The sequence below is a fragment of the Eschrichtius robustus genome, chromosome 18 (assembly GCF_028021215.1).
Source record: "Eschrichtius robustus isolate mEscRob2 chromosome 18, mEscRob2.pri, whole genome shotgun sequence".
Taxonomy (NCBI): domain Eukaryota; kingdom Metazoa; phylum Chordata; class Mammalia; order Artiodactyla; family Eschrichtiidae; genus Eschrichtius; species Eschrichtius robustus.
In genome coordinates, this window is record NC_090841.1 from 69,084,824 (window position 1) to 69,229,002 (window position 144,179).

The following is a 144,179-nucleotide window of genomic DNA, read 5'->3' on the forward strand; positions in this document are numbered from 1 at the left end:
AAGTTAACTACATGCAAACCACTGGCATGTAGACCCCAGACAGGTTGGACCCAGAAAGTGGATGATTGAGATTCCCAGCACATCACCCTGTTACCTCACCATCAGCCAATCAAAGAATTGCACACAAGCTGATCAGGTACCCTGCAACCCACACCCCTAATCTTGCCCTTAAAACCCCTTCCCTGAAAGCCATCAGGGAGTTCACGTCTTTTGAGCATGAAGCTGCCCATTCTCCTTGCTTGGCACCCTGCAGTAAATTCTACACTTTCCTTCACCACAACTGGATGTCAATAGATCGGCTTTGCTGAGCATCAGGTAAGCAGATCCAAGTTCAATTCAGTAAAAAAGGTAGTTGCTAATTAATCAACCCACCGTTGTTCCCTGCCCTAGCTGAATGATTTCTCAGAAGCCATTTCCAACCTCTCTTAGAATTCAGCTCCAAACATTAAAAGAATAACTTCCAGCCTAATTTTTGCAACATGCTGGACAAATATCTCAAGAATTATCTGCTAAAAGTAAATCAATTTGAATTCACTTTATTTTTAAACAGAAATGGTATATATCACTTTAAAGAGTGGAAGAATGTATCAGAAAACGAAACATTTAAAAAAAACGCATCACCCAGTTGCCCTCTTGCTGATGATAGAGCATTCTCACATTTTTAAGGCATTGTTAAACCTTGGTAAATTCTACTTTTCTTTGTCCTTAAGCATTATACTTAGTATCATACTTAGTTACCTTAAGACTTGAAGGTAACCTAGAGATCAGCTCCTCCAAACCCTCAGTTTTATCCATGAGGATACTGAAGCCAGAAGTTTACAACTGCCTAAGACCCATAGATGTTTCACAGGGCCAAAAATGGTACAGCAAACTTCTTCCTTTTCCTGTACCCTCTCTATTTCAAATACTAGAGGAAGCATTCTCTTAGTAACCTTAACTCTTTTACTTATCCCCAAATTATATCACCCCCATCCATCCATCCATCCATTCATCCATCCACCTATTTATCCATCAAATGTTTATTTGGCATTGACTATGTAAAGATACTAAGTTAGGCCCTTTGGATATAAAGATTAAGTAGAATAGTCTCTGCTCCCCAGACCTTGGACAAGAGGGAGAAGAGTAGTCCCGGAGTTCCAGGTAAGCCAAGCATGACCCACTATCAGTCCCTTTGGTAGAAGCAGGAACTTTCACTTCTGCTAGAAAACAAGGGTGGAAGGGAAATGGATCAAGGTTAGTTAGATTACAAGTGTTGACTTCAACTTTTCTACAAGGTGTTCCCAAACCAAGCAAGTGAGAAATGTTGTCATGCAATTTTAACTGTATTTTCTGCATGTCTTATGACTTGATTTATAAACAAATTATTTTTGCTGACATCCTTTCACTTTCTTAGAGATATTCTTACTTCTTATATGTACCTACCTATATGGCCTTCAACAGTCTACCCCTTCATCCTGGGGCTCCCAATTCTCAACTTAAGGTTGAAAAAGAAGCATAAACACTTGAGAATTTTCTTACTTGTTTTAGACACTATTTGAACATGATTAGTGTTAACTTGTGTGTCTAATTTATGATGTGCTTCACAAGGATACTCTCTATTGCAACGGTAAACTTTTTAAAAATTAAAACATCTTTAGTTCTCATTACAAAAACAGGACAGGTTCATTGTAGAAAAAGCAGTCAGAAGCCCTTTTCTCCTGATTTCAAACACTGTATATTGAAAATCCATTTGTGCTGCCAGAAGACTCTTCCGGAACAGAGGTGCTAAGGACATGTGATTTTTTTTTTTGAATTTTGTTTATTTTTTTATACAGCAGGTTCTTATTAGTTATCTATTTTATACATATTAGTGTATATATGTCAATCCCAATCTCCCAATTCATCCCACCACCACCACCCCACTGCCCCACCACTTTCCCCCCTTGGCGTAAGGACATGTGATTTTCTATCTACTCTCATGTCAAGGGAATCTACAGAAAGAACTTAAAGGTCTTGATGGGAAAAGTCTGAGTAACTCACAGCTTGACTGCAGCTCTCTGCCTTGTGCTCAGGGAGCTGAGAGAAAGCCAAGCTTACAGCTGAATTTTTTCAAGTGGCTTGATTTTAAATTAAATGTAGTTGTGAGGACATCTGACTCCCAGCCTGAGCTATAGATTTCTGTAGCACTTTTATGAAGGTGGGGACTGGGTTTTTCTTGTTCAGAGCTGCAGTCTCTCATAGCTAGCATGATGCGAGACACACGGTGAAGATGGGCACATTCTACTCTCGCTGACTGAGAGTTGAATTAAACTAGGATATTATGGCCCAATACAAAAATCTCTGCAAAGCATAGCAGGTCATTGTGCCTTATAATGGGTCCTTTTATTTTTTTTTTTTTTAAAGGTGCATCTGGGGTGAGGGGTCTTCCAAGCGTAACCAAGCAGATTCCAACACAAAAGATAACAAGGAGAATGTCTCCTTCAATAGCCATAATAGCTAATGCCTATCATACTTTACTATGTACCAGGCACTGTTCTAAACATTTTACAAATGTTAGCCAATGGAATTCTCACAGCAGACCCTATGTTAGAGATGAGGAAAGAGAGACCCACAATGCTTCAGCCATGTTGCTTACGATCACATCACTGGTGTGTTCTGAAGGTCACATCATACAGAGCTAAGTCCAGAGTCTGTCCTTAATCACCTTAATTACCACATAGACTACCTCTTTAAAGGGTACTTGGTGCTAAGTTCTTCCCAGTAAACTGACTCTGTAAGTTGTTTTCAGAAACTGTTCTAGGATCTACCTTCTCCACTGACTGGGGTCTACAAAGCTGCTTGAGAACGGTTTGGCTCTAAGATTCAGTGGCATTGAGTTACTGAGGCTCATAAACTCGGCCTCATGAGTAGAAGCTCCTGGGGCTTTTTCATACATGGTCACGTTCACAGCCCTGTAGACTGGCTAACCATGAGTCAACCCTACAGATCTCTATGACATCTCATTTGAGGCTTGTGCTTGACTTCTCTTGCTGGAAAAAACTGCATTAAAGAGGATCCAATGTTTGGATGATTTAATAATTAGGGATGTGTCGACTGAAAGAAAAATATACAACCTAAAATTTAAGAATTATGTTTTTGGTTTCTTTTTGGCTGCAGCTTGCAGAATCTTAGTTCTTCAACCAAGGATTGAACCCAGGCCCCGGCAGTGAAAGCATAGCGTCCTAACCACTGGACCGCCACAGAATGCCTGAGAATTATGGTTTATTGGGTTGGCCAAAAAGTTCATTTGGGTTTTTCCGTAAGTTGTTATGGAAAAACCCGAACGAAATTTTTGGACAGCCCAATATTGGGCAGACTTTCTGAGGACTTCAAGCCCAGGACACAGCCTCTCAGACAGCTCGGAGGGACTTATCTGAAGAGGTAAGGGAGGAGCCAGGATATGTAGGAGTTTTGCAACAAAGACCAGGTGGTTGGAACATAAAAAGATTACTGTTAATTAAAGAAAACCAGACATCTCAAGTGCATGAATTTAGCGCTTATCTGTGTATGGGGAGATGCATGAGTCTGGGCTCATTGAAATCATTCCTTTGATATGCACCTTCGCTATCTAGAGTCAGTACCCCGTTCTTTCCCATCCTGAGTTCCCTCATGCTCACCATTGGGGGCAGCATAGTGGCTGCTGGCTTGATGGCCACAGCATCCTTTGTTCGCTGATATGGCAAGCAACATTTTTTATCCACAGATGCTTATTGGAGGGAGGTTTTCTAAGAAGCTTCTAGAAGTCTCTCCACAGCCTTTCTGCTCCCTGCCAGAGGGTACAGTAATGGTGCAGCCAAGAGCCCAAATCTGTTGCGTCAGTCAGGGTCCCCACAGGAACAGATGGCACCATCAAATTAGGATAATCCAGGAAGGGCTTATTTGTAAAGTGACTGTGGTACAAAGGTGAAGGTGGGACGTGGGGAAGCACAGGGATAGTGCAGAAACCTGATAGAGCAGCAGCAGTGGAGCTGGGCCCTGCCCTAGACCCAGGGAACAAGGAGAGGGAGTGGCTACAGCATCTAGAAGGCTCTAGGCGGTTGTTTGCTTTGAGAGGAGCACAGGCCTTCAATTAAGGGATGCGGCCAGCCTGAGGTGAGCTTACAGGAAGAGAATCAGGGGAGTAGATACTCCATCTTCACTCTCTTCCCTCCTTCAGATCTCTCGCCAGGAATCCTCCTTGGCTGGACCCAAAAGGAAGCAAGGGGGATGGAGAGTCCTTTGATAAAGTCCATACAAGGCAGGCTTCTAGGGCAGAGAACAGGGAATGGAGAAGAGGGAGGGTGGATCTGGAGAGGGAAAACAGCAAACTTCCGATACGAGGCTCAACTAGATGCTTACTAGACTGAAGCTGAGGCAGAGCCCACCCCAGTGATAGAAGGTGAGGAAGAGACCCAGCACAGGAGATAGGCATGGCAAGACAAACGACCCAGGAACAGACAGCCATGACAAAATGGCCTTGTTCTCTCTTTGCCATAATAACAAGCTGAGAGTCATAAAATAGCCATGGCATCTCGGCCTGTGGCTAGGGGTCAGAGGGTCATTTTGTTCTGGTCTCTGTTTATTACTCTAAATGATATGTAGGAAAATCTGGAAACAGAACAAAGTCATCTCCATTGGGACCCAGGGATAACCAGACAGATCTGACAGCTATCACCACAGAGGCAAAGCTGTGGTATAACCTGTATCCTTTATCCCGACAGAAGTGCTCTCTGAAAAGCTGTAGATGAACAGCAAGTACTTTTATAAACTCATATTTTCTTTTCTTTTAAAAAATGTTTTGTTACCTTTTATTAGACTAAACTTTCCACAGACGATAATTATAAACTCTGAAAACTGAAAGAAAATTTTTAATTTAATTTTTTCCAGGTTTGTTGAGATATAATTGACATATAACATTGTGTAAGTTTAAGATATACAACGTGTTGATTTGATACATTTATATATTGCAAAATGATTAGCACTTTAGCATTAGCTAACACCTTCATCACATCACATACCTGCCATTTCTTTTCTATGGTGAGGGCATTTAAAATCTACTCTCTCAGCAACTTTCAAGTATATACTACAGTATTATTAACTAGAATCACCACGCTGTACATTAGATCCCCAGAACTTACTCATCTTAAAACTGAAAGTCTGTACTTTTTGACCAACCTGTAATTTTATGAATCTCTGTATACAAACTCTATGGAAACTTGAGACCAAGACCATAGTTTTATTTGAATCACATCTCTAGAATCTGACTATAATGCAACAAAGCAATGAGAGCAGGATCCAGCAAACAATACCCTAAGGGCCACATCCAGCTTGTGTCTGTTTTTATAAATAAAGTTTTATTGGGACACTGCCATGGTCATTCATTAACGCATTGTCAGTTTCTGTGCTCAACAGCAGAGCTGAGTGGTTGTGACAGAGACTGTATGGTCCACAAATCTTAAAATATTGATTTACTATTTGGCCCTTGACAATAACATTTGCGAGCCCCGAGTTAGAGTCAGTTTTAAGAGTAGAATGTGATGTATGGTAACATCACCAGCGGGTTTGAGGTGACTGCCCGTTAATATTTACCACTGGACTCAAACTGGGAAAAGGCAGCAAATACATCTGTTTTTTCGTATCCAATTCTTAGCTGCATCCTGTTCATAGCACAGGACTTAGGACAGAATGGGGTCCAACAAATGTGTGCAGAGTATATACGCATTTAGGGAGGAAGTTAGACCCAACACCATCATTCTGCAAAGAAACTTCCCCTTAAAGAGACAGGGAACACTTACTTACTGTGGAATTTTATAGTATTTGTCCATAACTGGCTTTGTTTGGGATTTTTTTCTTTATCTGTCTCTCTCGCTTCATTTGAAAAGTCTGATTTGAACTGTGTGAGGAAGAGGAGGAAAGGGACATTTGGCAATTGTGTACAGAGTGAATTCATTTCTCATCCAGTCTCTGTTCTCCAGGCGTGTTTCCTGTATATGAAGAAGACTGACCCCAGAGCTGACCAAAAGTCTCTCAACGGTTGTAACCTTCAGGCTGTACTGTGCCCCTGAGCTATTTGCTGGGTCTTTCTCGGATCTTGCCGTAAAAACGGTGAGACCTCACTGCAAGTCAATTGATCTAGCTTCCAAGTGTGTGGGTTGGGAAAGAAGGTCAAAAGCTTCATTTCAGAGGAAACACTGCCTTCTAAGGCATTCATTCATTCATTCTTTCATGTGTGTGTGTAAGAGAGAAGGAGAGAGGCAAAAATGTTTGTTTACAACACTAAAACAAACAGTATGTCGAATGGTGATAAGTTCTATGGAGAAGAATAAAACAAGGAAAGGTGATAGAGAGTGCTAGGCTGCGGATGGGGAAATGTCAAGTAGACTATCTTTTGATGTGTTTGAAATATCTATCGATAATCTGAAGTTCGATATACCCTTTGCCTCATGTGGTGGGTAAATTCCTTTCCTAACATTCAACCTTATAAGAAGAAGCATCATTGCACTAAGAAAAGTAGTTGGCTATCTGATCCTCACTTCAGGGAGGAAAGGGGGAAAAGTCATTTACTGAAGACTCAGCTTTGCTAGGGTTTGAAATTGTTAGCGCTGTTACAGTGGCAATTTATCCCGGCCATGATCTTCTTTATGTGCACCTTTCATATAACACACTGGGCCAAGTGAAAGTAATACCTTGGTTCACCCAGAAAATCAGGAAACAGAACACAGAAGTTGACTGATGTTGGCTATTTGGAGATAGACCAGCCACACTGACGTAGATAGTTTCTTATCAGGTCCAGAAACCCATGTGAGCCAGGAAACTATCCTTTCACACTCCCTTCACTCTATTAGGCTTCTTCCAGTGCCAGACAGAAGGACCCAGTGCTTCAGAAATTCCGATCAGAGTGCTCAGATGGCCACAATGAAAATACTCCTGTGTGCTTGCCAAGGCCCACCCAGCAGTGCTAAGTTCTGCAAGGAAGCAGGAGCCGGGGACAGGCTGTGAGTTTGACGTAGACTCTGAAGACACTGGAAATCATGAGAAATGATCTTCTTGAAAACTTACTGGATTTTGCCAATTATATTGGATTGTTCACAAAACCACTTTGAGGAGCGTTGTGCAGAGGCAGGGACATACCGTAAACCTCTAACCACCATCTGGCCGGCCCCGGGCTATGAGAGGAGCTCTCGGTGTCAGCTGAAACAAAACCCAAACTTCCATCTCTCAGAGGGTGGGAAGATGCTCTACGACCTACTCTCCCATCCAAGAACCCCAGGTGATGTGCTGAATGGGGGTGGAGGTGGGATTGGAGAAGGGCTGCAGAAACCTCCACGGTGTTCCTGGGGGCACTTTTCAGCAGGATGGAGAAGAACTGGTTCTTACAGTCTATAGGGGGCTGGTTGAAGATTTGGTTCCTAAGTCCCTTCCCTGCAACTGCATGGGCCTCTGGCCCACCTCCTCTGTCAGCCTTGGAGCCGACATGTCTCCACAGTGGGAGGGCAGGAGCACGGGTTTCCCAGGCCTGGGACGCAGTCCAGAAGTTAACACCAGTAAGGTCAGGATTTCCTGCAGCCTCTGCCATCAAGTTTCCTCAGGTCAGCTGGTCCCACAGAGCGGCCTCCGGAGCCCTCCAAGTAACATCATGGGCCCTGCTGTTCTCCTACAAGTTGCTGCCCTTTCCCACACTCTAGGCAGGAAAGAATCTTTTTATACCTAGTTTTGCGCCAGTCCTCATTTCTCCTCGTCTTCACTCCAAATTTGAATACAAGTTACCTAAAACTGTTCTCAAGATTTTTAAAGATGGAGATCAACAAAATCACCCCTTCAGTCGACCCATTAAACAGTTGGGGTGTGACCTGGTGCCTGTGTTGACCATTTGGGCTACATTTGCCCTGCTTGGGAGCAGTAATAACTGCAGTCCTCTTCTTGTACTTGTGCCAAGACATACTGTATTTAAGAAGAGTGGAAATTCCCCATGGCATTTTCTTTCTGATGTTTTAAATATTTGCTTATTTTTCCCACAGGAAACTTTATACTTGGTGTGCATTCCTAAATCGATTGTTTTTTATTTGTGTTCCTCCCTGCGTTTCCCTCTTTAGCAAATCGTTGGGCAGCTCAACATGGACGTTTCTGCCAATGTGACACGTCACAGCAGCACGAGACACTTTCCTTTGTGCTGCGTGCTTTGATCCATGGCGGCCAGTTTTCTTATTTGCTCAGTAAACCTCAGCCATTGCCTTGTTCAGGACCCCCTCTTCACGTGTAAGAAGCGTCTCCGAAAGCCAATCAGACCCCATTATTTTTTCATTTCTCCTAGGCTCAAACGCATGGTTTGCTCCTGAAAACAGCTCCAAGAGCTCCCTGTGGGGCTGGCCATGGGATGCAAGCCCCATCAAACTCTCCAAGTCAGTAACAGTTTGCTTCCTGGTTGTATATAAAGCACCCCAGCAAAAGGAAATAGAGATTCGATAAAGATAAACTAGAAGTGGCTGATGGTCACGGAGAAAAATTTCCAGTTAGAACACTCTGGGGGTTGGATCATTTTACAGGATTTATTCTTTATTTTGAGGGGATGAAAAGCCCAGTCAAAAAATATAATCAACTCGGGACTTCCCTGGTGGTCCAGTGGTTAAGACTCCACATAACCAATGCAGGAGGCACGGGTTCAATCCCTGATTGGGGAACTAAGATCCCAATATATATATAATCAACTAATTTATATCTGGCCTGTCAGCCATCAGAATATGCCAGGGAAACATATGCTGAAATTCTTGGCTTCACCTTGTCGTTAGGGGCAGCCCTGTGAGGCAGAAAATGGTGCAAAATGTCTGCAGGACCGATAACCAGTACAGAGGGTGGTGTCAGGGAAGCCCTCTGTTTTGAGGAGCCTAAGCCTGGGGGTGGGGGGTGGGGAGGGAGGTGGAGAGACGTCCTCCAATCTTGGAGACTTTGTCACCAGACTTGGCTGCAGATCCGGGAGCTTGCTGGACCAGGTGGTGGTGTTGTGGTCAGCATCTCTTTCCTTCCCAGGCTTGTCTGTTTCTATGTAAGGTCAGAGTGGGACTCCAGGTTAGAAGGTGGGAGATTTCAGTGCTTCGGAAGCACTTTTCATGGCCAGATCTAAACTGAGACTCAGCTGAATTCTGTGAGTACCTTTGGAGAATCTGCTCTACATAAGCCACCGTGCTAACCACGGCTGTGTCACTACGCGGCTCCTGCGGAAGCCACTCACAACCTAGTCTCTAAGAACAGCCACCCCAGGCTCGTGCTGTCCAAAGCCTCAACAGCCACGCGTGGTGCACGCTGGACGCTGCAGCTGTGTCAGAGCCTCAGGAGGACTCTCCCCGCCTTCAGAGAGCGGGGAGAGTCTGGGGGATGAAAAGATTGCTACAGAAGCAGCTGTGACACCAGGCAAAGCAAGCTCAGTGGCAAAATGGGAGTAACCAAAAATGAATTCAGAGTGAACTCAAGATATAAGGTGTGGGCAAAGGAAGAGGGACAGAGGGAAGAAGAGGAGGCTGGATTATCTTATGGGAGCCTCCCATGCCTGGTCTTAAATTGATAGGTCGTCAAGGATTGTGTTTTAGGAGATAACACTGAGAAAAACTGGCCAGGAGACTGGAAGCCAAGTAGAAACACACTTCATACTGTCAAGGTAAAAGATAAGGGGGCCTGAACTTGTATGATAACAGTCAAAAGGAGAAAAGGCACTGAATTGGGAGATGTTTTGAGGCTTATGAAAATTCATTTTGACTCACCGTGAAGTTAAAGTTAAAAGTGAGAAAATTAGTAAGAAACAAAATACTGATGAACCCCAACTTTACTAACAAGAAACAACATAGTTCAAGTTTTATATTGAAACTGCCTTTTTTGTAGGTAAAAAAAATGGTCAAAAATCAGTAATTTCATGAAATTCAAATTTACTTTATAATAGGTCCCCCTAAATATCCCACTGTAGGAAAAGTATAACCCCAGACAAAATAACGTTAAAAGGAATAAAAATTAACTGTGAATACAAGAGAGCAGGAAGTCATTTATTTAGCAGTGGGACAAGTGAGGGCAGGTTTTAAAGAGAAGACCCAGTTCTTAAGGAGATTGCCTGGTAGAGAATTTCCCCGTGGCTTTCAGCCTAGGGCAAAATTCCAGAGAAAAGTGGTTTAGGTCAGTGAAAGCCCAATACTTGTTTTGGAATTAAAGAAGGGCATTGTAACTTACTTCAATGTACAATCTCCTATACATCTCCCTTTGGGGCTTTTCTTAACAGGAGATTTGTTCCAGAGTTACTGGCAAAGATTAAAAATACCTGCAATGAAATCTTCCCTGAGTCCATTTCCTGCCTGTGCTCCCTTCACCATAATACGTACTGAAGACAGAGTTTAGGAACAAACAGAAAACTTAACACTGTTAAGCAAAACTTTAAGCAAACCTTCCATTACATGAGGATGTCGTTAGGTCACCTAGTAAATGTTAATGCCTACCCAAGAGTGAACCTTGTGAATCCCAGGCAGAATGATGCACGTTGTAGAACCTGTAATTTTCACCTCTAAATTCTGAGCCACATCAATGGGCTTCCAAGCCTTTGTTCCCACTGATTCCTTTTCCTCCCCAATTCTTTGCTATTCAAGGAATGCTAACTCGTCCTTCAAGCCTTGACCCACCCTAGCCTCACCCACTCCCTAGGACCTTAAAACATTCAGTTCATGCTTTTATTTCCATTGTATTCAGTTTGGTTGTCTCCCAATCTTAGTTTGGTTTTCACTCCTAGATTCAGTCAAGAAATGTAAGCCCAAAAATACATGCTTTTTGTATTGACCAGTAAAACAAAGGAAAATAAATTTCAAGATTGTATGCTGATATTATGCTGCATTTGTATCAATGAGATAAAGCAAAAAAAAAAAAAAAGCCATTGTGAAAGCATTTGCAAATAATTTTATTTGTATATAAAATATACATCAGTTATGTATAAAAGAAATATGTTTATAGAGGCATAGAAATATTTGAAGGGATACCCATCAGTTTCCACTAGGAACTGAAATTGAGGATGATGGAAAGATTAGAGACTTTCACAATATTATGTGATCAATGCTTCACTCCTTGATTTTATTTTAAAAAGAATTCTCTTATTAAAAAACAAAGAGACATAGTTCTCCCACACTGGATCTCAGAAAACTGTGGTTCATTCAAGACCAGCACCAAGGGGCTTCCCTGGTGGCGCAGTGGTTAAGAATCCGCCTGCCAGTGCAGCGGACACGGGTTCGAGCCCTGGTCCGGGAAGATCCCACATGCTGCAGAGCAACTAAGCCCGTGCACCACAACTACTGAACCTGTGCTCTAGAGCTCATGTGCCACAACTACTGAGCCCGTGAGCCACAACTACTGAAGCCCACGTGCCTAGAGCCCGTGCTCCGCAACAAGAGAAGCCACCGCAATGAGAAGACTGCTCGCTGCAACCAGAGGAAGCTGGTGCACAGCAACAAAGACCCAACGCAGCCAAAAAAAAAGTGCTAAAAAAAAAAAAAAAAAAGACCGGCACCAAAGGGGGTATGTCCCAGGAGCCCACAACACCCAGTCCCCAAATGGAGACGTCTTCAAGCATGTTCCTTAGTGCTTCCTGTAGAAAGTGTTTGTCATACTACAGGGTGAGCTCTCCAGGGCCAAACATAGACAAGTTAACTAGCTCAGGAGGCTACAATCCACAGCCTCAGGTAGCCATAATTTGGAATAAGTGAGGCAGATTTTAAGTCTTGTAGTAACAGAAAGGGATTGCTGCCCAAGAAAACCATAGGACCAGCAAAGATTTTAAATGCAATATTGGACATCATTGTACTAAGAATTAAGAGGCCATTTCCCAGAATACGATGTTTCTCACATAAACCCTTAGATCTGAGCTTACTGCCATCTCCTTGCCTCTCTTGCTTCTTCCAACACCTCCTTTTCCATTTTCTAACTACCAGTCTTCAACCATCAAATTCTTATTCCATTATTACATTAAATTTCCTATCCCTTCAAAGTAAAGCTTTAGATTTACCTTTAAATATCCAAAAGTGTCAACAGTTGTATTAAGGAGACCCTGCTTAACAAAGACCTTGTACCTAGAGTCTCTTTCTGTAGCAACCAACAAGTAATCAGGTGAATCAGCATCTGACTCTTCAGCAGGGCCCCTGACCAGATCAACCAGAGCCCATTCAAAGTTGGGAGAGGTGTGAAGTGAAGGGAAGTTCCTTCTAAAACAACAACAACAGAACAACGAACATTAATCAGAGTCTTTCTATGGACCAGGTACTGGACGAAGACATCTTCCCTGTAATATCTTGCTTATCTTCACAACAACTCTATGAAGTTATGATAGAAAAACATTGTCCTGAACTTGGTCTGTCTGATGTAATTTATAACCTCGTTCTGGAAAGAAATTAGGATTTTACTGATCAAATGTTTAAGCCGTTTTCTGATGAGCTTTAATGAAATTATGACTTCCTCAGGGGAATCATCACCCACACCACAGATGACTAATCAGTCAAGAGTCTAGTGACTGTTCTTCATGACTTATGTTTCTTTTAATAATCAAGCTGACAAGGATAATCTATTTATTGTCTTTTTCTGTAGAATGTCTTTACCAAAAGTGAATCCTCTTTGGCCTATAAGAGGATTTTTTTTTCCTCCTTATTCAAGATTTTCATACAATTTTGACACATAACCAAATTGCCTGCATTTTTTAACTAAGTAAATACGATTTCCCTATTTAACACCTAGTAAGAGTTCATAGAGCCAGAGCATGAAGGTGATCAGTCTGAAACACAGGCTTTTTACTCCTCACCAAGCAAGTTGGTGTCTCACCTCCTGCTCTCATACCACAAAGTTTGTGACTGTCAATCCCCCTTGTGCCCGGAAGCCCTGCTCTCAGAGTCTCATCAGTCAGGGTGTCAAGCGTGCCCTCCAAAAATCCAAAGTCTAATTTTTCAATTTTGATGCTGGTTATAACATTTCCAGAAGCTGGAAGAGGCAAGGAAAGATCTGCCCCTGGAGACTTCAGAGGAAACCCTACCAACACCTTGATTTTGGACTTCTGTCCCACAGAACTGTCGGAGAATAAATTTCTATTGTTGGAAGCCACCTAGTTTGTGGTGATTTGTTGTGGCAGCCCAAGGAAACTAATAGAGCTCCCATACTTAAGTTTGAAATTCCACCATGATCTGTTAGATGAAAAGTGCAAATCATACAGAATATAAGCTGCCAAACGTACAGAATGGGCCCTCCAGCCAGCACCTTCCAGAATGCTCCTTATAAGAAAGGCTTAGAACTGTGACTATTGAATTGATCCTCTGCTCTTCCAGCACTGATCTGATTTGTAACCACCAGGGATCTGACTTGTAAATGGAAGCTCTTCTCTAGACCTTCTGCATCATAATCTCTCTTCTTGCTTTTTTACACTGAAATAGAGTGTGTGGGGTAATGTCTGTGTTGCCCCCTTTAAGGGGTTTGCATGAAGCTGTCTCAGACAAAGACTGAAACAGGACAGTACGTTATGCCTTGGATCTGAGAAGAAAATATCCAGCGGGTACACAGGAAAGGTTTACTCCTTTTAGGCACTGAAACTTTGCCTTCTGTAGTGAAAGGGAGAACTGGGGTGGAATATAGAACTGGGCTTTGCAGTAGAACTTTCTGCATTGATAATGTGTGCCATCCAGTATGGGAGCCATGAGCCTACTGTAGTTATGGGGCACTTGAGATGTGGCTAGTGTGACCCATGAAATGAACTTCACATTTAATTAATTTAAATTTAATTAATTAGACAGCATAGACCTAGAGTCTGAACAATGTGGTAAGGAGAGACAGGAAGGGGGGAAAACCAAATAGAGGACCCACAATGAAACAAAACAAAAAATCTATTTAAATCAAACCAAGTAAAAATTAATAGAGAACAACAGTTCAGGTAGACTAAATAATAAAATTAACACATAGTTCTCTCCCTACACTTTCTATGGTCACATTTACCCAATATAAAGCAACTGGCCAACTGAGCTCCACGAATAATAATTTTTTAAAGACTGTCTAAAATCGTTAATCAAATTAGCCAAAGTAGTTATCTTGTAAACACAATGGCCACAGTCTTACTGAATTAAAAAAGAAAATTAGATAGAAATATTTTTCTTATATGCAAAATAGTAAACAATTTAATGAGGAGAGGGTATAAGATAACAATTCAGTAGGAGAAAGAAGTTAAAAGCTCCAGGAACTCCCAAAAGGGTCATTAGCTTTCTAATAGCAACAGGAAAAAAAGGACAAGAAAGAATAAAGTAGAGGAAAGAAGAAGGGAGAGGCTGGAAAGGAGAGAAGGAGGAAAGAAGCAAAACATACAAACCTTAATCCATACATTCAAATCTGTTGGCACTTGGCAGAAGCATTTGTGAGGTCCCTAAAAGTTGAAGCATTGTTATTACTTTTGAAAAGAAAATCCCCAGATAGATGGCATGAGGAAATGTCACATATGGGGATAGATGAACAAAAAGATGCCAGTTCCTACAGACCAGATAGAACCCGGAAATCACTATAGCCTGACACACTCTATAACTGGATTTAAGATCCAGCTGAGAAACCCCCAACAGCATCCAGGAAATTTTTAATGTTTCCTGAGCTCACCATCAAAACCAGGAGTTCCACTTCTTATGATAATTTGGACAAAAAACACGTTGAATCCAGGCAAACCTGTTCAATCAACATTGCTAAAAACAATACTGTGACATCCATTTGTTGGAGGAAGTTTGTCTATTACTTGTGTCTAAAGCAGAGAGTAAATGGGATCAGTGTGATCTCTCAGTTGTGGGGATGGTGAAAAATCCCTCAAATTTTGGAAAATGAAAATCAAAAGATTGATGTAATCTTATTACAAATTTAGTCCTTCTTATGGATTGAGTAATTATTTAAGACTCTATCAAATTTCACTGCATTTTTTAAAAGCTTGGAATCCATGACATGGGCGATCAACTAATCAAGGCTGCACACTTGGCAGGTTTTATTTTCAGAGCTCTGCTAATTCAGAAAATTTATCCTGTGTCACTAAGTGTCTGGAGTTGGGAGTGGTGTGGATACTTATTAAATGATTGCTGAATAAAATAATAAACCCCACTTATTTAGAGACAGGTCTTGCAGGTATTATAAACACATGTCAATCAGAAAGCATAACCTGTTGACAGATTCATTGGTAATCTCCCCAGAACCTTCCTTTGGTGCTGCTGGCTTCCCTAGCAATGGCTGTTATTGTGAAGAGGGGGCTTCACTCTGCCTTAGCCCCATCCATTGGCCATTCTGGTGGGTTTCTGAAATTTCCCACAGCAGCAGCTATCATGTCCCCTTTGTTGTATTATCTTCTTATTGGTCTTGTAGATTTGAAGAAACTATGATGGATTAGACATCCAGTTTGACTAGTTTCCATTTAAAACAACTAAATACAGTGGATAAAATGAAAATAAAGAAACAAATAAAAATTAACTACATTCACAAGCTGGCAAAATGTAAAGAATTCTGATTAAAAACTAAGTAAAGACAGGCAGCCAAGAACAAAAGCAGAGACAGGTTTTGCATTGAGCATATTTGCCATGAACTTGAGCCTTGGTGTTCAAGGTCTTGCAGGGTTTGGAAAAGAGGCGGCAAGGTCCGGGACCCATCTAAGTGTGACTTAATGGAAAACTCCTCCATAAACTCTGGACATCAAAGGCTATCCTCTAAAGGCATACCCTAGAAGTAAGCTTACTCTCTGCCCCTCTCCCCAGGGGCAGTGAAGACAAATACTGGCTGGAGCCTTGTCACTGAGTAGAAGGGGAAAGTCTCCCTAAAATTAGCGGCCACATGCCAGTCTTCACACGGTTTCCAACCCCAGTTCATACAACCTATGTTGCCCAAAAACCACCGTCAAAAATGTAGTTTAAAGTGATCCCAGAATGTAGTTGTACCAGTTGCCTGGCAGAACCAAATATAGTTCTTTTCTCGAAGAACTACCTTCATCCCAGAGACAGAAGGTAAAATTTGGCCAAAAAAGGAATACTGAATTAGAAAATAGAGCTGAATAAATTACACAGAATGAAGCATAGAGAGATAAGGAGATGGGAAATAGGCAAGAGTTTTTAAGAATCATGGATGGTAGGATGAAAAAAATTAACACAGGTCCAATGTGAGTACCAGAAGAAAAAAGAATCAGAAACAATATTTGACAAGAGAAGAGTTGAGAAGGTTTGAGAACATCCATCTAGAGATTCAAAAAGATCGACATAAAGCAGGATAAATATAAAGAAATCCATTCCTAGCCACAGCAACATGAAAACTGAATAACCATGAGAAGATGCTAAAAACTTCCTTAGAGAGAAGACTTAGCCTTCCACGGAGTGAGGCTTCATTTGACAGCTCACTTCTCAACAGCAACAATGGAAACCTGGAAACAACAGGTAATGTACTGAGAGAAAATAAAGGTCAAATTCGAACAGCACACCTCAGCAACAACAGCGCTCAAGAGTGAGGGCAAAATCTGAGAGTTTGCCACATTTAGATACCCAGTAAGGGAAATTCTAGAGGATATTTTCGGGCAGAACAAAGTGATCCCAGATGGAAAGTCTGAGGTATAAGGATTAAAGAACAAAGGACATGGCAAACATGGGTAAACCAGAGCTAATACTGACTGAGTAAAACATAATTAAAATATCTCGTGGGCTTCCCTGGTGGCGCAGTGGTTGAGAATCTGCCTGCTAATGCAGGGGACACGGGTTCGAGCCCTGGTCTGGGAAGATCCCACATGCCGCGGAGCAACTAGGCCCGTGAGCCACAATTACTGAGCCTGCGCATCTGGAGCCTGTGCTCCGCAACAAGAGAGGCCATGATAATGAGAGGCCCACGCACCGCGATGAAGAGTGGCCCCCACTTGCCACAACTAGAGAAAGCCCTTGCACAGAAATGAAGACCCAACACAGCCATAAATAAAAATAAATAAATTAATTAATTAAAAAAAAAAGAAGCTGTAAAATGAAAGGCAAATAAAACTGAAATAAAGAATAATAAAAGGTAGACATTAACAAAACAGAAGGCAGATATACTATAAAGAAAATAAACAAAGCCAAATATTAGTTTAAAAAAAAAAAATCTCGTGAAGTTAGAAAAACACGGTAGAACTAAAATACGGGGCAATAACATGTAAGTTGGAAGTAAATAATAGTCTAAATTTCTTCTTTTTGGGGAGAAGTATAAAAATGCTGATTTACTTTAGACTACAGTGTATGTAACTTCTAAAATAGAAGAGGAATAAGACAGAATGAGAAAAAAAAATCAGCCTAAAAGAAAGTGAGAAAAGGAAGCAATGAAACAGAATAGGGACAAGCACACACACACACACACACACACACACACGCACAAAACAAACTGGCAAAAATAAGCCTAATTTATAAACCCAGTAGTTATAACAAATGTAAATGGACCTAATTATTTAGTTACGAAGCAAAAGATGATCAGGTTGGGTTTACAAAATGTAGTTGTATGCTTTTTACAGAGGTACACTGAAATACTTAAATGATTCAGATTGAATACAAACAGATGGGAAAAGATACATCAGATAAACATTAACTGAAAGAAAGCTAGTGTCATATTAATATCAGCCAAACTAGACCCAATTTAGGCAATGATTAGCATGTTGACAATGTGTGCTTCCTTTTTCTCACGGTGAAAGGTCAGTAGAAAGCTTCACATCCTCAACATGTTGTACTAAATATTTTTTTCTTCATTCTTTGACAACCCCAGGCAGCATTTCTTCTTCAAAAAATGTTAACATCTCTCACTCAGAAATTGCCTTAAATTTTTGTTTTGGGGACTTCCCTGGTGGTGCAGTGGATAAGACTCCGTGCTCCTGATGCAGGGGGCCCGGGTTCGATCCCTGGTGAGGGAACTAGATCCCACATGCATGCTGCAACTACATGCCACAACTAAGGAGCCCGGAAAATGCAACTAAGGAGCCCAACTGCCGCAATTAAGACGTGGTGCAACTAAATAAATAAATAAATAAAAATTTTAAAAATAAACAAATTTGTGTTTTTCTTTTCTCTTTTAAAATTTTTATCATTTACACCGGACAAAAGTCTTCTATGCTGAAAACAAGTCCTTCTGCCCTCCTCCTTACACCTCTGTCATCACTTGGTCTTGTGGCATCTCAGTATCATCTCTTTATTTTATTTCCATGCATGATTTATTTTATAAATCCATGCCTTTTTTAGTTTCTACAACTTTCATTTAGGTTCCGTGGGTTTCTCCCTAAATCAAATCCCCATTGTTTAGATGCATGGAGTTCACCTGTGGTCCAGCATGCCTCATTAGGGTGCCATGCATTGTCAGGTGAAATCGATTAACTTTTGAGTCGCTCCAAATAGTTTCATGGTATTTTAAGTAACAACCCCGGCTTCAGTTAAGGCTTTAATTTTTTTAGTACACACCATTCACCTGAAATCCTGGTTACTTGCAGCTAGCGGAGCTTCACCTTGCATTTCACATTAAGTCCATCTCATTTTTTCTGTTGCAGCTTGGACTAACCTATTTGAGCTTCTTACTCCATTTGGTTTACTCTGATTCCTCAGAAGTCAAGCATATTCAATTGTTTGATGAGATAACATGTTCCTCTATCTCATTTTTATACCTTATATGTCTTGCGGTTGATGATCCCATTCTAAGCTGTTCCCAACAGTGTATTATGCACATGGCTGACTGCCCTATTTCTTCTGTCATTATTCCCATCCAAGCTTATTAAGTACTCAGTGACTATAACAGCATGGTGTTTATGAATCAGAGAATCTTGGTTTTCAGTCACCATCCGTTGCCTGGCTCTGAGTCAAGGGTCAGGAAATAATGAGATCAACCATGCAAACAATTGAACCTATGAGGGAGCCCATCTCTTTCTCCTGGTGTCCCTAAACTCCGTAGAAAGAGCGTGAGTTTTCTCATCAAAGGCTTTGGATCAATGTTTGGATTCTGTTATAGACCAGCTAAGTGAGCTAGGGAAAATCATTTAACTTCTCTGAGCCTCAATTTTTCTCTTTTATAATATGGAGATTGTTATTATCATATCAACTGTTGTACAGATTAAATGTGACAGTGCATGGAAAGCTTTTTGCAAACTGTAATCTGATTAATTAAATGCAATCTGATTAATTAAGTAAACCCAATTCTCGTTAAAATTGAAAATATCCCCAAATTAAGACCCATCATTTAGGCTTTCTAGGGGGCCAATCCTGACTCTGAATTTGATGATTAGTGATTCGATTTGGACTCTGGCAGCCCCCCGGTTTCTGGATCCAGTAGGAGAAACCGATGCAAACTATTTAAACTTCTGTCTTCTGTTTGAACTACTATTCAAACTTCTGTCTAGTTCTTTGAGATATTTTAGTAGAAGCTTTTAAATTTAAAATTATATATGTATTCTTTATTCATAAATCAAATAAGGTGCACTATAAGAAATGCACTGGAAATAAGGGCATTTTAAGTTGCTTTTTCCTATTGATTTTGTGCAAATCATTTAACCTCTATGGACGCCAGTATTTATTGTTCTAATCTCAAGTTTCCACACTCTCTTAGGAGGATATTATGTTCAATCTTTTTTTTAATTACTTTTTATTGGAGTATGGTTGCTTTACAATGTTGTGTTAGCACTTAGGAGGATATTATGAAGGTTATGTTAAGCCCAACATATAGTGGGCATTTACCCCTTATTACCATCATTTTACATCAGGGATGGTCTTAGTCATCTCAGGCCACCATAAAAAATACCGTCGACTGGATGTCATAAACAACGGAAATTTATTTTCTCACAGTTTTGGAGGCTTGGGAGTCTGAGATCAAGGTGCCAATTGATTCAGTTCCTGGTGAGAGCTCCCTCCTGGGGTTTCAGGTGCCTGACTTCTCGCTATGTCTTCACATGGCCTTTCGTTAGTTCATGTGCTCTTCTGAGGGTACTAATTCCATCATGAGGGACCATCTTCATGACCTACCCTAACCCTAATTGCCTCCCAAAGGCCCATCTCCATACACCATCACATTGGGGGTTAGGGCTTCAACATACGAATTTGGGAGGGGATACATTCAGTCCCTAATGGATACAACTACTTTTGTTACTGTCACATTTATCATGTAATGTATATGTTCTTTCTTTGTCTGTGATTATTGGACTGAGATCAACCTAGTTATGCTGAAAACCCTGCCCCTTCTATTGAGAAGAATCCATTTTCAGTATAAAGGTAGGTCTGGGGAGTTTTGGTAACACATACACTAAGCAGAATGCAATTTCAATAATTGACACTTAGAAATATAAGCTGATCGTGATGACCAATCAGCTGAATCTAGGACCTTTCAGGTGAGTTCTGTGCCTCTGGAGTCTTTAAAAGACTTGGTCGGGACTTCCCTGGTGGCGCAGTGGTTAAGAATACGCCTGCCAATGCCGGGGACAAGGGTTTGAGCCCTGGTCCGGGAAGCTCCCACATGCTGCGGGGCAACTAAGCCCATGCGCCACAACTACTGAGCCTGCACTCTAAAGCCCACGAGCCACAACTACTGAGCCCACGTGCCACAACTACTGAAGCTCACGTGCCTAGAGCCCGTGCTCTGCAACAAGAGAAGCCGTCACAATGAGAAGCCCACATACTGCAACAAAGAGTAGCCCCCTTTACAAGGAAGAGCAGCCCCCGCTCACCGCAAGTAGCAACGAAGACCAAATGCAGCCAAAAAAAAAAAAAAAAAAAAGACTTGGTCAATTAGCTTTCTATGCCTCTAGCCTAAGGCCTATTCAGATAAGTGAATCTTTGCACATTTGCTTAGTTCAGATGTTCTAAAATGCCTGGAAATATTTGAGGATAAGTCAGGCTGATCCACCAAAAAGTATATAAATATCAGCTCCTAGAGGGGGCAGCCCACTGCATCTCTGATTGCTTGTCATGGCAGACACCTGAAACAGAATAAATACAAGCATGCAGCAGGAGCAGAGCCCCCATCAGGCCAAATCAAGGGGAAAAAAAGTAAAGCAAAAAACTGAAGGCAGGGTTCCATAAAGTCATGCTCTCAAATTGGTCACAGAGAGTAGGAAGGATCCTTGCTCTCTCACAAGATCAGAAGAGCAACTCCAATGATCTCCAGGTATGACATAAAATATTTTCTAAAAAGGCATAAATGGCCTGATTAACTTCTGCTCTTTTGGCTGGAATATTTCTCTTTTTTTTTTCTTTTAATTTTTTGGTTCAATGTTTCTAGCCCCCTGATATTTATATACTCTGCAATATTTCCTCAATGTTTCAATCCATAAGTAGCTCGAGGCACTTGAAAAGATCACAACCAAGCAATGCGCCAGGATTGATGTGTTTCCATAACAGTATCGGGCTGGAGTTCTCAGTGGGAGAGTTGATCCAAAACAAATGAGCAGGCATTGTGAGAAGCAGAACCTCTTCTCGCGTTTTGGAGAATTTTTGCTGTGAGCTCGTCTGTGGCGAGACCCTATGTGTGCAAATTTCATGAGGCCTTAATTAATGGCTCATTTCTCTAGAGAGAACTTGTGTTTACTTCTTCCATGTGCTTGATAGTGCTCTTCCCAGTTTGACCAATTTAAAGTTTGGTCATGAATGTACAAGTAATTTATATTGTTATGTGTTTATGAGTAATTTCTAATAACTTGCTTTATAATCAAAGAATATGGCCAATAAAAATCTTTTGGAATTTCTTAAGGTTTTCTTTGTAGTCAAGTAAATGATTTATTTCCACAACTGTTTGGTGGATATAGTGAAGAGTAGGGCACAGAATTATCTACAGACTTATTTTTAGATCAGGTTTGTTGATTGCATTATCTGAGACATCTATACCCTTACTTACTGTTCACCTAATTTTTGAAAAAGTATACTACAGTCTCTGCTATGATTTTGGATTTTATAATGTCACTTTGCAATTCTAGTTCTTGTTTTACCTTGTATGTTTTACTGCTATGCCATTTAGAGACATAAAAATTTATTAATATTATCTCTTCCTTGTAGGTTATACCTTTTATTACTCTCCCATATCATGCCTCAGATTCTTATTTATCCGGTATTATATTAATATAGCTGCCTTTTCTTTTCTTTTGTTTTCTATTTTCCTAAAATATCTTTGTATGTCCCATTATTTTCCACCTTTCTTTACTATTTTACTTTAGTTGAATTTATTTTAAACAGCCTACAGGTAGAAGTTATAAGTATTCTGAAGTTGCTTGCTTTTTACTAAAATAAAGTACTCCTTCACTTTCACTGCGATATTTATTTTGTTTTATTTTTATGTTTTACCTTCTGTTTATAATCAATTTTTGTTGTTGTTTCCTCTCGATATTGTTTTTAATTTGCTACATTGAAAAAGTTTTCAATTTTTATTTCCACCTTAACCCTGAAAATTAATTAGGAGGTTTTTCTCTCTCTCTGTCAGCTACTAGTTAGCTCCCTAATTTTTTTTTTTTAACATCTTTATTGGAGTATAATTGCTTTACAATGGTGTGTTAGTTTCTGCTTTATAACAAAGTGAATCAGTTTTACATATACATATGTTCCCATATCTCTTCCCTCTTGCATCTCCCTCGCTCCCGCCCTCCCCACCCCACACCTCTAGGTGGTCACAAAGCACAGAGCTGATCTCCCTGTGCTATGTGGTTGCTTCCCACTAGCTATCTATTTTACGTTTGGTAGTGTATGTATGCCCATGCCACTCTCTCTCTTTGTCACATCTTACCCTTCCCCCTCCCCAAATCCTCAACTCCATTCTCTAGTAGGTCTGTGTCTTTATTCCCGTCTTGCCCCTAGGTTCTTCATGACCTTTTTTTTTTCTTTCTTAGATTCCATATATATGTGTTAGCATACTGTATTTGTTTTTCTCTTTCTGACTTACTTCACTCTGTATGACAGACTCTAACTCCATCCACCTCACTACAAATAACTCCATTTCGTTTCTTTTTATGGCTGAGTAATATTCCATTGTATATATGTGCCACATCTTCTTTATCCATTCATCTGATGATGGACACTTAAGTTGCTTCCATGTCCTGGCTATTGTAAATAGAGCTGCAATGAACATTTTGGTACATGACTCTTTTTGAATTATGGTTTTCTCAGGGTATATGCCCAGTAGTGGGATTGCTGGGTCCTATGGTAGTTCTATTTTTAGTCTTTTAAGGAACCTCCATACTGTTCTCCGTAGTGGCTGTATCCATTTACATTCCCACCGACAGTGCAAGAGTGTGCCCTTTTCTCCACACCCTCTCCAGCATTTATTGTTTCTAGATTGTTTGATGATGACCATTCTGACCGGTGTGAGATGACATCTCATTGTAGTTTTGATTTGCATTTCTCTCATGATTAATGATGTTGAGCATCCTTTCATGTGTTTGTTGGCAGTCTGTATGTCTTCTTTGGAGAAATGTCTATTTAGGTCTTCTGCCCATTTTTGGATTGGGTTGTTTGTTTTTTTGTTATTGAGCTGCATGAGCTGCTTGTAAATCTTGGAGATTAATCCTTTGTCAGTTGCTTCACTTGCAAATATTTTCTCCCATTCTGAGGGTTGTCTTTTGGTCTTGTTTATGGTTTCCTTTGCTGTGCAAAAGCTTTTAAGTTTCATTAGGTCTCATTTGTTTATTTTTGTTTTTATTTCCATTTCTCTAGGAGGTGGGTCAAAAAGGATCTTGCTGTGATTTATGTCATAGAGTGTTCTGCCTATGTTTTCCTCTAAGAGTTTGAGAGTGTCTGGCCTTACACTTAGGTCTTTAATCCATTTTGAGTTAACTTTTGTGTATGGTGTTAGGGAGTGTTCTAATTTCATTCTTTTACATGTACCTGTCCAGTTTTCCCAGCACCACTTATTGAAGAGGCTGTCTTTTCTCCACTGTATATACTTGCCTCCTTTATCAAAGATAAGGTGACCATATGTGCGTGGGTTTATCTCTGGGCTTTCTATCCTGTTCCATGGATCTATGTTTCTGTTTTTATGCCAGTACCAAACTGTCTTGATTACTGTAGTTTGTAGTATAGTCTGAAGTCAGGGAGCCTGATTCCTCCAGCTCCATTTTTCGTTCTCAAGATTGCTTTGGCTATTCGGGGTCTTTTGTGTTTCCATACAAATTGTGAAATTTTTTGTTCTAGTTCTGTGAAAAATGCCAGTGGTAGTTTGATAGGGATTGCATTGAATCTGTAGATTGCTTTGGGTAGTAGAGTCATTTTCACAATGTTGATTCTTCCAATCCAAGAACATGGTATATCTCTCCATCTATTTGTATCATCTTTAATTTCTTTCATCAGTGTCTTATAATTTTCTGCATACAGGTCTTTGTCTCCTTAGGTAGGTTTATACCTAGGTATTTTATTCTTTTTGTTGCAATGGTAAATGGGAGTGTTTTCTTAATTTCACTTTCAGATTTTTCATCATTAGTGTATAGGAATGCAAGAGATCTCTGTGCATTAATTTTGTATCCTGCTACTTTACCAAATTCATTGATTAGCTCTAGTAGTTTTCTGGTAGCATCTTTAGGATTCTCTATGTATAGTATCATGTCATCTGCAAACAGTGACAGCTTTACTTCTTCTTTTCCTATTTGGAATCCTTTTATTTCGTTTTATTCTCTGATTGCTGTGGCTAACACTTCCAAAACTATGTTGAATAATAGTGGTGAGAGTGGGCAACCTTGTCTTGTTCCTGATCTTAGTGGAAATGGTTTCAGTTTTTCACCATTGAGGACAATGTTGGCTGTGTGTTTGTCATATATGGCCTTTATTATGTTGAGGAAAGTTCCCTCTATGCCTACTTTCTGCAGGGCTTTTATCATAAACGGGTGTTGAATTTTGGCAAAAGCTTTCTCTGCATCTATTGAGATGATCATATGGTTTTTCTCCTTCAATTTGTTAATATGGTGTATCACGTTGATTGATTTGCATATATTGAAGAATCCTTGCATTCCTGGAATAAACCCCACTTGATCATGGTGTATGATCCTTTTAATGTGCTGTTGGATTCTGTTTGCTAGTATTTTGTTGAGGATTTTTGCATCTATGTTCATCAGTGATATTGGCCTGTAGTGTTCTTTCTTTGTGACATCTTTGTCTGGTTTTGGTATCAGGGTGATGGTGGCCTTGTAGAATGAGTTGGGGAGTGTTCCTCCCTCTGCAATATTTTGGAAGAGTTTGAGAAGGATGGGTGTTAGCTCTTCTCTAAATGTTTGATAGAATTCACCTGTGAAGCCATCTGGTCCTGGGCTTTTGTTTGTTGGAAGATTTTTAATCACAGTTTCAATTTCAGTGCTTGTGATTGGTCTGTTCATATTTTCTATTTCTTCCTGGTTCATTCTCGGCAGGTTGTGCATTTCTAAGAATTTGTCCATTTCTTCCAGGTTGTCCATTTTATTGGCATAGAGTTGCTTATAATAATCTCTCATGATCATTTGTATTTCTGCAGTGTCAGTTGTTACTTCTCCTTTTTCATTTCTAATTCTATTGATTTGAGCCTTCTCCCTTTTTTTCTTGATGAGGCTGGCTAATGGTTTATCAATTTGGTTTATCTTCTCAAAGAACCAGCTTTTAGTTTTATTGTCCTTTGCTACTGTTTCCTTCATTTCTTTTTCATTTATTTCTGACCTGATCTTTATGATTTCTTTCCTTCTGCTAACTTTGGGGTTGTTTTGTTCTTCTTTCTCTAATTGCTTTAGATGCAAGGTTAGGTTGTTTATTCGAGATGTTTCCTGTTTCTTGAGGTAGGCTTGTATTGCTATAAACTTCCCTCTTAGAACTGCTTTTGCTGCATCCCATAGGTTTTGGGTCGTCGTGTCTCCATTGTCATTTGTTTCTAGGTATTTTTTGATTTCCCTTTTGATTTCTTCAGTGATCACTTCGTTATTAAGTAGTGTATTGTTTAGCCTCCATGTGTTTGTATTTTTTACAGATCTTTTCCTGTAATTGATATCTAGTCTCATAGCGTTGTTGTTGGAAAAGATACTTGATACGATTTCAATTTTTTTTAATTTACCAAGGCTTGATTTGTGACCCAAGATATGATCTATCCTGGAGAATGTTCCATGAGCACTTGAGAAAAATGTGTATTCTGTTGTTTTTGGGTGGAATGTCCTATAAATATCAATTAAGTCCATCTTGTTTAATGTATCATTTTAAGCTTGTGTTTCCTTATTTATTTTCATTTTGGATGATCTGTCCATTGGTGAAAGTGGGGTGTTAAAGTCCCCTACTATGATTGTGTTACTGTCGATTTCCCCTTTTATGGCTGTTAGTATTTGCCTTATGTATTGAGGTGCTCCTCTGTTGGGTGCATAAATATTTACAACTGTTATACCTTCTTCTTGGATTGATCCCTTGATCATTATATAGTGTCCTTCTTTGTCTCTTGTAATAGTCTTTATTTTAAAGTCTATTTTGTCTGATATGAGAATTGTTACTCCAGCTTTCTTTTGATTTCCATTTGCATGGAATATCTTTTTCCATCCCCTCGCTTTCAGTCTGTATGTGTCCCTAGGTCTGAAGTGGGTCTCTTGTAGACAGCATATCTATGGGTCTTGTTTTTGTATCCATTCAGCCAGTCTGTGTCTTTTGGTGGGAGCATTTAACCATTTACATTTAAGGTAATTATCGATATGTATGTTCCTATTCCCATTTTCTTAAATGTTTTGGGTTTGTTATTGTAGGTGTTTTCCTTCTCTTGTGTTTCTTGCCTAGAAAAGTTCCTTTAGCATTTGTTGTAAAGCTGGTTTGGTGGTGCTGAACTCTCTCAGCTTTTGCTTGTCTGTAAAGGTTTTAATTTCTCCATCAAATCTGAATGAGATCCTTGCTGGGTAGAGTAATCTTGGTTGTAGGTTTTTCTCCTTCATCACTTTAAGTATATCCTGCCACTCCCTTCTGGCTTGCAGAGTTTCTGCTGAAAGATCAGCTGTTAACCTTATGGGGATTCCCTTGTGTGTTATTTGTTGTTTTTCCCTTGCTGCCTTTAATATGTTTTCTTTATATTTAATTTTTGATAGTTTGATTAATATGTGTCTTGGCATGTTTCTCCTTGGATTTATCCTGTATGGGACTCTCTGTGCTTCCAGGACTTGATTAACTATTTCCTTTCCCATATTAGGGAAGTTTTCAACTATAATCTCTTCAAATATTTTCTCAGTCCCTTTCTTTTTCTCTTCTTCTTCTGGGACCCCTATAATTCGAATGTTGGTGCGTTTAATGTTGTCCCAGAGGTCTCTGAGACTGTCCTCAGTTCTTTTCATTCTTTTTTCTTTATTCTGCTCTGCAGTAGTTATTTCCACTATTTTATCTTCCAGGTCTCTTACCCGTTCTTCTGCTTCAGTTATTCTGCTATTGATCCCTTCTAGAGTATTTTTAATTACATTTATTGTGTTTTTCATCGTTGCTTTGTTCCTCTTTAGTTCTTCTAGGTCCTTGTTAAATGTTTCTTGCATTTTGTCTATTCTATTTCCAAGATTTTGGATCATCTTTACTATCATTATTCTGAATTCTTTTTCAGGTAGACTGCCTATTTCCTCTTCATTTGTTAGGTCTGGTGTGTTTTTACCTTGCTCCTTCATCTGCTATGTGTTTTTCTGTCTTCTCATTTTGCTTATCTTACTGTGTTTGGGGTCTCCTTTTCACAGGCTGCAGGTTCATAGTTCCTGTTGTTTTTGGTATCTGCCCCCAGTGGCTAAGGTTGGTTCAGTGGGTTGTGTAGGCTTCCTGGTGGAGGGGACTAGTGCCTGTGTTCTGGTGGATGAGGCTGGATCTTGTCTTTCTGGTGGGCACGTCCACATCTGGTGGTGTGTTTTGGGGTGTCTGTGGCCTTATTATGATTTTAGGCAGCCTCTCTGCTAATGGATGGGGCTGTGTTCCTGTCTTGCTAGTTGTTTGGCATAGGGTATCCAGCACTGTAGCTTGCTGGTCGTTGAGTGAAGCTGGGTCTTGGTGTTGAGATGGAGATCTCTGAGAGATTTTCGCCATTTGGTATTATGTGGAGCTGGGAGGTCTCTTGTGGACCAGTGTCCTGAAGTTGGCTCTCCTACCTCAGAGGCACAGCCCTGACGCCTGGCTGGAGCACCAAGACCCTTTCATCCACATGGCTCAGAATAAAAGGGAGAAAAAATATAAAGAAAGAAAGAAAGAGGATAAAATAAAATAAAGTAAGATAAAATAAAATAAACCTATTAAAATAAAAAATGAGGAAAAAATTATCAAGAAAAAATTTATTAAGAAAAAATTTTTTTTAATATTTTAAAATAAAAAATAAGGAAAAAATTATTAAGAAAAAATTTATTAAGAAAAAGAAATTTTTTAAGTAAAAAAATAAAAAAACAGACGGACCGAACCCTAGGACAAATGGTGAAAGCAAAGCTATACAGACAAAATCTCACCCAGAAGCATACACATACACGCTCACAAGAAGAGGAAAAGGGGAAAAAATAATATATCCTGCTCCCAAAGTGCACCTCCTCAATTTGGGCTGATTCGTTGTCTATTCAGGTATTCCACAGATGCAGGTACATCAAGTTGATTGTGGAGATTTAATCCGCTGCTCCTGAGGCTGCTGGGAGAAATTTGCCTTTCTCTTCTTTGTCTGCACAGCTCCTGGGGTTCAGCTTTGGACTTGGACCCGCCTCAGCGTGTAGGTCGCCTGAGGGCATCTGTTCCTGCTCAGACACGAAGGGGTTAAAGGAGCAGCTGCTTCAGGGGCTCTGGCTCACGGGAGGGAGGGGTACGGAGGAGGCAGGGCGAGCCTGCGCGGCAGAGGCCGGCGTGACGTTGCACCAGCCTGAGGCGCGCCGTGCGTTCTCCCGGGGAGGGGACGTTGTCCCTGGATCACGTGACCCTGGCAGTGGCGGGCTGCGCAGGCTCCCGGGAGGGGCGGTGTGGAGAGTGACCTGTGCTCGCACACAGGCTTCCTGGTGGCGGCAGCAGCAGCCTTAGCGTCTCATGCCCGTCTCTGGGGTCTGCGCTGCAAGCCGCGGCTCGCGCCCGTCTCTGGAGCTCGTTTAGGCGGCGCTCTGAATCCCCTCTCCTCGCGCGCCAGGAAACAAAGAGGGAAGAAAAAGTCTCTCGCCTCTTCGGCAGCTGCAGACTTTTCCCCGGAATCCCTCCCGGCTAGCTGTGGCGCGCTAACCCCTTCCGGCTGTGTTCACGCCGCCAACCCCAGTCCTCGCCCTGCGATCCGACCGAAGCCCGAGCCTCAGCTCCCAGCCCCGCCCGCCCCGGCGGGGGAGCAGACAGGCCTCTCGGGTTGGTGAGTGCTGCTCGGCGCCGAGCCTCTGTGCGGGAATCTCTCCACTTTGCCCTCCGCACCCCTGTGGCTGCGCTCTCCTCCGTGGCTCCGAAGCTTCCCCCCTCCGCCACCCGCAGTCTCCGCCCGTGAAGGGGCTTCCTAGTGTGTGGAAACCTTTCCTCCTTCACATCTCCCTCCCACTGGTGCAGGCCCCGTCCCTATTCTTTTGTCTCTGTTATTTCTTTTTTCTTTTGCCCTACCCAAGTACTGGGGGAGTTTCTTGCCTTTTGGGAGGTCTGACGTCTTCTGCCAGCGTTCAGTGAGTGTTCTGTAGGAGCAGTTCCACGTGTAGATGTATTTCTGATGTATCTGTGGGGAGGAAGGTGATCTCCGCGTCTTACTCTTCCGCCATCTTCTCCTCCTCTCCCTAATTTTTAAAGTCACAAAGTCATAGATATGTAGTAATAAATTTAAATTAAGTAATATTAAATAATCCCCATATCAAGATTTTTATTAATCTGCTCTCTATACCACCAGTCCCAACCAAGAGTTTCCCATTGCCCTCATGCCAACTGTTGAGACTCATTTAAAATTGAAATCTTAACCTAAGTATCACTCAGTAAACATTAGTGCTTTTTGCCTGGGGAGACAGCTATTATTTCATACAGATACATGCAGTGTGTCTCTTCTGTTTAGGGAATTATTATTTAACTCATATTACAGTTCACAGCCTGTGTCGTCATCTTCTAGACTTAATTATACATTTTACAAGCACATTGCTCACTGCTGTTTCTTGTACTCTTTGTCTTCTATCCTGAGATCTAGGTTATCATTAAATTTCATTCAGTTAGAATAATTCCTCTAGTAATATAAAAAGTGTATATTCAAAAAGAGTGGGTCCTAGCCTGTTTAATAATGGCTGTCTTTTGTCCTCACATTTAGATGACATTGACTCAATTTCTGTCAAGATTTGTAAATGATCATTACTGTTTTCTAACTTCCAGTGTTGCAAATAAGAAGTCTGATGCTAGTCTAATTCTCCTGTTCCTCTAACAGCCATTTCTTTGCATTGGAAAGTTTACTAAACTTTCTTTTTCTTTTTTTTGATTTCAGAAGATTCATTTGGATGAATCTGATTTCTCTGTCATTGTCAGAAATACTTCCTGGTGTTAGTTGAATCCTTTCAATCTGAAAAAGCAAATTTTGTTCAAACAAGGAAGTCGTTATCTATTGTTCTTTGATCTGTATTTATCTCCTATATAGTCTTCTTTTCTTTCTTTGTAATTCCTATTACCAGTGTCTTCCATGTCTTTTGTCTTTTCACCTATGGTATCCATTTCTTTGAATTTTTGCTCTGTACTGTGTACTATTTTCTCCACTTGATCTTTCAGATAACCAATTTGATTTTCATCAGGAACTGCTCTCTCCTTGAATTCATCTCTCAACTTTAAATTTGGAAATTTTGAGGGGGACTTTTAAAAATATTTCCAGAAATCTTTTTATATTCTCTTATCTCCTTAAGACTTCTCATTACATTTTTATTAAATCTCTAATCTGTTTTTCCATTAATTCTGCCTCAGTAGGACCGATGTAATCTAGTTGTTCAATCTGTTATGTTCATTGAAGTGATTCATTATTTTCTTGTCCTTGCTGAGTGTGGATTTCTTCAGCAAGAAATGATGCAAGTCCAGCTACTGGGTCTCTCAGGCAATAGAGACTTGACAGGCAGTGGAAGACATGCCTGCTTTTTTTCTCCCTAAATGGATCAGTATTGAATGAGTTCACAAGCTGGGACTTTAGGGCTGAAATGTAAAACCCCCCAAGCCTCAGGGTCCCTCAGGCACAGTGCAAAAGGGCAGTCCTCGGCACAGTCTTTCTCCTTCCCTCCAGATCTGCTGGAACCTGCTAGCTCAGCCCCTAAGCAAGCAGGCATAGCCCTGCTTTGGAAGATACCCTCTGACCAGCCAGCTAGTACAGATAGATCCATGTGGCAACGCATACCAAAAGATATGAAGACTCTGTAGAACTTATGACAGTTTACAACCTTTCCATGACCTCCAACGACTGGAAACAAATTTTGTTTATAAGGAGTTGAGGAAAAAATGGCAGGTTGAAGACGTTTGTCGCCTTTCTCTTCCAAGGACCTACTACAATTAAAGGAAAAAATTGCAAAAGCATAACCAACAAAAGCAAAGAATATGACAGGTGACATCAGAGGATAAAATGGCTTTTTAATTTTATTTATTTATTTTATTATTTTATTTATTTATTTATTTTGGCTGCGTTGGGTCTTCGTTGCTGCGCGCGGGCTTTCTCTGGTTGCGGAGAGCGGGGGCTACTCTTCGTTGCTGTGCACGGACTTATTGCGGTGGCTTTTCTCGTTGTGGAGCACGGGCTCTAGGCATGTGGGCTTCAGTAGTTGTGGCATGTGGGCTCAGTAGTTATGGCTCGTGGGCTCTAGAGCGCAGGCTCAGTAGTTGTGGCACATAGGCTTAGTTACTCCGCGGCATGTGGGATCTTCCCGGACCAGGGCTTGAACCCATGTCCCCTGCATTGGCAGGTGGATTCTTAACCACTGCACCACCAGGGAAGCCCAAAGTGGCTTTTTTAATGCAAATGGGAAATAGAGACATGGGAATCAATTTAGCAAAGGAGAGGAGGCTACTGATATTGACAGGGGTTACTGTTGAGAGGAAAGCCCATTCACCCTGCAGAACTGCAGGCCTGGAGGCACGAGGCATATGGCAGGGAAGAGGGGCTTAGCAGGTGTCAAGGAGCTGGGTTGAAAGTCTCCATCCGGGAATCCAGGGACAGGCACCAGGAACAGCCTGGCACCAACTCCCCAGGGAGCCTGAGACAGATTTCTGGTCCTCTCCTGAAGGTCAGTCTAGAGAAAATAGAAAAATAATGATTAAGTGAAATTTCAGAAGGATTTCCTGATAGCTGAAGTGATTAAACACTAGAATAAGCTTGGAAACAGATGTTTGGACTAGGTTCATGCATTTATGCAACAAATAAATATGAAAGGCCCTGGGCACTAGATCTACTTCATATCTGTTATACCTCTAGGATTGTCTTATTTTATTAGTCATTAGGGGCAGTAGGTACTGTGTCTGATTATAAACTATTAAATATCAAGATCCATAAGTTTCCTACCCTAACCATGGCTTAATAATCCACGCTTGCATTTTACGCTTCAACATTACATACTGCTAGTTACATACTTCAAACCTTTGCAAAAGCTTATTTTTCCCATTCCTCCACTTGATGACCTAGAAAATAACTATTGAGAAAACCTAGCTTATTATGTCTCCTCCCTGGCCCTCTGTGACAGGTAAACATTCCTACTTTGGGGTTATTTCCATGCCCATTTTATTAATGCATTCTATTTTTGTTGGTTTAAAAGTCTGTCTCTCTCAGTAGACTGAGCTTTCTGAGGGTAAGGATTGTATTCTTGTATTCTTAGTACAGTCTTGACACTAAAAAAATATTTATTGAATTAGACAGATTTATTTCAAAGTAATTGGCCTGGTGCAGACGAACTGTGTTCAGATAGTTTCTGTATTAGCCTTTCTCTTTCTAACCTTGTGACCACTGACATAGTTCAGGGCCTACTCATCCTTCCCAAGGAGGACACTCATCTTCACTGTCTGCGTTTTCTACTTTCTGGTCATTATTTCTGTTTAAATAACCTCTTTTACTCACACCCCGCTCCTTCCTCCCCACCCCAAGTCTCCATCCTCCTGAAGATGATGAGGCTGGAACCCACAAAGAAGCCAGTGGGAGACTTGGTCTGCGTCCCCCCATCACAGGACAGAAAGGCCTGTGAGGCCTGGCTGGGACCAGGGCACCCAAGGCAAATGGCCAGCTGTTGGATCAGCTGAAGGGTTAAGCACAAGAGACTTCCTAATTGAAGGAGAACCAAGTCACTAGTCACAAACTTGGGGCACCCATATGTTTTTCTCCACGTCAATATTATACCTTTTGTTTCTCAACATTCTAACATGATTGCAAGTGAGAAGGGCTATTGTGACTCATAACAAATGCCTCAAAAAGAGATATTGGCTTTTTATAATTGGTTCAAGACACACTGTCATTCTTGTGACAATGAAATTAACCGAAAGAAGTCTTTTACTTTATCTATGCATTACATCCTAACCTTTAACATTCATTATTAACAATCAGTGTTACATGTTTAGGTAGCAGAGAAGGAAATGAACAAAGATTGAAATTTTTTAAATCCCCAGGCCCTGCATTTGGGCCTCTAAAACTGTCTTCCTGGTAGATTGCATTATCTATGCAGGGCCTTCTAAATTTTCTTTCTTTTATTTTCTTTTTAAGGCCTGCAAGCTTCCAGCTCCTCAGGACCTCTACACTGAGGCAAGATTCTTAGTGAAGGTAAACGGTAAACTCAGACAGCTATTGCAATGCTTCCAGTGTAGTGATGTTGTTAGATGTATATTCATGCTATACAAAGGTTTGAAATACAATTTGTAAAATAGTCATATAAATGGGGATTTTAATTGTGCAATAAGTTTGGAAAGCAACCTGACAATGCATGTCAAAGTCTTTAAAATTATCATAACTTCTGCCTGAATAACTCTACTTTTAGAACTCAAATCTATGTAAATAATCGGAAACAATAGAAACAAGCTTCAATCACAAAGATCTCCATCACAGCCTTCTTTATAATAGTAAACATCAATAAAACCCTGAATGTCTAAAAATAGGAGACTCTCTAAGTAAATTAGATGCGAAAATAGCCATGTAAATAATGTAATATTATGGCACCATAACCAATTATGTTTCAGATCAGTCCAATTCAACAAACATTTATTTATTTGAATTTTATTTAATTTATTTATTTTTTATACAGCAGGTTCTTATTAGTTATCCATTTCATACATATTAGTGTATACATGTCAATCCCAATCTCCCAGTTCATCCCACCACCCACCCCACTTTCCCCCTTGGTGTCCATACATGTCAACAAACATTTATTGACTGCTTTAAATTTCTAGCACCATTCTAGCAGCTCATGGTCTAATGGACAGACAGATATTTGAAATAGACTGTGGTTAAGTGCCACAAAAGCATGGAGAAGCCTCAGCTACCTCAGGAGGGGAGAATGGGGGTTGTAGAGGCAAGAAGAAAAACCAGGGATGCCCTAATTTTGGTTATTTCATGTGATTTGGTAAATAGTTTATTATGGGGAAGTTTGATGTGCATAGAAGAGGCTTCTAATCAACCCCTAGAAGAATGATTAAGATGAAACGTAAGAGATGAGTAGGAGTTAGCAACAGAATGGGGGCAGGTTAGGGAGAAAATTGTTCTAGGTAGCAGGACTGGCTTGTGCAAAGGTCCAGAGGTGGGAGGGGCAATGAGGTATCTGGGGTACCATAATTAGTCAGAATGCCTGGAGCATGGAGTGTCAGTGTCCCAAGCCTGAAGAAGTAGGTCCACAGGACCTGAAGGTTCTTGAAAAGCATACAGAGCCTGGATTCTGTTTTGAGGGTGACAAGAAAGCACTGTGTTTGTGAGCAGATTTAAAGAAAAAGATGATGTGTGTGGGTTTAGCTATGTTGAGTAGAGCTCATCAAGCAGTCAGAGGCAGAGGACTGGGGGGTCAGAAGAGAGAGCTGGATGAGACACAAGGATTTGGTGTTACAAGCGTTCAGATGATAACTGAGGCTCAGGGGATGGATGAGACTGGGGAGGTGTGGGTCAGGGATTGGGGGTGTAAAGGGCTTAGGAGAGGGACAGGCAGAGGGATGGGAGTCCTCAAAGGATACGGAGATGGGGTAGCCAGAGCAATAGGAGACAAACAAGAAGAATGTAGTGTCACAAGACACAAGGAAAAAGTACGTTTCAAGAAGTGGGTGAACACATCAGAAGTTGTCAAGAATCAAGTAAGATGAGAACCTTCTGTATAGCACAGAGAACTATACTCAATGATCTGTGGTGACGTAAATGGGAAGGAAATCTAAAGACAAGTGGATAGGGACTGCCCCGGTGGCACAGTGGTTAAGGCTCCGCGCTCCTAATGCAGGGGGCCTGGGTTCGATCCCTGGTCAGGAACTAGATCCCACACGCATGCCACAACTAAGAGTTCACATGCCGCAACTAAGGAGCCCACATGCTGCAACTAAGGAGTGAGAAGCAACTAAGGAGCCCACCTGCTGCAACTAAGACCCTGCGCAACCAAATATAAATAAATAAATAATAAAATTAAATTAAAAAGAGTGGATATATATATATATATATATACACATATAACTGATTCACTTTGCTGTACGGCAGAAACTGACACAACATTGTAAAGCAATTATACTCCAATAAAAAATAAATCAATAAAATAAACTACTAAAATACCAGACTCAAAAAAAAACAAAAACTTGAAATCTTCTAAGGAAATCAGCGGCAAGAGCATCAGTGACCCAAGCAAGAGCGATTTTAGTGCAGTGTTGAAAACAGAAGCCACATGGCAGAGCATTGTGGCGTGCGTGGGTAGCACAGAAGTGGAGGCGAGAAGAGAAGCAACCCTTTCAAAGAGTTTGTCTGGTAGAAGGGTGAGAGCTAAGGCAGCAACTGCAAGCGATTGTGCTCTCAGTGGGGTGATTTTATTTTTCTTACTATAAGATGGAAGATGCTAGCATTCAATGATTGGATGCTGATGGGACTGATCTATTAAGGAGACTGGAGAGTTAAGGATAAAGATGAGAGAAGGCATAATCGATATAACGAGATTCTTTGAGATGAGGTGGGTAAGAATGGACTACAGAAACTTAGCCTGGATAAAGGACACCTTTTTGTTGGATATTTATTCCAAGAAGGAAAGGATGAAGTGGATGTAGGATAGACGGTAGGTTTGAAATTCGGAGGTTGGGGTAAGAAATGTGTCGCTGGATTCCATTTTCAATAAGGGGCGGGAGGGTGAGGCACCTGTAAAGCATGAGAAAGAGGAGGTGAGGAAGGAGGCTTGAGGAAAGAGGAGATAGTGGTAGCTTTTTTGGAAATTGGGAGGATTGATTAGGGACAGAGGAGAAGGCAGGGTAGCCCAGACGATGACGTAAATGTGCTCTTCCTCTCCAGCAGAGTAAACAAACATCTTTCTTATTTTTTATCTCCAGAGACTCAGATTGAAGCACATTCAACCAACTTCATTCAAATTCCCCACATGCAACCTTTGTAGGACTCACCATAGGAAAATCCAAGTTAACCAGAAAACTATTCTTTGTTTTCCTGGATGTTTGGGGAAGTGTGGTAAAAGCTCTGGTGGGAGAAGAAGGAGATGGCAGAAAAGAAACAAAGTCCAATCAAAATATACTATTACACATCACAATCTGTTGATAAACCTTAAATATTGTACAGTGCTTTTTCAGTTAAAAAGTCATTTTCAAATATATTCATTTACCGCTTCTAATAATTTGCTCAAAGTCATAGAGCAAGTGGAATCACGTTAAGACCAGCCCCAGGCTTTCTGAACTCAGAGCACTTCCTTTTTCAGTATACTGTTAATCTAAAACAGTAAAACCATCACTCATTTTTCCAGCTAAACAGGTTTATGTGGGAGCAGCACAGAACTGCAATTCAGGACATGCAACTATGGTGAACCACATGCAAATCCAGTAAAGCAAAGGAGAGTAAACTCTTTTATAGAGGAGAATGGGGGAGTTGAAAGGGGCTGTTATAAACAAAAAGTCCATTGGAGGAAACTGGGAGTTTGAAGGGTAGTGGCTTTTCATTGGCTGAGTTGTGACAGTCTCTCAATGGCTGATCTGTTACCAGGCAAGGAGAAAATCTTTCTCCTGCTGGTGATAGTAAAGTAGTGTGACTTCTTGCTGGAGGTGCAAGGTACATCTCTTCCTGTTGGGAGCTGTGTTGGCATCATGTGATAAGTGTATGAGAGCTCTCCCTTCTGGTCTTCTGACTCCATTTTAGTGAAGTTTTCCTGTATTAATTTTCTCAATAACAGGAGCCTTTCTGACCCCACCAGACTGGTGCTAAAGTAGCATATATAAGAAGGATTTTCAGGCTCTGATCCAGGAATTATTCTAGTGAGGGTGCAGGATCTTTTTTCATAAGTGCTCTCAGACCCATTCTAAATACACACACACACACACACACACACACACACACACATTGTTACATTCAACAACAATAACAACAACTAAAGGGAAGTGCTCTTGCAGACTCAGTTGGCTGCTTGACTCAATGTCAAGAAGAGAAATGAAATTGTTCCCTGCCTTCTCTGGAGTAAGAGATTTCTTGACCTAGAGAGTAAAGGTAACAGGAAACCCACATGTTACACAGAGCATAAGCCCAAATAAACAAGTCCTTTCCAGTTAGTTATCAACAGCTGTGAGTGACTTATCTTCCATCCATTTTCTCTCTCCTCTCCTCTCACATGTCCTTGGGCAATCTGGTGATAAACAATGTATAATAATATGGGAATAGTGCACTTGAGGAGGAAAGTAGCAGAATTCCTTAATCCTTTCTGTATTCAGGAATCTTCTCTCTCCCAGTTTTTCTCTATATCAATTAGAAATACTACAAGATGGCCAGCCCCCCTTACGAGTGAGCGACAGCTTTAATCATTACCATCTCTTTTGAATTGTGTCACAAGATACTGGTTTTTGTCAAGTCGTTGGCATTCCTTGTACTAACATGTGGAAACTGGGGCTTCCAAACCAAGATGAGGTCATCCGTTGATTGTTGTCTTCCGTAGCTGTTATCCTCATCATCGAGTTCTTTCCCACGATTACTACCAAAATGCAGAGACTATGGTGAAGCAAAATCTCTATCTTGTACGAAGAACAATTAAATGTTAGATATATCTGAACTTCCAAGCATTTGGTATTTGGTTCCTGGGAACTACATGGAAGAGATTCAGATATTAATACTTTGTTCCCATTAAAAAACGAACAAACCAACTTTGAAGGGGGTTTATTCCCCCAGAGTCAGACAGACATAGAGTCAAACTCTAGTTCTGTAACTCACTGCGTTGTATGAACTTGGTTAAGTGACTTAACCTTTTTGAGCTTGAGTGTTCTATGGTAAACGGGGAAAATATCTCCTTCACAGAATTTAGGGAGAATTAAAAGAAAGATTGAAAGTGAAGCAGGTAATAAACATTCAGATATTGGTCTTCAGCTGGTCCCTTTCTCTCAACACTCTCCCACTTCCTAGAATCATAACTAACAAAATATTACTTAAAAAATTAAAATATTTGGTGAGAAAAATAACTTTGCAGGTGCCAGTGTTATTTTTATTTTGCTCTGCTAAGACATGACAGGACCGGACAATCTTTCCCCAAAGCCTAATTAGCGTTTTCCCATGACTGTATTTGTGTTTGTTTTTGCTTCTTTTGTTCAAGTTAGGTCTTTAGGCGACTGAAAAGAAATGCTCGCCAAAGAGTCATCCTTTGTAGCAGTGATGACACAAATTACATTGTTCTCCAGGGTTTAAAACACCCAGACATTAAATTTAACTATATGAGCTTGGCAAATCTTTTCAAAAACAAAGCAGCTGTTTCCCTTTTGTTCATTTTTTTTTTTTAAGCCTTGCACACCAGCTTAAAGATGTACACACCCTTATTGCAAACCCAGGGAAATACTATGAAGTAGGCAAATGCATTTACAAGTGTGAAGGTGCACGGTGATGAAAAGAGAATGAGGAAATGAGATGCTGAATTTTACTTTCAAGCAGTACAATATTCTCTATTTGTTAAGCAATATAACACATATTGTTTATGTGGTGTGTCAGCCACTAGTTCAAGTCTTTATGAATAATAACTTGTATTTATGAATAACAGTACCTCATAAGGCAGGTACTATTATTATTCCCACTTTACAGATGGAGAGACTGAAGCATGGAAAATTTAACAATTTGCCCAAGATCATGCAGCTCTAATAGGCAGGGCTGGGGTTCTGGACCCAGGTAGACTGGCTCCACAGTCTATGTTTTCACAAGGTTCTTCTACCTCTCATCTGCTATTTATTCTCTTTATTTCATTTATTCTTTTTCCTTTATGTAATGGCCCTCCATTGTTCCTACTCATCACGGTAAAGTCCATGCTTTCACTATTCTTGGGCAACTATCTCCCTCCTCCAACAAAGATGGCACCCCTTAAATGGTCACCACCATGGCAGCTGCCCACAGGCATGCCTCTCCAAGGGGTAGGGAATCAGCAGGAAACTCCACTGGTCACTAATTCAAAGGATGACACGCAGCTCAGATTGTGAGCAATGTAGTTACAGCAGGGGGAGGCGTGGCAAAGAGACTGCAGCCATAACCCCACTTTGTGCCACCCACAGTGGTCATCTTCTCAGGTCTCTGTGCTGAGTCCTTCCTGCCCGTGACACTAAGCTCCCAAATATGTTCAATGTCTACATGAGTGTGAGATTATGTCACTACTGCCACTGGCCAATACAGGGCCTTTGAGTGAATTAGAGAGGGCAAATGGTGCATGAGGGTGTCTGGGTGTGGTCTGTGGGAAAAGGGTATGCTCACTCTGGGTCATGAATAACTTCAGAGTTCACCTGCTATGTCCTGGCATCACTCGTTCCTCAAAATGCAATGGTTCAGTCCAACAAAACGTTGTCTGAGCATCCACTGAGGGCCAGAAACTGTGCTAGGTACAGGAGAGATGAAGAGAACTATGACAAGCTCCCAACCGCTTCGGTCAACGTCAACAGTGTCAACCTAGCATAATACATCAATGATAGAGTTAAGCTTGATACATTGAAGAGCAGAGAGGAGGGCCGCCCATCTCAGTAGGGGTTTCTTTAAAAAGCTGCCTGATAAGGATATACAATGGAGAAAAGACAGCCTCTTCAGTAAGTGGTGCTGGGAAAACTGGACAGCTCCATATAAAAGAATGAAATTAAAACACTCCCTAGGGGCTTCCCTGGTGGCGCAGTGGTTGAGAATCTGCCTGCCAATGCAGGGGACATGGGTTTGAGCCCTGGTCTGGGAAGATCCCACATGCCGCGGAGCAACTAGGCCCGTGAGCCACAATTGCTGAGCCTGCGCGTCTGGAGCCTGTGCTCCGCAACAAGAGAGCCCGCGATAGTGAGAGGCCCGCGCACCGCGATGAAGAGTGGCCCCCACTTGCTGCAACTAGAGAAAGCCCTCGCACAGAAACGAAGACCCAACACAGCCATAAATAAATAAAGAAATAAAATTTAAAAAAAAAAACAAAAAACACTCCCTAACACCATGCACAAAAACAAACTCAAGATGGATTAAAGACCTAAAAGTAAGACCAGATACCACAAAACTCCTAGAGGAAAATATAGGCAAAACACTCTTTAACATAAATCGTAGCAATATTTTGGAGTGACCCATATTCTAAAGCAAAGGAAATAAAAACAAAAATAAACAAATAAGACCTAATTAACCTTTAAAGTTTTTGCACAGCAAAGGAAACCATTGATAAAGTGAGAAGCCAACCTACTGAATGGGAGAAAATATTTGCAAACGATGCGACCGACAAGGGGCTAATTTCCAACATATATAAACAGCTCATACAACTCAACATCAAAAACAAACAAACAAACAAACAAACAACCTGATTTAAAAATGGGCAGAAGAACTGAATAGACATTTTTCCAAAGAGGAAATGTAGATGGCCAACAGGCACATGAAAAGATGCTCAACGTTGCTAATCATCAGGGAAATGCAAATCAAAACCACAATGAGATATCACCTCACACCTGTCAGAATGGCTATCATCAAAAAGAACACATATAGTGAATGTTGGTGAGGATGTGGAGAAAAGGGAACCCTAGTGCACTGTTGGTGGGAATGTAAGTTGGTGCAGCCACTGTGGAAAATAGTATGGAGGTTTCTCAAAAAACTGAGCATAGAACTCAGCTCAAAAAACTGAGCACAGAATTGCTCAGTGGAACTGAGCAATTACACTCTTGGGTATATATCCGAAAAAAACAGAAGCATTATTTATAATTGCCAAGATAAAGAAGCAACCTAAGCGTCCATCAACCATCAACAGATAAATGGATAAAGAAGATGCAGTATACACACACACACACACACACAAAATGGATTACTACTCTGCCATAAAAAATAATGAAATTTTGCCATTTGCGGCAACACGAATGGACTTGGCAGCATTATTAAGTGAAGTAAGTCAGACAGAGAAAGACAAATACTATATGATATCACTTATATGTAGAATCTTAAAAATACAACAAACTAGTGAATATAACAAAAAGACGCAGACTCACAGATATAGAAAATAAACTAGTGGTTACCAGTGGGGAGAGGGAGAAGAGGCACTACAGGGGTGGGGAAGTGGGAGACACAAACTATTAGGTATAAAATAAGCTGCAAGAATAGATTGTATAACACAGGGAATGTAGCCAATATTTTATGATAACTGTAAATAGAGTCTAACCTTTAAAAACTGTGACTCACAATACTGTGTAGTTTCTATAATATTGTACTATACTTCGATTAAATAATTTATTAAAAAAATAAATAAAACCACACACACAAAAACTCTGCCTAAGCACAGTGCTTGGCATATAGTAGGTACTCAATAAATATATATAGGATGAATGAATGGACAGATGCATGCATGCATGTCTTAAAGAAAGAGTAGGCAATAACAAGACAAAAAGAGAGAAAATAGAACCCAGGCAAAGAGAAGAGCATGAGAGAAGCCCGGAGACAGGAAACAGCTTGGTGTGTCTGGGGAATTTCAGTTCAAATCCCAAGAAGGCGAGTGGCAGGAGGTAAACTAGAAGAGTGGGCACAAGACTATTTCATAATAAGAAGTGGGAACATGAGCCAGCAGGTCAGTGCTTCTCAGACTTTAGTATGCATACAAATTACTTCGAGATCCGATTCTGATTCAGGAGGAATCAGCGGAAGCCTGAGATCCTCTGGTTCTAAAAAGCTCCCAGGTGAGGCTGCTGCTGGTCCACGGGCCACACTTTGAGTAGCAAAGCCCTGGGAGGTGATGGAAAGCACTGATGAATTTGAAGGAGAGTGACTTGTGATTGACCCCCTGGCAGGTATTCAGTAGAAGTTAAATGAATAAGAATGTTAAAGTACAGGAACAATAATTAGTTAAAGTTTACTTCATTTCACAGAGAGAATGGAACGAGCATTTATTGAGTAGCTTTTATATACTGGCACCTGGTAAACATTATCTCCTCTAACAATAAAAATAAAAGCCCTACCTCCCACTGTACCACTTTTAACTCTGTAACTTACATAACCAAACAACCGTTTCAGGTGAATTTTAAACAGAAATAACTGTATGTAAACGAACTCACACCAGAAATGTTTAGCGTAGTGTAAACTGTGAATGCTAAGTATTTTAATGACATAAATAGCATTTTTCTTTTGAGTCATGAGTCCAGGCACAATTTAAAAGTCAACTAAGCCACTACTCACATCTTTGATGCTTAAGTTTGAACGCTTCGGGACTTCCCTGGTGGCACAGTGGTTGAGAATCCGCCTGCCAATGCAGGGGACATGGGTTCGAGCCCCGGTCCAGGAAGATCCCACATGCCATGGGGCAACTAAGCCCGTGCACCACAACTACTGAGCCTGTGTGCCACAACTACTGAAGCCCACGCGCCTAGAGCCTGTGCTCCGCAACAAGAGAAGCCACCACAATGAGAAGCCCACGCACCACAACAAAGAGCAGCCCCTGCTCACCGCAACTAGAGAAAAGCCTGCGTGCAGCAACGAAGACCCAGTGCAGCCAATAAATGAATAAATAAATAAATTTATTTTTTAAAAAAAGTTTGAACTCTTGGTCACCACCCCACAGCTACCAATTCCTGAAATAGGCCCAGATCTCTAATTTTAAATTCAAAATTACACTTTGCTCTTGATCTAGCCTTGGGTGTTTCGGTTGGCGACACAACATAAAGCTAGCTTATTTGGAACTCTTATTTTCAGAGAGGGAGAGAAAGCTCGAGCAGGAGGAGAAAACTCTCCCTGGGCCAGCAGTGGCCGCGGAACCAGACGGTTCTTTTCTGTTTGCTTTCCCCTCAGCCAGGCTGACTTATCAATTCCTCTGAACTTGTTGACATTGGGAAAGAGGCCTGCGGGGGTGGAGCAAAGGAAATAAAAACTGAGGGAAAAGCAGAAAGGCATGAAAGTTCAGACAGGGCTGCTGACTCATTTCCAGTGAAACCCTACTTTTCCCTGAAAGAGTTCAGAAGGTTTTATAAACATAGGGCTGTGGACCTTCTGGGCTGTGGATGTCATCCTTCTGCTATTATGCGCCACAGAACAAGGGGAATCCGGCAGAGGGGAAGAGCAGATGCCTGCGGATGAGAGTGACAGGGGTGCACATCTTAGCCTTGTCGCCTAGACATGTGCCTTGACATGTGTGTGACTAAGCATAACTGACCTCTTTCCTCACCTTTAAAATTAGGAGAATATTATAGTAGACACTTTGGATCTTTGCCTGAGCAGTTTCCCTTCCTTGCTTCTTTTGTTAACAGCCTCTCTCACGTCCCTTTGTAAAGTAAAGCCAACCCCATTGTGTGTCCATCAAAGTACCCTAAGGGAAAACAGACTCAAGCCAGGACCATCGGACACTCCACCGCCACCATCATTTGTAGGACTTGAACCAGGGCCCAGAAGCAATCGGAGGCTCCCTGGACAAACGATTCATTAGTTTCTGCTCCTGAATCCCCCAAATTGCCTTGGATCACGTTCTTCCTGAAGCCTGTGTGTTTAGCTGTTCCCGTGGTTCCTTGAGCCTGACAAATTCCTTTTTGATTGAATTAGCCAGTGTTGGTTTCTGTTGCTTGCCACAAGGAACTCTAAATGATGCACATACTCACCTCTTAGGGTGGCTATGGGTATTAGCAGTAACACCTGCACTTCTAGGTTTAAAGGCTCAGTATCTGATCAAAGAATTAATATTAGGGAATAACTTAAGGTTATAGCGCAGGCAATCAATCCTAGGAAAATTCACAAAGTTAACACATCTGTGCCCCTGGGTGTTGCAACAGGAGTGCCCCTTTGGTAGTGTTTCTATGGTTTTATTAACTGAGAGGCACAGAAAATTTCCCAGATCAAAAGCATCTTCCCCGGGCTTCCCTGGTGGCGCAGTGGTTAAGAATCCACCTGCCAATGCAGGGGGCATGGGTTCGAGCCCTGGTCCGGGAAGATCCCACATGCCACAGAGCAACTAAGCCCGTGCGCCACAACTACTGAGGCTGCGTTCTAGAGCCCGCGAGCCACAACTGCTGAGCCCACATGCCACAACTACTGAAGCCCGTGAGCCTAGAGCCTGTGCTCTGCAACAACAGAAGACACTGCAATGAGAAGTCCGCGCACCACAACAAAGAATACCCCCTGCTTGCCACAACTAGAGAAAGCCCACAAGCAGCAAAGAAGACCCAATGCAGCCAAAAATAAATAAATAAATAAAATTTTTTTTTTTAAAGAAAGAAAAGCATCTTCCCCTACCTGCCTACCATCTCTCCTGAAGTTCCCACCATTCATACCATGTCTCAAGTTTTCTCATAAAGAAACATTTGCTTAATACACTTAAAAATGGTGCTTCCTTGAACTAGTTAAAGGTATATTATCCATATATACATAGTAAGTATATTATCGGTATATACATAATAAGTGCTCATGTGTCCTTTCCTCTAAATGCAGGGGACAAATGTTTGACCAATCTGGAGAGAAGCTTAAACTCCCTATGCCAACTATGTCATTTGTGATCAAGGTTTACAATCATAAACATTTACTTTGTTAAGGAATTCTATGGTTTTTAAAAATATAGACTTTATTTCTTGGAGCAATTTTAGGTTCACAGCAACACTAAGTGGAAAGTGCAGAAGGTTTGGGTGTGTTTTTAAATATTTTATTATAACTTCAATTTTTCCTTTATGATAAAACATGATTATGCAGCCCTATGAAATGTGTAATTCAATATATCCCACTGAACACAGGAGGAAGTACCAGGATACTTGCTTTATAAAATGTGGTGCTTCTCTCAACATTTAGAAACCTGTAACCCGCCCCTGCAAAGCCCTTTATGTTCCCTCTGAGTGAAGCTGGGAGCCTTACACCTCTTGCTCCAAACACTGCCTATTTATTATTTATTGGTTAGATTTCAGAGGCATGCTTCCTCTGGAGAGCTCAAGGCCATGCGCAAAGGACTTTCGTCTTCTTAGTTATAAACATTCTCCTAACCTTAGAATAGCCCAAACAGCAGAGTGTCAAGGGCAGCAGGAAAGCAAGAGAGAGAGTGAAAAGCACATTCAAGGATCATCTCAATGTTCTGTCTGGAAGCTACTTAGCAGAGCACCAGTGGCCTTCAATTTAAGGAGGAGGCCTTTTGGTTTTCCTTCTGTGAGAAAATAAAAGGGATCTTATCCCAAAATCAGGAAAAAAAAAAAAAAAGTAACAGAAAATAAAACTGAATTTTTAGTCTCCTGCTCTAAATTATAGGTTAGTTAGGGACAGGTACTTAATAAATACGGTGCTTGCATGGCAAAAGCAACAAGTCGTACCTCTGATATTTATTGAATGTTTATCATGTGCCAGGTTTACCAGCCCTTTACGTTGCCCTCTACAATGAGGTAAATCCTATTATTATTCCCATTTTACAAGTGAGGAAACTAAGGCTCAGAAACGTGCAGAAATTCATCTGGTAAATGGTGGAGCTACTACTCGAACTTCAGGGTCTGCACCCTTTATCATTAGGATACACTGCCTCCTTTATGTATATTCATTTAAGCTGAATAATTAATTAAGCTGTCAATGTCCAAGACCAGAGCAAGGCAATAGGAGAAAATGTTGTGACCATTTGCCAAAGCTTCTTCTCTTCAAATAAATAACAGCAGAAGAAAAATTTCAGAAATACACTAGTGGAAGATGTCTAGAGCCCTTTTTACCTATTTTCCAATATAGGTAAGATGGTGTTATATAGGGGAAAAGTGGACTCCATTATTTTAATAGTTTGAATGCTGCATTAAACAAATTTAGTCAGGTTTATATACATCAGAACTTTTCAGAGCCTTTAAACTATTAATGTAGAGCTGCATTTCACTTATATGAAGCTTTTATCTTTTACAAGTATGTACCTAATACTTGAATAATTAAAAAGTTGAAAATATTAAAAAAAAAAAAATAGAGAGATACAGTAGTAAAACTTGTGGAACAAGACCAGAGCTGAACACCGAAGCCCTCATCACTCCCTGCGGAGCCAGCCTCTGCCATAGCCCTCATGACCCCACCTGCTGGGGTCACAGCTCATGTAACACCGTCCCGTCGAGGGTGGGCTGGACTTAATGACTCACTTCTAGCGGACAGAATTAGCAAGAGTGATGGGGTAACACTTCCCGGAAGGTTAGAGAAGATGGTGGCATCCAAGCTGGGCATCCTCTTTCACACTTGCCCACTCTGAGGAAGGCCACGTTGTGAGCTGCCCTATAGCGAGAACTACAAGGCAAAGAATTGGTGTCCCCAGTCACCAGCCAGAGAGAGCCTTCCACCTGCCAAAAGCCACGTGAGTGAGCCCACCCTTTCCTGTACCTCCTCTTCCACTTTCTGCTCAAAAGTGGCATGAGGACTTCCCGTTTCTGCCATCGAGTCTGCTGAAAGAAGAGTTTATGGAGGTAGGCTCGTATCAATTGATCCCCCAAAGAGAAGTGTCTGCATCCTCTCCCAGCGCACACCACCGTCAAAAAGCAAAGCAAATCAGGATCAATTTTATTATCTTGTCTTCAGTTTTAAAGACAACAACAGAAAAACAACAAAAACTTCAACATGTATTATATCATCTAAGTCTGCCAACCCTATCCCCGACAGATACTAGTATTCTCGTTTTACAGTTGCCAAGCCTGAGTCTCAGGGAGGTTGAGGCACTCGATAAATATGTAAATGACTTTCCCAGAAAACACAAGGGAAAGAACTGGAATGAAAAGCCAGGTCTTCTGATTCCAAATCCCACGCTCTTTAGCGTGTGTTTGGAGTTCACACGTTTTCATCTGGGATTCCAACTCGCCTCTCCAAAACCATCTAAGGCGTCCGGGCCGAGTCAGGTGACATCTACCATTTACGTGGCGAGTATCACTTGCTGTGTGAAGCAATAAGGTGCTGTGTTGGCCTCGTAACAGGTCAGCTTGGCAGAGCTGGGCTCCGTTTCCTAGAAATCCCTTTCCTGTATGTTTCTGGTTTGGGAGGCCTGCGTGAGACATTCACGTGGGAGATTGGGAGCAGAAGGGAAGCAGCAGCCGTTCTTGAGCTCACACACGTTGGGGCTGGTCTGCTGATGCACCCATTGCTCTGAGCAGCAGCTGGGCCAGCAGGTCCTCTACCTGTGACGAAGTTCTTAAAGGCTCAATGGTTGCACGTGTCTGTGTCAGATATAATGGAGATTAGAAAGCCAAGAGATAGGATGGGTTCTCTATCTAAATGGGATTTAAACAGAATGAGAGGGCAGGTCTGAAAGTCATCAGATTGAAAGAGTTTTGTTTCGTTTTGCTTTTTCTTTTTTTTTATAAATTTATTTATTTGGCTGTGTTGGGTGTTCGTTGCCGCGCGTGGGCTTTCTCTAGTTGCAGCGAGTGGGGGCTACTCTTCGTTGCCGTGTGCAGGCTTCTCATTGCGGTGGCTTCTCTTTGTTTTGGAGCACGGGCTCTAGGCGAGCAGACTTCAGTAGTTGTGGCTCGCGGGCTCAGTAATTATGGCGCACAGGCATAGTTGCTCCGTGGCATGTGGGATCTTCCTGGACCAGGGCTCGAACCCGTGTCCCCTGCACTGGCAGGCGGATTCTTAACCACAGCGCCACTAGGGAAGCCCTTGAAAGAGTTTTGATCTAGGTCTGCCTGGAGAGGAAGCTTCAGTCAAAAGATAGAGGCTCTGACCTGGCGCAGAGACTCTGGACCTCTGCTACCTTACTTCCTAAGCCCAGGCACCATCCCACCTACGAGCAGCCATGACAAAGGGATGCAAGAAGACAGAGAGAGGGTCCTGGATCAGCTTTGTTCCTGGCTTTGCTTCTAGGCGATTCCTTCCACTTTGTGTTGACTCCATGGGGATGTAGGGGGATGGGAGGAAACCCCGTGTACACTTGTTAGAGACCTGATCTAAGGCCCTGTTAGGGCCCTCATGACACCTGCTATGGCCAGCCCAGTGCTCAGCTCTGTCAGGACCCGAAGATTTATAAGACCCTTGGGAATATCTTTATTTTTTCTTCATTTTCAAGAAATCTTTTTGCTACATGTAAAGTTTGGGGTTGATGGTTTTTCTTTTAGCATGTTAAAAGCATTACTTTGTTGTCTTCTGGCTTCCACAGCTTCTGATCAGAAATTGGCCGTTAATTGATTTGTTTTTCCTCTTCATGTAATGTTTAATTTTTCTTCTAACACTTTGAAGATTTACTCTTCATCTTTGATTTTTAATGGTTGACTATGATATGCCTACTTATGACTTTTTTTATGTGCATTTTGCTTGGTGGTCGTTGTGTATCTTGAAGTAGTAAATTTAAGTCTTGAATCAAAAAAAAAAAAAAAAGACCCCTTGGGGTCCCTGCCCCTGGAGTGTTTCCAGCTGGCAGAAATAGGTGCCTGTTTAGAATAAGGGAGCAATGAAGTGCTAAACCAGTGGGGTAACTAGACAGGTGCTTTGGGAAGAGACAGATCAGAGTGGGTCCTTGTGAATTGCTAAAGCAATAGCCAAAAAAATAGAAGATGCAAATGAGAGTCAGAAATCTAACACCAGCTCTGCTGCAAGTTCTCATATACCTGGGAGTAAACGGCTTCATTTCAGCACCAACTCTGGTGGCAACCACCAGGCTTCAAAATCTGGCTCTGCTATTTCTGACTGATGTGACAGTAGGCATTAAACTATTTAACCTCGTTATGTTTCCTTCTTTCTTCTGTGCAAAATGGGCGTCACAGCAGCACCTACCCTTAAGATGGTGAGAATTAAAAGAGTTAATACGAGGAAAATACCTTAGAACACTGACTGGCACTAAGTGCATACAAATGTATTATTTTATTATTTCTTAAATTATTATTATCTTTATTATTATGGCTCCTCCTAGTTCCCTATCTCTAAATGGGGACAGGGGTTTATTAACTTGCTTTGAATGAGCCAAGATCTGACTCTCATCTTCCCTTAAATAACCTACAAATTGCCATATCACACAAATGTTTTGTTAGTGCTATGGGGTTTGGGTTTCAATTAAAAACTCTGTCCCCAAGGACACAAATCCTGTTCTAATAACACTGAAGATTAAAGAGAGTTTGAAGCTAAAATACAGTTGGTTTGTATAATTGAAAACAGCCTGAGAAAGTATGGATGCATTTTTTTCAAAATCTAAGTGCATTGTCATTGAAAGGTTATTTTTTGTTTGGAAAAGAATAAAAAACCATTGTCATACCATAACAACCAGACTGGTAAGTGATACAGAACAGGCTGAACTGATAAAAATATCTGTGAAAATGTCCAGATTGATGAAATATTCTAAAAATAAGTTTAACAAAATAGTGAACAAAATGAAATGGGCCTAATTTTCCATACATGCCATTTCATGTTTTATTTTTTTGAAAGTTAAAATATTCACTTTGGAAATGTTTATAACAACTGCCATCTGGTAAAAAAGAAAGTGAAAAGCCCTAAATTTTAAACAATAGAAAGACATATTTCTGGAACTAAGGAGTAAAACTTTAACATTCTAAGGGAAAACAAATACATATGTAGCCCAAAGTTTAGAGTTTATACTTCTCCATGATAAGTCTTCAAAGTAATATCTTTTTTTTTAAGAGTAACCACTTCTTTTTTTTTTAATAAATTTATTTATTTTATTTATTTATTTTTGGCTGCATTGGGTCTTCGTTGCTGTGTGCGGGCTTTCTCTAGATGCGGCGAGCGGGGGCTACTCTTCGTTGTGGTGTGTGGGCTTCTCATTGCGGTGGCTTCTCTTGTTGCGGAGCATGAGCTCTAGGCGCATGGGCTTCAGTAGCTGCGGCACGCAGGCTCAGTAGTTGTGGCTCATGGGCTTAGTTGCTCCGCGGCATGTGGGATCTTCCCAGACCAGGGATCGAACCCGTGTCCCCTGCACTGGCAGGCGGATTCTTAACCACTGCACCACCAGGGAAACCCAAAGTAATATCTTTTAAAATAGCCACATGCTTTATGGTAAAACTTACATATTTTTTCCCACTATTATTTATTTCTCTTTTCAGGATTTCAAAGCAGATGAGCACTGTTGCTTTGCTAGCTTTAAGAGAAAACAGAAGTTTCAATTATAAATTCTAACATTAGATGAGTGAAACCCTATCCAAGTCTAACAAGGAAATTAAGGGTTCTAAAACAGCAGTGTTTTAAGAGAGGAACTGCCAGTGTTTGTTAGGATAGACTTAGAAGGGAATGTGCTTCTGGTCTGCAGTTGATCAAGGGCTCTTTGTCTTTCCAGAGTAGACCAACAACACTGAGAAATGGGCTATAAAGCTGAGCTACTCCAAAAGATATTTGGGTATTTTTATATTTTTCTATGAACAGGAAGGGAAAAGCAGTGAGCTGCTTTCTATGGGGCCTCATGTTCTGTCATTGCAAGGCTATGCTGGGTAACACCTTATGAGTCATATTTTCATTCATTCAACTTACTCAACAAATACGAATTGAACTGGACAGATGGGGCATGTACCAAGCACTGTGCTGGGTCCTGGAGACATGAAGATGAATAATACTTAGCTCTTGTCCATAAGGACTTGGAGCTTGGGGGAAAAAATTTGGACATGTCAGCAAATATGTTTTTCTAAGAGATTTAGGATATAATTACATAAGATAATCTTAGGGGTCCAAAAGAGAGAATGGTGATTCTCCCTGGAAAAGTCAAGGAAGGTTTAATAAAGGGGTGATAATTTTGCTGAGACTTAAAGAGATTTAAATGGGTGAGGCGTGAGAGATCAGTAGGGCTTTGTTATATGTGGTCTAGGGTGGAAGGATCATTCCAGAACCAAGGGATGCTCTTAGGAAGGTCATAGGGGGAATTCCCTGGCGGTCCAGTGGTTAGGATTCAGTGCTCTCACTGCTGGGACCCTGGGTTCAATCCCTGGTCGGGGAACTAAGATCCCATAAGCCGTGGGGCACAGCCAAAAAAAAAGGAAGGTCATGGAAGCATGAAATAATTATGGTTGAAGTGGATACAATGGTGGGTTTTGAGGAATTGAGAGATAGGGACCATGTTGTAGAGGTAAGCAAGAACCTCACTGTGTAGGGATTTGGGTGACGTGAAGATGGGCGGATCTTATTCCTAATTCAAGGGGGTTAAGCCAAGGAATAATGTGCTCACACTTATCCCGATATATGTGGAGATTGAACCCAAGTGGGAAGCGAGTAGTGAAAGCTTTAGGAGGTTACAACAGTAATTCAGTTGGTAAGTGAAGAGGGCGTAAAAGAAGGCACTAGAAATAGAGATATTGGGGGTGGGGAGGGAGGGACGTTGGAATTGGTAGGATTTAAAGGCCACATATTTACTGTGATGGGAACATTTACTAGGAGGGGAGTGGGTTTGGACACATTGAACTATCCAGACTATAGGATCCTTGACGACAATGCTATGTCTTCTGTGCCATTTGATACTCATCATGCAAGACAATGACTGGAATAGGGTAGTTTTCCATAAATATTTAATGAATGGGTGATGGATGAACAAATGAATGAAACCATGCCTGCGGGACATCTAGTAAACCCCTGGCCATTCAGATGAGACACACAAATTTGGGAAAATGAGCAAGTAGGTGATAAACAGGCCAAGAATAAAACTCCAGGAAAATACAAGAATTTAAGTTTGAGCAAAGAAAAAAGAGACAGGAGAAGAGTCTGAAAATTAACAGGTTGAAGAATGAGAAACTAGACTGTATCTTCTCCTCCTTCTGTAAACACAGTAAGTTCCCTACATATGAATGAGCTCCATTCCTAGAACATGTTCGTAAGTCCAATTTTTTCGTTAAGCCCAACAAAGTTAGCCTAGGTACCCAACTAACACGATCGGCTATATAGTGCTGTACTGTAACAGGTTTATAATACCTAAGTACATAAAAAGCAAACAAAAAATAAAGAAAACATTTAAAATCTTACAGTACAGTACTTTGAAAAGTACAGTAGTACAGTCCAACAGCTGGCATACAGGGGCTGGCATCGAGTGAACAGGCAAAAAGAGTTACCCACTGGAGGAGGGAGAGGAGGTGGGAGATGGTAGAGCTGAAGGATCGTCAGCAATAGGAGACGGAGGGCAAGTTGCAATTTCACTCATACCTGACGCTGATGGCACAGGTGCTGGTTCCTTGCTGGATTCATTGTATCTACCCTCTTGAAAAAAATGATCCAGTGATGTCTGGGTAGTAGCTCTTTTTTCCTCGTCATAGATTACACGGTAGCACTGGATTACATTCTGAATGGCTGCTGCAACTTTCGTGTAGCATTCTACGTTTGGGTCCTGTGCCTCAAAAACTAACAGTGCCTCCTCAGATAGAACTAACTTATGTGATTGGACAGGTGAACGCACGTTTGCATCTTTGAAAGTTCTCAACTTGAAGGTTCGTATGTAGGGGACTTACTGTATATATTGTGCATATAAATTTGGTTGATAGCTATCTTCTGCTTTTACTTGTCTTGGAAGATGTGTCTAGTGTCAAAGCATGGGCTTTGGGGTCCTGAAGAACTAGGTTCAAATCTTATTATTGCCCCTTTCTAGTTGAGACTTTGAAGAGTTTTTAATCTCTGAATACCAATTGCCTCATCAGTAAGATACGGGTAATAATACTGCCTACCATTTAGAGTTCTTTTGAAGAGTAAAGCTAATACCATATGTTAATGTATATAACACATAGTAAGTGCTCAATAAATATTAGTCCCTGCACCCTTCCAAAATACAACGTATAATATTGCGTCAGAGATCCCAGATTTAACAGTCATGCTCTCAACTTGGTTTTTTTTAAAATTTTTATTGGAGTATAGTTGATTTATTGATACAATGTTGTGTCAGTTTCAGGTGTACAGCAAAGTGAATCAGTTATACATATACACATATCCACTCTTTTTTAGATTCTTTTCCCATATAGGCCATTATAGAGTATTGAGTAGAGCTCCCTGTGCTATAGCTTTCAACTTTTTGTAAACATCTCAGAATGCCCCAAGCTTGCTGTGGTCGTCTATCTTTTGGCCAAGACACCAATTTGTATGCGGATATTAGGAAATGGATGAGTAGGAACCAATCACCCAGCCTTTAAATGTTAAAAAATTCTTTGTGTTTTCTACTCCTCTGGATATCTTTGTAAACTTTTGTTAAGCACTGTAATAGCATTTTTAAAAATAGAGTATTTGAATATGTTTTGGGCTGTATAAAGGGCCTACTGTGTATAAAATAAGAAATAATTTTATGGATAGAACCTCTAAGCTAAGGAGCACACTGCCAAATAGACACAGGTGATGTGCACTGAAATCATTAGAAGGAAAGCAAAGTCTATACCTGTTTAGATTTATCGCTATTGTTTAAGAATTTAGGGGTGATTATAGTAACTTGAATCCCACTTCATGTGCAGATTCAATTCTTCTTGCTGAAGCACAGCTCTTTTAGTAATTCATTCATCAGATCTTAGAGTGATGAAATCTCTCAGTCTTTCCTTGTCTCAAAGAGTCTTTATTTTGCCCTCAGTTTTGAATGACAGATTAACTGGATACTGAGTTCCCATCTGATATTCACTTTCTGTTTGTGTTGTGAAGATGTTACTCTATTGTCGCTGTCACTGTTACTGATTGCCAGTCTAATTGTTGTTCTTTTGTAAGCTCCTTTTTTCTCAGGTGTCTTTTAAGGTTCTCTTTTTCTCTTTGATTTTGTGAAACTTCACTGTGACGTGTCTAGGTGTTTATTATTTATTTATTGCTATTTCACTTGCATAGAACCTGGATTCTTAGAGTGATGGGTTGGGTTCTCTGAAAACAGAGGATACGATGGAGTATGGGAAAACACCATGGTTATTAGGGTGCCAACACCTGACCTCTATTTTTGCAGGAACCATCATCCTCATTGCCATTATCAAACCACGTTCTATTATAGCCTCTCCCTCTGTCAACCCTGGTCTGCAGAGAGCCACCATGGAACGGTTAGCGATGCTTATACTCCTCCCCTTAGCTCATCCTGTGTAAATGGTGTGTCATCCAGATCTTCCTGTAGAACATAACCATCTGGCCAGCCATCTAGCCATGCATGGAACACCTATGACTGGTTGCCCACTGCCTTGAGCCTTTTAATCCTTTCTTCCTTGGTCATTCTGTTTTGGCAACGTCCGCCTTGGCAACTCTGGCATTTCAGCTTCACTCAGCATGGGCCATAACTTTTTCCTTGCTTCTAGGAGCCATCCTACAAGCAATTTTGAGCCATTTCTTGGGCTATTTGCCAGGGTTAAACGTATCTATTCTTAATCTCAGGACAGCACTCCCAATAAACTCACCTATCCAGTTTTGTGTTTTGACTCTCTTGATCCAGTGCTCTCGGAATCCAGCCCCACAGGTACACTCTGGACCCTGCCGGTCTATGCCGAGTAGGTACGATTCCTTTACTCACTCATCAGACACAGCACATCACCAGCTGGGTTATACTGCTCCTTTGTGCTAATTATTGGTCTATGTCCAGGAGGAGGCATGGAGGGGAATCCTGGGAAGAGAGGGAGGACATGTCGCCCTGGGACAGAGTCCTCAGTGCTAGTGCCACGGCACTGGGCTGGGGGATGGGAAGAGTGCGGATGTTCACTCTTACGGGAAGACTGGCAACATCTGTAGGCTCAGGAGGTGGGAGACGTCTTACGAAGTCAAAATCTTCAAGGACATCCACCTAGATGTCCCCTTGCTGTGTATCCAGGTCTCAGGTTTTCTCAACGTAGCATAACAGACATGCCCTGTTTGGACATTGAAGTTCAGCCGTCATGTTCTTAAGGTCTGGGCTTGGTCCTCCTTTTTCTCTACCTTCCTGCTAGAGGGGATGAGAGCTTCTTTGTACACAACCAAGTGAGACCCCCAGCTTCCTCACACAGTTTTCAGGTGTCTCTATCTCATCTTTAGCTGCTTTTCATATTTCTGTAAAGCGTCAGTGTTACTTAGCAAAAGATGCCATATCCAAATAGTTACCATTTTGTCCAGAATCTTAAATGCCTGAGACATCCAACCCACTGGGCATTCCTTTCCATTGATAAACCCTCTCACTTTACCACCAGTAAGAGATTTAACAATATGCCGTCTTGTGCCAGGGCTACAGAAAACAAAGACAGTAGAGCAAGCTCCAAACCTTGTTATGGTACATCTGAGACACTCAGCTGACATCTCATTAGTGAGCATTGACTATTGATATGTGGGCTTTTCCAAGAAGCTAGAACTGGAATGATTTCTTTACCCTTAAATTCATTTATGTTGAACAGAAAGCTTTTGGCTTCCTGGAGAACTCTTGTGTAAAGAGTTCAAGACAGTTTTACAATGGTTTATACACACTGTAACCTCTGCTGACAATAATCCCATGTACCTTCAAAATGAGGAAATTGGTGTTGGCGTGTTGTATCATTATGTGGGCTGTGCATTGTAAATTGCTAAGTAAACACTTATTAAGACACTTAGGAAAACAAACAAACAAAAAAATCCTTTTAAATGGGCAACCTATGTAAGTCTTTTTGAGACAGGCTGGGACATGGGACCCTTTGCTGCAGTGCTGCAGTGCTTGCACCTGGACACACCTCTCCCTGAGCTACAAAATACAAAGAAACTATATGGGACTAAAAATAACTGCATGCATGCACAGTTGGGGCAGATTATAGACAAAAAGATACAAAAAGACCAGAAAAACCCAACTACCACTTGTGAATAGCCAGGAGCAAAAACCGGGTGTCGGAAACAAAAGCAGGGTCCTGCGCATGCCCCCTGCACTCAACACCACCAGAAGGGTGGGCAGACCAGCTAAGTCAGCGCTCCGACCCAGCCCCTGGACACACCCCTACCCTCACCTTCCGGGAGCCAGCACGCAAGGGAATCTGTTACTTTTTATCACTCCCCTCTGCCGCAGCAGGTGCCTCAATAAAGACTTGCCTGAATTTCTTGTCTGGCCTCTAGTCAATTTCTATTGATTGGGTAAGGCCGGTATCATTTTGAACTTAAACAACTTAAAAAAATATATAAGTCCTAAATCATAATAATATTGGCCAAGGGAGGGATTATTTAAATTGAATTATCTATCTATGAGATGAAAGTATGCTCCTCTCCATAAGCCTTCTTAACAACGGTCTGGGCAATTCCATTTGCTGCTATAACAAACAGTACTGCACCAATCTATGACGGTAGAGATCAGCTGCTTGGTGGTTTCAAGGACTTGAGTGAGAGCACAGTCTGTAGCCGATCGCAGCTAACAGAGTATCCAGAACTCTCTCCAAGGGGAGATTTCTAGTAGGGTATTTTCAGTTACTTACTGTCTGTTCAACCTTTGCAAGGAGTTTAATTGGAACAGACAGAGAGTTTAAGGAGAATAACTAGTGATATCATAGATTGGTAATGATCAATAGCCAGGCAATCACTGCACTAGATGAACCATGGTGCTTTCTGAGACTGGTATTTTCACTCCCGGAAAAAAAAAAAAAAATCTAATTATAATTCTCCAGCATTCAACACAACACTCTGGAGCTTCTAAGAATGTTCACATTCTTTCACAGAGAGGATAGAGTCTAACAGTTTTATAATTGTGTATTAGCAAATGTTGACAACACTGGAAATCAATAGCCTGATTGCTCTGCTGCTGTTGATTGGTATTCACATAAATAGCCCTTGTGCTTGATTAATTCTCTGATTTGTCTGTAAAGAACGTGAGGAATGTACTATAATGACACTGTTTGGTTTTCTTGGTTTCCTTATGTAAGGGAATATTAATTATAATTATGAACTTTCAACACAGAAGATTCTACATTGCCTACCTAGTAAATGTGAAAGCACAACATCAATTCACTGTGAGTTTGAGAAAGGGAGTATTACAGTATCATCACATATAACTTCCAATTCCTTCTAGGAAGGATACCATATCACAGAAAAATTTCTCAGCAACTAAAATGTCATTGAGATATAAATTATCACATTATATATAAATTAACGTCTGCTCACACATTATGACATAGTTTTCAAGATTACTCTTTGAATGTTTTGTGCTTTTCTTTACTGTGCTTTGCAGATATTGCTTTTTTTTTTTTTTTTTTTTACAAATTGAAGGTTTGTGGCAAACCTGCCTCAAGTAAGGCTATCAGTGCCATTTTCCAACACATTTGCTCACTTCATGTCTCTGTGTCACATTTTATTCTCACAATATTTCAAACTTTTTCATTACTATTTGTGTTATGGTGATCTGTGATCAAGGATCTTTGATGTTACTATTGTGAAAAGATTACAATTCGCTGAAGTCTCAAATGATGGGTAGCATTTTTTAGCAATAAAAAATAATAAAATAATATTTTTATATTAAGGTATGTACATTGTTTTCTTAGACATACTGCTATTGCACACTAAATAGACTACAGTATTGTGTCAACATAACTTTTATATGCACTGGGAAACCAAAAAACCTGTGACTCTTTTTACTGCGATATTGACTTAATTGCAGTGGTCTGGAACCAAACCTGCAATATCTCCAAGGTCTGTCTGTATACATTGTTAACAGGATAAAGACAAAAAATTATTTTTTCTAATTTTTTTTCACTAATGATATTTATTTTCCCTTTTATAAGCCATTCCATGCCAGTACCACAAGCCATAGGTAATTTTATACCCAAACTTTTCAAACTTTCTAAAGTCGTCTCCATAATTTAAGGTCAGACTTTGAGCAACTAAGTGAGGATGGAGTGAAAAGAAAAGAGAAAAGAGACACCAAGAAGGAGATAATGGGAGAAAGAAAGGAAGGCTATGAGAAAACACTCGTGGGGGCCATGGGTAATGTGGGTGGAGAAAGAAGAATGATGTGAAAACAGCAGAAAGGAAGGGAGAAGGAACCATGTGCAAGAAGCATTGGGAAAATGCAACTGCTCATTCTTGGCCTGAGTTAAAAGCTTTATGGCTTTCATCCCTGTCCTTTGAGATGTTCATTTGTTAATCAGCTGTTTATAGTTCCTCATCCTTCAGAAATCTCTAAGAATGTGATAGTCATTATGGCCCCAGGAGAGAAATGAGTCTCTAGGCTTCAAACAGAGCTCTGTCCCACAGAAGGGTGGCTTGAGAAAAGTTTGTCTAGACCAACCCATTTACCTTACAGACGAGTGTGGGAGGAACCAGGGAGATACATCACACCAGTTCTAATGCTGAGGAAACAAGCTATGGCATCCAACAGCCTGGGGATGGGTGCTGCTGTGTGATCTTGGTCAGAAAATTCTCTTAGCCTCTTTAAGCTTTAGTATGTTCATTTGTAAAGTGGGGCTGCGATTCCTACTTCAAAGGATAAAATGAGATATTTTATATAAAATGCCTCAAATTGCATTCAAATGCAGTATGTGCTCAGCTAAAGATGTCTGTGATTATGATTCTCCATACCTCCCGGCCCTCTGACCACTGCTTTTTCCACTCTACTACTTAATTTACAAATGATAAACTAAATGAGTGCTCAATTTATAAAAGAGTTCCCTACAGGATTATTTAAAGAGTTGTATTCCCTGATGATGTTGAATGGTCTATTTAGAGTGTACTGGGTACTTGACAGAGATGTGAAGGAAAATTCGGAAAGGAGAATGTCAAGTTTTTGAAGCCACCACCAACTAAATACTAATCTGGAAGTAAAGTAATATAGCCCTGAAAGTATTATGAAGAAATAAAGAAATATACATGGTCTTATACAATTTATCATGAATTCATTTTTACATAATGAAGTATGCGTTAGTTTCCAAGGGTTGCCATGACAAATGACCACAAACTGTGTGGCTTAAAACAATAGAAATTTATTGTCTCATAGTTCTGGAGGTCAGAAGTCTGAAGTCAAGGGCCATACTCTCCAGAGGCTCTAGTGGGGAATTCTTCCCTCCCTCTTCCTACCTTCAGGTTGTAGCTGTCAATCTTTGGCATTTCATGGCTTGTAGCTACTCCAATTTCTGCTTCTATCTTCATATGGCCATCTTCCCTCCGTGTGTGTCTGTATATCTCCCTCTCTTTCTCTTATAAAGACCCCAGTCAGGACTTCCTTGGTGACGTAGTGGTTAGGAATCCGCCTGCCAATGCAGGGGACACAGGTTCGAGCCCTGGTCCAGGAAGATTCCACATGCCGTGGAGCAACTAAGCCCATGCGCCACAACTACTGAGCCTGCGCTCTAGAGCCTGTGAGCCACAACTACTGAGCCTGCATGCCACAACTACTGAAGCCCACGCGCCTGGAGCCCATGTTCCCCAACAAGAGAAACCACCGCAATGAGAAGCCCGCGCACCACAACAAAGAGTAGCCCCCGCTCGCCGCAACTAGAGAAAGCCTGTGCGCAGCAACAAAGACCCAACGCAGCCAATAAATAAATTAATTAATTAATTAAAAATTTTAAAAAGACCCCAGTCATTGGATTTAGGACCCACCCTATTCCAGTATAACCTCATCATGACTTGATTACATCTGTAAAGACCCCATTTCCAAATAAGGTCACATTCATAGATACTGGGGGTTAGAACTTGAATATATCTTTTAGGAGGACACAACTCAATCTACTACTATGTATAAAATAAAAAGTGTGCTTATAACAAGGCCAATTTGGATATAGGGCTAGTAGGATACATCTTAATACCTCATAGTTTCAATAAATTATAATAATAAGATATGTTTGAAGTGTAATAACATTAAAATATTTTTAAAGCATTCATCTTATAAATATTTATTTTGGCCCTCAAAACATTTACTGATCTATCTCATCTCCGTTACCCCAGGAGATAACAGCAAAGACCATGCACCTGGGTGAGTGTCCTGGGTCTACTGCTTACTGTAGAACCTTATTAATTATGTCTACAATTTATTGGATCCTTGTTGGGCTTCACACTTTGTGATAAACACTTTAAAAACATGATATTTAGTTCTCACTCCAAACCCATGAGGAAGCAGTATTATTCCCACTTTATAAACTAGGACTCAGAAACTTTTAGAGAATTGTCTTGTCTAAGACCAAAAACTAGTAAGTTCTGGAGTAGAGATTTGAGCCCTGGTCCATCAGATTGCAGGGCCCATGCATTTAACCATAATTCTCTTTTCACTTGGAGCAAAAAATTTTATTTAGCCTCTCTGAGATTTAATTTTCCCCCAAGCAATCTGTGACGGGTTGGCTCCCTAGCCACTACTCTGCCCTCCTGATGTGTCTTCCAATAATGCAGAGGCTGGAAAGCCTGAAACTACATTCCACAGATGCTCTTGCAGGTAGAGTTCTGAATGTTCGGCTCCATCACTTAGATGTTCTCCTGTAGATCTAGAAGGCCAAAGTGAGGCAGAAGCCATCTCCCTGCCACTTTGGCTGCTTTTCTGCTAGCAAACAAGGTTGTGGGAAGTGAGGCTTAGGGGAGTAGCTTTCCAGTGTCCATTCTCCAAGTGCTTGGGCTTTAAGGGGAAACGTTGGTGAGGGCAGTGGATACGCTCTGCACTCCTATGGCCAGTCACCAACTCTGGGGCATAGAAAACAGGGACAGAAGGCAACTTCCTGCTCTAACATCCTGATCCTTGCATTGTAGCCATGCTGGTGTGTTCTTGAGCTCAAAAGCTCCCGGGGCAGCCCCAGAGGTAGTAGCTTCCTTGATGATCAGTTCTTTTTTTTTTCTTTTTTAATTTTTTGGTTGCGTTGGGTCTTCATTGCTGCGCACGGACTTTCTCTAGTCGTGGCTAGCGGGGGCTACTCTTCATTGCGGTGCGAGGGCTTCTCACTGCGGTGGCTTCTCTTGTGGAGCACAGGCTCTAGGCACATGGGCTCAGCAGTTGTGGCTCACGGGCTCTAGAGCTCAGTCTCAGTAGTTGTGGCACACGGGCTTAGTTGCTCTGCAGCATGTGGGATCTTCCCAGACCAGTCCTCGAACCCATGTCCCTTGCATTGGCAGGCGGATTCTTAACCACTGTGCCACCAGGGAAGCCTGATGATCGGTTCTGAATTATTTGGGGAGTTCTTTTTTTTTTTTTTTTTTTTTTTTTAGTTATCTATCTTATACATATTAGTGTATATATGTCGATCCCAATCTCTTGGGGAGTTCTTGAAGTCCCCTTAACCTAAAACACATTTTCCTAGCCCTTCCAATTCTATAAGCATCTAATAGCCTTAAATGATTTTCTGTTGAAACATCCTAGAATATTCTATCTTATAGGGGGTATAGCTCAGTGGTAGATCATTTGACTGCAGATTCTATTTTATACACTGAACTCTCCTTGATTAATATATAAATCAAAATTAATCATACTTACCCATAGGGCCTTTTCCTTTAGAAAACTGAACGGGAAAATGTATATAAAGATAGATCACAGTGTATATTTGTGAATGCCCTTGTATACCTCCCTTCTCTGCTCTCCTTATGATAAAACCAAAAGAATGGACATTGTCAGCCTGTGTGCAGTATACTCAGTGTTTTCCCACAAAGACATGTCACCATAAAAACCGCACAAGGAGGGCATGAACTTGAGAGACAGAGTATTTATGTCCAGTTTTTTCCATTCTACTGTCTGGTTTTCTTTTGGTCTACTTCCTTCATTTATTCAACATTTATGGAGGCTTGTTATATGCCAACCATTATGTTATGCTTACGCTTATATAGTAAAATTGTTTTCTTGCCAAAAAGAAGGCATTTCCTATGAGATTGAATTCCTAGTGGACATGACCCTCAGGTTCATGAATAAATTCTTTTGACAACCCAGAAACATTTTGGGACTGTGACATGATGGCCACTTTGTGACCTGATCTCAGTGAAGATCTTCTCTGAGAAATCAATTCTGCTGGGAATGTTTCTCCCTCAGGCCCTTCACTGGGATGAGAACAAATGGCCAAGGGCCTATGATAATGGCCTCCGGGAAGGACTACGTCCTTGTCGAAGCTGAAAATGGATTTTTGCTCAATCCTTAGCCCACTGGCCTGAAAAGCCAGTTATATCATAGAAACAAGGAAAGGCAGAACACAAAAGGGAAAGAAACATTTTCCCAAATTAAAAACTGTCCAGGACACTAAGGATAGCCAGTGGTTTCCAGGTCCATCAAAGACCCAAGCATTTGACATCTGTATTAAAGAAAGTCTGACTTCTTTCTCTCTCTCGTTGAAGTAAGCTCTGAAGCAGGAAGTTACTGGAGCGTCCTTCTTGGGTTGTGACAAGCTGGATCTCGAGGCTCAAACATGATCTACGAAGCACTCCCCTTCCCGATTTTTCCCTAGTGAGGTTAGGACAGTTGGAGAACCTGTAGATTAGTTTTCCCTTTGCTGTGCACCCCTATATATACCATTCACCACATCACACAGGTTTACTCTTCTGAAAAGACACCAGGTTTTTTCAGACAGTGCAGGTCTAATGACCAGTGACCAGGAGGAATATAAAGGCCTCAGAAACCTCAAACACAACATGCTCCTTCACCCACTCCATACATCATGCTGTGATTTTCCAAAAACACGACTCCTCGGATGTTGGACTGTGTTTATCTGCCGAACAAAGGCTGCTCCCTGCCTCCCTGTGTGATGGGCATAATTGCCAACATTATCCAAGTCTGCACTTGCTATTTTCCTTCCACTTGCTGCAAGACTGGAAAACAGCAAGAGAAATGACAGGCACAGAAGTGGAATTCACGCCCACCCCAGACACTGTCTTCTCTGGCTGCCATCTGAAACGTGGAGTTGAGATCCTGACCTCCCATCCTCCGAGGCAAGGGTGCAATTTATCAAATACTGTGGCAGGTACAAGTAGGGAGGGAGACTGAGACAAACAAATTTTTAGAGGAAGGCCAGTGTTCTTGAATTAAGAATCTGAAGTTCAGGCTACCCACCAATGAATGAGCCTGCAGGGATGCTTAGGCAGCCGGGTTCCCAGGAGACATGGGACTCCTCTGACTGCCAACCTTGACCCAAAGATTTCCCAAAGGTCTTGACAAACCTTAAACTGCATGGCAGTCTCTGATCCTTCCACACAAACTTCCCTCTCTTTTCTTCACTGGGGTTCAATTTGCACGGTGAGTTGATGCTCTCCCAGTTTTTTCCAATCTCCTTTCCATTTTCTGCCACACAAGAGTGTCCCCTAGTGAAATCCTTGCATGTTTAATCCTATCTTGGCATCTGCTTCCTGTTAGAAACTAATACACGGAATGCAGTGTTAGAGTTGATCTCCCAGGGAACCATCTACCCTGTGGACAAATAAGAATTACGTTGTATTTTACAATACAAGACGCACGAGCATAATTAATGGCCTCAGATCCAAGTCCAAAACATGAGAGACAATGTTCTTCAGCAGCTAAAACTATTCACCGACACCTTAGGAGCTAAGGAGCTGAAGTTTCCTTACCAAAAAGGTGAGGGGGGTGCAATTAAATAACATCTAAGAGAAGAATATGTGACTCCAAAAACAACTAGATTCACTGAAATAGCAAACAGGAGTCAGCATTGCTAAATCCACCTCTACCTGAAGAAGGAAAGCACATGTATGCTTTTGCTCCAGAGATTTTTTTTTTTTAATACAATGGGTAATGAGAAGGCTGAGTTCATTATGGCTGTCAAGTCCCAAGGCAGTCAGAGAGCCAAAGATTTCACTAGTCTATGTCTCATCCAACTCCCAATTGCTCTCCTTCGGCCATTATGCCTCATATAATGCATTCTAATGGCTTAAAATGACAGCTTTTTGTTTACAAAATGGCTCCATTCCTCAGGAAACCCAAGAGCCTGTGCGCCGTAACAGGGCTATTGATAGAAAATAAAATGCATGATGTGCCAGAAGCCGGTACTCACCTTCCTGCCCTGTTATCATTTTACGGCCAAACTTGCCCATTTATCAACTCAAAAATAAGGCCTGAGGGGCACAGCCTAATAGGCCCTAAGAGAACTAAGCAAAGAGCTCAGTTAAAGTAAAACGAGGTCCTACGCTCTGTGCAAATACAAAGGAGAAGATTTTCCCTGAGTTTTCACTAAATATTCTGACCTTGAGAGGCAAGTCTTATAATGCTATGGATTTTCTCTCTCTGCTGCATATTAAAATGTCTGTCACTCTTAGACTAGAGCATTAGCGGGGTGGGGGTGGGGGTGGGGGTGGGGGTGGGGGTGGGGGGGCTCAGTAGCCTCTCTCCCTTCTGCTTTTAATGATAAAAAAATGCAAACCACAAACATTGTCTAAAAGCCACAGAGTGGGTCTGCTTTCTGTAAGAGGCAGAATTTATAGCCTAAAACAATAAACCAAATATCAGTCCTAAATTACCAAATGCCACATTCTTAGCCCACTTTGATCTTCTATAAGCAAAAGGAAGAATTTTGCAAGAGAAAGCAGTAAGGAATTTTTAGAAATAATAGGCCCTGAAATAGAGTCTATTTGAGGTGATGTGTCTTTCTTTGTTACTGTAACATATTGCTCAAATGACCTATTCTGCCTTGGATCATAGCTGTATGCCCACTTTGAGAACTTCCAGGGCAGTGACAATATCTTAATCATCTATGTTTTTTTTTGCACTCAGTCATATAGTAGGCAACTTCAATAAAGGAATGAAAGGAAAATAGGAAGCAAGGAAGGATGGAGGAAAGGAAGGAAGGAAGAGAGGATAGGTTCTTTAAGGGTTAAAACAGAAGAATTTTAAATTTTATGTCTAACGAATCTTTTTGAATATTATAATTCCTTTCTGGACATGCAGTAGAATACTATTCAACCTTAAAAAGGAAGGAAATTCTGATACATGCCAAAACATGGGTGAACCTTGAGGACATTATGCTAAGGGAAATAAGCCAGTTACAAAAAGACAAATACAGTATGATTCCAAAAGTAGAATGGTGGTTGCCAGAGGCTGGGGGGAGGGGAGATAGGTGTGTTGTTTAATGGATGTTGAGTTTTTGTTTTGCAGGATGAAAAAGTGCTGGAGATTGGTTGCACAACAATATGAGTACACTTAACATTACCGATCTATATATACACTTAGAAATAGCTAAGATGGTAAATTTCAGGTTATGTTTATTTTACCACAATTTTTAAAAAAATTTCTTACTGCATTAAAGCATTTCCTGAGAGGCTGCGCTTTCCTTCAGACTGTTAGCAATGCCACAAACATTGTTGAAACCACAACTGATATTCACACAGCCCAGGAATTGCATTTGTTCACATTCAGTGGAAAAAAATCTTAGCAAGAGCTAAGCTTGACCTGGGCAGTTCCCATTACTAATCCCAAGGGTTCTGAGTAAGGCAAAGGATTTCTGAGGAAGAAAAAAATGTTAGGAAGATGCCAGCCAGCATGCTTCAAAGCAATTCTTACCAGGAATTTCTCTGATTTCTTTTTCAACTAGCCCACCCAACGTGCACAAGGGTCCCTCTACCAGATTATCTTGAAAGACAAAGGATTTCCTTCTCCTATCTCTTAACCAAACGGTCTACTGATGAGCTGACAGAGTCCATATTTGCAACACATAATAAATGTTTCCTTGGGTAAAAAGGATTAGTAACTCTGACATTATAAGCAAAGGAGCGAATTAGGGATTCATTTGGAATTTGGTTAATCATTCCGTGGAGGGAATGGCATTAATTCCAGGGCTTGAGGCTTAATGTCCCCAAGTAACTACTAGCCTATTAATTACAGGAATATAGGATGCTTTTACACATAATACATCCTGATATTGGTCCCTCGGTAAATCTGGAGGCTCTCATCTTGGAAACTGCCATGATTGACAAATTGGCCATGGTCAATATCAAAATTACAAAGTAAATAGGGGATTAAGAAGGCAAAAAAAAAAATAAACATGGTATCAATTATATTTTTTTAAAGCATAGAAAAGTTTGAGAAAGTAGCAAGGTCTTTTTCTTTCATTTATGTTACTAAATTCCTTATGCACTGTTGACTGAAAACAAAAATGCATAATGTCAGAGCTGTGAGTTAAGTTTTATTTGGGGCAAAATGAGGACTATAGCCCGGGAGACAGCATTTCAGAGAGCTCTGAGAAGCCGCTCCAAAGAGGTAGGGGGGAAGGTCAGTATATAGGTGATTTTGGTGAAGGGGGAGTACATACAATCAAGCACATATTTTTTGCAGAAGGTTTCTGCTAGTCTTGTGAAGGTTACGGCCAATCACGAGGAGCCGACATCACCATGAAGGATTTTAGTGCTTTTCTAGATAAGAGGAGATGCAAGCATTGGGCTCATAAAATCTTCTCCTGAGAGTATCTAACTAATCCGAAGACCTGTTCTGCCAGTTTTTCCCAGAGCACGGAGTGCCTCATTCCTGATCTCCACCCTGAGCTCCTTTCAGGAGGTGTTGAAGGTCAGCGGCTTCAGCGGCTCATAATTTAATCCTTGTAGAGGTAGATGGCAAGTGCCAATTTGTAGTTGGCAGTACAAAAGCAATACATGCTTATAACAAGTCGAGAAAATTGAAGCTTTGTAAAGATAGTTCATAGTCTTTCTCTCCATGCTTCTTCTAATCCCACTATCCGAAAAAAACAATATTAAGTTTTATAAGTATTCTCCCACAACTTTCTTTATGCATACATACAAGTAAATATATCATACAATACATGATTATGGTATATAGGTTATAGGATTTTATTTTAACAAAACTACTGTAATCATTACTCCGCAGATTACATTATTTCATTTAATAATAATATCATGGATTTCCCTATAGATGTAATGCAATCTTTTTTAACAGCTGCATAATCTTCAATAGTATGAATGAACATAATTCATTCAACCATTTAGATTTTTCAGATAATTATTATTCCATTACAAACCATGCTGGAATAACATGTTTATACATACCCTTACTTTACTGGTAGTTTGATTTCTGTAGACAAGATTCTCCAAAATGGAATTTCTGGATCAAAGGGTATGCACATATTCAATTTTAATAGATACCACTAGATGACTTTAAAAGATTATAACAATTTAATCCTCCATCAGCAATGAGGATCGTGTCCATTTCCTGCCACCCTTGCCAGTGCTGGATGCTATAAATCTTCTAAATGTTTGCCAATCTAATAGGCAGAAATTGAAATTTCCATCATTTGATTTCCATTTACCTGCCTACTCGAGAGTCTGAGCGTATTTTCGTATTTTATTGACCACTTATATATTTCCTTTTCTGTGAATTGCCTTTTCATAGCTTTATCTAATCTATCTATCAGGTTGTTTGTCTTTTCCATATCCATGTGAAGGCACTCAGTTTATTAGGGATATAACACTTTGTCTGTCTTAGGCATGGAAAATAACTTTCCCTAAACTATCATCTTTTTTTTTTTTTTTCACTCTGTGTATAGTGTTTTGAGCCATACAGAAATCTTTATTTGTATGTAGTCAGAACTGTAAATCTTTTTTTAAATGGCTTTTGGATTTTTTTTTTCAAATGAACTTTAGAAGCAGCTTATCAAATTCTCTTTAAATAAACTCTTTTGAGCTAACTGGGATTGCATTGAATTTATATGTTAATTGAAGAGAAACGACCTCTTCACAGTAATAATTGTGCTTTCCACCCAGGAGTGGTATGATTTTGACTGTATTTAGATTTTCTTTTATTTCCTTCAATAATGTTTAGTAGTTTTTCTTTATTCAGGTCTCAGATGTATATTGTTTTGTTTATTCTTGAGCATTTATGATTTATTTCACAATTGTGAATTGCATCTTTTTTTCATCTCCAGTTTGTAGGGAAGGAAACTTGTGTTTGGAGGCAGTAGAGCCCACTGGTAAAGGCCAGGGACTTTGGACTCCGTTCTCTGGATTTGAGACCCAGATTTTCCCCTCACTGGCTCTGTGCATTTAGGTAAGTTAACTCTTCTCTGGGCATGTTTCTTCACCTGTGAAATGGGGCTGAGAAGTTTGTTGTGATGTTTCAGTAAGATAATAACATCACATCTTCAGTACAGACTCTAGAACAGAGCTGTCATTAAATGATAACAAAGATATTACAGACCTTTTATCATACATCTTAACTCTCATTGGTTTTGATTCTCTTGGCTTTTCTAGGTAGAAAACCATATACTCTTCTAGTAACAATGACCCATCTTTATCTTTCCAGTGTTTACATATTTATTTCTTTCACTGTCTATTACACTGGCTGAGACCTCCATTCCAGAGCTGAATTGGAGTGGTGAGAGCCGGCATCCACGTCTTGGTCCTGACTCTAAGGTAAATGCTTCTACTTTTTCTGTGTATGATGGTCAGCCTATATTTCTGATAAATAGTCATCATATCTTATAGGCATTAAGTTATTGTCATATTCTCTTATAATCTTTATTTCTGTTCTGTCTGTAGCTAAGTCCTCGTTTTCATTTACAATATCAGTTTTAAATTCCCTCTATCATTATTGATAAATGTTTTTGCATTTTAACAGTCTCTTTGAGAATCATTTGACTTTGATGACTGCCTTTTTGGAGATTTGTTTTCTGCTCTTATCTCTATTTCCTTCTATTTTCTTTGAGTTTGTTTTTTTTTACCCCCCAACTCTTAAGTTGGATCCTTGGCTCTCTAATTTATCAATCTTATTTTCTTTTGTATTGATTGCATTCCCTAGTCTCTTCTTATTCATTTTTTTAGTTTACAATCATACATGGATACTTTAATAGAGCCTGAGGTTAATAATAATTTCTACCTTATCCATCCTTCTATTTTAAATGTATTTGTATTAGTCACTCATTTTTTAAACCATTTTTTTAATTGAAGTATAGTTATTTTACAACGTTGTGATAGTTTCAGGTGTACAGCAAAGTGATTCAGTTATACTGAATATATATATATATATATGTATATATATATATATATATATATATATATATATATATATATATATATATTCAGATTCTTTTCCCTTGTAGGTTATTACACGATACTGACTATAGTTCCCTGTGCTATACAGTAGTAGGTCCTTGCTGTTTATTTATTCTATATATAGTAGTGTGTATAGGTTAATCCCAAATTCCTAATTATCTCTCTAAGTACTTATACAATTTTATTTACATTTAATCAACTCATGAGAAAACTTTACCATTGACCAACCTCCCATTATGAAAGTTTCTTTTTCCAGAAACTCTAGATGTCTGACTTTCCAATTTGAATAAAAACCTAATTTAAAAATTAAAATAAAAAAATAATAAAAAATTAAAATAAATAAATGTTATTATTTAGTTTTTAGTTTCAGTTTTTAGCAAGTTGATTTACTTATCCATGTATTTACCAGTTTCTTTGCTCACTGTTTATTCTGTTTTTTCTTTCTTTTCTTTTTACTGAAATATAATTCACGTGTCATATAATTCAGTCATTTAATGTGTACAATTCAGTGGCTTTTAGTGTATTCAGAGTTGTGCAACCAACACTATGATCAATTTTAGAACATTTCAACACCCCAAACAGAAATCCTGTACACATTAGCAGTCATTTCCCCCAAACCCCCAGCTCTAAACAACCACTAAAACAATTTCTGTCTTTAGATTTGCCTGTTCTAGACATTTCATATAAATGGAATCATGTAATACGTGGTCTTTTGTGACTGGCTTCCTTCATCTCATATCATGTTTTCAGTGTTCATCTATGTTGTAGCATGATTCAGCACTTCATTCTTTTTTACTCTCAAATAATACTCCATTGTATAGATATATCACATTTTTTTATCCATTCATCAGTCAGTTGGCATTTGGGTTGTTTCTGTCTTTTGGCTGTTATACATAATGTTGCCGTGAACATTCATGTATACGTTTCTGTTGGGCATATTGTCCATTTTCTTGGATATAAACATAGGAGTGGAATTGCTGGGTCACATAGTAACTTTATATTTAATCTTTTGAGGAACTGCCAGACTCTTTTCCAACATGGCTGCACCATTTTTCATTCCCACCAGCAGTGTATGGGATTCCAATTTACCCACATCCTCACCAACTCTTGTTATCTGTCTTGGTTATAGTCATCTTAGCAGATATGAAGTGGTATCTCATTGTGTCACTATCCGTTCTGTTTCACAGTTCTTCTCCTGGGAGTACATTATTTAAAACATCATTGAAGATCCATTAATAGTACACTCTTCCAGTTTCTGATGGTCTAGATTGCCTTTATTTTTTCCATGGTTCATGTTGGAGCTTAGCTGGGGGTAAGGGTATACTCTGATGTATTCCACTGTCTTTTTGACTTCCATTACTGCAGTTGAGAAGTGTGCTATATAGTATTCCTTTGAAGATATCCTGGCTTCTCTCTGATTAATTTTAAGGTTTCTTTCCCTTTGATCTATGCAATGCATGAAAATTCCCCAAGTATTGATTTACTTTGATTTATTGTGCTTGCTACGATTTGTGCTGCTAAAAGCTAAGAAATCATATGTTTCTTCAACTCTAGGAAATTCTCAGCCCTATTCCTTGTATTATAGTCTCCACCTCACTCCTTCTGTTCTCTTCTCCAGAACTGATACTAAACATACGTTGATCTCTCTTAACCTATCACCTAAGTCTTCCACCTCTTTATATTTACCAGCCATTCAGGATAATTTCCTCAGATTTTTTTTTCCAGTTTACTAATTTATTTGTGTTAAAATTTTTTATATCAATGACTATACTTTCCTTTTCTAAGAGATCTATTTGATTCTTTGTCAAATATTCCTGGACTTATTCTTTTTTTCATTTTCTTGTTCTTTTCTCACTCTTAATCCCTTTTTAATATGTAATTAAAAACATATGAAACATATGTAATTCAGAGTGTTTTTCTGCTAATTCTATGATCTGAATTCCTTGGGAGTCTAATTCTGTAATATTTCTTTCTTGTATTAGTCACTCATTTTTTAAACCATTTCTTAAATTGAAGTATAGTTATTTTACAATGTGATAGTTTCAGGTGTACAGCAAAGTGATTCAGTTATACTGAATATATATATATATATATATATATATATATATGTTCAGATTCTTTTCCCTTGTAGGTTATTACAAGATACTGACTATAGTTCCCTGTGCTATACAGTAGTAGGTCCTTGCTGTTTATTTATTCTATATATAGTAGTGTGTATAGGTTAATCCCAAATTCCTAAATTATCTCCCCTCCCTGAACCCACCCCCACTATCCCCTCTGGTAACCAAAAGTTTGTTTTCTATGTCTGTGAGTCTATTTCTGTTCTGTTAATAAGTTCATTTGTATCATTTTTTTAGATTCCACATATAAGTGATATCGTATGATATTTGTCTTTCTTTGTCTGACTTACTTCACTTAATATGACGATCTCCAGGTCCATTTATGTTACTGCAAATGGCATTATTTCATTCTTTTTTATGGCTGAGTAATATTCCATTGTATATACATACACATCTTCTTTATCCATTCAACTGTCAGTGGACATTTAGGTTGCTTCCATGTCTTGGGTATTGTAAATAGTGCTTCAATGAACATTGGGGTGCCTGTATCTTTTTGAATTAGAGTTTTCTCCTGATATATGCCCAGGAGTGGGATTGCAGAATCATATGGTAAGTCTACTTTTAGTTTTTTGAGGAACCTCCATACCGTTCTCCATAGTGGCTGCACCAATTTACATTCCCACCAACAGTGTAGGAGGGTTACTTTTTCTACGCACCCTCTCCAGCATTTATTATTTGTAGACTTTTTATAATGGCCATTCTGATGGGTCTGAGGTGATACCTCATTGTAGTTTTGATTTGCATTTCTCTAATAATTAGTGATATTGAGCATCTTTTCATGTGCTTGTTTGCCATCTGTATGTCTTCTTTGGCGAAATGTCTATCTAGATCTTCTGCCCATTTTTTGATTGGGTTGTTTGGTTTTTTATGCTGTTAAGCTGTATGAGCTGTTTGTATATTTTGGAAAGTAATCCCTTGTCAGAGCATCATTTGCAAATATTTTCTCCCAGTCTGTAGGTTGTCTTTTTGTTTTGTTTATGGTTTCCTTTGCTATACAAAAGCTTTTAAGTTTCATTAGGTCCCATTTGTTTAGTCATACATTTTTTTTCACTCTCATGTGCTGTAATATCGGGTTGAGAGCTCTCAAATAACCAAAGCCAAAAGGTTAACATTAAAAACTGGTCATAGTTGGGCAATACCTCTGGGGTCCCTGGCAAAATAAATACCAGGAAAGACTCTCTAAACTTGGGCTGTAAAGAAGTACCACAAATAAAGCATCTAACTCATGATTCCTTCCTTTTTCTCATCTCTCACACCCAATCCTTACCTAGGCCTGAGGGACCACTACAACCATCTACTTACTTGTTGCCCTGCTTCCTCTCTGACCCTTCACCAAACCATTCTGTACCGATAATCAGAGTGTTTTAAAGCTGTGCATCACATCATGTAACTACCTTGTTTAAAAATCTTTAGTGACCTCCCACTGCTCTTAATATAATATTCAAACTTTCTGCCTGTTGTACAAGGCCACACATGTTCTGACTCCTGCCCATCTTCTACCTACTTCTTCTCCTGCATGTCTCAACACTATTCACAAAGCTGTAGCCACATTGGCCTCCTTTATCTTCCATGAAGCCAACAAACATGAGGGGGCTGCCACCTGGGATGAACAGTAGGGAAGAAGAGAGTGGAGAGATGAGGACATCTTGCTAACATCATCAAGACCCTGGATCAAATCTTTCCTGGAGTCCACTTTATCACTGGACTTTGCAATAATGTCTCATTCCTTTTCCCTTTTCATTCCTTTCCTTCCACCAGCCACCCTCACCCCCCCACCATTTTCTGGTAAGTTGGGGTCTTGATGTGTAAGGAACTGCTATGTCACTTTATTGACCATTTCCCAGAGGCTTTTGGAGAAATGTTATAGCCAAAAGCTGTCTTTACAGAGACTTTGATTCTATTACAGGGTCCAGCAAAATTTGAAGAAGAGCTATTCTTGATATATCCTTGGAGAATTCATATTTCCCAATATTCAAGGAGCAATCAAATATGACGTTTCTGGAATTTAATGTGGCAATGGTTTTCTCAGTTTGCAATACCTTTTGATAGGTTCCACACATTTTCCTACTTCACCATCCTTGGACATTCACTTTTACTTAACTCAACGACATTTAACAAACACAAGGCACTCCCATTCAACATTACTTCATGTAACATTTCCACTGGCCCAAACCATTGGTAAGACAATTTTTTTCATGACCAACCAAACATTCTGGTAAATTCCAAATATTTGCCACATTCTTTGAACCCAAAACATAGCCAAACAAATCAGAAAAAAATAATGAAGTTTGTCACGTTCAATAATAAAAACCTTCTAATTGACAAAATTGCTTCAACACACGTTATTGCATTAAGCTCTAACGACAATGCTACAGTCCTGAAATGCACAGAGTATAAAGATCATCCTGGCTTTACAGCGGATGGGATGAGAGTGAGGAAAATGGAACAAACACCTACTGAGCAACTGCTCTGTGCAAAGCATCATCACATAAGAAGCTTAGGCATGTTATCTGCTCTAATCATCTCAAAAAGTTCAGTGTCTTCACCAAATCACACAGTAGTTGCCAGAGGCAGGACACAGACCTGGTCTGCAGAGCTTTCTCTGCTGCAACTTGCCTCTTCAACTCAACATCCACGGAAGCCTCTTGTCTACACAAAGCTATGGGCTGAAGATGATTTATTCTTCAGGAGCTCATTACCGTCTTCATTTTCTCATAGCTGCCCACAGACTTCTCTGACTTGTGTCTTTGGCTTCATATGATTGGTACTGAGTTTGACACTTCATTATTTTCAAATGACAGAACAATCAGCTCTTAAGACAGTGTAGTTTGGACAAAGTAAGCAGTTCTTAAAATCCAGTTGCTTATTAATAGCAGATCTTCCCATCAGAACTCTTTAATATTGTAGCCTTGGGCACAGATCCTAGGGGTTTACAGCTTCTTTAGGACAGAAGTATGCGAATACTGTGCCTCATGTTAAACCAAAACATCTCCTTAGAGACAGAGATATTTGTATAACGTAAGCATGATCTAAGAGTCTTAGGATGGAGTTTGAGATTCAAAGTGAGATTTATTAACTAAAAGGCAAAACACTCATACAGTACTTATCTGCCAGGCACTATATGCTTTACAAATATTAAATCATTTATATTATTAGGATTCGGGTTTAAGGACCTTAGCTCAGTCATCATTCTCAGCTGTAAGCAACAAAGGTAATCCCGTAATTAAAGAAAAATTGAGTGTTCACAGCTGGGTTGGGAAGGCTGGAGAACTAGGCTAAAGGTTAAGCATCCTGGAAACTGCCAAAGTCACGCCAACAACTGGCCTGATAGGAGATCACCGTGGTTGATGCGGCCCCTGCCAAGCCCTTAAACCACACCTTGGGCCACCAGGATCTCCATCGTGCAGCCACCAGAAAACCACCCCTGCTACAAGGCTGCTTCCTCTTGAGAGGGGGGGAGGTGTGGAACACAAGACCCTCTACACAGAGCCTGGGTCCTGATGTTGTTCTCCGCCCAAAATATCAAGCCGGTGTGGCTGATTGGCAACTTCCGGTCACATGCTCGTGTCCCAGAAGCAAAGCCCCCAGTAATCACTGTCACCCTCGACCCCTACCGGGGTCCCAGGCAACTGTGATTGTCTGCACTCACCCCAGAGTATCCCCATGCCCAATGGAAGGGGACAGTATATAGCAAACACAAGGACATGCCAAGAGGGAGACCACGGAAGAAAAGCTTTTTTCCTGCTTTTCAAATAAGCACTCTACATTTTCATTTGACATGGCCCCGCAAGCTACCTAGCTGGTCCTGCTTCCTACTTCTTTCTGTGCCCCATACCCCAGGTATTCTCAGCCAGAGTGGTTCTTTTAAGTGTGAGTCTTATCTCGTTCATCTGTTCAAAACTCTTACAATACAGTTACCAAACCAGGGCTGGCTGCCGGATGATGTACATAGAAGCCAATACTATGGCACTGGCTTTCAAGAGAAAAGAACTTTATTGCGAAGTTGACTGACAAGGAGGCAAGAGGCAGGACTCAATCTGTCTCCTCGATGCAGGCTTAGAGGTGAAATTTAAGGGGTTAGGGGAATTTCAAACTTGGAAGCCCATCAGCTAGTCTCCAATCAGTTCATATAAGCTACTGGTGTTGTTGGAAGTCAGCTTTTCCTTATGAAAGGACTTCTCGCTTAGTAAAGGGAGGGGGAGAAAGAGGGGGGTGGTTCCCATCTTTCACATGCTCAGTGCTGGCTCTGTAAAATAACTCCAGGCTTGATTAATCAACAACCTCTTTTAAGGAAGTAAAACCATTTTAGGCTGATCAGTGTTTTAATGTTTTGTTTCAATACCTTCCCAACTCATTCAGAGCAGAAGTCGATCTCCTCCCATGGCCCACGAGGCCCAGCTCCACCTGCCCTCTCTGCACCCCGTCACCGCTCCAGGCTCACTGCTCCCCACCTGGCTCACTTGTCCTGAAGCTCTCTCAGGGACTTGGCCCTTCCTTCTCCCTGCAAAACCCTCTTGGCTTTGCTCCTTCTTGCCTCTGCCCAGCGTATCCTTCCTTCCCCAGCCACCCTTCATACAATAGCAACTCCAGTCTGTCTACCATATTCCTGATCCCTTATCCTGCTTTATTTTGGAGATAGCGTTCATCACCATCTGACATACTCTATGTTTTATTTTCCAGCTTTCTCCCTAGAATATAAGCTCCATGAAGCCAGGGACTTTGTCTCTTTGTTCACTGCTCCATTGCTAGCACCAAAAATGGTGTCCAGCACATAGTGGATGTGAGGCCAGAGCCAGGTTTTGTGGGACCTGAAGCCTATTATACTTGGGGGAAGGGGAGCTCTTGAGAAAAAAGGTACAAAACTGCAAATATAAAATTAGACATGAACCGTGTCAAAGTCAACATTCTGGTTTTGATATTCCACTACAGTTTCATAAGATGTTGCCATGGGGGAAAAAAGGAAGTATAGAATTTCTATATTTATATAATCTCTCTATAAAGGAAATACAGAATCTCTCTGCTGTATTTCTTACAACTGCATGTGAATCTACAATGATCTCAAAATTAAAAGTTTAATTAAAAACTAGATATGTAAGTAAATATTTATTTAGAATGAGAAAAGATATTACAATAAATTAAAATAATAAAAACCCAACAAATGCCACATGCATCACTACAGCTACAAACATATTTCTATTCATCGACTCCCTAGCCAGCCTCTGTAATACTTTTCCCTACATTTTTGTCTACATATACTTTGATCACCTCTTCATATGATAATTCTTTGTAATATCTCTTTCTACAGAGACAAGAGAAAAATATCAATTTTCCCTCTAGTGTTGCTGATTGAATTTAGTTTGGAAAAGTTTCTTTAAAATTTGAAACTTACCTTTGGTAGTGTCATGTCAATGTTCAGGATTGTTGTCAAGTTTATGAAAATATCAATTTCTTGCATGTGTGAGTCATAATATGGTGGGCTTTCAAGTTTTCTTGTACAGTGACTAACTTTATATACTCTTTAACGACCATCCTCAACCAACCTGGCATTGATGTCCTCACTGGAGTGAGTAGGTATGGGTTTTATGTTATCTCTGTGTCAATATTTCATGAGCAACAAATGAGTAAGAACCTGTGTGGAGAGGGTTGAGCGGGGTCATTTCAGGGTCAAGCATGTGCTAAGGCCATGGAATCCAGTTTGCACAGAGGATGGTGTGTAAGAAAGACAACAGGGGGTGATAAGTCAAGGGAAGTGTGTTGAAACTAGAAACGGAGGGAGAATTAGCATCACATGCCAGCAAGTGTCAGGGAAGGGGGTGGGCATCTAAGTTAAAGAATCCAAGGTCAGTTGACTGGCCACCAAGAAAGAGAAAGTCATAGGGTATAGTGTTAATATCAATTAGCAGGAGAGTCGAACATTTGCCACTTGGCCTATCATGAACCCTTGGGAGCAAGAACTTAGCTGCACACATAAACATATCCCACTACCCTCAAACCAAGTAAATCCCCAACTTAACTTCCTCCTAAGCAGCTCTCAAATTTCCCCGGCTTGCTTCTAAACTCACCCGACACAAGAGGAAGTGGTGTGACAAGAGGGGATGTTGAGTAGAAAGCAACAGGCATCTTAACCAATAGTGGTTAAAATATGTTACACTTGCAAATTTTACAAAATCATGTGAGCACGTCAACAAGTTGGCAGGACCCCTCCCAGGGACTTGGAAGAAGACGGGCAATGAGGGGCCCTCCAGCTTAAGCATCTCTAGCTTCCTGCTAAATCTGACTTTGCAGGCCCTTAATAAATACTTCTCAAATAAAGGAGTGCATGCATAGGTAAGGGCTTGGACTTAAGGTCTGTAAGTTCGTGTGCCCGACGCACAGTGAGGCCAAACAAGTTGAAACGTCGGAGTTTGGAGCAGAGAAAAGTTTATTGCAGGGCCCTGCAAGGAGATGGGTGGCTCATGCCCTAAAAGCCCCGAGCTCCCCGAAGGGTGTCGGCAAAGCATTTTTAAAAGCCAGGTGAGGGAGGGGGGTCGCAGGGTATGGGATCAGCTCGTACACAGTTCTCTGATTGGCTGATGGTGAGGTAACAGGTAGTGTCACGGGGTTAACATTATCAGTCCTTAGGCTCCAGGAGGCCTGGGGGCTATGTGTTCATGGTCATCAGGTAGTTAACCTCTTCCATTTGGTGTGGGTTTTCCACATCTGTACAACAACTCAGGAAATGTGCATCAGATACCGTTATCTGGGTACTTCAGAGAGGAGCTAAAGCAGAGGATATGGGGGAAAGGCCTGTCCTGGGAAGGCCCCATAGGGTCCTGCTCAGTTACATGAGCATTAAACAATGAGCGTATTCCAAGAGTACTTCTGAATTGCACCGATAATTTTTTTAAAGACAAGCTGAGGAACAACAGCCTAAAAGCTTGGCATCAGAAACTGCTGAAAAGCGTGGAAAGCTGGGGTGAAAAGTAAAACCTCTTGGTGAGATATTGAAGGATGAGTCTAGTCCCTGTGGCTGAACTTTTGAACAGCTGCCTCCTAGGAGCCACGCAGGGGAACTTCAGTTTCTCCAGAATCAAAAGAATGTGCTCAAAAATGTCTTTGAAAATAAAAAAGAAATAGAAATTCAGCACATGATAAATGTACATTGAATAACTAAATAAAACGAAAACGGATGGAACAACTGTTTCCAATTGAGAGAGACTCACCTGTCCTTCCTTAGCCTCTTAAGGATTAAAATGAGCCTGGATAACATCAGTCATGTCTGAAGGGTTGTCTGAAAGGAACTCCCAGGTTTGGCTGAAAATTATGCCCTTCTGGTCTTGCAAGGGATTAGGAAGGAATGGCTTACAAACTCCTCTGCCCCTGAAGTAGGTCATTTTTCTGTGGCAGAGCATGTATATTATCTGCCCTCCATCTGTTCCATTTCATTTAGGGACAAGAGGGAGACCGGCAGAAGGAGTTCCAGAAAAGTCGCAGGTACACCCAATTAACGTAAAACCTTCCCAAGAGCTAAGACAGGTGGAAATAAACCAAGACCAATTACAGGAGAACAGGCAGAGGCTATTTATTCAGAGCTTGCAGGAGTAAGGGGGGTTGCCATACCACTTGCTCTGTGCAGAGACGCAAAGGCGGGCGGGGGTAGGAGGGCTTCATGGGGGCAAAAAGGGAAGGAAGGTTCCTGTGTCTTGCTCAGAGGCTGTTGGTCTGAGGAAGCCGAAAGTGGGTAGACTAGAACTGGGGCATCCTGTGTGATGGCTTGGGGGTGCATATTTGCCTCTCTCTGCTTGGTCCCAGGTCAGAAGCAGGGACAAAAATGGGGAAGGTTGGAAGTTTCAGGTCCTGGCCATTTTGGGTTGATGTTTGCAGAAGTTATTATTTAGCTTCCTGGTTTGTCCCTAGAGAGAGAGCAATCGGTCTTCCTACAAGTCTGACTGACAGCAGGCTGGCTTCCCAGGCTGTTTGTGACAGACAAGTGGGGTGGGGTAGGTTTCCTGGGCAGGGGCTTGGGTCTGTGGGTCAGAGCTCTATCTGTACACAAGGCCCGGCCACTGTCTGTTCCTATAGTGTGTCCTGCCATTTGCTGTCAGACGAAGAAACTTTCTGAATAAGTGTATCCACAGTTACAGGAAAACCTAAGAGGGTATTGGTTGTTTTTCTTAGAAAATAACTGTTCACAGCTCCGTGATGGGAGAACTTATTAATTTAAAGGGTAAATCGAAGTGCAGGGGCCAAACTGTGCGTCTTATCACGGGTAATAGGCATGTAGTCAAGTGCCCACACGCCAGGCTGGAAATTGCCCCTTCAATATTTTGAAACTAAAAAAGCACGAAGAGGAGTCATTTCATCCTAAGCCTCCTCAACCTGCTCTGATCTCATCCCCTCAGGAAAAAAATTCGGGAGGGAATGTCCCGTTACCGCGATAGGGCCTGAGAGGTCCTTATTCTGGGCTTGATTCACAGCAATGACCACCTTACAGTCCCCGAAGTGGCTCACAATTGTTTACAGAGAAGGGCTCTCATATATTTTAATCTCAGCCAATTATTTAAGGCAAAACTATCTTTCACTTTAAAAACCCAGCGGGCAGCTTGTAAGCATCGAATAGATTGCACCGGGGGTCCGTTTTCAGGCTCTGTTATGTAAAACCGCCAACATTACTTGCTCTGCTAGTTACGGAAGAAAAAACGTTTGCATTATTCAGCATTTCACACACAAACAACCGAAGCTCAAAGGCATTTTTTTTTTTCTAACATCTTTATTGGAGTATAATTGCTGTTAAGTGATAATGGTGTTAGTTTCTGCTTTATAACAAAGTGAATCAGTTATACATATACATATGTTCCCATATCTCTTCCCTCTTGCGTCTCCCACCCTCCCTATCCCACCCCTCTAGGTGGTCACAAAGGCATTTTTTGACTGTAATCTTGCCTTTCCAAACTTTGCAGCGTCCGTGGGCTCTGTGAAATGGAGTGAGTGGGCCAGACACAGTAATCAGCCCCAGCTGCTAACAATGAATGTCTCCGCAACCCTGGGCAGGGCAGGCAGGGAGACTTCTCCCCTCCTTCCAGAAAGGGCCCATCCGTTAGACAAATCCTTGGCTCCCCGCCAGAAGAGCAGCAAATATGAGTGAAAAATAAGCTTGAAGAAAAAACTCCCAGCTGCCCAGATCAGACCTGTAGCAAGGAGAACCTCCCTTCAGCTTCACGGCCCCTAGAATTGCATCAGCGCAGCCCTGTGCTACATGGCGAAGGAAACCCTTTATGCTGAGCGACTCTTACCCGAATACCCCATAATGACGAGCTAGGGCCTCGATTTCCTTCTTTGTTTTCGAGTAGCTGAACTTCCGCTTCGCACAGCGACTACTGGTCACGCTTCTTCCCGGAAGAGGAAAATGACAAACTAACCAGAGCCAGAGGCATCAATCCCTTCAGCCTCCATCCCTTATCGTGTTTCTTTTTCCTACCAGGCAAGAGCCTGGGAGCTGATTAGCCTGATGGCTCCCAGGAGGCCCCGTTGGAGAACACGTCTTGGGAGACGTGAATGTCCTGTTGAGTCTCTATGTATTTTACAGGAGGTCAGAGTTACAGCTGGCCGTTCCTGATGTGGAGCTGGGAAAGTTAACAGACCAGATCGATAGAGTCCTCGACGCTGTGCTTGTTGATTCTGGAAAGTACCCCCAAAAATATGCGGAAGCTGCATACCAAACCCCAAGGATTTACACGTAACTGAGAAGAAACATGCACTATGAAATATAGGAATTCATTCATTTTCCAAATAGTTATTAAACACCCATGATATACTAGGTGGGGTTCCAGAGGTGAAAGTTATCGTCCCTGCCCTCAAGTAGCTTATGGTCTAGAAATTCAACATCCAATCTATATTCAGTCCATCCCCAAATCCTGTCAATTTTACCTTCTAGATAAGAAGAGATACCTCCTTATCTCTCACAATCACCCAATTCTCTCTACGTCCACCCCCACCAGGGTGGCCCGGACCATTATCATCATCATCATCTCTCACCTGAACTTCTGCGACGGCCTCCTCACTGCCTCCATGTCTACTCATCTTGTCCAAAGCCAGAATGGTCTTTGCAAAGGCAAAGTCCACCTTAAAAATCTTTGAGCAATACCCACAGAATAAAAATAAGATACCTTAAACTGTCCATAGGTCCTGCCTTCTATGGCCTCCACCTGCCCTAGGTTGGTTGCAAAAATGGTCCCAATTCTCCACCCCTTCCTGTATCCCCGTCTCTGCAATGTGGCTTCACAGCTCATTCCGTTAAGAAGTGAAACCCATTTCCCCACTCTTGAATCCTCCCTGTGACTTACTTTGGCCAATAGAATGGGATGAAAATGAGGGTGTTCTGAAAATAGAAGCCAGAGCCCCGGTTAGAATCCTAGCTCCCCTGCTTGCTAGTTTTGTGTCCGCAGGAAGACCTGTAATCTCTCTGTCTCAGTCTCCTCATCAGTGAAGTAGGAATCATGGGTTACCTGTCTCAGAGCACTGCTCTGAGGATTCAGGGAGAAAGTGTTACTATCTGTGGTTTAAGATCGTTCAGAGAAAAGCTGAAGATTGTGCTACTGTTTACAAATCAGAAGAAAAAAAGTTGGAAATTCAGGTTGCAATCAAAGGGCCCAAGGTCAAAGGGATAATTATTATTTACACGCACACAAATACTGATACTTTTTCTCATTCAGCTGAAACCCCCTTTGCCTCGTTAAGATACCAGCTACTCATTCGCCTTGCTTATCTAATTAACATCATCAAGGCAGATGGCAAAGATCAATATAGAAGCTCCCTTAATGGACCTTCACTTAACCACTTGGCAGTATTAACCAACACTCCAAGTTTCACTTTCCAAGTTGAACAGACTGATAACCAACACCTTAAATGTTCAGATCAACTATGTCAGTTTAGGTATGCATAAATTAGCTGCTCACACCAGCTAATTATGTTTATCAAGATTTGGTTACTTTTATTTCCCAGCCTGTTTATGTCCCTGCTATTGCAATTACATAATGTAATTAAATTCTATAAAAATCAACAAAGATCTTTTAAAAGTGTTTTTAAAAAGTGAATTGTTGTTTCTATGAATTCTAAGTTGAATGCTGTAGAAAGAATATGAGTTGAAAAGAAGATTGCTATTGAATTTGGTGTGGGTGAAATAAGAGTACTGAACAAAGAATAATCCTTAACTCTAGAAGATTAATATACTCAGATTGATTTCTAAGTATTTTTCACTTCTCACTTCCATTTCAAAGAAACCGAACTAGAAAATATAGGCAATACAAGATGAATTTAATTTACAACAAGAAATCCAATATGTAGAATCAAACTCGGAGTGTCATGGCACTACATCAAGAGATCGGGGAAAGAATCCACACTTACATGTTTCAAGTTAAGTTAAAATTAATGGAAATTTCTACTTTTGGCTAACATGGATGAACAAGAATTTCAAGAATTTCCTATCTGAAAACAGAACAAAATATATAGAACAAAGGCTTTCAAAACACTGGACATTAGGAAATGAAAGGAAACTCTCTCTAAGAGACAGGAAATAAATTGGGTGCCCCCTTGCATTGCCCCAGCTAATTGCTTTGAGAGAGATTCCAAGCCAGAGCATAAGAGGGGAACCCAGGTAGAGCCCAGTGAGCCCCCTGGATTGAGGAAATGGAGCTAAAAGTTCAGGGAGCCCAGAGTGACTAGAGTTTGCAGGTCAAGTTTGGAGAGGAGAAAACTAAACAAAGAAAACTCCAGGGATCTTCAGAGGAGCCCCACAAGCGCTCAGCCGAGTGCAGATCCGTGCACACGTGTAAGGAAAAAACCTACCTAAGGCTGGGGGGAAAGTCACTGGAAAGTGTGGAGTGTCTGTTTCTACCAGTCAGCCTGGAAAGTGTTCTCATTCATGGAACATTGAGGAGAGTTTGTCTCAGCAGTATGTAATGATTAGCTTTACCCTCACTACTGCTCTGATCAAGCCTAACGAATCTTAAAAAGCAAAACCCCAAAAGATCAAACGGTTTTCCAAATTGCTTAAGAATTACATTCCAAGAATGGAAGCTCAAACATATTTATAAGAATATAAAAAATATCCAGTACCCAACATGGTAAAACTCAGAGAGCAGGGATTCCCACTAGCTCATGATACTGGAGCGGTCTGGTTAGAATACCATCCATGGCAACTTTGTCCCTCCCACTCCAGAACAATGTCACCCTTTCAGAACTCCTATGTCACTGCTGTAGAGAACACTAACTCCATTGCTGGCTGCCTTCATTATGAATAAATCCCAAATTGCTCTTTCATCTTTGTGTCACTAGTTCAATGGTCAAAGTCCCAAAAGAGAGCAAGCCTGGGTCACACACCAACCACCAAGTAGTAGGAAAAAGAAATATGTGGTTACCTTTGGCTTTTATAGTGGGAAGTGAGGCCAACACTCACAAAGGGGGCCTCTCCCTAAATAGGATGGAGCTTTATACGCTGGGCAGCTAAACAATGACAAACATCCACTATGGTGATTGACTACGTATTACTTTTTAATCTCCAAACCTAATCTTAATCTGTTGTCTCTTTTTATGGTCCAAGGTAGCTCTCTGGTAAGGATTCAAGCTCTCGTTTCTTAACCATCTATTTATTTCATTTATTAAGTATTAAGATACTCTTTTTTTTGCATTTTAACAGCTCTAAAAATGCTATGTCTCATAATCAATGAAAATTATCAATCAATACATTAAAACTGGTGTCTTACAATCAATTAAAATTGCCAACTTTTTTTTCTTAGAGGTTCATAAAAAGGATAGATCTTTCAAATGATGGCATCTTAGATTTAATGAAACCTGGCAACATCTTTTCTCCGCTATCATGGAACTTATCACACTGAATTGTCTTTATTCCTCCTTAGACTGTAATTTCTACATATGTCTTAAACTCAGTGCTTAGCAGAAAGTAGATCCAAAACACATATGTTTATTGAATAAACGAGTAATTTGGTGAATTGAGAATGAAGCTGCTTAGCAAATCTCTGTATTCCATGTTTCATGTTCCATGAGTCTCTGAGATTTAAATACATCCAGAAAAGTTTGTTTTTCAATACTTTTGATCCCAGGTGTCTGACTTATTCATTCAACAATTATTGAACTCCAAGTCGATCCCAAGCATTGTACCAAGTGCCTTCTATGAATTATCTCATTTGATAATCACAAGTATCCTCAGTGGGTACACTGAGACTCAAAGAAGTTTAATAAATTACCAAAAGTCACACAGCCACAAGCAGGGGAGCCATGATTTGAACACAGAGAGTCTAACTCCAGAGTTCATGCTCTTAATCGCTCTAATATTCTCAGACTATATTCTATAGACCCTCTACTATTTACAGACTCTCTTCAGAGTTAAAGGTAGCAGGAATCCCAGTTTGAGTCTAAGCTGTGTCCACACTTGGATTCTGTCAAGTTTGGAAGGCTGGTTATCCGTCAAGGGTCTACCTAGAAAAGTTCTTCGTGGAAATCTCAGCACACAAGTTCAGGCTGGTGAAAATGATCCATGGTTGAGGGGAAGAGCAATTCTGTGTATAACATGATCTATGTCACTCAGGTTTTTCTCCTTCCCCACTCAGAAATTCATGCTGGGATCCTAGTGTTGGTACGGGAGAGGGGAGATGGGCCGGCACTGATGACCGTGTTGGCATCAGGTAGTACCATCACCTTTGGCCCAGGTAGAAGCAACCTCAGCTCATGGTTCATACCTTTGGTAGCAGCCATAATGTTTGGGGCATGCATCAGCCTTGATGGCCGGGTCATCATTTGTGGTATCATCACAACAGAGGGAGGAGGAGAATGGTGGGAGTCACAGTGTAGTGAAGGGTTTCCTCTGAGAAGCCCACTGCAGACCATTCCACGTGGGCTCCAAGAACAACTTGAGAGAAATCTGAGTGGGCCTTGAGGAACCAGAGGAATGCTATTGCTTTGTGACCCTGTTTTCACTCTCAAGCTGTGTATAGTGAGCAATATGAGTTATATAATTACATCTCCAACCCAAGGAACACATAAAACCAGTCAGAGCTTTGAAAGTGAACTAGAAAACAAGGAACAAGCAGTCCGTTTGAAAGAGAGCAAGGAGAAGCATCGGTAGGATGACAAAGACTTTTTCAGGAGAAGGCAAATGTCATGGATGGAGCAGTAAACCAGAAGTCAGGAAATCTGAATTCTAGTCCCTGCTCTTTCCCAAATGTTCTGTTTCACTGAGAGGCAGTCAATTCACCTCTCTGAGCCTGCTTCCTTACCTACTGCATGAGATGACTGGGCTAGATGGATGGCCAACCCTAACTTCCATCTGGCTCACAAAGGTTGTGATTCTGCAGACTCTGGGTTGTCCATTCTAACACCAACCTGATCTTTAAAATAGCCTTACAGGGGACTCAGCCAGCTTGGGACCTGCATAACAACAGCAGAACCGAGTAGCTTTCTGGGCTCTGGACATCACAGTGGTAAAACAATAGGAAAGCTGAACATGCAGTCAACTGGTACACCCCAGCAGGTTCGGGCAGGGTAAATAGGCTCCACTGGGGGAAGTTCATACGTGCCTCTGGCTGAGCATGTTTTTGGTCAAGCTGATTGCTCGTGCAGGAAAATCATAAGAGGATGTATATTTCTTGTGTTTCTGTCTTTATCGAAGTGTAATTGCTTTACAATGGTGTGTTCGTTTCTGCATTATAACAAAGTGAATCAGCTATACATATACATATATCCCCATATCTCCTCCCTCTTGCGTCTCCCTCCCTCCCACCCTCCCCGTCCCACCCCTCTAGGTGGTCACAGAGCACCGAGCTGATCTCCCTGTGCTATGCGGCTGCTTCCCACTAGCTGTCTATTTTACGTTTGCTAGTGTATATATGTCCATGCCACGCTCTCACTTCGTCCCAGCTTCCCCTTCCCCCTCCCCCTCCCTGTGTCCTCAAGTCCATTCTCTACGTCTGTGTCTTTATTCCTGTCCTGCCCCTAGGTTCTTCAGAACCTTTTTTTTTTTTTTTTCAGATTTCACATATATGTCTTAACGTACGGTATTTGTTTTTCTCTTTCTGACTTACTCCACACTGTATGACAGACTCTAGGTCCATCCACCTCACTACAAATAACTCAATTTCGTTTCTTTTTATGGCTGAGTAATATTCCATTGTCTATATGTGCCACATCTTCTTTATCCATTCATCTGTCAGTGGACACTTAGGTTGCTTCCATGTCCTGGCTGTTGTAAATAGAGCTGCAATGAACATTGTGGTACATGACTCTTTTTGAATTATGGTTTTCTCAGGGTATATGCCCAGTAGTGGGATTGCTGGGTCGTATGGTAGTTCTATTTGTAGTTTTTTCAGGAACCTCCATACTGTTCTCCATAGTGGCTGTATCCATTTACATTCCCACCAACAGTGCAAGAGGGTTCCCTTTGCTCCACACCCTCACCAGCATTTCTTGTTTGTAGATTTTTTGATGATGGCCGTTCTGACTGCTGTGAGGTGGTACTTAACTGTAGTTTTGATTTACATTTCTCTAATGATTAGTGATGTTGAGCATCCTTTCATATGTTTGTTGGCAATCTGTATATCTTCTTTGGAGAAATGTCTATTTAGGTCTTCTGCCCATTTTTGGATTGGGTTGTTTGTTTTTCTGGTATTGAGCTGCTTGTAAATTTTGGAGTTTAATCCTTTGTCAATTGCTTCATTTGCAAATATTTTCTCCCATTCTGAGGGTTGTCTTTTGGTCTTGTTTATGGTTTCCTTTGCTGTGCAAAAGCTTTTAAGTTTCATTAGGTCCCATTTGTTTATTTTTGTTTTTATTTCCATTTCTCTAGGAGGTGGGTCAAAAAGGATCTTGCTGTGATTTATGTCATAGAGTGTTCTGCCTATGTTTTCCTCTAAGAGTTTGATGGTGTCTGGCCTTACATTTAGGTCTTTAATCCATTTTGAATTTATTTTTGTGTATGGTGTTTAGGGAGTGTTCTAATTTCATTCTTTTACGTGTAGCTGTCCAGTTTTCCCAGCACCACTTATTGAAGAGGCTGTCTTTTCTCCATTGTATATTCTTGCCTCCTTTATCAAAGATATGGTGACTATATGTGCGTGGGTTTATCTCTGGGCCTTCTATCCTGTTCCATTGATCTGTATTTCTGTTTTTGTGCCAGTACCATACTGTCTTGATTACTTTGTCTCTTGTAGCTTTGTAGTATAGTCTGAAGTCCGGGAGCCTGATTCCTCCAGCTCCATTTTTCTTTCTCAAGATTGCTTTGGCTATTCGGGGTCTTTTGTGTTTCCATACAAATTGTGAAATTTTTTGTTCTAGTTCTGTGAAAAACGCCATTGGTAGTTTGATAGGGATTGCATTGAATCTGTAGATTGCTTTGGGTAGTATAGTCATTTTCACAATGTTGATTCTTCCAATCCAAGAACATGGTACATCTCTCCATCTGTTTGTGGCATCTTTGATTTATTTCATCAGTGTCTTATTGTTTTCTGCATACAAGTCTTTTGTCTCCTTAGGTAGGTTTATTCCTAGGTATTTTATTCTTTTTGTTGCAGTGGTAAATGGGAGTGTTTCCTTAATTTCTCTTTCTGATTTTTCATCATTAGTGTATAGGAATGCAAGAGATTTCTGTGCATTAATTTTGTATCCTGCTACTTTACCAAATTCATTGATTAGCTCTAGTAGTTTTCTGGTAGCATCTTTAGGATTCTCTATGTATAGTATCATGTCATCTGCAAACAGTGACAGTTTTACTTCTTCTTTTCTGATTTGGATTCCTTTTATTTCTTTTTCTTCTCTGATTGCCATGGCTAGGACTTCCAAAACTATGTTGAATAATAGTGGTGAGAGTGGGCAACCTTGTCTCGTTCCTGATCTTAGAGGAAATGCTTTCAGTTTTTGACCATTGAGAATGATGTTTGCTGTGGGTTTATCGTATATGGCCTTTATTATGTTGAGGTAGGTTCCCTCTATGCCCACTTTCTGGAGAGTTTATCATAAATGGGTTTTGAATTTTGTCAAAAGCTTTTTCTGCAACTGTTGAGATGATCATATGGTTTTTATTCTTCAATTTGTTAATATGGTGTATCACATTGATTGATTTGCATATATTGAAGAATCCTTGCATCTATGGGATAAATCCCACTTGATCATGGTGTATGATCCTTTTAATGTGTTGTTGGAGTCTGTTTGCTGGTATTTTGTTGAGGATTTTTGCATCTCTATTCATCAGTGATATTGGTCTGTAATTTTCTTTTTTTTGTAGTATCTTTGTCTGGTTTTGGTATCAGGGTGATGGTGGCCTCATAGAATGAGTTTGGGAGTTTTCCTTCCTCTGCAATTTTTTGGAAGAGTTTGAGAAGGATGGGTGTTAGCTCTTCTCTAAATGTTTGATAGAATTCACCTGTGAAGCCATCTGATCCTGGACTTCTGTTTGTTGGAAGATTTTTAATCACAGTTTCAATTTCATTACTTGTGATTGGTCTGTTCATATTTTCTATTTCTTCCTGGTTCAGTCTTGGAAGGTTATACCTTTCTAAGAATTTGTCCATTTCTTCCAGGTTGTCCGTTTTATTGGCATAGAGTTGCTTGTAGTAGTCTCTTAGGATGCTTTGTATTTCTGCAGTGTCTGTTGTAACTTCTCCTTTTTCATTTCTAATTTTATCGATTTGAGTCCTCTCTCTCTTTTTCTTGATGAGTCTGGCTAATGGTTTATCAATTTTGTTTATCTTCTCAAAGAACCAGCTTTTAGTTTTATTGATCTTTGCTATTGTTTTCTTTGTTTCTATTTCATTTATTTCTTCTCTGATCTTTATGATTTCTTTCCTTCTGCTAACTTTGGGTTTTGTTTGTTCTTCTTTCTCTAGTTCCTTTAGGTGTAAGGTTAGATTGTTTATTTGAGATTTTTCTTGTTTCTTGAGGTAGGCTTGTATAGCTATAAACTTCCGTCTTAGAACTGCTTTTGCTGCATCCCATAGGTTTTGGATCATCGTGTTTTCATTGTCATTTGTCTCTAGGTATTTTTTTATTTCCTCTTTGATTTCTTCAGTGATCTCTTGGTTATTTAGTAACGTGTTGTTTAGCCTCCATGTGTTTGTCTTTTTTACGTTTTTTTCCCCTGTAATTCATTTCTAATCTCATAGCGTTGTGGTCAGAAAAGATGCTTGATATGGTTTCAATTTTCTTAAATTTACTGAGGCTTGATTTGTGACCCAAGATGTGATCTATCCTGGAGAATGTTTCCTGCACACTTGAGAAGAAAGTGTAATCTGCTGTTTTGGGATGGAATGTCCTTTAAATATCAATTAAATCTATCTGGTCTATTGTGTCATTTAAAGCTTGTGTTTCCTTATTAATTTTCTGTTTGGATTATCTGTCCATTGGTGTAAGTGAGGTGTTAGAGTCCCCCACTATTATTGTGTTACTGTCGATTTCCTCTTTTAGAGCTGTTAGCAGTTGCCTTATGTATTGAAGTGCTCCTATGTTGGGTGCATATATATTTATAATTGTTATATCTTCTTCTTGGATTGATCCCTTGATCATTACGTAGTGTCCTTCCTTGTCTCTTGTAACATTCTTTATTTTAAAGTCTATTTTATCTGATATGAGTATTGCTACTCCAGCTTTCTTTTGATTTCCATTTGCATGGAATATCTTTTTCCATCCCCTCACTTTCAGTCTGTATGTGTCCCTAGGTCTGAAGTGGGTCTCTTGTAGACAGCATACATGTGGGTCTTGTTTCTGTATCCATTCAGCGAGCCTGTGTCTTTTGGCTGGAGCATTTCATCCATTCACGTTTAAGGTAATTATCAGTATGTATATTCCTATGACCATTTTCTTAATTGTTTTGGGTTTGTTTTTGTAGGTCCTTTTCTTCTCTTGTGTTTCCCACTTAGAGAAGTTCCTTTAGCATTTGTTGTAGAGCTGGTTTGGTGGTGCTGAATTCTCTTAGCTTTTGCTTGTCTGTAAAGCTTTTGATTTCTCCATCGAATCTGAATGAGATCCTTTCTGGGTAGAGTAATCTTGGTTATAGGTTCTTCCTTTTCATCACTTTAAGTATATCATGCCACTGCCTTCTGGCTTGTAGAGTGTCTGCTGAGAAATCAGCTGTTAACCTTATGGGAGTTCCCTTGTATGTTATTTGTCGTTTTTCCCTTGCTGCTTTCAATAATTTTTCTTTGTCTTTAATTTTTGCCACTTTGATTACTATGTGTCTCGGCGTGTTTCTCCTTGGGTTTATCCTGTATGGGACTCTTTCTGGACTTGGGTGGCTATTTCCTTTCCCATGTTAAGGAAGTTTTCGACTATAATCTCAAATGTTTTATCGGGTCCTTTCTCTCTCTCTTCTCCTTCTGGGACCCCTAGAATGCAAATGTTGTTGCGTTTAATGTTGTCCCAGAGGTCTCTTAGGCTGTCTTCATTTCTTTTCATTCTTTTTTCTTTATTCTGTTCCGCAGCAGTGAATTCCACCATTCTGTCTTCCAGGTCCCTTATCCGTTCTTCTGCCTCAGTTATTCTGCTATTGATTCCTTCTAGTATATTTTTCATTTCAGTTATTGTATTGTTCATCTCTGTTTGTTTGTTCTTTAATTCTTCTAGATCTTTGGTAAACATTTCTTGCATCTTCTCGATCTTTGCCTCCATTCTTTTTCCAAGGCCCTGGATCATCTTCACTATTATTATTCTGAATTCTTTTTCTGGAAGATTGCCTATCTCCATTTCATTTAGTTGTTTTTCTGGGGTTTTATCTTGTTCCTTCATCTGGTACATAGCCCTCTGCCTTTTCATCTTGTCTATCTTTCTGTGAATGTGGTCTTTGTTCCACAGGCTGCAGGATTGTAGTTCTTCTTGCTTCTGCTCTCTGCCCTCTCCTTTCATTGTTTTTGAAATGAAACGGTTGTAAAAGATTTCACAAATAAATAAGTATATAAAATATTTATAGGTTGTAAAATATTTCACAAATATTTTTTGTCCACAGACACATGCAAATAAATTTTGCGCAATTGATTTCTTCTCCTCCTATCCCCCTTAACAAGATAGTTTTGCATCTATTTGTAAATTCATTTAGCATTATTTTCTGCTTATATATGTGTGGTGCTTAGAATTCTCCTTTGATCCAGATGTAACAGCTTGCTGGTTTCCCATTAATTAATGAACTGAATAAAATCTTTGATGTGTACATTTCATATTTGTATGAGAGTCATGATTACCCACTATTTAAAAATTTTTCCTATAACAATTTCTTCCTAAATAAGCATTCATCCATTCATTCATTTACTCATCACAAACACTACTTAAATATAAGTAGCACCAAAAATAAAGAACTATGTTAAAATGTATGCACAATACAGAGATGAATATTCATGGTCTCACCCTCAAGATGTTTATCAAAAAATTATAAAATAATTGTAATCCAAGATCACTGACAAGTACCACGCAAAAGGGAGATTGAGAAAGGGAGATTTATGTTTGCTCAGAGGAAGATGGAAGGGTCCATGAAGGAAATTTCCAGTGATTTCCAAGGGGGAGTGTGTTGAGGGTTAGTGCCTGGCTCTGTCTGGACAAACCTAAGTGTATGCAATACAGAGGCAGGAGACAGGGCTGGAAAGGAGAGTCGGATACCGTCATGGAAAACCTTGAATACCATGCTGAAGGCAGAACAGAGCCAGTGAAGGTTCCTTAGCAGGGGAGCATCCTGGTCAAACCATAGCATGATTACCTCCCCTCCAGATGGAGGATAGTTCAGAGAAGAGGACCACTTGACTCCAGGGAGAAAAGTTAGGAGTCAACTGCAATAGTCCAGGAAAAATTGGTAGTAATGGCCTGGACCAGAGTGAACACATAGGGAACAGAAAGGAAGAGACCCACATGGGCACTGTCTGATCATCACCCTCACCACCCCCAGCATCCCACACCACAACCACGAACACTGAAATTTCTGCAAGTCACTTTCTCTCCCCACTGTTGGCTTTCAAACACCAGCAAAGCTGTGCTCTTTGATTCCATGTATTTCCATGCCAATCCTTCAGCTACTGCTGTCTGGCCTCCTTATCCAAAGGGCAAGATCTTCACGCTCCCTAGGCTCCTGCAGGGATCTGACACCCACTGCTTCTCAGTGAATGCTTTTAAGTGACATTGAACTATCTGCTCTAGTGCATCAGTAAAGCGTTTCTATTTGACCTACGGAGACATCACATTCCAGGTCAGCAGAATGCTCTTCTGTGCTGTTAATGCATGACTAACTACCTTGATCACGAAAATAAGCTCCCCGTCAGTGGTATTTTGCAGGTACAGGTGCAGAGATCTCAGCAACGGCAGAGTGCACTCGGGCACCATGGCAACCAGTGAGTCAGCCCGGGTACCCTCTGCAGTGTGGGAATAGTCAGCTCTCCATTCATTTTAGCTGACAACAAAAATGAGAGGCGTTCTGTCCTGCCTTGTCCTCTCAGAAAATGTTTGGCAGGTCCCAGGGTAGCAAGGATGCTGGTCTTTATGCCTGAGGAAAATTAGGATAGAGGTTGCAGCCCAAATCCACTCAAATGCTTTTGGTCCCTCTGCAGAGGCTGACTTCTAGGCAGGGGCTGGCTGGGCGTGTGTGCTGGCTGTTGTTGTTTCACATATGTTGCTTTAAACTTGATTAAAGTCACAAATCACTTGCCAGAGACCTTGCCTCAGCTCTGCGGCCCCACAATTTTGGGGGCTTATGACATAATGTGCATTCTGTTGTTACTATTGTAAGTCTTGTGTAAGCGATGTCTCAAGTACCAAATTGTATTTGTTTCAGGGGTGTTCTGTAAGAGATGGAAACTCAGCTAAAAGTATCTTAAGCAAAACTGGGCATGTAAAGGCATGTGTAACTGGGCAGTCCAAGGTAGAGTTGACTTCAGGGATTCAAATAATATGGTTCTGTTCTCTCTCTTCTCTGTCTGTTTCTTTCTCTCTCTTTCTCTCTCTCCAATACTTGGCCTAAGTCCCTCCTATTCCTTATGATCTGTACAAGTGCAGGGCCTGGCCAGAGACAGTTCTAGGCTTACAGTCCCAGATTAGCAATGCCATAGCAAAGGGAGAGCATCTGTCTGCCAGCGTGTGTCATAGAAAACCTCAGGGAAGGGCTCTGATGGGCTGTCCTGGGTCACATGTCCACATCCAGTGGGAACTATGAGTGACCAAGCAAGTCAGGTGCCTATCACTCTGAGCAGAGGGGTGGGTTCTGTGATTACCAGACCCAAAAAGACAAGAAGGAGAACTGTTACAAGAAAGGAGGAAAAGGTGGTGGTCATACCAAAATAGACCAAGCTAAAAAGGTAGGGAAAAAAATATCTCAACTGGCTAGCACTTCGGGCTTCACCAAATTTCCCACGTTCAAGTACAATAGCTGTAACAGTGAAGGGTTGCCCAAGTCCAGAAGGCACCATTAACACTGCATCCTATGGAAGCCCTGCCAGGGATGCCTTTCACAAGAATACTGTGGGAATTCAGCCCTGGAGTTGTGCAACCTCAGACTCTGTCTGGTCACTCCTTGAGGAAGGACAAGGGAAGTGGTGAGTGTCAGGGGCCGAAATCAGACAAACAGAGACCAATGCCTCCGCAGAACTGGAGATCTGAAAAAAGCCAAAGGTCTGGGAGATGGGAAGTCATCAGGGCGTGCAGAGGTCATACAGGCAGGAAAGTAATAACAGCAACGGAAGCATGAAAGGCAGCCTGGCTGGAGTAGAAGCTGTTTGCTCTCTGGCCCCCTCTCCATTTCTCGATGGGCACGAGCATCTCTGAGTGCACAGGAGGTAACTCCGGCTAGAGGAACCATGCCTACGGAGGGCTTGAGTCAGGAGCAGGAGAGGAGGGGGAGCAGGTCCTCTTGCCTTTGCCAACATGGCTGCCCAGCAAGAACACCGCCTGGCCTTCTGCTACCTGAGCTGCTGGGCAGAGCAGCTCAGTGGTGAGTGCAGCATGTTCCCCAGTGGTCAACAGGCTGATATTCAGCTGCGATACAATACCTTGGCCCTACCAGTGATAGATGCTGCCAGTGTCCACTCTGATTGGTTAGCTCCTGTCCCATCCGGTCATCAACTATGTTTCACTATCTCCCTGGATGTGGGTGTCCTGTCTATGGATCCTGGGTCCATGTCAGAGTCATGCTCTCCCTGCCTCTTACTTTTCTGGACCCTGCGCTCCACGCTCCATCTCCCAAATCCAATGACATCTCTGACAAAGGAATCCGGTTGCTCACAGCTTTCAAAGGAATGAACTCTGAGTCCTTCTAAAAGAGACCAGGCCCTACATTATAACATATCAGACTCTTCAGTGACCCCGAGAGGAGGCGTAGTTACTAACGGGGAAAGGCTTCTGCCTAAGACTGGGGCTTGTCTGTTAATCAAGTCACCGTCTGTTGGCTTCCCCTCACCACCGAACAGACAGACCTTCCTCTTCAGCCCTGGTCCTTAAGGGGAAGTGGAGTGACACCAGACCGTGGGAGGGAAGAAGTGTCCAGAAAAGGAAGCCTTGGGGAAGGATTCCATGCACGGAGCTTAGGTAGGAAAAGTAAACCGCGAGCTGACACCTCCTCCAGCTGCACCAGTCAATCCCACCTGGGCGTAAACCTCGGATGAAATCGGGATCAAAAACCTGTCCGGGCTCTATTCCTTCTCCCAGTTTCTAAGTATTTGAAGGGCGTATGTGTTTAACTATTCTTTGGTTTCTTAATTCATTCAGAAAACCTCCAATGTTCTTTTACTGACCTGGGATGGTGTGGGAGGATGTTGCATGAGCGTTTGTTGGGAGCAGAGTGGTGGGATGAGCGACCCACCTCCCACGAACCCCCAGAGGCCATTCGCTGAGTCTCTTCCGGTTTGACGTCCTTGACAAGTGAGTTTGGTGCCTCTAAACATCACTACCTTGAGGCATGCCTTTCCGCACACATCCTGGTTGTTCCAAAGCTTGGAGAAACCCCAAATGGCACGTAAATTAGGCTCATTCTATGAGTGCAAAGGCGAATTTCCCGACTGGGGCTTGGAAGAGATATTGTTTCTTCCTCTTCTCTACCCTTCTCCAGCCTCCACATCCTACTCGAGCTGAAGCTCCAGTGTGTATAGCCTGATCCAGAGAAGGGCCTCTGCCTTCCGTGTGTCCACATTCTCAGCCTCCCACCTGGGAAGGTTGGCTGAGTATATTGTAGTAAACAGAGCTAAAGCACAGGCTCGGACTGTAATGGCCTGTGTTTGAATAACGGCTCTGCCACTTACCAGCTGTGTGAATTTAGGCAAATTTCCTAATTTCTCTATGACCCAGTTTCCATATCTATAAAATTGGGGAAATAATAACGTCTATTTCTTGGGGATCTTGTGAGTATTAAATGAATTAATGCACACAAAAAGTGATTTTAGTCCATTTATATTATGTATACTTCACCACATTATAAATAAATACATAAATAAATATTTTTTAAAAGTGGTATTACATTTTATCAAATGCTTTTTTTCTGCATCTACCTAGATGATGATTTTTTTTTCTATTCTATTCTGAAATACATAGTGACATGCGTTGATTGATTTGGAATATTAAACCAGCTTTGTGTTCTTGAATAAAGCCAATTAGTTCATGGGACAATATCTTTTTGTTGTTGTTGGGTTTAGTTTGCCAATTTTTTTCCCCAGACTTTTACATCTATGTTCATGAGAAACTTTGGCCTATGATTTCCATTCTTGTAAAGTCCTTGTTATGTCTTTGTATTAAGGTTATGCTGGCCTCATAAAATGTGCTGTAAAGGGGTTCTTCTTTTTTTCTTTTTGTAAGATTTTGTATAATATTGGTGCTATTTCTTAAATTTTAAAGAGAGTTTTCTCAGGACTAAATATGGACTAAAATTTTCTTTTGGAAAAGGTTTTTAATTACAGAGTAAATTACTTTCATAGAAATGGTACTGTTCACATTTTCTACTTTCTCTTGTGTCAATTTTGAGATGTTCTATCTTTCTAGGAATATGTTAACTTCATTTAAATTTTCAAATTGATTGGCATAAAGTTTCCAAATAATATCTCCTAATTATGCTTTTAGTGTGTGTAGGATCCATAGTGATGGTTCCTTTTTATTTCAGATGTTAGTAATTGCACCTTGTCTCTGTCTTGCCAGTCTTGTCAGAGGGTTATCAATTTTATTAGTCTTTTTAAAGAATCAGTTTTTTAATATGTTGATCTTTTTCTATTGTAAATTTCCTTTCTGCCACAAATTTCTTCTTCTTCTTATTCCTTATTTTCTTCTTCCTTAGGATTTTCTAAATTCTTGAGGTAGACGCTTAGATCACTTTTTTCAATCTTTCTTCTATTCTAATACATGCATTTAAGTTTTCAAATTTCCCCTTAAGCATAGCTCTAGTTACATTTCACAAATTTTGATATGCTGTATTTTTATTATTTCATTCAAAATGTTTTAAAATTTCTGCTGAAATTTCTTCTTTGACTCATGTGTTAACGTGTTTTTCTTGTCAAAATAATGCCTATTTTCTAACACATTTTGTTATTAATTTCTAGTTTATTTACATTATGATCAGAGAATATCTCCTTATTTCAATCCCCTTAAATTGTGTAAGGCATGCTTTATGACCTGCTTATGGTCAATGTATGCAAACATTTTCTGTGCAATTGAACAACTGAAAAGTATATACATTCTGCAGTTTTGGAGAGTACATTTGTGTGTGTATACATATGTGTGTGTGTGTGTGTGTATTTATATAGTCACTTTTGTTTATCATGTTATTCAGATCTTCTGTGTGCATACTGATTTTTTGCCTGCATGTTCCGTCAGTTACTGAGTGTATTGTGGCATTATTTTTAAAATAAACTGTGATTATAGATTTGTTTGTTTTTCTTTTTTTTAGTTTTGTCAATTTTTGCTTTATGTATTTTAAAGCTATTTTGTTCATTGTAAACATATTTAGAACTTTTATAATATCCTGTTGGACTGACTCCTTTTTTCTTGTGAAATGTACCTCTTCTTCTATGGTAATACTTCTTGTATGAAAATATATCTTGGTTCATATTAGTATACAGCTGTATTTTAATTAGTCTCTGCATATCATTTTCCATTCACTTATATTCAAACCTCCCATATCTTTATATTTCAGCAGTGTATGGTTGAGTTTTATTTTTTAATCCTATGTGACAATCTTGATCTTTTAACAAGAATATTTAGTACTGCTACAGTTAGTGTAGTTACTTAGATATTTGGGTTTAAATTCACCATCTTTATTTGCTTTCCACTGGTTCCAATTTTTTTCCTTTTTTTCCTCTTCTATTAACTTGCTGGTTGTACATTCTCTTTCTCTTGTTTGGTGGTTTAACATAGACATTAGTCATGCATCTTTGACTAGTTAGCATCTGATATAAATTAGTACTTTTCCACTTGCTGCATACTGTATTGACTTAAAAACACTCTAACTCTATTTACTACCTCCCATATTTTGTACTATTCTTGTCATATATCTATGTCTATAGAGATAAATCACTATTTTTGTTTTATACAATCAATATTCATTTAAATTTGCCCACATATATTTTCTTTTCTTTATTCTTTTGTGCATTTGTATGCGTTCATCTGGGATCATTTTACCCCTGTCTGAAAAAACACTTTTAGACTCCTGTCTGAAGAACCACTTTTTTAATCTTTAATGTAGGCCTACTGTTGACAAATTATCTTAGTTGTTGTTTGTTTGAAAACCTATTAACCTTGTCTTCATTTTTTGAAGTTATTTTATCGAACATAGAATTCTAGGTTGGCAATTATTTCCTTCCATCATTTAAGAAACCTCAGAGTAATTTTCAAAGAGCACTGTCCTTCACTCTACCTCCAGCCTAGCCACGTGGACCCATCATGCATTTTCATCAGCTCCCAAATCCATCTGTCTCTCAGTTGGCTCTCTCTTGTCCAGTTGGCTCCCTTCTTGCCCTGAACTCCTGCTCTTCTTGAACTCTCTCCTCTCCAGCTGTCAGCATGCCCACCTACTCCCTAAATGGTCACCAGCTGACCCAAACCTTAAGACTCTCACAGGGGGTGTGGGAAGTCGGGATGGAGCTGAAATAGGTGCCCAGGTGAAACAGGAAACTAAAGTTTTCCCACATCTGCTCCCAAGTCCCAACAAGCATTTATGTGAAATGCTGCAAATATATTCCTCCAGTAGAGCTGGACCACCTGATACTGTAGTTGTGAGAGTCTATCCTCCCAAGGCCTCTGTTGCCCCTCAAAAAAAGAATATTCCAGAAGAGCTGACAGCTCACTGGAAAGTCTGCAACTCTAAATGTAAATCAAAGATTATTCTGCCAACATAAAGAATAAACAAACGTTTTAATTTAATTTAATTTAATTTAATTTGTTAATAGATAGAAGCCAGTAATAGGAAGAGGGTATTGTTATTCCACTACCAACTAAGAGGCAACAACCATTATGGTGTGACAGATTCTATTTCTTACCATGCATTTTCCGTAATTGAGATCATTCTGTATTTACAATTTTGTAATTGCCCTTTTTTGGGGGGAGGGGGATTATTTCTCTAGTATTTCCAAGGTTATTTAAAAATGTTTATCAATACCATTTAATAACTTTATGGTACCGTAGAGGTAGTGTGATTTTCTTAAAGGGTCTTAATATTGGATATTTTTACCTCTGACCCCATAATAATCTTTATCATCTACTTGGTACGTTGTTTATAAGCCTCAGAACTCAATAACATTTTTTAAAACTTTGAAGTGCCAGTTTCATCCTTCCAACAGAGCTGAGGAATCCAATTACAGTTCTTTCACAGAGTGATAGTCTCTCACACATTTTTTTTTCTTATGGCACATTTTTCCTACTTTACATATTTTCCCTTCTTGCAGTTTTTCAAAATCAGCCTTGAACTGCTTCTAAATAGGTTTCTCTGTGGCAAGGTATTCTTGTGTTACATTCTGATCACCTTTATGGCCATTTCAGAATTATATCAGATTTTAAATAAGAGCTATTTAGATTTATGAAGGGCCAGTAGCGCTGCATGGACAACTTTTTTTGGTGATCATAAGAAGAAACTGCAATATTTGAAAATGAAGTAAATGTTTGCTCCCACTTCAACATCCAGGTCTGCCTTACAGCTTCACTTCAAAGCTCAGTGAAGGGCTTCCCTGGTGGCGCAGTGGTTAAGAATCCGCCTGCCAATGCAGGGGACACGGGTTCGAGCCCTGGTCTGGGAAGATCCCACATGCCGCGGAGCAGCTAAGCCCATGCCCCACAACTACTGAGCCTGCGCTCTAGAACCCGTGAGCCACCACTACTGAAGCCCATGAGCCACAACTACTGAAGCCCACGTGCCTAGAGCCCGTGCTCCACAACAAGAGAAGCCACTGCAATGAGAAGCCCGTGCACCGCAATGAAGAGTAACCCCCCACTCGCTGCAAATAGAGAAAGCCTGCACACGGCAACAAAGACCCGATGCAGCCAAAAATAATAAATAAATTTATTAAAAAATTAAAAAAAGCTCAGTGAAAATATTCTTACTGGTGCAAGATCAACTTGAATGTGCTGGAGACAGTAAATCAGGCATCTGTCAGGTGAAAGGTACAAACTCAGAATCTGCTTTCCCTTGCACTCTGCCGTGTGGCTCTTATGCTGAATCCAGCATAATGAATTTCTCAGCATAGAAATTTGCTGAGAGGCACTTTCTGAGGATGGGGAATTCTACTGCAGGCATTTACAAAGTCTTTCTGTGGCCAGACACTCAGAGACCACCTCACATGGCTGTGTGCCTGAAATCCAGCACCCACCCTTGCACACAGGTGTCATGCTGGGAAGGCATTAAGCTGCCATGGAACCCTAATCCTAATCCATTCAATAAAAATCAAGTGAGGGTCTACTGTGTGCCAAGGTCTGTGCTAATTGAGGGCTACCAAGATGACTAAGACATGGTTCTTGCCCTCAACGAGCTTAGAGTCTCATGACAGAGACAAACGTGTAAGCAAATAACAGCCAGGGATGTAACTGATGCTATGAGTGGTAGGTAGTAAGGATAGGAGGGGACAACAGAAATAGTGATAAACACTGAACAGGGGAAGAGACACTTGATCTGCATTTTAAAGGGTAAGTAGGAGTCAGACAGATCAAAGAAGAAGCTAAAAGAGTCCAGAACAAGGGAGTAACAATAATAGAATTTGTTGAGCATTTTCCTATGTGCCAGGCTCTGCTCCAAGCCTTTTCCGCATATTATCTCATTTAATCATCACAACAATACCATAAGGCAGATTCTATCCTAGTCCCAAAACACCAGAAGCTAAGGACCTTGCCCAAAGTCATACTTGTAGAACCTTAAACAACAAGATGTGTTCAGGTAACTATCGTCATTTTGATACTGCTGGAGCCTGGAGTCTGGTGGACACGGGGCCAGAGAAAAGGCCAGAGAAAGAGGGGCCAGATCTCAAGTAATCTGAATGTTATGCTAAGAGATTTGGATTTTAATCCTGTAGGATGTTAAGAACTAAACATTTAAAGATTTTGAAAGATATATCTGGTAGCTATGGTCAAACTAGAGTCAGGAAGCCAATTAGGAGATTATTAAAACAATACTGGGGAGAATGAATGAGCCCTTGAGCTGAGAGTGAGAAAGGGCGAAACTGAGAGACGATAGGATGGTCTTTCCTGTATCTCTGGTTCCTGTTCTTCAGAGCATGTGGTATCAATCCCTCAGTAGGGGCCAGATGCAGCCAACAAAACCCACATCTCATCTATTTCACAAGGAATATTGATGATTTGATTGAAATGTATAGGAAGATTTAAGTTTGCAATCAATGTTTAAATAATTTGATTTGTAAAATGTGTAGATTTTCACTTGGTTATATAAATAGTGTTTAAATGTTTGACAATTTTTGCTTAAGTAGGTTTATGAAGTAAATCAATTAAACAATAAATAAAGCACACACACACAAAAAAAGAGTGGACTTAAAATATTCAGTAAACTATGTCGTAAGCAGATGTGCTGTCATCCAGGCTTTGTTGTTCCATTTATAGAGCACAGGCAGAGTATATTTAGCATAATTCTTAAGGGTCCTAGAATTTTCAGAATAATAAATGAGCATTGGCTTCAACTTAGTCACCAGCTGCATTAGCCCCTAACAAGAGAATCAGCCTATCTTTAGAAGCTTTGAAGCCAAGCACTGACTTCTCCTCTCTAACTATGAAAGTCATAGATGGCATTTTCTTCCAATAGAAGGCTATTTTGTCTACATCGAAAATCTGTTCAGTGTAGCCACCTTCAGTAGTTCTCTTAGCTAGATCTTCTGGATAATTTGCTGCAGCTTCTACATCAGCCCTTGCTGCCTCACCTTGCACTTCTCTGTTATGGAGACAGCTTCTTTCCTTAAACTTCATGAACCTCTGCTAGCTTCAAACTCTTCTTCTGCAGCTTCCTTACCTCCCTCAGCCTTCATAGAATTAAAAAGAATTAGGGCCTTGCCCTGGATTAGGCCATGGACCAAGGAAATGTTGTAGCTGGTTTGATCTTCTATCCAGATCACTAAAACTTTCTCCATATCACAGCAATAGGCTGTTTTGCTTTCTTATCATTATGTGTTCACTGGAGTAGCACTTTTAATATCCTTCACGAACTTTTCCTTTGCATTCACAACTTGGCTAATTGTTTGATGCAAGAGGCCTAGCTTTTGGCCTATCTCAGCTTTTGTCATGCCTTCCTCAGTAAGCTTAAGCATTTCTAGCTTTTGATTTAAAGTGAGAGATGTGCAACTCTTCCTTTCACTTGAACACTTAGAGGCCATTGTAGGGCTATTAATTGGCCTAATTTCAATATTGTTGTGTCTCAGGGAATAGGGAGGCCCAAGGAGAGGGAGAGAGATGGGGAACGATCGGTCAGTGGAGCAGTCAGAACACACACAACATTTATCGATCAAGTTCACCATCTTATATGGACGAGGTTGGTGAGGCCCCAAACAATAACAATAGTAACATCAGACATCACTAATCACAGATCACCATGAAAATATAATAGTAATGAAAATGTTTGAAATATTGTAAGAATTACCAAAATGTGACAGACACAAAGTGAGCAAATGCTGTTGGGAAAATGGTGCCGATACACTGGCTTGAACACAGTGTTGGCACAAACCTTCAATTTGTATTAAAAAACAACAACAACAACAACAAGAACACAATATCTGCAAAGCACAATAAAGCAAAGAGCAATAAAATGAGGTCTCCCTGTAAAACTTTGAAGAGTTTTACTAATACAGAGCAGTGACGTGTACAACAAAATGGTACTTGGGTTAGTTGGTTTTTGTTCAGTTTATTACAGCCGGCACATGTGAACTCTGACCTACGTTCTGTGGTTGCTCCTTCAATAATAACTAAGACTCTGCTGTGATGGAAAATTCTAGGGTGTGTATCATTTGTCTTTTGCTGAAGTATAAATATGAGAGCTTTGTGATTAACTGATTAAAAGAGAGAAAAGTTTCATAATTAGGTTTTATAGAGCTATGGATTTTGCATTATGTGGTTTACTACAAAAAGAAACATTGATCTGAGACATTAGACCACTCTGATTAAATTTATGGTACATTGGGAATACTTGGGCCAATTATAGGATTAAGTGTTCACTGTGCTGATATAATTCCATGTAAAATAAGGCTTATCTGGTGATTATTTTAAACCCCTTGACCCAGTCTCTTCTATATTCTCATTTCTTTAAAATTTTTGCCCACAGAGAGGAAATCGCACACTTAGCTTTCAGCAACTGAAGTGAAATTCAAGAACCCATTTAAGTTTTAAATCTACTTGGACAAATTTATGGAACAACTTATAGTTTTAGATCTTGTCATTTGTTAGATTTAACCCTAAAATAAAATGAAAAGTTTTTAATGCCTTATAATAGATAGTTTTTAAAAATGACTGGAACATTTATATGATAGAATATTATACAAACACTTTTAATCATGTTTTTCAAGATTATTGAATTACTTGTGAAATGCTCATAGCATAATGTTAAGTGGAAATAAGACAGGACATATAACAACATGTTCAATGTGATCCCACATATGTGAGCTTACACACATGCATGTGCAGATATTTGGGGGCTGGAGGTCCTGAAATAAAGTCTACAAAAGTTTCACAGTGGATATCTCTAGGGATGGCATAACATCAAATTTCTATTTTTCTATTTATTTATGATTTTCTAAAATTTTGGAATTTTCTACATTAAATATTAATATGTCTTTGTTCTTTTATAATTGAGGAAAAATAATTTTGTAAATGGTTGTTGCCCTTCAAAATAACTTTCTGGGAATTGCACAATTATTGCAATGATGCTGCCTTTGCTCACTTTTGTAATTACCCCCAAATCCATTCCATGGGCACAAATCAAAAGCAATGTTTTTACCTTATAACCACATTTCATTTTTTGTCTTATTTTAGAAAATGTTCTTATTCTGTTCACTCATCCATTTTTATTCAATAGCCTTGGCTTCAGACAACATTTGGCTGATTCTAAAAGTCAATTGTGCCTTCTTATGACAAAAATTTGCTATCCTGAGGGTATTTAAAAGGCTGTATTAAGGGTTCTGTATTAGTCAGCTCAGATGGCCATAACAAAATATCATAGACTCCATGGCTTAAACAGTCGAAATTTATTTTCTCACAGTTTCTGGAGGCTGGAAGCCCAAGATCAGGGTGTCATTCTGGTCAGTTTCTGGTGAGGACTCTCTTCCTGACTTGCACACAGCCACCTTCTTTCTGTGTCTTACATGGAGGAGAAAGAGAAAGCTCTCTGTGTCTCTTCTAAAAGAACACTAATCCTATTGGATCAGGCTTCCACCTGATGCAGCCAAAATAATTAATTAATTAATTAGAGTTTTGAGCATTGTTTGCCATAAAGCATACTGTCTCCCCAGTTTCCTACTACGAAGACAACATCCCTTTTTTTGATGAACAAGTTTTAAATGCCTTTGTTTTATAAAATGACTTACAATCTATTCTGCTAGAGGGCCTATTTCTTTTCTTTTCTTTTTTTTATAAATTTATTTATTTTTATTTATTTTATTTTTGGCTGTGTTGGGTCTTCGTTGCTGCGTGCGGGCTTTCTCTAGTTGCAGTAAGTGGGGTCTACTCTTCGTTGCGGTGCATGGGCTTCTCATTGTGGTGGCTTGTCTTGTGGCAGAGCACAGGCTCTAGGTGCACAGGCTTCAGTAGTTGTGGCTCATGGGTTCTAGAGTGCAGGCTCAGTAGTTGTGGCACATGGGCTTAGTTGCTCCGCAGCATGTGGGATCTTCCCGGACCAGGGCTCGAACCCGTGTCCCCTGCATTGGCAGGCAGATTCTTAACCACTGCGCCACCAGGGGAGCCCAAAGGCTTATTTCTTTAACACAAATTAGCTCATATCTGATTGAAAAATAGGAGAATGCTATTTGTATAATCCAGAAGTTGGGTTGCTTCTTCTGTCATTTTTCTGAGTACATTATTTCCCCTCACTGAAAAGAGAACTACCTTTCTCAGCACTAAGGAAAAAGTTTTAGAAATACACAAAGATCTTAAGACAAAGTCTTAAAATCCCATAGAAGTGACTTTAGTGCAGTCAGTGGCTGGTTTAATGACCTCATAAACCACAACATTTATTTTAAGCCTATTTGGGGAAGCTACAATTACAGATAGAGACGCTGCAAAGACATTTCTCCCTAAAAAAAAACAATTGCTGAAGAAAACTTTACCCTGGATTACATGTTTAATGTTGATGAAACTAGTCACTATTAGAAACGCACTGTGCATGAATCCCAGTATTTTAAACTGCAAAGAATCAATACTGAGTCCATAGACCAACATACAGTTTTCACCAGACCAGTGTTTTGTTGGATTATAATCACTTTTATCCATCTCTGGTTACAAAATGCTGTGGATTTTGAGGGAGCAGTCCAATCCCATTTTCCCCATGAATTCTATTTTGATTTTGTTTTGTTTTCGACGCAGCACGGTCTTTATTCAGTGGACAAAGAATGGAGAAGCAGGAACTAAGTTCACAGACCAACTTCCCCTGTTATTTTCAATCCACGATTCGTAAGGCAAGGTTTTCAGCAACACATATATGGAGTTATTGCAAAAGTGCCTGTACCTAAATATCTTATACAAATAAAAACTTATAAATTACATCATTTTATAATCACTCCCTGTCCCCTCCTTTGAAAACTCAGCTCTTCTTTCTTTTTTTTAATATATTTATTTATTTATTTATTTTTGGCTATGTTGGGTCTTTGTTGCTGCGTGCGGGCTTTCTCTAGTTGCGGCAAGCGGGGGCTACTCTTCGTTGCGGTGCACGGGCTTCTCATTGCGGTGGCTTCTCTTGTTGCCGAGCACGGGCTCTAGGCGCACAGGCTTCAGTAGTTATGGCACGCAGGCTCTAGAGCGCAGGCTCAGTAGTTGCGGCGCATGGGCTTAGTTGCTCCGCGGCATGTGGGATCTTCCTGGACCAGGGATCAAACCCGTGTCCCCTGCATTGGCAGGCAGATTCTTAACCACTGTACCACCAGGGAAGCCCAAAACTCAGCTCTTCTGAAAAGGCTTCCTAATCATCACCCTCCGTCTGTATCCCCACTAGTTTGCTTCCTCCACCCCTTCTCCTTTACTCCTATTTCATGGAGCCCTGCCACAGTTTATTACATTTCTTACTCACTGAACTCTGCAATCCATGAAAGAAGAAAGATTCAGTTTTACCATGTTAGTCCCTGCACTTGATTGTACAGAGCTATTGATGCCACATTAAGTGGCATTGCCAAGATGGGAGAGGCCAGCTCTCCAAGTGCAGGACAGAGCACGTCACACTGTTCACCGTGTTTCTGATGTGCACCACGTAGTGATACTCAGCGGACGTGTCTAATGAAACAGGTACCATGAATGAATGAACTGACAGCCTTTCCCATGTTTATACCATCTTCCCAGAGACATTCCCACATGTTAACTTGGTATTTTTCACCACACCCAAGAGCTGGCAATATCAGGAAATGTTGATCCCACTTTGGAAATAAGGAAACTGATCTGTAGACAGGCAAATGGGCTGGAAAAGCCCATGGTAAGTGACTAAGCCTGGACTTAAAGTCAGCCAGCTTTCTGGCCATGGCTCTTTCCATTCAGGCCAAGCTCCTACCTTATTTTTTAAAACTTTGCCTCAAGTTTCTGGACCCCCCCCCCCATTCAGTTTTATGTTAGATTGTATGATTTATGCAACTGACACACCCATCCACGTACATAACCAACATCTGGTTTGTTCTCATACTGTTTTTAGACTGGATGTCATTTGTATGTGAGATTTACATTTTTATAAACCTGCATGGAAGTTTAGAGAAAATGTCTCTCCCGTAAACCCAGGATTTCTGGGCTCCTGGCTTTTGCAATTGCCTGTACTCCCCACATGGTCTCCATCTAAGAGTCTTTGCACATACTGTTCCCACTTCCTAGAAAGCATCCTCACTTAGTGAAGGGTCATTCAACTTTAGATCTTATTCAAGCATCTCCTCCTGAGGGACACCTTCTATATTTCCACGATTAGACCTAATTCTCCAGTTATAGGTTCTCATAGCAGAACATAACTGTCCCCCAGGTCCCCTGTCATAGATACAATTTTACATGAATGTGTGTGATTATCTGATGGCTTTCTGCCTCATGGCAGAGACTATGCTAGCTATTCCTAGCCCAGAACTTGGCACGTTACTGCTGGGCCCATCCTGGATTCATCTTCTTATTTACCTCATCTTTTGCATCCCAACCACCTGGCTGCCTTCCTGGTTCTAGCCTATGTACCCAGATCAGTTTTGCCCAAACTCTCCTTAAATAATGTCTGAGGCTTGCAGTTCTTTCCCTTGTAATTCCCTGTTATGATGCAGGAGCCCTGCTGATGTGGTGGTGAGATGTGGGGAGGGATGAGTTCTATAGTCCTGGATGAAGTCTTGGCCTTTTTAGTGAGCCTGTGCCCCTGGACTGTGACCAGCACAAGGGCATCTCATTTTTGTTTCATTTCGTTTTGTTTCCTGCACCCGTTAGGTGAGACAGGAGGGCTAGAGGGGCCTGGAGTTAGGTATTTCCCTTCCCCACGTCAGTTTGGTTAGTCTTTTGTAAAACCCCAGTGGGTTAAGCTCTTTTAAAATAGTTTCTCTCGAGAATAGGCCTTGTTAATAAACAGAATTTTCTGGGGCTACTTCAAAATGGCTACTTTCCCCCTCCCCCTGCCAGAAGCACAAGGGGATTTTTTTTTCCTCTGGTCTTCGCAGTGAGAATGTTGTAGGGCTCCTGGAGATAAACTCATAAATGTGTGGGACCCCACCCCCTTCCAAGACTGGATTTCCTGGACTTTTTAACTCTCAACTTGTCCATACTGAGCCTTCAGAAATTCGTCAATAAAACTTTAGGTTTTCCTACCCAGGTACGGGTTCCTGCAGAGTTTTCTGCTCCTTGGCCTCGATCTGTAGTACGGTTGTCATTCTCTCTACTTGTCTCTTCAATTTTGGGGACAGTGGTTTGCCCTGTGACCTCATTTCTCTGATGGATGTAAGAAGGGTGTTGATTTTTGGTTTGTTCAGCTTTTTTCTTGTTCGAAAGCTCCTTACATGCTGGACCAGAAACCAGAAGTCCAGGTTTGCCCAAACTCCATCCAACATGGGAAATGGCTTTCGGCTCAGTCCTGGCTGACTTGCCCTTCCTGCACTCTTGCTGATGTGTAGTCCCACGTGGGCTCCCTGGAGGATGAACTCCACATGACTCAGGACAAGAGATCTTGTAGTTGGTATATTTCAGAACAGGTAATCTGATTTTTATGTAGGCAGTCACCCAAAGTTCATAATTGAACAGGCCTAAATTTCTTCCATGGATTTTTATCAGATGCCATTCAAATCATTTGAGATTATTTATATAGAAAGAGTTTCGCGTAATAACAAGGATTTCATGTGATAGCAAGAATATTTATAAGAGGTCTTCTTATTAATAAGAACAAAGAAAAAGGGACTTCCCTGGTGGTCCAGTGGTTAAGACTCCGTCCTTCCACTGCAGGGGACTGGGGTTCAATCCCCGGTCAGGGAGCTAAGATCGTGCATCCCACATGCCACCACCAAAAAAAGAAAGAAGAAAATTAAGACAGACAACGGTATACATGTCTCCACCTCTGTGACTGAGTCAGTCCACATTTTTTTGCAATATTCACTGGCTGAGAACACTGATAGGCTCTGGAGAAATTACTAATGAGTTTACCATCTAATCAAAAAGGCAAAACTGACAGGAACGATTGTATCCAAGGCGTTAATTGTGCAGAGAATCGGAACACTCACAGAAGGAACAAAGGCTGAAGATTAAGGAGGATGAAGAAGAGGCCAGGGTCTTACTTGAAATCGCTAAGGAGAACGAAGCCAAGTGGAGCTGTGATGGGCTGATGCTTCTCAAATATTAGCCGGTGTTTCCCCCTCGCATCCCTCCCGCCTACATCCCAATTAAGCCATTTTGTGCTCATTGCCTCAGAGGAAAGGTGTGGCTTGGTGGAAAGGAGAGGATAACAAAGAATCCTTTATCTTTTGTGGTCCAAAGGCAGATGTCGTTAGAGAGATAGAAAAGCTTGGACAAAATGCTTGTTGGAGATAACAGGAGACATTTTCTCCTTCCCAGACTAGAAAGGTTTCCAGAACTTGTGGAACATAGAAGAGAGAGACAGTTGGCAAGTGCATGTGTCAGCATCTCTGTGTTGAGTGAGTCCATCAATAACAGGAAGGGAATATTGAGATGCAACTGAAAGCGTCTTGTACCTTGCCTCCTGATTACAGTGGCTGGGAGGCAGCAAAACCCACCAGAGGGTTGATGAGACCCAAAGGCAGAAGACACTTGTACTCTTAGATAGACCCCAAAAAGGAAGCAAGACCCTCGAGAGGGAGCGTATCTACACATGGATCAACAACTAAAGACCCAATGAAAGGAGGGTGTGTCTGTGGACAGATGCCATACAGGACCAGAAGTTCCCCATCCCCACCTTGCCTTGACACTCCCTAAGCCTGTCCCTAAGTATGTATACCCAACGGAACTCAAATTGAGCATTTCTACTCATCCCAGAAGAATGGGACCCACATTAAGTTAGGTTGAATTCTAGAAAAGCACAAAATATGTTTATGGATTTAAGTCTAGAGTCACACCTGCAATCGGCTAATTGGCAAAGTTTGGTCCATCTCAACTTTAATGAATATCGCTTATGTGTCAAGTACTAAGCTAAGCACCTTCCTCTACGTCATGTTCACCACAACCTATAACAAAGAAACCAGGCTCAGGGAGTTTAGGTAACTTGCCAAGATCACCAAGCTAGTGAGTGGCAAATCAAGAACTCCAACAATGGCCAGATAACAAAGCCTGTGCTCTTAACTTTCCCTCTATTCTGACTCCAGCTGGAGGGCAAAATACAACGGCGAGATACTCTCTACCTGCCCTCACTGAGCTGACGGTCTAGAATGAACCAGAGGATGAAGAGGGCTTCCAAGGAGACTCACCCAGTCCGGGTGAGCAAGAAGGTGCAGGAGCAAACAGTCTAGGTCATCCTTGATCTTCACGAAAAGGAAATCTCAGCGAGAGATTGGAAGGCAACCAGGCGTAGATTATCTACTCTACAAGTACTATTGGTTTTGGAATCAGAGTTTGGTGCAAACCTGGTTGTGTGGAGTATCAGCAGTGTGGCCTTGGGCAAATAACTAATCTAACTGAACTTCACTTTCTTTACCTTGAAAACAGGAATAATAATACCCAACTCACAGGGCCATCGTATGGATGAAACATTCAGCCTCATAACGGATTGGGAATCAATATGCATTAGCTCCTTTGCCTTTCCTCCAACACAGAGCATCCTCGAGAACTGCCACCCCATCCCGAGTCCTTCCTAGTTGAAGAATTCCCAAATTGAGATACCAGGTGAACCTTCCACAGTGAAGGCAAACCCAAGCTCCTCGAGTTCTCAGTGTCAGATGGACATAGCCTGCCTCTGAACCAGAGTTGACTTGCATGGTCTGGAACATTTTGAAGTCACTTCAACTGAGTTATTCCATGCTGGACCCACCAAGTCGGGTTATAATTAAAATGGCTTCTGGTTCCAAAGCACTGGCCATAATCTACCTCTTGCAGATACTATTCTCAGCCTAGCCCTCAGAGGTCATGTTTCTAATTTCAGTGAACCTGTATTGAGTTCCCCTAAGTGAAAGCACATGGTCTCTGCCCTCCAGGAGTTCACAAACTGGAGAAGGAAAAAGATATATACAAAAATAACTAACACAAAGCAGACGGATAAATTCCACAAGAGACAGTGAAAGTGCCCTAAGACATAGATTTATACTGACTGAAGAGGGAGTCAGGAAGGTTTCTTAGAAGAACTGACACTTAAAGGATGGCTGTGGCTGCACCTGAATAGTATGAGGAGTCATAAGAGAGTAAATAGATGGAGATTTCCAAGCAGAGGGAATACCTTAAGCAAAGGCAGATGACCTAGAAAGCCCATAGTGTATCCAGGGATGAGATGTGACCAAAACTGATGTGTGGTAGGAAGTGGCCCTGGATGGCCAAAATATGGAGGGTTTCTAATGCCATTTGAGCATCTATCTTACATGGAACAGAGAGTCATCACAGATAGTTTTGTAAAATGGCTAAAACAATACTGGATGAGTGGGGACAAATATAGTGATTATTACATGCTGTAACTAGAGTAATTAAGTGCATCTTTCTGAGTAATTTACGTGCTAAGGAAGTAGTATCATTGGGATAAAAGTTTGACCGTCTGCCACTGAACTTAACGCTTTTTGCTACTAATCCTAATCCAGGGGTTGTCAACTCTGGGTACAAAATAAGGTCATCTGAAGAATGTTACCCAAAAAACCCGTGTCTGGTTCCCACTCCCATAAATTCTGAGTTACCTGACCTGGGACGGAGCCTGAGCATTGTTTTGTTTTCATTCCCCCAGGTGATTCTAATGTTCAGGCAGGTGAAAATCCACAACGTGTGGGCTCCGGGCCAGCCGCCTCAGTATCACCTCGGAGCTTTTTAGAACTAGGAAAACTCGGGTCCCAACTCAGACCTACTAGATCAGAATCTGCATTTTTCACAGTGTCCCCAGGTAGTTTGTGGGCATCAAAATGTAAGAAGCACCTGTATATACAAAACTGCCTATTCATTCCCCACTTCTGCCAAGCCCATGTTAGCCTGAAAAGGGAAGAAATAAAAACCCCAAAGCCCTCGATATGAGATTATTACCGAATCACATAACAGAAACGTGAATAAACTTATCTCAAATTTGCCAGGTCAGGGCTTCATTGCATGGCACCAGATGACTTGAAAAGGGAGAGAAAGGGGAAAAAAAGTGATTGTTTAAGTAGAAGGAATTCCTGACAGAAGGACTAAGTCCTAAAATAGTCTGAGGCAGATGGGGGTCAGCAGAAGCCTTCAGTGACAGGGATGTGACCGTGACTTAGCACGTGTTCCTGACACGGCAGTCCAGGCTCACGGGACAGAGAGTCAACGCCCAGGAGCTGCTCCTGGTTCAGCCCCGTGCTGCTCTGAGGACACAGGGCTTACTCTTCCACCTCCATCCATTCAAAGGAGCGCGTATCTATTGTCATTTTTACCTGCAACCTTTAAGGCCCAGGCCCCCAGTGTGTTCAAGTTAAAAGAAACAGCTCAAGACCAGCCATCGGTTTGTGGTAGCTGGAAGCACAGACCATCACAGAGACAGAGAACCAAACCCTCAACTGTCCAAAGCTGCTATGGTCTAAGTGTTTGTGTCCCCCCACCCCAAATTCATATGTTGAAACCTAACCCAAAGGTGATGGTTCTGGTAGGTGGGGCCTCTGGAAGGCGATTAGGACATGAGTGTGGAGCCCTCATGAATGGGATTAATGCTCTTATAAAAGAGACCCCACAGTGCTCCCAGGTCCCTCCTGCCATGTGAGGACAGACCATGAAATCTGCGACCCGGGAGAGGGCCCTCACCAGACCATGATGACACCTTGATCTCTGACTTCCAGCCTCCAGAACCAACCATGAGCGTAAATGCCTGTTGTTTATAAGCCATCCAGTGGGATAGAAGCCATTACTAAGCACCACCTGAGACCCTGCACACACCCTAACTTGTCAGCAACCCCACCCTTTTGAAACTTTGCAGAAGAAAGAAGAATGCAACACCGTTACTGCCTTGATCTTTATCACATACCTCTGACCCTGAGTCCTGACTATATAACCTTTCCCTGTTCCCCAGTAGGGGGACACAGTTCTTGAGGCGCTAGCCTACTGTGTTCCCTCTTTGCCTGGCAAAGAAATAAAGCCACTCTTTCTTTCTCCTCCATAACTCTGTCTCCCTATTTCCGTTTGGCATCGGTGCACAGAAAGCCAAGATTTTGGCAACAATATTACAGAGAATGATAAAGGGGGAAGTAGGTTAGGTACCAGTACTCTTCTGGGCTCACCAATATTCAGGCAGGGAGATGAGAAGGCATAGTGGTGTCCTTGCTAAATGTGCTAGGTAAAATCCTGGGATGACCCCCATGACTTTCACCTTTGTAAAATGTTATGGAAAAACCTGAACGAACTTTTTGGTCCACACAATACAATCCCTTCCCCATTGAGTGTGGGTGGGATTTGTGATATGATGAGGTACCTCCTTTGTGATTATGACTAAGGTTATACTTAAAGGGATTTTTCAGTTGGCTTTGAGTTAATCAAAGGAGACATTACTTGGGTGGGCCTAATCTAATCACAGGTGCCTTTAACAGGTGCAGGAGTTTTCTCCAGCTGACAGCAGAAGAGGAATTCAGAAAGATTCCAAACACAAAAGTAAGGGAATCCCTTTGAAGATGGAGAGGGTCAAACAGCAAGGAATGTGGGTGGCCTCTAAGAGCTGCTTACTACTGACAGCCAGCAAGGAAACAGGGACATCCATCCTACAACACTAAGGAACTGAATTCTACCACCAGCTCGAATGAGCCTGGAAACAGATTCTTTCCCAGAGTCTCCAGATAGAAACTCAGCCCAGCCAACATCTTGATTTTGGTCTTGTGAGACCCTAAGCTGAGAACCCAGCTGAGCCCACCCAGACTTCTGACCTCCAGAACTGTGAGCTCATAAATGGGGAGTGTTTTAAGTCTCTAAATTGGCAGTAGTTTGTTAGGCAGCAATAGAAAATTAACACACCAAGTGAGAGAGAACAGTGCAAGATAAGTCAAGCGGTCACCACGAAGCCCTGTAGGCTCCAGTTGGACCCCAGCATAGAAGGGATTCCTAAAGGGACTTACCCAAGCTCTTACCTGGGAGGCCTGATCAAATCAGAAGTGCAATCGCTGAAGCCAAGATCTTTCAGAAGTGCCAGGCCTTGGAGGGGTGGGATGGACCGGAAACTAGGAGATGAAAAGATAATATTAGAATTTTTAGTAGGTGCCTAAATTTCACCTCTGCATCCCTACCTGGGGTAGGGTTTAGTTGGAGACAATAGAAAACTGCCCAAGAGATGAGATGCACAATTGCCATTAGCAAGCTCAGGACTGCAGCCCGGAGCAGAGTTAGACAGTGAGGGTTCAGGCTGACTGCTGGAGTCAAGGCCACAACACAAAAGGAAACCAGGGAAAGAAGGGGTCGGTGGAGGTGCAAACTAGCCAGACAGCTGTCCTCATTCGCCCTCAGGTACAACTCACCTTGCACAGACCTGTTTTGTTCCTGTGAAGTTTCCTTCTTCAAAGGTCCACCTCTCTGTTCTTCTCCATCATCTTCTTACTCTCCCTTCAAGGACCAGGAGAAATCCCATCTCTTCCAGGAAATCTTCCCTTTGAACAACTGCCTGAAGTCACCTTCCTACATCAGAACTTCAACTTTCAGTGAAAGATCCCCGATCGATAGGAGGTGCTTCCTACCTGATTAGTTCCAAGGGCAATGACCTCATTTCTTCGAGCCATAACCCACCCCATTTTGAGGCAGTTTTAATGGCTAAAGAGCTCCTCCTCGCACTTAATAACTGCGTAATACCAGGCAGGTGAATCCCTCTATGAGGCCTTTCCTCATTTTCCTCATTTGCAAATGGGAATGAAATCAGTACCTTTCTCAAAAGATAGTTGGGAGGATTAAATAAAATATTCCAAGTAAAAGGCTTTGTACTGTGTCTGACACATAGTCAGGGCTTGATAAATGGGGTTGGTTGTTACATTGTGGAAAAAGATGCTGTAATGCATCTGTTACAATGTCTGGTGCCCTGTAGCACTCAATGAGTGGCAGCTCTTATCAGCTATGGCAGCAGTCTGAAGCCATTCAGAGTCTCAACCCTGCTCTTTTCAGCTGATACCTTCCAAATATATAAAGACAGTTGTGTAAGCTGCCTGAAATAGAATATATGATCAATAAATGTTATTTCCTAAGTGTTCTCTTGTCCAAGTAAGAGCTCACATTACAGGTCTTCTTCTTCCAGATGCCCTCTACCAGGTTTATAACTGCCTCTCTCCAAATGAATCCCCCTCCCAAAACCGAAGAGATATCTGCCCATGTGACTAAATATTCAGTGAATATAGACGAGGCATAATCTACCTTCATCTGGAAAGAGCGGTTCTCCTAATTTGATGGAATTATTTTTTCACATATAAAATCTGGACTTCATATTGATTACTTACATTTCCATCCATGCCTCTCTAATTTAATCCTTCAAGATGATTTGACATTTTTATTCTATTGTCCATCATGTTTGCTATTCTTTTCAACTTTGTCATCTGCAAATTTGAGAGCCCGCTTCCCAAGCCTCCCTCTCATTTAGCACTAATTTTGTTCTTACATCTCATCTCCTAATGGATTTTAAGATGTTTATGGGGAAAAAAAAGAAAAAATTCCATGCTTTATAATATCCTCTACAGTTGTAGCTTTTAAACTTTTGTAACTGAAACCCATAGTGAGAAATACATTTAACATTGCAATTCAGTTCATTTACACACACGCACACATACCTCCTGATATAAATATTTAAATATTTATATCAGGATATTTATTTATGATGCCCTCTCATATTATCCATTCTATTATATTTATTATTATTATTACTTGTTGGTCAAGACCCACCTGATCAATTTCACGATCCATTAACAGATCCTGGTCCGTTGTTTGCAATATGCTGTTCTATAAAATGGCTTTTAAAATTTTCCACTAAAGTGGCAGAGAAAAGGTCATCTGTGCTCTGGGGCAGGGGAGAGGTAGCAGTGCTGCCGAAAGAAATCTTTGCTTTATCTTTAAAACCCTTGAGAGTGTTGTACTCCACTGTACAATACATCTGTGCTTATTTTAATAGACAGCTAATGAGCCTTTATTTTTTCTAGTAAAAATTATAATCCATGAAATGCATTCTATTTTTATTCCATGCTTCGTTCGCCCTTTGGTACTCCACCAGAAACCCACTGACAGATGGGTACCCCAGTTTGAGAATAAAAGCTCCACAGTTCCAGAAACAGGGCTAAGCACATAACCATTTCTCAGTAAGAGCGGGTTGACTCATTGATAGGCTGTTTCTCTCAAGAAAGGAGTGTGTATGAGATAAGATGAAGTAAGTGCTCCATTCAACAAATATTATTTGACTTTTTCTCAGGACGGGAGGGGGTGATGGGATAAAGGGATGACTAGTGAAACATTGACCAGGAAGATGGGCTTTGTAAGGAGACAGTTCCCCATGGGTCTCCCACGTTTCTGCATATCTTCTGAGCAGAGGTACTGACTGCCTTTCTTCTGGGCTGCCTTTTCAAAGAGGTCTACGTACAATCAAAAAACCTTAGAAAATATGCTCAAATATAGAAATAGTGTTTCCCTCTGGAGCAAAGGGCAGTTTCGTTCACTGTCCAGTATAATAAAGGTAATGTGTCTCCCCAGACGATGGTCAGGCTGGCTCATAACCCATTATAAAAGATTTGGGTTCCCTAGGTTCAGGAGTCCTCTCCTGCAACATACCCCACTGCACGTGCAGATGCTACCTTGCCCTCTTTACGTTCCCCTCGGGAAGGTTTGGGAAACTACAGCAAATGTTGATGCTCTGGCCACTGCTGTTACTGTGAATGATACACTATCCTTTATCTCAGACCCAGGAGTCTCATGTCTTCTGTCATGTGTACATGACATCGCGGTGGGCTAGCTCAGCTGGACAGTCTCACATTACTGATTCCAACAGACAAGCCTATGTCTTGAAGTAAAAAAGTATACTTTTTATTTTTTTTTTCATTTATTCACTTAATAAATAAACACGTACTGAGTGCCTAATCAATGCCAGGAAATTTCCAAGAGGATGGGGATGAGGGGAACCAGCCTTAGACAAGGTCTCATAATAAAACGCAGAAACCCCATCATAAAACCAAGTTTAGTGAGGGAAGACAGAAGATAAACAAGTAATCCAGTACACAAACAAAATCATTTCAGAGAGTGTAAGTGCTAGAAAGAAAATAACCCAGGATGAAACAACAGAGTGTTTGGGGTAGACAGGGAAGGCTTGAGGCTGGTGATCAAGGAAGGCCTTTCAGAGGCAGTGGAACTGGACCTGAGACACTCATGACAAGGTCAACCAGTGATGAGACGGTCTTGGGGAAGAAGATTCCAGGAGTAGCTACTGTAGATGCCCTAAGGCAGGAAAGAGGATGATGTGTTTCAGAAAAACCAAAAGGCCACGGGGAGCATCAAGGGAGGTGAGGGTAGAGAGGTGGGCAGGGTCCCAGGAGAGGGCCAGGTCTCAGGAACACTGAGGGGCTTGGGAGGTCCTGAATGATCATCATTTCCTCTCTCTTTCCCTTCACCCCTTCTGGCTCTCCTCCTCTCTGAAACTGTCTGCAGGGCACATTCTTGATGGAGCCCCTGGGTGGCTTTCTCCTTTGGAAAGTGAGTGGTAACTGCCCTAAGACTTTAATTTACAGTCCACAGAAATATTTGCATGATATGAATGAAACTGTGAAGACTGAGAGTATGTCCGGTGCATATCCAAAGGCCGAATTTCAAACGCCTGGCATCATCGAGGAGGGACTTCTGGGTAGATGCCCTCTGGAAACTCTTGTCACACCAGTCGATGGGACAGACTCCTTCCCGTTCAAGTTTAATTTTAGGATGTAGGCACTCATCTCTGAAAGCAAAAAATGAAGAGTGGCTTCCAGTGGCTTGTTTAAAGAGCTCCTGAGGCTTCTTAAAGAGTCTTATTTGGCACTCACCAACGAGTGGCATCCTGAAAGGAAAGAAGAGGAAATGGACCCAACGTCTTGTGATGAGGAAAGTCATTGGATAATTATATCAATTCCTCACTTCTATATGAAACTCATAAATAGGGTAAAACTCATTTAGTCAAACTAACCAAATTAGTTAGATCTCAAAATGGAGTAAAACTACTTTAGTTAATCTACTAATTAAAAATATTGGGATACTGCAAGTTAAAACTCTAGAATACAGTATAAATGTCAAAAGAAACGCTATCTTATTCTTTCTAGTAAGTAGAGCAACTTGAGATTACCACTACCTTGGACTTTCCAAAGAGATCCCGCAGAACCTGACTCACTTAATAGAATGTTCTATGATATCACTTGATTCAGACAACGGTGCAATTCATGCAGTCTATAATTGTATATATGATTTTTAGTTCCCTTTAATTCAACAGGATTCCCATAATTTCATCTTTAGGGGTTGTTTTCTTAGCAAACAAATTTTTCGTAGATAATTCACGGGTCAACTCATCAGCCGTCTTTATCACAAACACCATACTATTTGTGTCTCCATTGAGGTGGTTGTATCAGAGTCCTATAATCATTTAATCACAACTGATGCTGTCTTAGGGAGATTGAAAACTACTGGAGAAGAACATAGCTATCTGAATTCTCTGATACGAGCAAGAAATAGAAAAAGGCTGCCATCCAGGTAAGAACCAGAAGCCTGTTTCAGGGATCTGGTCCAGGTCAGGTGGATCTGAGACTGTATCCAGCAAGCACTGTATCTACAGACTAGGTGGGGTTGGACCACACATCAAATGGCTCTGGATCTGAGTCCTAATGAGATGCTTCCCAAAGCTCAGTTAAGACAAACTAGGAGTTTCTCAAAATGGCTGTCACCACATTTATGTTTTCGGGTATGGAGAAGTCGTTGCTTTTAGGTTCAGAAAGATCTGAAAAGGCTGGTGATGGGAATTTCCACAGCACATGAATTTCTGAATCCCACTTGATCCCAGCCACATGGCACACGCAAAGCCAGACTGCCACCTACTGACACACAGAAGGGGTGGCCTGGCATTGTTCTGTTCTTAGTGTAACAAAGATGCTGTTGATTACAAATGGTCTACTGAACCCGGCTGCTGCTTTTTGAAAACCCAGTAGAAATGAAGCAGTCATTGATTTGAGACCTGAATTATATATATATATATATTTTTAAATGTTTGGAGAAAAAAATTCTCTGCCCAAACATATATAATATCTGCTGATGGGTCAAAAAGAGAAGGTAAATTTGGCATGCGGAGATTGACGGGGGCAAACATGGCTTCATTTCAAACAACCCCTCCTGTTTCTTCAGTATAAGAAATGAGAGGCAGCAGACTTGTACCACTTAACTGAAGACTCCTCGGAGGCAGGAATTATATCTTACTTATGTTTCTTTTTCCCTAGGCCCGACATCTCTCAGTGCATTTTGAAAGCAAACAACAATTGTTAAATGAGTGTTTACAATTTTAATAATAATTGTAAAATTAAAAACCGAATCAGAGGCTCATAAAAAAGAACCAAGATAACCCAAGGTTTAAATCCTGCCTCTGGTAGCTGTGTACTTTGGGCAGGTGACTTAACCTCTCTGAGCTTCAGGTTAGAATCTTTAAAACGCAGATGACATGACCACTGGGTTGATCTATGGGCATTAAGTGACACGATGCATATGATGTGCTTAGCGCAGTGCTTGGCACACAATAAGTCTTCAATAAAGAGAAGATTTTTTAAGAAGTAAAACAGGCCTCGGGTCCTGTCTGCTGACCCTGGGCTGTGAGCTCATCTCCAACTCAGGATCCTGCAGCCTCAGCTTCCTTGTCAGCTTCCAGAGGTTCTTCAGCTGGCCGGCCGCTTGCACACACTTGACACGTGAGCACAAGCCAGAGAACCATGGCGGAGCTGGCTGGGGAGGCGGGAGATTAATTGAAGACTTTTATTACTTTTAGTTACAAAACTGCAGGAAAACAGTTCCTGTCGGATGGTGCATCTCTGGCTAGAAGGCAAAAACGCAGGTGGGAAGAGGGTTGGCCATTAATCATAAGGAAGCAGGGAAGGAAACTGAGACAGGAAATGTCAACAGCAAGATGTCCTTCCTCTGGGTCACTCTGAAGGCACATCCACAGGCCAGCGCGCTCAGTGCAGGGCCCCGGCTGCAAACAAAGCCAGTCCAGAGGAAACGGCAAGCAATCGAATGTTAAACCAGAAATAAATCGGGCACGTTTCCCTTCTAAAGCAAAGGGACTAGCTCCTCTTCTATCTGGCTCCCAAATTCTGGGAATCTGTCTGGAAAGAAAATGCTTTCATATGGATGAGAGTTGAAGAAGATGTCAAAATAGTGGAGGACAGGAGCGTAGCTTCACGTAACTTTTCTGAGCCTCAGTTTTCTAGTCTGTGTAATGGGGATTTGCCCTCCTCCCAGAGGTGCTATGGAGACCAGGAGCGTAAGCTGATGACATTGGGCTTGTTGCGACTCTTAGGAATTCTTTTGACTCCTCTCATGATAGAAAATGATAAACCCAAACCTTGACAGTCCCTTTTGCTCCAGTCAACTGAGGCAGGGCAAACCCAGTCCGCGTGGGGACCCCTCAATCTCTGCTGAGGATGGGAGACGCAGTTCCTAGAGGCGCCCCATTTGTGCCTTTGATTAAAGCTTCTGAAGAACATTTACTTCCCTTTTGATTTTGTTAAATGTTGGCTTTTCCAGACAAGTATTTTTTTAAAGGAATACATTTTGTTGATATTACAGATTAAGCCCTAAGGGATAAATGAATGAAGTAAATGCTTATGTTGTGATAGCTTTTGTCCGTAAAAAATCTTCTACTCCCAATACTGTTTTTAACCTTCAGATGTTTCAGCGTTGGGGGGAGTGATTCAGAACACAGGCTTGGAGTCGAACGGATATGAATTCAATAACTACATCATAAGCCTTCAGTATGAATTGTTTGGCATTTAAACTCATCTATGCCTCAGTTTGCTCATCTGTAAAGTGGGAGAGATAAACACATGCTAGGTAACCTCTCACTCAGTGGCACCTAGTGAGTTTATGATGCATCTGGACCATAAAGTTTCCCAGTCTTATATTTTAATAAATTGGCAGGCTCATATTCATTCAGCATTTATTCCAGACCTATAGTCCCTGGGCATCATATGAAACAATTAATTTGCCAGTGAACAGAGCTGGATCACTCAATCTAGTTGATGAGAGAAACACACAAACAAATTATTGCAGTTCCAATAAATGCTGTCCCAGAAGAAAGTTCTAAATTCATTTGGTCTCCAAAGAAGGGCATAATCACCTCTGCCTGGGTAGATCTGAGACTTCACAGGAGTGGAAATTCATACCTGGTCTCATTGGATGAAATGGAGTTTGCCAGAAGGAGGAAAGGAAGGACATTCCAGGAAGACCAATAGTATACTCTGAAGCCATCAGAATACAGTACCGTAACTTGGAACAATTCACCAGCTCTGGGGCTGCAGCATAAAAAACACAGAAGCAAGTTCAGGAGATGGGGTTTAGGGAAGCTGGGGCCAGCTCACAGAGAGCAGAATATTCCATTCAAAGGAGTCTGGATAGTATCTGGAAGGAAATGAGTAGGTTTTGAACGGTTTTAAACAAGGGAGAAAACAATCATAGTATTTTTAAAAGACGAGTCCAGCAGTCTGACTGGATTGGAGAGAGACCCAGGGCAGTGGTGGGTTAAGCGCCCACTCTGATGGTTTGGGCCCAACAAGAAGACATGAAGGCAAATCACAGGAAGGAGAGGAAGACACAGGGAAGAGAAACGTCAAGAAGGTGTCATTGGTTAGACCTAGAAGTCCTTTGACATTTTTTGAGGAGAGGGAGAGAGGTGTGGTGGAAGGAAGGGAAGGGGGTAAACAGTGGAAAATTCTAACTAAATGAACCTTTTTAAAATAAAGTTACAGGTGCTGGGAATGAGGAAGTAAAGACCACAGCCCGACTTTCAAGAAACATGCATCATCCAAGGGAGAACATGAACGGAAACCCACAATTGTGGAACAGGGTTTATTGTCTCACCTTGACTGCTGACTTCTAACCTCCAGAACTGTGAGACAATAGATTTCTGTTGCTTAAATCACCCAGTTTTGGAGCACTTTGTTAGGGCAGCCCTAGCAGACTTCTAGAAGAGCATCCGTATGAGAAATGAAGACCTCAAAACATTTTCACAATCATTCACACTGCAAAGAAAGTGCTTTGATCCCACCTTGTCACAATGAAAAGAAAAGCTTTTACCCTGAGCTGTGGGCAGAAGAAGCTCTGGAAAGCAGCTGAAGAGGAATGATCTGGAGATTAGAACAAGGAGTGAGTCTTTCTGTGACTATCTCCTTTCATCCAATCAGAGGAAACCAACTTTATTAGCATGGCCTCCTCTGCTACCACTTCCACTGATAGTTTAGGTTTATAGTCAGTGGTGTTATAGCAAATACAGAGTAAATACATGTACAGCAAACTGGCTCTTCAAAAGAAAAACGTGTACATACATGTTTATTACAGATTTTAACGATATGTAGCATTTAATTTACAAATAATAATACCCTTGGTTGTAACTTGTTAGCCAATTGATTCTCATGGAATGCTTTCATTGATTTTTACCAAACCCTTGCATCTGGAGCCAACCTCTAATTGCAATTAAACCATGACTGATAAATGCAGTTGCTTCCCAATCCACTAATTCTTCTCCCAATGAATGTGCTGTCATTAAATCTGATATGCGATTTTCTGTTAAACTATTTCTCACCCTTGTATTAATTATATTCGTTAACTGAACATGTTCCAGCTTCGGCAGTAAATCAAGCTCTACTTTACCATGTCTACTGATTTCCATGGTGTAAATACTGCACAAGGACCAATTTCAAGCTACCGACGTGTCATCACTGAATGCAGATTTGGGGAGAAACGCCCAGTAGTGCCCCATTATGTAGTATTTCCACCATTCAGAGGCCATAGATGTAGGTAACCCAAGAGCATAGGCTAAATGTACTAAAATATTTAGGCAGTGATGGATTTTAAGTATTATTGTCTTTGTTTTTGGTATAATGCGTCTAATTGTAAGTTTGTATCACTTAATTTTGTATAACAGCTGTGTTTAACAACCAGCTCTCAAAATACCTAAAAATTTAACAACTGGCTCTCCTGGGCTGGTGCAAGCGAGCCCCAGCACACCACTGCATGTGGCTATTAACAGCTTGTAGATTTGCCCATTACGTGAACACAGGCAGAGTTTCCAAGCTACACCCTGAAGAGGAAATAATTGCACCTAATACAATATTACTCCTTCTCTTTCTACCACTCTTGCCCCAAGATGCAACCCATAGAGTTCAGCATCATCCATCATTAGTCATGAATACTGATTATATTCTTATGGTGTACACCAGCCTGTGAGCCCTTAAGATCAGGGACCGTGTGGCCACATCACCGAGCAGAGTCAGATACATGGTAGTTTCTCAGTGAATGTTTGCAGAACCAGTGACCTAAAATTATTACCTAGTGTTCCAAGCAATCACAAGTCTACTCAGGGTGCATGACTACTTTTTCCCCTTCGTTGTCCCTTTTCTGATCAATTTATAGACAAAATGGCATAAAACTAAACAGACAAAATGAACTGGGTCCACAGTCATTCTTGTCTTCCTCTTCTAAGCTTAGTTGTTAAAGAATGGCTGTTTGGCTTGGTGGGGGAACGAGCAAAACTGTCTGAATATCATCCTAGGAGCCCTCTCTGGATGGCTTGGACTCCAAGTCAGCTGGCATCAGCAGAAGGGGCTGCATCCAGTGGGACCAGTAACTTTCTCCCTCTAGAAGGAAGGTACATAACGTGCTATAGGCCCCGAGGGAGGTCTCTAAGTGCTGGACGGCTAATATTCCCAGACAACTTCTACCTACAGTCGGCTGCCCAAGCCTAGATTACCTGCTACCAAGCAAGCTGTGTATTCCCCACTGGCCTGGGTACTCTCTCTCTCACCTCTGCTGTAAAAAAAAGAGTCCTGCAGAGAGGTGGGGTCCAGCCACTGGGGTGGAGACCCACACTGAGGGTCTATCAGTGCCCTGGCCCAGCACAACTTTCTGGGACAATGAGAAAATCAGGGGTAGAGCCCTTCTCTTCTCTCAATGCCCCCGGCCTCTGTTAGATTTTCACTTCCCCAGTAAAGCCTGTATTATAACCCAAATGGTGTAACGCTGTTGAATTGGCCTCAAACCCAGATGGGATTCACTTGGCGGAACAGGTAGGGTCCCAGAGGAACCCCCCTTCAGATCAGACACCCACAGTGTTCTGCGTTAGCTGGGACTCTATGCATGTGGTTCCAGGGGAAAGCCTGAGCCAAGGAATCCGGCAACCTGGAGGCCAGCAGTCCCTACAATAGATGTGTGATTTGGTGACAGTTTTTCTAGATCCCTAGTCCTCAAATGGCTTATCTCTGAATTTCCAATAACACACAAGCTGAAAAGCAAAAGACGGTCAAACAAAACAAAACTCTAAATGTCCCTCGATGCCACGAAGCCCACTGAGCTACCGCACTTGATGTCATATGATGTTTACGTGGTAATTTCTTGCTGATGCCCGGAGGAAACTAGGGCCCCAGGGTTCACAGTCCAGAACCTAAAGGGGCGGCTTTGTTCTGGGATCCTTTGGAGTACGATGAAAGAGGTATAAGAGACTCAGTTCTTCCAGATGTTGTGACATGAATATGTAACAAACAAATGGCAAAAGGTGAATCTTAGTTCACTGAAGGCTCTACAGATGATCTGACAAAAAGAAGGAAGGTCCCCAAAAGATGCCAAATTATACACCAGCATATTTTGTTCCTTTCAGTCTTTTCTGATCATCATTGGGAAGCAAGCACCCAGGGTCATCAGCAAGACGCAGTTGACGACCACCTTAACAAATGCAACACACAAGGTAACTCTACACCAGGTGCAGCTGACCGACATTTTGAAAAATATTTGGAGAGAACGTCTGGGGCACCACGTGGTCAGACCACACTGACTAAAAGAATAGCAAGCTCTTCATGCTTCTGCTTCAAGAGTTCAAGGGCTATATGGAAGCAAATTGATCCAAGTCCAAAGGAAATTGGAGTGCATTTTATGTTATTCGCTGATGCCTCTGCAAAGATAGAATAATTCTTTGCCGAGGGTCAGGAAAATGAAACTGAGCTTTGCTTCTCGTGCAGTACAGCTCAGCAGTGGCAAGCACAACGGGGTCGTTGTCTTCACATCTTCACATCACCCCAGCTGCTACCCTACAACTAGTCCTGCTACGCTTTCAGATCAGGCACCCACAATGTTCCATATTTTTTATGTTGGGAATTATATTGTTGGTTGAGACTGTCAAGTAATTACCAACAGCAAAAACAAACAAACAAACAAACAAACAAACCCAGCACAAAGAGAATAGCATGCAGCCCTAGGTGCTGACACATACCTCTGACTCTAGCCCTGTTGAGAAGATGCTTTTTGAACAGGGAAAAAAGGCAGGAGTAATAGCAGCCATAGCCACAGAAGCTGGTTACAATAAACGCTGTCAAGAAATTGTTTGTAATATGACATTAATTGTGATTGAAGAGCTCTACCTACAGTTTCTGTCTGCAGACTCCCAGATGTTTTCTTTGTGCTACTTGAATCCCAAAGCCCTGTGTGAAAGACTGAAGGTCACCGCAAAACTCAAACGTGAATAGCTCGGTTTTGATGGAAGTAGCTAATGTCAATATATTTTCCATAACCTATTTATTCATTGCACATCTACCTTCTAACTAACACTGTTGTTTCCACACACAACAGTGGAACATAAAGACATTCTTGTGATATAATATTAAGTGAACAAAGAAGGCAGCCTATGTACACACAAGGTTCCTTTGTATCGCTCACATCCATTCAACAAATACCTACAGCATTTGTATTCAGCAATTTCTATCTTTATTTGGAGCTCTGGAACTAGGTCATTTATTTTCCCTTTTAAAAAAAACCCAGCATATTTTTTCAAGGTTGGTATCGTTGTTTTGATTCTTTCATCTAGCACATAATAACGGTGAAAGCTATGTTTATCTTAAGGATATAGGATAATTCTTAGAGGGCTCTGAAACCCACCAAGAGAGGAGCATCTGAGATTTTTTAAGGTATTCATGGTGTGAGTTCTTAGCATTCAAACCTACGGTAAATGGTTTCAAGATGGACAATATAACACTGATTACCAAACTCCAAATTAACATTCATGTTCCGCTTCTAAGATGACACACCTGGTTTTGCTTACAAGTGAGTTTAATTTCTTTAATAACTACAAATTGGCAGATTATGCCTTGCATAGTCATTGAATTTCAGTGTTTTGAAACCAGCCTACCTGTGTTTCAACAACCTTGTCAGTAGTTTCAGATCTAATCATCAAACCATAGTGGCAGATGCAAAAAAGTGCAAAGCACCATGATTTAGGAATTTATAATTTCCAATAAAACAGATGTATGTAAAAAAGTTAAACTGTAAGAATTATTTATAACTTTAACACGTTAAGACAATACTAGAAGAAATGTCAGTTTTGGTGCATGACTGGGTATATGGATTCAAACTCAGATCTGACTGGGTCCAAACTCTGTGCTCTTGGGTTGGACATAGACATTTCCAGAAAAGGTCTGCCAAACTTGCTCTAACCACTAACCTCAGAATTTGTCTTTCAGCAAAATGTCTCTGAAAGGCTCAGCTTTCTTTCACAAAGAGGAGACATAAGGCAATTGCGAGATGGGAAGACCTTGATACAAGTCTTGGGGGCTGGTCTGCAGAAGGGACTCTGGAACGTTCTTCCCCAGCAGGGGCATCTCATGTCATCTGTTGTTCTGGAATATTAAGGACACTTTCCAGATTAATTGATAATGACAATTATAGCAGCGGTCGGTGTTCCTAAATGCCTGCATGTTAAGGTTTAGAGGACTTTTACATGAGAAACTGTGCCATGGAAAGATCATCTGTCCCGGTTTTGAGCTTGTCCTATAGTTTATAAGTTGTTATCAACTGGGGGAAACTGGGTGAAAGGGACACTGGACCTCTGTGTCCTATGTTGGCAACTTCTTGTGAACCTATAATTATTTTAAATTTTTATATTACAAAAAATATTGTAACTCTGTAGTTCAGCAGGAGGGACACACATTTTCCAAGGTCAGAAGTAGAAGAGGCTCTCCTTGCAACTCCTAAACAGACCACCTCCCTGCGCTCCTCTCATTCCCGGAGCCAGGGTTTCCAGCTGGGGCTGGAGGTGGCCTGGGGTGGAATTTGGAATTCAGAGTCAGGGGCGGGGTTGTGGCCCTGGCTCTCCCACTAACCAACTCTGTCATCTTGGTCACATTCCTTAGCTCTGAATCTGTTTCTTTATCTGTCAAATATGTCTGCCTTTTTCAGAAAAGGCCACCTTCAGTTTAAATGAGATAGTGATGGTTCCTTGAGACAATATGTATGAAGGCCCAGGTAGCTGCAATACGACATACAAACGTGGGTTTTTTCTGAAAATCATCTTTGTCAGATTTGGCCCAAGAGTCCTGTGTGAGGCCAGTAGCCCGACACATGAGATGCTCAAGTCCCTCGGTTTTGCTGCAGTAGAAGTTCTTGAGATGCTCATGACTCAATGGGCTTGAGTCTTTGCCTCTGAACCTCACCACAAGCCCAGCACCTCTACTCAAAAGAAGCAGATCTGCTCCTCTTCGTTTTTCACAGCTGCTTGCGTCACCCTCCTCACACTCCGCGGCCCCCAGACTGTCATGCTGCCGGTACTAGTCAGATGTGTCCCCACCATCATGGCAGACCCATCATCAGCTGTGACTCAGGGCAAGTCCCCAAGCTGCTTTCCAGGGCTTCTAGTTGGAGGTTTTGTCCTGCCCTGGCCTGTGCCACAGAGCTGGGCAGTGGCACTGAGCAAAGTCAAAAGTGCCCAAGTGCAAGAGGATTCTTTCCCCATGGAAAGGTGAAGACCAGCATGGCTGCATGAGCTTTGCTTTGACCTTGAAGCCACATGGGTCCTGGAAGCACAAGCTGGCCTGCCTGATTTCCTGCTCTAACCTTCAGACCTGGAGAGCTCTCCCTCCTGCTCATGTCCAGTGCGTGGGTCGAGTTTACTCAGGAAAACAGGGGCCATGCTATCCCTTCCACGTATGATGAGTCTTAGTTCAGGGGAAGGGAAACATTGAGGCAGTTATTTCTGGAAAGCTGGGGGTCTCTGCTGTGGTCTGGGGACCAGCAGCATCCATATCACCTGGGAAATGATTAGAAATGCAAAACGGGGAGGGCAAACCCCAGACCTACTGAGTCAGTTACCCCGGGAGTAGAGCCCAGCAATCTCGCTTTAACAAGCCACCCTCTCACCCAGTGCTTCTGATGCATGAGAACTACTTTGAGCTTCTGGAAAGTTGCTATGGATCTTACACCTGCCTGCAACTGCTCCTGAGTCTCACGTGTCTGCCTCTCTTTGGGAAACTCTACCCCAGGACCATTCAAGGGGAGCAGATTCTGAGAAATATGTTTCCCAGCTTCTCCTCCGCAGAGGAGAACTTAGACAGGAATATTAGTGGTATCAAAGAAACAGGTCAGCACAGCCAGTCAGCATGAACTTATGACAGATGCCCCTGAGACAGTTCTGGCCATATTCACAAGGAGTCATTCACCAAGTCATGTACCAGATCCTTGTCTTCAAGGGTGTCCCCTTAAAGCCTCACCCAGGGCTTTTAAGAGCTGGACTATGTGCCCAAGAAACATATTTCTACGCCAGGGATGGTCACAACCCTCCCCCTTTACATGAGAGTTTCACATTAAAAAAGTCCTTGAGGTACAAGTGAGGAGTACATAAGTAACACCAAAGTGGGAAGAACTTGAGCCAAAGTAGTTAACAGAGAACTAAAGGAGTGACGTGGGGTTACTAGTAATGGAATGCTAACATTCCGGCTCACCTTTCCGTTTCATAATTGGAAATTTATATATGCAAATATATGGAAATTATATGCAAACACCCCCAGGATTAAACCGTCACTAACATTTCATGTTATGCATAAGTATATTAGGTCAGTTTCCTAATTGACGCAAAGGTATTTTGGCAGCACTGGGCAACTGCAGGGAAGGTGGAAACGGAAGGGGAAGATGGAGAGGCAGGTGAGAGTGCAAGGATGCCAAAAGCAAACAGCATTGACTGGACTATCAAGAGACCGCTGGTAGATTGCATTTATTAAAAATTTTAAACACTTGTGGGCACCCACCATGAGCCCGGCACTGTGTTAGGTCCCAAAAACTTAAGGAAGAATAAGACACAGTCCTTCTTTTCAAGTGGTTGTATTCCAGTAGCCAGATAGACACACATACAAAAAATTTAAAACAATATAATTAGTGCTGCGGTTAAGATTGTGGGTAACTCATGATGTGATCATTGGAGAGAGAAAGTATTGCTTCTTGGGGGATGTGCTGGATATCTTTTATTTGCCTCTCTATATCTGCTCTCAATCTTTCAGCACCCTCTAGGTGGGCTGCCTGTGGTCACCAGCCTCCAAGACAGCTCCCAGTGATCTGCATCCCCTGGTATTTATGTTTCTGCATAACCCTCTCCCACATTGTATTAAGGTTGATTTATGTCGGAAGAGATACATGACTTTCAAAGCTAGGTCTAAAAGACATCACAGCTTCTCCACTGCTCTCTCCCTCTCTTCAATCACCTGCTCTGGGAGAAGCAAGTGGCCATGTCATCAGGACACTCGGGTAACCTTATGGAGAGGCCCACAAGATGTGGAACTGAGGCCTCTAACCAACAGCCATGTGAGTGAACAACCTTGGAAGCAAATTCTCCAGCCTTCAGATGACTATGACCTCAACCGGCTTCTTAAATTAACCTCATAAGAGACCCTGAGCCAGAATCCAGCTAAGCCTCTCCACAATTCCTGCTCCACAGAAACAGGATAATGTCTGCTATTTAAGCTACTAAGTTTCGGAGCTTTGTTACACAGAAATAGATAACTAATACACTGGCCTATAGACTGCATCAGCAGTCTCCCTTGCCCTCTCACTTCCAGTTGGGTTCAGCTAATAAGGGTTATGAAGAGAGAGTGAAGGTAGAAAACAGAGTGAATTGGGGAAATTTGCCTACCAGGCTTTGTGGTCAGCCCCGTAGAGCCACTGTCACCAGGTCCTAGTGATGACACTCTTCCCCTGCCCTTTTAGGCCCTGATGTTACGAACTCCAGCATCCTGTCATCTTTCCCTTGTAACTTCCATATACCCAGACCATACCTTTGTAAACAACCCCTTTATGAACCCTCCTCAAATTACCCAATTTGAGTATGCACCTGTTTCCTTCCTGCTGAAACCATGGCTAACATAAACAGTGAAACTCAGGAAGTCTCAGAAAAGTGATATTTGATCCGAGTCTTGAAGGATGAGTGTAATCTTGTCAAATAAAAAGGGAAGAGCAACACGTGTTCTTGTATCAGTAGCCACAGGCGAGTAGAATATCTCATTCCAATATTGTTACAGCTATGGTTGCTCAGTTCCAAGCGACACCATCCACACTGTGTTCTAAGTGGATGACACATAGAATTAGGCAATAGCATCATAATTGTAGGACTGGATTTCAGTCCATATCCAAAGGTGCATACGAAATATTATTTTCCAACTTTTCTACAGTTCAATTTCTGTTTCAAACAACCCATCCCATAGGCAACAAAGTTTCTTAATTTGAGATTTCTGCTCTCCCTCCCCTAGGATGAAATGGGGCAATAGGAGATTTAAAATTTTTTCAGCAAATATTTCAAAAACACCCAGCAGTGTTTAATAACATTTTATTTCTTTGGAATACACTCATTCAGTATTCGTTATAGTTCACTGTAGGTTAGATCAGAGTTCAGGGTGGCCAGTGAAAAGAGGTTCTGTCACACAGCCGATTAGGCTGAATGTGATTCAGGAGCACATTTAATCTCTGTAAGGGAGCAAATAACTTTTAACGACTTTGGTCCATCCACTGTTTGTATGCAAATAGGAATGCTAATTATATACATAAGTTTTATCTACTCAATACAGCAGCTCAGCACGGCGTCTACTTGGAAGTCTTCTGTCAGAACTTTGTGAGAATTGTTTGAGTTGCTTTTAGCATTTAAAATACATTTCTTTTAAAAAGACTCAGATTCAGTCTAGTAACTAATTTACATTGACCTTCCACCCAATTAGTGCCCACCAGTGAAGCTTAACCACAGCTTGACAGCGATGTTGGCAAAAAATGGCCAAATGCATTAGAATATAATCTGTAGGATCAATGAGGCACACTGAAATCTTTTCAAATCCAGATTATGAAAAAACCCTTGAAATAACTAATTAAAATAAGAACCGACCACCCATTCAACCAGCTGAGCTGAAGTATTTACTTAATAAGGTTACTGGCAATAACATTGGAGCCAAGGGAGCAGAATGGAAAAGACCCCCATATCACAAAGGCCCAATTGAAGCCAAAATTAAGTATGCTGATCCTTGCTTTCAACCTGAGATAAGATGTGGAAATGCTAGAGCTTACCATTGATTAAGCAGCCGTTCGGAATTCCCTTACTTCTTTTTTCTGCTTTCACAGAACACCTGCTGGGGAAGTGCACAAAATTGCAAGACACTTGGAAACCAGGACATGAACTTATCTTTACATCCTGGTGTAGTAACCCCAAGTATCTATCATAAACACCAAACTGAGAGTTAAACCACAGGAGACAAGGCTATGATTTTCTTCCTAGCCAGTTATATTAAGAAAAGCACTTGTGGTATTCTGCGTCCAAGGTACAAGGATAGTTCTAGTTTAAAATATTTGTTTCTGTTGTCCTGTCATTGGCCAGCTGGGAGCTCTCTGCAGTTCCACTGATTGGATGGGGAAGGAGGAAGCCACCCTCCACCTTCCATGATCACTCTAGCCCATCAGTTTCTTGGGAGACAATAAAGATGACATGTTTCAGGTATATACACACCCACCTGATTCACAAACCACATGTCCAATTCTTTTGTTTTGAAAAGAGTCTTTATACTATGTTCAAACTAGATGAGGCTAGTTTGTGCTGTGGTAACATCCTCCAAATCTCAGTGGCTTCAAAGATTGATCTCTCACTTGTAGGACACGTTCTTCGTTGTTGTCTGAGGGCTCTCTTCTAAGTCATCCTCACAATGGGACCCAAGCTGATGGAGCAGCCAACCGTCTGGAATGTTGCCTGGCTCTATGCCAAATAACACACTCATTCTTTAAACTTCTGCTTATATTTCATTGGCCAAAGTATGTCACCAGAACATGCTGGAGTCAACCCTGCCATGTGCATGAAGTAATAAAAATCAGAATATTTATGAACGGTTCCATGACCCTTCAAAAAGTTCTACATATTCCTCCCAGGAAGGGATAGTCACAAAGGTAGAAAAGTGAAAGGAAACAGAAGCAAAAGGAAGTAAAACAAAGCAAAGAGCAGATCAGAGATGCGGATATGAGAAAACATGTGAGGAAAGGATGGAATTTGTGGAGATGATTTTTAGTCACTCATATGACCTATATTTAGATTTTTGACAGTTGCATATGCACAAGAAATTTCTCTTCTCACCTTCTCCCAACTTTGGCTCTTCAACTGATAAAGAATGACAGGCAGAGGAGGGTGATAAGCTGACAAGACAGCACCATGCTGTGTGTGTGTGTGTGAATGTGTGTGCTGGTGTGGAAGAGCTGTCATGTGAGGCAGGTTGTTTTATTAATCCTCCAAGAAAATGACCAGGGTGGAGGAGTCTGAAAATGAGTGTCAGCAACAAATAGCTCCATTATGGCACTCGTAGTTGTCCACACCTTATCTCTACCAGGAGCTCCTTGGCCAAGGAAGAAGGAAGTGTTGGAGATTCTGTAGCTCTCCAATCACAATTTTCAGTACATGGAAATGTGTGGGTCCAAAAATATCTCAGGCCCGAGGATGGATGCTCAGATTTGGGAAACAAAATGAATGCCCCAAACACAGATGCCCCTATTGAACATGAACCTAAGATATATTAAATAAATTTTTTTAAAAATCCAGTGGGTAAAGGATGAGCTATTTCATAAAGAGGACTAGGAAATCAGGAAGTTCTCCGGAAAGAAATCTATCTAGATACTTGCTTCAGCATTTCACTCACTGACATAAATTCTAGCTGCATTAGGGATTAATTAAACCACTGCATTTCAATTAAACCACTAAAAGAAAAACTTAGAAGAAACTAGGTAAATACATAGTGTCTGGATGGGAAGGACTTTTTAAACACTAAAGTTACAGGAATTTAATTACAAGAGAAAATAGCAATAGATTTTACTACAGAAAATTTTAACTTATTTGTCCAAAAATCAAAATAAAAGGTGTGTCAAACTGGGGCAGGGGAGGGGGGGGGGAATGGTACCTAATGTGATAGGCAAAATGTGAAAGGCAAAGATGAACAAATCTTCACTATGTTAAGGGCTCTCACAATTCAATAACGTAACAAAGAATATGGCTAAACATAAAAAGTCAGCTTCTACTAGTGAATAAAGGAATGAAGGTAGGTAGACCAAGGGGAGAGGCCATAGACTGGGGAGGCCAGGAATAAGGACAGCACCACGGTTCAGTATGTCCCACGGGCAGACTAGTAAGGGTACCTACCGTAGACCCACCAGGTGTACACCCAGGTACATCCAATCTCTCCCAATCAGGCCCTCTACCCCGTCTACCCACTATACTTCCACAGCAGTTGCTGAGTCCACCAGTCTCTCTAAAATTAGTCACAAATATTCTAAGCATGACGAACAGTACTGTATCAGACACATTTATCTCATGTCATTTTCATTTGTTTAGTTTTTGGCTATCCCAATAAATAACAAGTCTCCTAAGAGTGTGAGCTTCCTGTCTTTATGACAGGCAGCTTGGTGAAGTGAAAAGAACAATAATTTTTTTTATTAGTTATCTATTTTATACACATCAGTGTATACATGTCAATCCCAATCTCCCAATTCATCCCACCACCACCCCGCCTGCTTCCCCCCTTGGTGTCCATACGTTTGAAAAGAAGAATAAATTGATTCAAAGTTGCACCTCCCCACCTGCACCCCTGCTGCTTAGTGTGTAACCTTAGGTAAGCCTCCACTCCTATCTGTAAAGTGGAGATGATTATATTCAATACCTTCTTTGCCAGGTTAACATGGAATCCAATGTCTTGATAAATTTAAAGTGTCATAAATCATAAAGTCTTATATAAGTTCCCAAGAAGTTTACCATCACTTTTCATACATAATAAAAACAATAACAATGAACATTTTTTGTATCGTGCCAAGTACTCTGTCAGATGCTTTATTTACGTAGTAACCCTATAAGGCCATTAGTACTATCTTCATTTTCAGATGAGAAAACTGAGAGACATAAGGAGGTTGAATAACTTGCCCAAGACCATGGATAAGTGGCAAAGAAGGGACTCCTTTATTACTTTGTATTTTCCTTTGTGTCTAGCAGACTGTATCCCACATACTGCATTCAGTAAACATGGATGACATGATTAAGCTTATTTATACTGTTCATGTAGCAAAACAGCCTTTGTAGGCTCCCCTGCTGTAATAGGCTTTTATTACATGTTTACATCTAAAGAACATAACTTGCCCTGAGGTTTACCAGAAGTCCTGCAATACTCCGCTTTGTGTAAGCTGGTGTGACCACATTTAAAGCCAGGTGGCATTAACTTTCTCCTTTCAAGCTTTTCACTCTTTGTCACTAGCTATAAATAAGTCTCCTCCCTGGTAGGTAGTACTTAAAATTTTTCATCTGACTTTCTATCTCCCTGAGCATCTCAACCAGGTAATCCTTGGGGACAGCTAGACTGTCAGAGTGATACCTGCATCGACCTCCTGCATCTCACAGTGTCAGCCAGACCATAAGGGCCCTGAAGTGCTTGATTCACTATGGTGACAACACTGCTTCTTCCGGATTTTATCTTCCCTTTGCCCTTGAATTTGTAGTTTCCAAGTTGCAGTATTTACAACAGTCCTGAAATATATTTACTGTTTTTATCTGCAGGTGAAGACTCTGATTCAAAGAAGCCAAATATAAAATATGCTTCTTTACAAGCTCGACTGCAAAATAAACAAATCCACTGTCTTTGTCTTTGCCTTCCTGTGACAGCTCACACAAGTTTAAAGCAACCTTATTGTATCCCCTAAGAAAACCCCCCTAAAAGTCAGAATTTCGGAGTTTACATTTTACAGATGAGGATCAGAGGCCCAGGGAGGGGACGTGCTTTGTTACCCCAAAGATCTGATTTGGTCTTAACTCAGTAAGCAAGGTCCCCGACTCAGGTCTTCAGGGATCAATCTGAAAGGCTGGCAAAATGAAGTTTACTTCATTCCACCCCCCACTCACTGTGGATTGCAGGTGACCCTGAGGGGAGAAAAAAGGGGCTCCTCAGAATTCTGGTTCCTGTTCCCCAGACATGTTCAATCACCTCTACACAATGAACATTTGAAAATTACACAGAGCTCAAGAGCTTGAAATCTCTTTACCAGCTAATCACACCATTCTGAGCAGTGAGAATCCTGGAGAAGAAAGAGCACAGCGTTATTCCATTTGTGTTACGCTGGTGATGTTTACTCACTCATCATTGGTCAGGGAGCTTTGGCCCCTCTTGCCTTTCTGGTTCCCATTTGGAAAACATCATATGAGATTAAATTAAAGGCATCACCAGCCTCTTGCTTTACTTGGTACTTAAAGCTGTCTGGAAGGACCCCCCCCCGGGCATCACAACTGAATAGCTGGATCATCTGCCTGGTATGATCCCCTTTGCTCTGGATTCTTGAGAGAAATCGTTTGTTTGCATCAAGTCTTACAGCATCAGTCCTAGAGCGCTGGCAAGTGCAGCCACGCAAAGCCATCGATCTCACCAGTTCTCATATTCATGCCAAGAAGTTCTCAGTTACGCCTGAAATTCCCAAGAAGCTTCAGGGCTCTTGGAGCATCTGAAGAGGAGGGAGCAAACAGAAAATAAAAAACACTGGCAGCCAATGAATCGAGTGAAGAGTAGGTGGTGGAGGCTGCTGATAGACCTCACTCTCTCTCTGACATCCTTGGCTATCAGCCCTCATCTACTCCTGCAGACACTGGAGCAGACAGACTGCACCAGCTCTGTTGTAAAGGGGATGGTAGTATCATCATAAGTGGCACGCTTTACTTGGGAAGGGACGATGAATTTAAACCAGTGAATTCCTTGGAGGAAGAGGGTGAGTCATCAAGGAAAGGAGGAAAGGGATGTTATCTGCTTTCCCAGGCTTTTACCTCCTGGCTTTATAGCTGCCTCCTCTGTTCTGCTCCACAGCCTTCTGTTTTAAATTAGCACTAAATGAAATAGAATTAAAATATGATGGAATAGCCTTTGGGTGACTCTGCTTTGCATCTAAATCCTTGAAAAACATTGGAATTCCAAATTCCAAACACTTTCTTATTCAAGGAATAATTTGAGTTTGAGGATAAGAGTGGTTTTTTTATAGCTTCTTTGTAGTAAAGAAGAAAATATTGCTACATTTAACAAGCAAGAATGTGATGGGGTTGAAGAGGAAAGTTTACTGAAGCTAAGAGACTAGCCCCTGATCCCTTGCCTCTGACTCTTCATATGAAAAGGGAGGAATTTGGAGGATGGATTTGACCTTTCTTAGGGTGTGAAGAAGTTTAGCAATATAGTTGTAGCCTTTAGACTGGCCCTATCTGGTACCAGGTATTCAGCTGGTTGACTTGCACTCTATGGAATGTAGGCACGAGGGCTGTGTCAGTGTATTCCTTATAGAGAGAGTGAAATTGATCACATTGAGCGTTCTCGCTTTCTATTGCTGCGTAACCAATTATCCAGAAGCTTACCAGTTTTGAACCACCAGTATTTACTATCTCACAGTTTCTGTGGCTCAGGAATTCAGGTGTGGCTTAGCTGGATGAGATCCCTTAGTAGGTATCTCATGAGGCTGCAGTCGAGATATTGGCTGGGGCTGCAGTAACCTCATGATTCAACAGGGGCTGGAGAACCTGCTTCCAAGGTGGTTCACTCTTGAGGCTGTTGGAAGAAGGCCTCATTCCTTGCTGTTGTCAGGAGACCGCAGGACCCTGCCAGATGAACGATCCGTAGGACTGAGTGTCTTCACAGCCTGGCAGCTGGCTTCCCCTCAGAGTGAGTGAGCCGAAACAGAGATTGAGGAAAAAGCCATAAGGACTTTCTTTCCTAGTCTTGGAATCCAAACACCATCACTTCCACCATATCATATTCATTAGAAGAAAGTCCCCTAGTGCAGCCCACAGGCAGCAGAGAGATGAAACCCCATCCCTTGAAGGGAGGAGCGGCAAAGAATTTGTCTACGTATTTAAAACCACCACATTAAGATGTGCAGATGGTGGTTGCTGTCTTGTTTGTTCCTTTCGCACGTACACTCACAGTGAGTGGAAGTATCCTCAAGTGAAACCAATACGAATGCCAGTTACGGGGAAAAATTTCAGTACAGTATAACATGATACCCTTTATTTCCAGCCACAAGCCAGAGGCTTTTCTCCTTTGAATAGGAGAGACAGAGAAACTCCTAAAAACCTGTATTCTAAAATTCTAGGTAAGGATCAAAATATTTTAAAATAAAAATTATTTTAAGATTGTTCTCTTTTTCCAGTACAAAAAAAGGGATATTTTAATAAAACAGCATGATTAAAGAAACTGCTAATGTATATACAGAGTTACATTCTTAGATTCAGATGACTGGGGTCCAGTCTTATTTCCTTCCGAATAACAATAGTTTAATCAAGGAGGTAGCTCTTGATGAAAATCTAATGCCCAACTCTTTATAAAAAATTACCACAAACTTCTCAGTTAATCAACTAGCATTCATGGTGTAAATTAACATTCATGATATAAAACCGTCAATTTCTATCTAGGTTGATTAAACAAGGCAAACTAGGACCCATTCACATTAAATTGATTTCAATTTACTTCAACCCCATGGAAGTTCTTCCACATATTACCTATATTAGTTTTCTTTTATATAATGCATTTTAAAAAATCACAAGAGGGATGAACATTTGAAGCATGGTATAGGACATCAGAAAAACTTCTTTGGGGATATTACGTACACAATTTTAAAATTATCTGCTGGTTTTTTGGAAAAAAAAATCCAGAAATGGTTATTTTGATGTCCTCTTCTTTCTAAGTAAAAGCAAAATATTGGTCACTATGCTGCCCTTGAAATTGTCTTTGTTATCAAAACTAGCATCAACACATTGTAATATGTTGTCATAAAACCCACCTGTCTTTATAATTCCAAAGTTGAACTTCCAGTTTAAAGATGGCGGTTTAAGGTCAGAATATCCTCTTACCTTCTTGGGAATCACCTGAAAGCCACAAGGAGAATGAGAAAGAAGAAATGCAAAATTCATTTTTGGTAAAACTAGGCAAGAGAAAACTCCATACCACCAAATAGATGGAAAGGCTGCCAAAAGCAGACCTCAAGTAGGGATGTGCGTGAAAGGACAAAGGAACAAGAAAATGCAAAAGTCGAAGAAGAGAGGGTCACAAATTAAACTTTGTACATGGTTGAAAATAAGATTGAATTTGGGCCAGAAAGCACTAACTGAGAATAAGACAGGCACTCTGAAAAGAAGACACAATAGTTTTTAATATTTATGCACCAAAAAACATAGAACAAATTTTCATAGAACATAAAACATAATCTAAATCTCTCAAAAACTTCATGATTTTTCTAAATATTTGATCTCTGTTCTGTTGCTAACCACACTCATACTTCTTTTTCAGTTAAGCTTCTCTCTCTAGAATTAATGACACATACTCTGGAAAAATCAAAAGACCATATCCACAGACTTTTTAGGAGCTATTTTATGCAGATGAAAAAGGTCTACTTGGGATCCTTCAGGTGGAATCCATGGGTTCTTTCATATACTGCTTTTAAAATTTTTTCTAGATATTCTAAAATTTGGATTTGATTTCAAATCTTTGGGCTAAAAGTTCTTTTTCCAATTGTTAGAAGCTTTTTATTTTCAGTCTTTATTTTAATTAGGTACTAGTATTATTAGACTGTGATAAGTGTATGTTTCTTTATTGTCTTCTTTTTAGATTTTATTGAACTAAATTGTCAAAAGTGCTACCAGCCAGAATTAAGAACAGTTATTTAAGATATAAGACCTTTGTCCTCTCCAACTTTCTACTAGCAGGAAGCAGGCTGAGATAGCATATTCTTTAGTGCCTGCTTCAGAAGTGGCTAAGGAACATGATGATAAAGAAAGAATCTTCCAGAGAGCAGAGTCTAGAGTCAGAGGACCATATGTAACATGAAGACCTACTCCCAGGAAGTAAAATTCAGGCTACTAAAGAAAAATTCTCTACTCCCAGGATAAGGGGGCCAGGCAATCCTTGACCCTAGGGTTTGAATCTTGCTATAAACCAGTGACAGCCATGTGCCTCCTCTTCCTTCCCGTTTTGAATGGGTGTGCCTGTGGAGGTTAAGCTGTCTCTGCTCCATCCTGGAATACAGGATGAATAAGAGGAAATAATGCCCAGTTCTTCCAGGCAAGAGGAACCAAATTCTAAACTAATATAAATGAGAGCCCAGATGTCATAATTGGATGAGATTTTGGCAAATCTTACATAAGAGTAAGTATATTTTGCACGTGAGAGGGATGTAAAAAATAGACAAAAGAGTGGACTGTTGTAGAATAAATTGTTGTTCTCAGTTCTTCATGCCCACTCAGTTTTAGAAGTCACTTCCTTTGTCATGTGACTTCACAGTAACACCACCTATAGTAGACAGAGTATATTTTCCCAGGTCATTGATGTTGGCCATGTGACTTGTGTTGGCCAATGAAATGTGGGCATAAATGACAGCATGCAAGTACCACGCTGGATGACTCAAGAGGCATCATGTGTTTCCATTTGTCCTCTTGTGCTCCTGCCCTTCATCTTGTGGCAACATGACCCCAGGAAGCCACTGGACCAGAGAAGATGAGAGACACATGGAGCAGACCTGAACCAGAACTGCAGCCTTGAGCCTGAAGCCTGGTGGTCCAGCCTAGCTTAGTGGAGTTGCAGCTAATGTGTAGATCCACGAATAAGGAATAATGTTTTGTTGTTTTAAACTACTGAGATTTGAATTTTTTTTTACACAGCAAAAAAACCACAGGGAAAAATAGAAGAAACCACAAAAACATAAAATTTTTTAAAAGAATTAGAAATACATAACTATAAATAACAGATCTTCCTCAACTTGCAATAGGGTTACATCTCAATAAACCCATCATAAGCTGAAAATATCATACGTTGGAAATGCATTTAATACACCTAACATACCGAACATCATAGCTTAGCCAAAACTACCTTAAACGTGCTCAGAACACTTACATTAACCTATAGCTGGGCAAAATCATCTAACACAAATCCTATTTTATAATAAAGCATTGAATGTCTCATGTAACTTATTGACTACTGTACTGAAAGTGAAAAACAGAATGGTTGTCTGGGTAGAGAAGTGCTGTGAGTTGACCCCCATGTTTGTGTGGTTGACTGGTAGCAGGGCTGCTGCCAGAACCACAAGAAAGGATTGTACCATGTATCTCTAGCCCAGGGAAGGACCAAAATTCAAAGTACAGTTTCTGCTAAATGAGTATTTCTTTCGCACCATCGTAAAGTTGAAAAATCCTAAGCTGAACCATCATGAGTCAGGGAACATCAGTATAACTACAGAAAATTACAATAATTGTATAGACTTCTTTGCCCAACTATGTGCAAATAAATTGGAAAAGTGAGATAAAATGCATAACTTTTAAGACAAGTACAATATACCCAAAACAGCTTCAGACAAGATAGTAAGTCTTAACAGACCGTTTCTATAGAAGAAATAGGAAAAATTGTCAAAGAGCTCTCTCTCATCAACTTTACATTAAAAGTAATAGTCTCAGATGGTTTCACCAGGAAATTCTAAGAAATCTTTAAATAACACATACTTCCAACATTATTTGAACTGTTCTAGAGCATGGAAGAGGAGGGAAAACTTCTAAATATTTCTTAATGAAGTAACGTTGACACCAAAATTCAGCAAAGATTTAACAGGAAAAGTCAAGTACAGATCAAACTAATGTATGAACACTAATAGAAAAATATTTAATAATACTAGCAAGTAATATCCACCTCTAATAAGTAACACATCTGACCTAATGGAGTTTATTCCAGAAATGCAAAAGGTATCAATACTAAAAGAAATTTATTAATATGTTTTACCATATCATATTCAAAGAATAAAAATTGTATTATTTCCATCAGTGCTGCTGATAACGTATTTGATAAATTCAACATAAATTCTTGCTCAAGATTCTTTTTTTTTTAAATTTTTATTGGAGTATAGTTGCTTTACAATGTTGTGTTAATTTCTACCGTACAGCAAAGTGAATCAGCTATATACATACATCTATCCCCTCAAGATTCTTTTTTTTTAATCTCCTCAAGATTCTTAATTGAATAGAAAAAGATGGGTATTCTCTTAACATGATAGAAGACATCTGTCTCAATTCAGAGCTGGCCTTATGGTTAATGAAGAAACATTCTTTTTTTAAAATATAAGTTTCAGGTGTACAGCATTATAATTCAATATCTGTGTACACTGTAAAGTGATCACTACTATAAATTAGGTACCATCCATCACCATATAGTTGACCCCCTTCATCCATTTCACCCACCCTCCAGCCCCCTTCTGCTCTGATAACCACCGCTCTGTTCTCTGTATCTATGAGTTTGTTTTTGTTTTGTTTGTTTGTTTTTTATTCCACATGTGAATGAAAACATAGAAACAGCCTGTTTTTACAAATAGGACATCTATGAACATATGAACATCTTCGTACATATCTCATTGTGGGCATGAGTTGGTTGCATTTAGGTACATGCATAGGACTAGAATTTCTGGATCAGAGTATATGATGCTTCAGTTTCATAAGACAATAAAAATTAGTTTTCAGAAGGGACTGCACCAAATTACATTCCCACCAGCAGTGGACGGGAGATCTCATTGACCCACATTCTCACATACATTTAGTATTGTCAAAATTCTTAATTTTACTGCAGACTGCAGTTATTTTAGTCCAAAAGAAATAGCATTAATTACACACTGTGTGCCAGGCAATTTCACATGTACTGTCTCATTTTAACCCTATACTATTAGCATCCTCATTTTATAGATGAATTTTGTTCAAAGACACAAAGCTCCCCCAACAGGCAGCCCTTCCTCCCAATCCAGTTGAGAAGCTGAAAATCTATCCGCTGGGTTGGAGCAGCTCACTAAGGAGCAGAGAGGGGAGGAAACAGATCCAGGACATACGTAACATGTGTTCTTAGCAGCTTCCAAAATACCCAGTGCTGAGACAGCTTTTAGGTGTTAAGGAAAGAATACAGACTTAGGAGGCCCAAAGGCCTGGAATGGAATCTATGTCCCGCTGCTTACTAGTTTAACAAAACAGAAAATTACAAACCAGGTTTTTTGGGGGGGTTTTTGGCTGCGTTTTGTCTTCGTTGCTGCATGCAGGCTTTCTCTAGTTGGGGCGAGCGAGAGCTACTCTTTGTTGCAGTGCACAGGCTTCTCATTGCGTGGCTTCTCTTCTTGTGGAGCACAGGCTCTAGGCACACAGGCTTCTGTAGTTGCAGCACACAGGCTCAGTAGTTGCAGCACGTGGGCTCTAGGGCTCATGGGCTTCAGTAGTTGTGGCACGTGGGCTCCGTAGTTGTGCCTCGTGGGCTCTAGAGTGCAGGCTCAGTAGTTGTGGCACACGGGCTCAGCTGCTCCACGACATGTGGGATCTTCCCGGACCAGGGCTCGAACCCGTGTCCCCTGCATTGGCAGGCAGATTCTTAACCACTGAGCCACCAGGGAAGCCCCAATACAAGAAACTATTGAATAAAATGATAAATAAGCAGACTCACAGATATAGAGAACAAACTAGTGGTTACCAGTGGGGAGAAGAAAGGGGGGAGGGGCAACATAAGGGTAAGGGATTAAAAAAAAAGGGTTATTATGGGATTAAATGAAATCATGTGTGTGAAACTTTGGAAAATTGTAAAGCACTATAGAATTTTTTAATTAAATTAATTTTTAAAAAAAATAGAACACAGGACAACCATGTCCTTACATCACTACACCACTTGACTATTGGCATTCCTTTCCACTGGTAACCATGGGCCATGTAGAGACCCCACAACTCTCCATGATCTAACTGGCTTCCCACCTCCTCTTGAACCACTCATCGTCCTCCCCATTAATCCCTCTGGCTCCCAATTCTTCCCCCTCCAATCTCTTCTCTCCTCTGCAGAACAATTAAATCTCCCCACTCCTATTCCAAGACACTGCTTCAGACCAATCCTAGCCTATCCACAGTCAGGAAGGTTCTCAACAACACATTTCTTTCATAGTAAAAAGATCAACCCCCTTAACATGCAGTCATATTAGTAAATAGCAGTTTCTGCTTGCCATTCCATTTCCCAGGCTTTGATTTCAATCCAAAAATAAACTAATTGTATTGGAGGCCATCCTAATGAACCATAGAATATATTAAAACTTTTCAGATGTCCAGTCTCAAATGTGTTTTTCTCCGTGAAACTTTCCCTAGTTGCCCAGGTAATTGGTTCTTCCTCCTACCTTTTCCCAGGATTTATCTTTTTGTGGTGTTTATGGGGGGTTTTTTTCCCATTCCACCAGTCTGAGGATGGGAATCATATCTTATTCACCTCTGAAGCTAAACTCTGAAGCATCAGTTGTAGAGTAGGCATACAGTAAATATTTGTCAAATCAATCATCCAACACCAATTAAGTCTGGTTAAGACTGAGAGGCAATTTGTGACCACATGGTTGGAACTTGAGGGCATTATGCTAAGTGAAATAAGTCAGATGGAGAAAGACAGATACCACATGATTTCACTTGTATATGGAATATAAAAAAACTAATAAGCAAACAAACAAACAATAAGTAAACAAACCAAACCCATCAAAAATAAACACATAGATACAGGAAACAGAGTAGTGGTTACCAGAGGAGAAGGGGTTGGGGAGGGTGAAATGGGTAAAAGGGATCAACTGTACAGTGTTATGGAAACTCACTATTTGGTGGTGAGCACACGGCAGGGTATACAGTAGTAGAAATAGAATGTTGTACACGTGAAACTTATATAATGCTATAAATCAAAGTTACCTCAATAAAACAAAATTTTTAAAAATTGAAATGAATATTGAAATAAAGAAATAAACAATACTTTCTCAGGCCATATAACCATCTCAAAAAAAAAAAATTGAGCAGCAAATCAGACACTTAGTCCCAGACAACAAATGTGCAAATCCCTACAAGAGTGAAGCTGTAATGCCAGAAGTTAGAAATGGCCTTTTAAACCCATATAAACAACAAAACCAGAGAGCTTTTCAGTGCAGAAAGGTACAGAGTGTACCTTTGATTGTTCAGCTTATTCTGGAGCAGGCTTTCTGCCAACCTTGGCTTTCTGCTTTCATCAATTCTGTTCTAGCTGTGCGGTCTCTGAAACTCACAGAGCCCACTTCACTCGGCGATGACTCACACTTCACCATGTAACAAATTATTTCCATTTTGATATCATTTGGAGGCACTAG

At 41.0% G+C, this 144,179-nt stretch overlaps 1 long non-coding RNA gene across 1 annotated transcript; it reads left to right on the forward strand.

Annotated features, from left to right (window-relative positions):
• Window positions 1–28,916: 28,916 nt before the first annotated feature.
• Window positions 28,917–99,704, forward strand: LOC137752218 (uncharacterized). The gene is made up of 5 exons (XR_011071090.1): window positions 28,917–29,265; window positions 33,586–33,642; window positions 68,061–68,182; window positions 68,438–68,547; window positions 99,409–99,704. It is a non-coding gene; the product is annotated as an uncharacterized lncRNA (long non-coding RNA).
• Window positions 99,705–144,179: the final 44,475 nt, after the last annotated feature.